A 137,554-nucleotide genomic window follows, 5' to 3' on the forward strand; every position below is an offset into this window, starting at 1 on the left:
AAATAAATTTTCAAAGCTCTACCTTATGATATATATATATATATATATATATATATATGTGGTTCAGCTTACTATATCTAACTTTACCATATATAATCATCTACTATATATAACTATTTACCATATATAGCTTTTTACTTTATAGGTAAAACTATTTACCATACATAATTTTTTACTCTGTTATAGTTTTACTTTATATGTCATTTACCATATCTACCATATATATCTACCGTATATAGTTTTACTTTATATGTCATTTACCATATCTACCATATATAGATTTTTATTTTATATGTCATTTACCATTTACGTTCACTAAGCTATAAATAACCTATTATATATAACTATCTACCATATATAGCTCCTACTATATATAACTATCTACCATATATAGCTTTTTACTTTATATCATTTACCATGGAGAGGTATATTACTTATAACCGTTCCTCTAAATAACCAGCATGCTCCATAACCTAATAATCATTTCATGATAGTTTGCATATACGGGCTCCATAACCTAATAATCATTTCATAATAGTTTGCATATACGGTGTCGACATGTGCAAAGACATAGGCACGTGTCATCATACAGCACACAATTATAATCAAACCGACGATAGGGCCACTTACTTGGTTGGCCTTTGCCAGCCTTTTCCCTAAGTTCGAGTACGTTCGCATCCCGTTACTCAAAATTGCCATAAATATCGTCAGTTGTCATTTCCTATTAGAAAGTCTATCCCATTTCCTTAATAACTCAAATTCTTTAACTCCATTTAACTTAAATCGAGAAATTTAACCTTACGCTGACATTAATTGCCTTAAACAAGGTCAACTTCAGCTTCGAGATGGTCAATGTGGTGGAAAATGGTTTATTTTTCCTTTACCGAGCTGAGGGACTGAGTTTTAAGCTGCGGAATCAAGCCGAGCCGAGCCACGGACCTCATCTTCCTCACCCTTCTTCTCACGATTTTTCCTTTCATTTTTCTCTCTCCTCTCGACGATGTTCGTTTCTGCTCTTCATTGTATCTCTATATAGATCTGTATTCGTTCTCTTCCCTATGACTTGTTCTCTTGTTTCCATGGCGTTTGACGCGTTCGAAGACCTGTAGAACCAAATCCGACATTACCTTCCTTTTTATCCCTTAACATCACTCTCTATTAGTGAAGAAGGAAATTCAATGAGTACTACGAGTGTAAGCATCTTACCTTGAGTGCGCTCGGAGTCACTAGCGTCTTGTGCTTCTCTTGTCTTGGCGCAACGTGAGGGTTTGGAAGAGCGTGTCTAAGAGGTCTTGAAACATCTTAAAATTCTTATAATGTTATTTTAGTCATTTCCACCCTTGAATAAATCCTTAACAAATTCAAATGGTATCAAATCCGAGTAAGTTGTGGTTCGAGGATGAACCAAAGTGAAAATTTGTGGACATGTGATACCCGAGTAAATGAGAGGTACATGAATGAACCGATGCCATATCCAAATGATAACGATCCTGAGGATAGGATGACTAAGAAAGATTTAAAGAAAATAAATGTTACTACTTATATCAACAAGGTGCAACTATCTTTTCAGTGACTCAATCATAAAAACTTTATAGTTAAGCATGATTTACATTGGGAGAATCTATGCTAGGTGACCTCTTAAGTTTTTGAATAAAGGGGGTATATGAATGAACCGAGATCATATGTAATTTTCCTTTCGAGTTGCTCAATCAACTCAATCATAGGAACTCCAAAATTAAGCATATATTCAGATAAAAAAAGCAATCCCAAAGATAGGATGACTAAAGAAGCTTAAAAGAATTGAAAATTAGTATTTATACTAACAAGATAAATTTTCTTTTCTAGGAGCTCAATCGACTCAATCAGAGAAACTTCAAAGTTAAGCGTGTTTTGCTTTTAACAATTATATGTCCGGTGATTTTTTACCAATTTTCCAAATAAGCATGTGAGGAAGGACAATACATGTTGAAATGACTTGTGTTTCTTCACTCTTAGAAGTGATGAGGAGTAGCATAGTGTCCATGTGATATCGAGATCACCAGGATCACCATGTACCGAAGTCAAATTCCTAATCCTATAAGAGATCATATACAAGACCATTTATGAAGCTATAAAGTCTTATTAATATAACTTCTGAACTCTAAATCCCTACCTCCTCATATTTGTCACAAACTAAATTAAAACATAAAATAAAACACATTTTCCCTGTGATTTCATAAGATAAACAAACCTCAATTTAAGACCTGGGGATTATGTTGGCTTTCAGAGGCTTCTCCATCACCACCGTGAACTCCACCTTCTCCCACAGATCGACGCCGTCGCCCTCCACCGCCTTCCATTCAAACCTCCAAACCAGATTGGCTATGAAATACTCCAAATGAAGAATTGCCAGACCAAATCCTGGGCACATCCTCCTCCCTGCGCCGAACGGCATCATCTTTATCTCCTTGCTCCCTGTTATATCAAACCCCGCCACTTCTTCTTCTTCTTCCCCGCCCTTCATGAACCTCTCCGGCTTGAACGCCATCGGCTCTTCCCACACTTCCGGATCCCAACCCATCTCCGCCACCATGAAATTTACAGTTCCGTTCTTTGGTATCACGTAATTCTCCAACACCGTGTCTTCTTTCACTGCGTGTGGTAACACGAAATGCCCTGGTGGGTGTCTTCTTAATCCTTCCAAAACCACCGCTTTCAGATATGGAAGCTTCCCCAAATCCTCTTCCATCACCTCCTCCCCTGTTCCATCCCCCATTACTCCTTTCATCTCAGCAAAAAGCTTGTGTTGGATTTCTGGGTATTTCACCAAATTCGCCATTATCCATTGCAGGGCCGTGGACGTGGTGTCGGTGCCGGCGTTGAGGAATTCAGAGGCTAGTGTGGACATTTCTTCATCTGTAAGCTTTCTCTTCTCGTCTGGGTGCTCCAAATCGAGAAGGGTATCCACATATGACACCACGAATTCTTCTTTTTCTTCTTCAGCTTCGGCTCTGTTTGCTCTGTTTTCTCTGTTTTCTCTGTTTTCTCTGTTTTCTCTGTTTTCGATGGCCTTCCTTCTTGCTTCGATTAAAGGGATGGTGACTTCATCTCGATTCCTCTTGAGTTCATGAAACGTCTCCCAGCGCTTTCGGAGGAAAATCTTGGTCAATTTGGGCCAGAAATTGAGAGCGTTGAAAAGCCCAAGGTTTACCAGCATCTTACGCTGCACGTTCTCAATTTCCTTGATCTGGGATTCCTCAAGCTTGTCTCCAAAGCACATCAACACCAACAAACAAAACATAGCATACTGAAAATGATCCACAACGCAAATGGGTTCTCTCAATTGAGAGTGAGAGAGGAACCGATCAATAAGAATATCCAAAACCCACCTGCGAGCACGGGCGTAGGACTTAACCCGGGAAGGATGGAGGATTTGGGAAGTGAGATTACGGCGGAGGAGGCGCCAGAGTGGGCCATAAGAGGCGGTGTTGATATTGTGCTGGTTGCTAGAGGCGATCTTGCTGATGGGAAGTGCAGGTGGACGGTCGGCGAAAAGAGCGCCGTTTAGGACAAGGGCGTTGTGGGCGATAGAGCGGTCGGCGATGAAGACGGTGGGGCGAGTGCCGATGGGGAGGGTGATGATGGGGCCGTATTTGGCGACGAGGGTGCGGAGAAGAGACTCGATTTGAAGAGGGGATCTGCGGAGCCATTGGAGATTGGTGAAGATGGGGATGGAAGGAGGGCCTGGTGGGAGATTGGTGGAGCTTCGGAAGTGGGAAAAAATGGAGTTCAGAAGGGAACATAAACAGAGCGAAATGATGATGATGAACCACGTCTCCATGATTCTCTCTGTTTTTGCTCTGCTTTTTTTGTTCTTTTTGATCCCTAATATATAATTGTTTCTGTGTCATCCCACGTTTCCTTTTGACGTTTCGTTTCTTTTTATTAAATTAATACAAAAAAATCAAGTATATATATATATATATACACACATATACATATACATATACATATATATAATATATATCATCGAAATCCTTATCAACTTCCTCTTCAATATCGGTTTTAGTTTCGTTCTTTGTAAGATTGTTAACGATGTCGTCGACAAGGTTGTCTACAAGTTAGTTCACTCTGTTCATGGATTTTGTTTTGTTTTATTCGTCACCATTTTTTCCTGTTCTTTCTCGAATTTTAGTCACACTTATACTTTTCATTTCTGATATTAAGAAAATTACCATCATGGAACTTTATGGACGTCAATGTCGTGGAAGGAGAGGAAACAAAAGAGCACCAATTATTATAATAAATTGACTATAAATGTGGTTTTTTAATTAGGTAGATAAAAATAGATATTTCGAGAGCACAGGTCAATTAAATGGTATTTCCAGAAAATCACCCGTTGTATCCAGTAGGCTACAAATCACTCGGAGGAGCATGTAAGAAGGAAGTGTGAGCTTGATGCAAATGTCAAAAATATCTTCTGCTTTATATGATTATCAATCAAATAATTGAACTATATTTAAATTAACTTAATTTTAACTTTTAAAATTGAACATAAGTTTAACGTCAATTTTAGGCAGATATTTATTTGAAAAAAGTATTTATTTGGGGTTGTAGAGTTATCGAGACAAAAGTACGCTACAGTATGAGACGTGTTTGAGCTCCACCCTCCAAGTGCGATTCATGTTGTGTTTCTAGTCGTTGCCGTTGGTTGATTCAAAAACATGGCAAACATGAATATTTACGGATGAGATTATTGAGAATTGTTGGAGTCCACGTTGGCTAATTAAGAGAAATATCATTGGTATATAAGTCAACGACACTATCTCCATTGACATGAGGCTTTTTGGAGAAATTAAAAGTAAAGTCAAGAGAGCTTAGTCATTTACCCATTTCTTATTGATCAAATTGTAATAGCCCAAGTCTACCATTAGTAGATATTGTTCGCTTTGGCTCGTTACGTATCGTTATCAGTCTCATGTTTTTAAAATGCATCTATTAGGGAGAGGTTACTACACCCTTATAAGGAATATTTCGTTATCCTCTCCAACGGATGTAGGATCTCATAATCCACCCCCTTAGGAGTCCAACGTCCTCGCTGGCACACCGCTCAATGTCTGGCTCTAGCTCTGGCTCTAATACCATTTGTAACAGTCCAAACCCACCGCTAATAGATATTGTCATCTTTAGGCTTTCCCTTCAGAACTTCCCATCAAAGTTTTAAAACGCGTCAACTAAAGAGATGTTTATACACCCATACAAGAGTGTTTCATTGGTGAGACTCTTCTCCCAACAATCCTTAACACAATGTAATGGGTTGAGATGACAAATGAATTAGCAATTTTTTTTTTTTTTTTTTTTTTTTTGAATTGATTGAATTGATAATCCAAATGATTCAAATAGGGTTCACAACACAACCCAACATTTATTTCCCGGTTAGGTTGGATTTATTCATTTTTAACATTTAAAAAAATTACCTAAACGAGTACTCGTAGAATTGAGTTGAGTTAAATTGCGAACCCTAATTGCCGATAATTCCCTAAATTAGCGGATGTGGGACTTCCATCATCCAACAGATTGAACACTCGTGGGGGATGCCATCGTTGTGCATGAGCAAATCACAGGTAAGTGCTTCCGTCACGCATGGCTGTCTTCCTCTTAAATTGGTGCATTTTTTGGGTTTGTGGCCAACCAAATTGTATATTGGATATCACTTTCACTTTCACTTTGCTACCCAAACCCAATTCTTCTTGGACCCTTCCCTTGTTCCTCACTCTTCTTCATACTTTGGGTTCTTCTTAATTCATTTGTCCTTATCCATAGGGTTTACATTTTGATGTATATATATATATATTTTTTTGGTTTAATAATGACAATTACGATGGACCATTTAATTAAATATATAGTTGTTAAAATTGACTGATATAAGATTTAGATATTATATTGATTGTTGTAATGACCATATACATGGTTTTTTAATGTCGGGATATATTAATATAGTTTATATGGCGTGTCATATGGAGGTTCATGCATTATACAACATCGATAACATAATATATAGTTCCTTTAAGTCATCTAATTAAACCATCAGTGAAGTCACTTACTTGGTTGATCTACGTCAAAGTGACTATGCTCCCTTAATGCTAACTTGAAATTGCTTATTGAAATTTAATTATCCCTGAGGATTTATGCATCAACTTAGCTCCAAAAAAAAATTTAATTAGCTAAAATCTAGCTAAATTAACCTTAAACACGTTCGAAAGTGTGAAAAAAAAAAATGTCTCTCAAAGAGAAAAAATGCTAGGAAATGGTTTGAATGTACGAGACTCAAACTAGGTCAATTGACCTTGAAAGGGTCCAAAAATATCAAACTCGAGCCAGATCAGCCGAGAGGTCGAGTTGAACCGTCAGAAAATGTATTCTTCGACTAGATCCGAACTGCCTAAGTGAAATGAAACTAAGCAATTGTTATGACTCAATAAGCCCGACATTCCTTTTAACTCCCCACTTTCTCAATCTATCCAAGGCACTAAATGAGTTGTTGCATGTGTTGGGTTTAAGCTGCTACTTGTGACCTGGATTTCTAAGCCTATAGATGGTTCGGCTCCAAACCTACGCCTTGGGTGCTTTTCTTGTCGAGGTTTAGGTTCGAGACTACCTTCGGTTCCCGAACTAAGATACACACTTACTGTCAAATGCATCGGTCTCAATTACAAATGTTCAAGCTGCTACATTCACAAGAACATGAAACAATAAAGTATAATATAAATACATAAAAACTAAAACTAATCTACGATGCTTCTTCTTCTTCCCAATGTTATCTTTTCTTCGGGCAAAATCAATCTTGAAAAAACAACCGTAAAATGTCTTGCTCGCCCCCTCGATCATGCAAAAGCAAATCTCGAAAACTACAAAGAAACTAGACTCCGTGCTCGAGAAGAGCTAAGCACAAACAAACTCATTTACTAAGAGCATGGAGTTCTAAATACATGCAACAAATATCAGAAGGTATTACTGGGTAGGGTGTTTTCTAGAAGAGTCATTCGCATAAGAGGAATTATTCTAATAGTTGCAAGCAAAAAAGTTAGGGGTCCAATGAGACATGTCGGCCAAGGGCCAGAATTGTCCAATGAGACATGTCCAATGAGCAAAAGCCTTTTAGCTTTGAAAGCCGAAACAATCAGGGAGACAAGATGAATTAGACTGATCCTACTGACCCTGAACCTCTACAACTCGGTTGGTCTCACAATTCCATGGTCTCTCCTTTGTCTCGCGTCTTCGCCCCTGACCCGGAACCTGTAACTCAATCACTTTCTGAACTGTAAACAAGGAACTATTCTTGTGTGTCTCATTGCTGCTCTCCTCTTCTCGTCTTCGTTGAGCCTAAATTACTAGCTTCCGAACTTCACTACCACAAGGGTTTGTGCCACGAAGAAAAATTCCATGGTTGGCTTGCAAGATTCACCCAGAGGGGTGCACCGTTATGTGCCACTTAGAAAATATGATTATTGACCCAGAGAAGTGTCATTGTTATGTTGTAGCAAGTTTTCCTAAACAAATGACGAGGAGTCACTAAGATGAGAAATATGGTCAAGAAGCGTCAAAAGCATTGACATGAATTTATCCCCAAACTAACTTAAAAGGCGTCAGTAAGTTAAGCAATATGACCAAGAGGCATCATATCAGAAGCTTTGTTGTATCTACATTGCGAGTCTTAGCAGTCGAGATCAAGTATAAGAAAATGTCACAATCTATAATGTGATTGTACCAAAAAAAAAAAAAATCATCAAGGATAGATGACTAAGCTAAATGGGGAAGAATGTCACAACCATATTAAGAAGAGAGTAGGTTGTGACCTCACGTGCAGACAAACCGAAGGTGATATGTGAGTGGTGTCCATCAAACCATGTGAGGGCCAAGATAGACAAGTGTCAAGATGCAACCAAGGAGAACGGTGGATGATCCAACGCACTAACAAAAGTGTGTGTTAAAACCAAAATGAGGCATAAACAAGACAGAACCAAGAAGAACAACATGAGTATCAGAGACAAGCTCGAAAAGGGCCAAGTCGAGCTCCAAATCAAATCTAGAGTTAAGTTCGTATATATAAAACACGACATATCGTCAAATTTAATTTCAATTGGACACGAAAAGAATGCTCCACTGGATCATATGATGTCCCGAATTACTACACCTTTTAAATCCCATGCAACTAAACATCATCAACAATCTCTTCTTCTAGTAACGTATAAAAAGAACCCAAAATTCTCGATTCGCCAGTACTTCTCTTCGTTCTTGCTTCCATCTTGGATTTCATCTTTTTTTTCAAGATAAACTGATGAATCTCTGCAGTAATCAAAAACCCATATAACAAATGGATACGGCGAATTCAAATCCGCATACAAAAAGAAGAAGAATCAAAATGCCACAGCCTGATGATTCCAGACGACCCAGAATGTTGTATGGAATCAACGTGAACGATCATAATTGGACTAATAAACTCAGCGAGTGCCCTGTTTTTCGACCTTCAAGGCAGGATTTCGAGGACCCTTTTGCTTATTTAAACAAGATTTCTCCTAAAGCCTCAAATTATGGTACGAGCCGCCATTGTCATTACTTGTGTTCTTGTTTCTTGTCTGAACATCTTTAAAATCTCAGGGATTTGCAAGATTGTTTGTCCCCTCAATGACATTGTTCCTGCAAGCCTTGTTTTGAAGAGAGAAGTGCAGAATTTCAAGTTTCAACCTTCTGTGCAGCCTCTTAAATATGCGACATGGACGACAATGGAGGACAAGATTTTGTACTATAAAAGAGGAAGGTTGTGTTTGTTGTGTTGGAATTTCAAGTTTTGGGTGTGTTTGGATTTATGTTAAGATGGGTTTGTGTTGGGTGTTTTGCAGACAGTATAAGTACGAGGAGTTTGAGAATATGGCGAACCAAGTGTTTGTTGAGAACTATTCTTCTTTGGCTTGTCTTTCTTGTAAGATGTTCGAAAGGGAATTTTGGCAAGAAATGGCTTGGGGTATTCATCACTCTGTTGAATATGGTGTCGATGTTGAGGGTAGTGCGTTTTCCAAATCCGATGAACTCGGACAAAGCAAATGGAATTTGAAGGTCTCGTGTTCTTCGTAAACCCTGAACTCTAAAACCCACGAATCCGTATTTGAATTCTTAACAGCAATTTATTCGTTCTTGTTTCTTTTTGTGTCTCTTAGAAACTTCCCCGTCTACCCGAATCAATATTACGTCATCTTGAAGAGGAAATCCCTGTAAGTAGAGAATGACTCTCGAGTTCTATTAGTTGAGTTTTTAGATGTGTAATGGAGGTCGTAATGTGTAGATGTTTGATTAATTATAGGGCATTACACATCCAATGTTGTATATTGGGATGGTGTGTAGTACGTTTGCTTGGCATGTAGAAGACCATTATTTATACAGGTTGGTTCGTTGATATATCTATCAGTTTTATACCTATGTATGTATGCTAAGCTATGCTATACGTTTACGTTTCGATTTTCAGTATAAATTATCTTCACTCGGGTGCGCCGAAAACTTGGTACGCAGTTCCCGGGAGCCAAGCAAATGACTTCGAGAAAGTAGCATATGATGAGGTGTATTTGGATGACGTGCTGCCAAGCTATGATGTTGATGGGGCCGCTCAGGTTCTTGCTGAAAAAACAACCATGCTGCCTCCATCATTGTTCATGAAACACAATGTTTCAGTGTTTAAGGCTGTCCAAATGCCTGGAGAGTTCGTGATCACCTTCCCGAGAGCATACCATGCTGGATTTAGCCATGGTGAGTGAGTTTTTCCTGGTTTTGTTTCTTCTACTCTAGCTCTGCATACATTTGAACTGTTTATGCTGCAGGTTTCAACTGTGCGGAGGCAGTGAACTTTGCTGCTGGAGAATGGTTTCCTTATGGCTTAATCGCCGCAAAACGCTACTCCTTTCTCGAAAGACGACCTCTAATTCCCTTTGAAGAACTTCTCTGCAAAGAGGCCATCCATATTTGCCAAGAAATGATGGCATCCCCTGGGGACTTCGTCGCTTGCACGTCTCATTACGCCATCATGGCCTCCTGCATCACCCATGTTGCTTATTATAGAGCCAGTCGCCGAAAGCTGGAGAAAAGAGTGTCCGGCTTGCAGCAGTGTGCGAGCAGCATCGGAACCGTCCAGTGTGGCTTCTGCACCAGAGACCGGTACTTGGCCTTCCTCATGTGCCATCGCTGCAATACATACTCCACCTGCATTTTTCATGGTACTACTACTACATTGGCTCGGATTGTTGTGTTTCTTCTTTGGTGGTGTTTTTCTTTTGTTTTGTTGTTTTTGAGTTGGATGTTTTGTGTGTAGGAATTTCTACGAACTGTACCGTATGCGGGATAACGCGGAGTCTGTTTTTGAGTGAGGCCATACGTTATGTGGAAGCTGCAGCTGATTACTTCGAGAACAGGAAGTCTATGCTATCAAGTTATTTGATCGAAACTACGAAAATCCGGGAAGAAATTCGAGGCAAGACTCTAGTTTTGGTTTGGTATTTTGTCAATTTAACGGGTTTTTCTAAGGTTGATTTTTAGTATTTTGTTTCAGAGTTGTATGAACTTGAAGGCAATGGTGGGGAAGACGCTTCTACTTCAGCTGCAGATCAATAGAAACAAAAGCTTAATATGATCAGTTCATTTTTGGTGGGGGAAGAGGTCTAAAGAGCAAGCTCTGTTTCATTCTTTTTCTACACCATCTTCCTTGGAGATGATGGTGTGTATATTTTTATGCGAATTTCTCAGACAACCAAAAGTAAATCTTTAAGAGAATGCAATAGAAACAAATTAGTAGAGACCAATCTGTGAAATCAAAAACTTCAAACAGGTTTGAACCCAATTTAGTGTTCTAAAACAAGGTAATCCAAGAACTTCCTAACTGTTCTGCTATATAGATTCAGACTCGATTCCATATAAATAGGTTAACTTAGATTGTTACTATCGTCGTGGTTGTCGGAAATGGGAAATAGTATTCAGTTTCATGATAGCTCAGCTATGAATATATCAGTTTCATACCGTGTAGTATGTCCAAGCATGGTGGATTTTGCAGAGCCTTCTGAGAATTGAAGTCTTTCAAGTGGTTTGAGATGATAACAGGCAAGAATTTAAAAACTACAAAAGTTTTAACCCACCAGTTACATCATCAACCACTTCAACAGGACCTGTAATTTGTGAAGCAAAAAGTGTACACCATTATATTCATTGGATGAATCAAATTAGTTTATACTAATTTTACATAGCACCAAAATGAAATTGTTATGTAGATCTACCCTTTAAGCTAAAGGTTGCATGGAAAAAATCTACTTACCAAGAATTGCCATCACCGTTCTTGAATCTGGAAAGATAAAAAAGTGAAAATTAGTGAAGTTAATAAATTTACTGTGAAAAAGTCGATCTACTTGGGTGAATTTCATATAACTTACTTGGAGCAATCTGAGTTTTTCCGGCATCAATGGTAATATGGGTTGGTAGCTTCAATGATTTTGCCCTCTCCTGATGAACAACAATATATAAAAGTTTGAAAAAATGCAAGAATTACGAAAGGCCTCAAAGAATAGATGAGATATAGAAAAGCGCGATCGGATTATATTAGGGAAAACTTCATATAACAAAAATCAGCTAGATACCATAAAATGAACTTTTAAGAAAGGAAATCATAGTGGAATTGTTACTTGCAAGACTAGCATGTCTTCCTCACTTTCTATCTTCAGTACCACCTTGGGTTGTCCACACATTTCCCACCTACATGTAAATAAAATCAAATAAATGTACAGGGAACGAAGTATGGGATGCACATTAATAATAGGGAGGGCGATTCTGTAAATACGTACCTATTCAACGCTTTTGGTGCACGATAATGGAGCTTCTTATAGAGACCCAAAGTTGCATGACTAACAAAAGCAAGTTAAGTGGATCAGAAACTAGTCCAAATATAATTTACAGCATTAAGAAACTGGGAAGTTCACTGTGCAAAGGTTTGACGAAATTAGATTCCTAGGCTCAATTCTCAATCATTTAATTTTTAAACAAGTAAAAAGCCAGTACTTATATCAGAATTTGTCTAGCATTCGCAATTCTTTAAATAAAGGGTCGTGGTTCCTAACATGGTATCAAAGCTATGCATAGGGGTGTTTAATGCATATTCCACTTATATGCCTTGTACCACAGATGTTCTGACGATTCTTCTTCCTTATCATTAAAATCCCTTCAGTTAAACTGCACCTATGCAAGCTCAACCAAGTTTTAGCATAACTGTTATGTCCATCGCAATTTGCCATGAGGATTGAAAGGTATCTGTATACCTTAATGTGGTGGAAGGATAGGATACCACACATTACCAAGGACAAAAGAAAACAAAAAAGGCCATAAAACTCAGAATCTACAAGTATGCTACAATATTCCAACTAAATAAATTTAACTGATGGTTTCATTATGCCTATTGTCTATTATTCAACTATCAACCAACCAAGCAAAAAATCCAGACAATAAATCTTCAAATTAGATGTCCAGAAAGCGCCGTTGAGAGATCCACCAAAAGTAGAGCACCTAGACAGTGATGGACGAAAGAACCCTCATACAGTAAACTAATCTCATAAATGACTGGAATTCAGAGGGTAATTTTCTCAGGACTCCACCATTCCCTGGAGTAACCCTCATAGTAAAGAAAAGGGGCACCCGAAGAAAAGTGATGTAAGAAAGAAAAAGGTTGTGTATGATAAAGTGGATCGATAGTTTTTCGCTATAGGATTGACAGTAAAGCAGGTTGGTCTGGAGATTGAGAAAAAGGTGAAAAGGGTGCATCATCAATACATCTTTCTTTTATCATGAAATTTTATTTACGAGGATGATTCTTCCCATTAGCACCTTTGCTGTTGTTTTATAGATTCCATTCATCAATAATTTTTCCTCAATATTTCAAAAAATAGAAGCACTATTATCATCCAAAATTTTGCATTGTGACAACTTTGACTTTCAGCCTATTATCATCCAAAACCTTTTATGTTAGTCATTGATACTTTTAGTTATAATTTTAGTTAAACTTATAAATCTTTGCAATAAATTTACTATACCAGGCGTGCAGTGGGTTGTTACCCTAAACTTCCAAACATTATATGCCCAATTCTTAGTACTAGTTTCTAATAAAAACCAACTCCAGCATTCATAGTATGCAAGCAACAGTAAAATTCAAAACTTCTATCATTTTTAGCATTAAAGACATCAGTAATGAAAGAGGAGCCACAAGATGGTAATAAAATACCTGCATTGAGCAGCAATTTTTCCTTTTCCCATTTTCAAATCATTTCTCACAACTAAAACCTGAAGAGACAGAGTGAAATGTTGTTATATTTTTTTAGAGAGAGTAAAAGAGAGAACGTCTTAAAGTCGTCGAGAATGATTTTCCAATAGACAGCAAGAGAGAAACAGAGAAGCAGACCATCTTGAAGTCATCGAGAATGTCAGCCAAATTTTCGACCTCCAATGGCTCTTTAGGCTTATCCTTCTTCCCATTTCTGCTGGATTGGTTGATTTTGGCTAATTTAGCTTTGATAAAGATGCGAGGAGGATACTTCGAACCAATACAGTATCCCAAAACAAGGCAGCTGGCCCCAACTACAATGGCACTCAGCCATGTCAGATCCATCCAATCTTAGTCTATAAAATGCACTCCTCTAATATTGAAGTCCAGCAAGGCTATTGCTGGACCAGATACCAAATTCTAATTCAAGCAATTGAAATCCTACATAGAACAGGAATAACTCAAATTAGAACTCAGAAACAGTAACTACAGAAGGAAAAGAACAAAGATAAAATGAAATGACATAGCAGCCATTCCTCAAATTCAAGATTATGATATACAGAAAAATTTAGATTTTTCCTGCATTTTCTTTGTAGAACACACAAAGAACCTTTTGAATGTCATTTAGGAATTCAATTTTCTGATCCCATTTGATAACGATTTGGTTTTTTGCTTTTAAATATTGGGCTTGTTTTCTCACAACTTCCTTACAATATCTTTCATCTTTGAATTCTTAACCAAATCTTAAAAACAAAAACTTCCTTTAGTTCAAAACTTGATTGGAATTTGAAAGCACTCCTAAAAGGAAGACAATAAAACAAAGAAATCAATAGATATAACTAGTGTTTGTAAGCATAATTTTCAAAAAACAAATGATTATCATACGACTCTTAATCAATCAAAAAAATAGATCGTGAATATACCCAATTATTAACTATAGAACGTTTTCTTATACCATGTTATTTTATTACCGCTTCAAAATTGATCAATCAACCTCCAAAGTTCAGAACAAGCCAATTAACAAAGATATCAAAATAAAAGGATAAACCAATCCAAGAAGCCCTCACTGCAAAACAGTCCTACCATGTTATTTCATTACAGCTTCCGAAAACACCGATTTCTTAGAAAACATATAATGCGAACTTAACTTCCCACTATTCAACTTTGAATTAACCAATCCGAATCCTTCATCGTATTCCAGATAAACGGAGTTCTTGAAAGAAACTTGCGAGACGCTTGACAAAAGAACTTATTCTTTTCTGGAAAGGAAGAATCAAAGACGTTAAAAAGGAAAAAAAAAACATTACCAGGCGTTGAATGACGATTATGCTTATGTTGCATTTAGATGACGATCGTCACCCAGGATCTTAGATCAGACTCGAGAACAAGCCCACCATGACTGAAGCTTTCATCAAGGAGGCGAAGTACGGGTTCTCTCTGGAGCTCCTGCGCGAATTACTCGCCAAGAACAATGTTTTTTTCGGATCAAATCCAAATCCAATGGTACTTATTTTAAATTTTTTTCAAATTTTTATTTTTAATAAAAATAAAATATTAGCGTATAAAATTTTAATTTATTTAATTTCTAGAATGTTTAATTTGAATATTTTTAAAAAATTAAGTTCTAAATAGTTAAAAATTATTTATAAGAGTGATTGAAAATTAATATTCAAAAAATAATTATGAAAGTGTCAAAATTGTTTTAAAACAAACCAATTTTAATTATTAAAGTCTCGTAATTAATAATTTAATTTTATTAGTAATTTTTATTATTTTATTTACAATTGAACCTCGTTTATTAAGTTAGAAATCTAAGATTATTAGTATAATATTGAATTGCATCGGGTTAATTATAACCTAAAATATTTATAGTATATGAATAAGATTAGATGTCTTATTTCGAAATTTACAAATTATTTAATATATGAGTGGAAATATCTTATACAATGAATTTGCATAAGACTGGACTATGAAATAATCCGTTTAGATCGTGAAATTAATAAAATCAAATTCATTGGTTATGGGCAAACATACAAGAAGATAAATCAAACAAATTTCATCGTCGTGTTGATCGTCCTTATCTAGAGCCATGAACAAAAATTGGCTACTTCTTCTGTTAGGATTTATGTCATAAAGTCTTGTAATTAATGACGAGTAATAATCTAAATGGACGGTAATACATAAATAAGGTTGAATGTTTTATCTTGATAAGGTTAGAATTGTCTTAAAACCTCATAATTTAATATTATTCATGGTGTAACAAATGTAAGATTATCAGTGTAATCTTGAATAATTATGCTTGACCTACAAGATAATATGTTCAAGCAAACGGTTTGTATGTATAGATAACGTTGAATGTTCTATCGTGATAACAATACTAATACAACTCACTTTATAATTATTACAAAATAATGTATATGGAGACATACAAGTAGAATACCTTATATAATGAGTAGAATATCTTATATAATGAGACACAAAGTATTTAATCTCTCTTTATGAGTCTAGATAAACTTTATATTTTATATAAAGATGATCATATGCCTTTCCAAAACTTGAACATATTATCTGGACCCTTTTATTGGTTGAAATACTTGAACAATAGAGCTTGACCCTTTTACTGGCCGAAAATAACTTAATTTATGGTGGTTGAAATACTTGAACAATAACTTAATTCATGGTTGGATCATAAACAAATTGTTTATACGATGATCAATGGTATTTAAGGTGTAAGATGCTAGTATTACTCCTCAAACTCCAGATCTATCATGGAGTGACCTATCGTTAATGGACCAAACCCCAACTGGGGGTGTAGCACGATTTAACAAGATAAAGGTTCCAGAGCCCAAACCCTTCTGTGAGGTTTGAGATGCCAAGGCTCTAGAGAACTTTATCTTTGACCTTGAACAATACTTCCGAGCTAGAGCCACAAATGCCGTGGCAGAGGAAGTGAAGGTAACATGTAAGTTTTGTATAAGGTTCCCTTACCGTGTATTTTCTTTTAAGAGACTCTTGCATAAATCTTGAATTCATGTTCGAATCATGGTTAGGAAGATCTTATGAAACCATAAAAGTTTTCGACAAAGATGATTAGAAACCGTCTCGAAAGCGAGTATTCCATCTACAATAGAAACAAAAAATAGCTCTTTTTTTTTTTTTTTTTTCTCATTCATGGATTCTTTATCACATAGCATAAATGGTTTTCATATGGTTGAATTACAACATAAGCATGTAATGTAAGCTTATTTGTGTGTACGCACTCCCTAATACTAAACTAAAATAGAGCATTAAAAGTATATCAGACAGACAACTGAGATGAAAGTAGAGCAAGCTAAGAATTGGTCCTCACATTGTTTTTGGCCAAACATTGGGATGCTCACGGCTTCACATTTGGAGTCCCATGTTTCCCTTGTTGATCCTCAGCTAACATCTTCTCCTTCGTTTTCTGGCTAACATCTACAGCTGCTTTCGCGACTCTTTGAAACGTCTGGGAAACCCACGAAGCCCCGGTCGAGACATAGCGGTTAGTCATTATGGCTGATCCTGCATTGTTCACTGCCGCCTTGGTTTTCTCGGACACTTGAAACTTCTCATCCATTTCTCTCACTTTCTCATTCACCACTGTCGTGCCAACGCTAATTTTCTCGCTAAGGCCGATCTTTTGGTCCAGAGAAGCGACTTTCGATGAGGCTGTCGAAGTCAACTGGTGCCTCTCATCGAAAGACTTCGCCCTATTTAGCGCATCTTTGCCCAAAATGAACCCTTTGGCCAGCATGCTGCTAACAACATCCTCTGCCTTTTGCATTGCAGATCCAGTAGTTCCAGTAGTTCCAGCAGTTTCAGCGCCTGTGTTCTCTGTAGCCTGCTGAAACACGATTATTCATTCATTCATTCATGTCAGGATTTGACGTAACGAGATCGAAAATACTGCTAAGGGTAAAGATCGAAAATACTGGAGCAGACGCTGCTGGAGGGTCACTGGCAGCAACAGCAGGAAGGTTATAATCTGGTGCAGAAACAATGCTTATAGGCTGATCAACAATTGTAGCTCCCTGAGAGACACAAGACAGTTAGTCAGGTAAGATCACAGGTCTTTTTCCCCTCACCCGATCGATGATAGAGGGCCAATTCTCGTTGATGAAACAAGAAAAAGCCTCTATCACAAATTTCTTCTAGGAAAAGTTAACATAAGCAAGGATATGGGCTCGTGTGAGTAGGAAACCGATAATAGATATCTATTATAGTTCTATCATCAGCTATGAGTTCAAATCTAAGAGAAATTCTCGAGAATGTTTGCTATTATGAAATTTTTTTGTCTTTCCTGAATGATAAGGAGAAAGAAAAAATGGAACAGAAAGTGCTATTTTGGAGTTTTATCCAATTTTCTTGTGTAGGCGGAGCCCGGTATTTACTGAATCCTTATGTGAGAATTATCTCCGTGGATACAAAAAGCAGATGAAAATATGATGCAGAAAAACCAAAATCCATATGAATGAAAGAAGTTTCTTTCACTTTCTTTTCTCGATCGGTCAGTCGAGGTAGCCGAGGGATTATTTAATGAGAGAGAAAGAACTAAAGTATTTTTCCATCTTAGATGTATGAGAAAGAATTTAACTATTCATCTACGCATTCAAAAGCGACTAAACACATTATGCAACCATATTGAATCGTTGAACTTGTTAAATCTTCTCTTTTCTGAAGAATAAAACCCTGTTCTAAGTAATTTTCAAAACATATCATTTCTTGGAGCCAGATTTCATAACAGAAGAGAATTTCTACTTGCCGGGAAACGATTTCTGATGAAACTTTAAATGCATAAGAACACTAAAAATAAAATCATTCAGATGATCTACAGACCAAGAAGAAAGACAATCGAAATCAAGAAAGAGAAGAATAGAGAATGGTTTGGACCGAGAGTAGAATCGATGTCTCTGCCCCTTTCGGATCCTTGAAGGTAACAAATGCAACTTGAAATTGCTCATTGTCCCTAGAAGAAAACAAAGGAAAATAAATGAAAATGCATATGGACAAACAGTTGGAGAACAAAATGAAGAGAAGAAAAAAGAGCAAGAATTCCACTGCTCATCACCAGTTTCCAATCGAACTAAAAAAACAGACGAAGTACAATTTAGAGACATTAGTAGATCAATCTTACTTCCGCATTTCGACAAATTCAATTTCACCGGAGAAAGAAAAAAATTCTCTCAAATTTTTCTCCGTCGCGCCCAAGGAAACATTCGTAACTCTCACCGTTCTCATCTGCAACCACCATAAACAAAACAAAGAAACTGTAACGATTACACAAAAGTAACCAAAATCAAAGAAGAATTTCGACGGTTTCGGAGCTTCCGAAATTCCAGTATTATGAAATTACGACACCGGAGGTACACATTCTCCATCTCCTCAATACGAATTCACGCATTCGTTCATAAAAAACTACGGAGAAAAAAAATGAAACAAACTGATCGTTTCTTCAATCCTAAGTGATAACAAGTAGTAATCACGCCCAAGAACAGAATGAAAATTTCGGAAAATAACATGGCCAGAAATCAAACAGATAGTGAAGACAACGAACATAAAAAATAAACAAAAATTGAACACCAACCGCCATGATTCTTCTGTGTGATCCACCCGAGGGGTTTCCCAATCCAAGTTCTTAGAGAGAGAGAAGAAGAAGAAGATAGAATGGCCGTGAGAGGTGTGTTGTGGCTTGGCGGTTGTTTAGAAACCGACTCATTCTATTTTTCCCTTTTTTTTTTTTTTTTTTTTCCTCTCTCATTTTAAACTTTATATTTTGATCTATCGACTAATGTTAATAATCCACGAATTTATCATATTATAAAACATAATAATCTTTTAAAAATAATATATAATAGACATGACGGTCTGACTTAAATAATCTTACACTATCTTAATCATATAGCTTGGAACAAGCTGAGGTTCAAATCTTCTGAAAAATTTATTAAATATGTGTATATGACTCGAGAATCCGATCAACTTAGACTACCCAACCGGACCATACAAATTGGGTTGGATTGAATTTTTTAAAAATTAAAAATTTAGGTCCGTTCACAGATTATTTATTATTATTTTTTTTTTTTGTTGGGTCAGCTTAACCAACTTGGAAATGTGATTACAACTCAACTCAACCCACCCTGCCCAACTTTTAATAATCAGTATTCTTTGAAAGGAAAGCCTCTTTCTTTTCTCCAGATTAAGGGTAAGATGTTTTGTGAGTAATGGTCTTTCTTGGCAAAAACTTCATAGAGCAAAGGTTGCCATTTTGTGTGTAATGGTCTTTCTTAGCTTAAACTTTATTGAGCTAGTGAGGAGGTTTTTTATGGGTAATATGCAATGTATATTACACAGAAATTGGCAATATTCCCCTATGCAAAAATACCATAAAAGAAAACAGAATCCTTTTTCAACCCGGATGTGTTATATCCTGATTGTACGAGGATCCAGCTTGTTTTTATGGAGTGTTTGTGGACGTCATAAGGTGGGGGTTAGTGTGCCGTTCTAGCTTGACGAAATAAGCTTATTCCTCACTCGCCCAGCAATAATGCTGTTACCAAAGGAAATGCCACTACGCCTTTGGTGTTGGCACTCAGTGGATGGAGCCTTACATGAGGGATTGTCACTCTGATGATATATGTTAACAACTACGTCAACCATCACATCCGAGTTGATCAACAACAATCTTTGGTAAGGAGTAAGGTGGGAGCTTATTAGTTGTCAAACGTCAAACGTGCGTATCACTAGCCCTTGCTGTTTGATTATGGTCCCTTGACTTGAAGCAAGACTTAATAAGGTATTTTCCGACTCACCCTGCTGTAGGATATTCCTACGATACAGTAACCGAAGGAAATGCCACTACGCCTTCGGTATTGGCACTCAGTGGATGGAGCCTTACATGAGGGATTGTCACTCAGATGATATATGTTAACAACAACGTCAACCATCACATCTGAGTTGATGTGAGGACAATCTTTGGTAAGGAGTCAGGTAGTACCTTATGAGTGTTCTAAACGTCCAACCTCAGTATCTCTACCCCGCTCTGCTGGGTGAGCGGTCCAGCAGTCAGCGAAGGAATTGCCACTACGCCTTCGGCTTGTGCGCACAGTGGAGGGTGCCTAACCACACTTGGAGGTTTCCGAACCTTATCTTTCGGACAGGATTAAGGGGTAGTGGATACTTTTTGTTTGGTATTTAGGATTTTCTGTTATAGTGTAATGGTAGTGTATCTTTGATTGTGGTGGTTTATACCGTGATTGTGTGTGTGTTTTATGATTTTTGATGTTTGTAATGAGAAATGTGATATGGGTAAGGAGAGTGTGTTTGTAGTGGTCTTGTTGTGTGTCGTCTTATTGATGAGTTTGTGAAAGTGTGCACTTATGGGTTAGTAGGTGTTTGTAATTTATGTTTCTGAAGGGGTTTAGGGAGTTGTATATGAGTGTTAAAGTGTCTAGTTATTGTTTGTGTGATTCGAGGGTGTCCTGAAAATGGTTCCTTACCCTAAAGGGGCACATTTAGTGTAGAGTACTTTTTAAAAAAGTACTCCTCAACAAATGTGCCCCTTTAGGGTAAGGAACCTTCTCAAACAACCCTCAAGACCCCAAAAAATCAACAAGACCCACTTCTAAAGATATACACTGATAAATAAGCCCATACACATTGATATTCACTAACACTAAATAACACACATGTACACACTCACACAAACAACCAATGACACACTCAAAACACACTACACTCACAAACACCAATAAACACACTCATATACAAAAACAAGCCCAAGAGGTCAAAACACATAAAAACACACACAAAAACTCCATAGAACACACTCTAAAAGATACCTCATCATTATACATAACCAGAAAGGATACTATGTCTGGGCACCCTTATTACAACTCCCGACCTCTGAGACTTTGGTCCATCTCACCCGAGACAAAAATGGATCACTGCAAGTCGGCCACAATCCACTGTGTGCTATTTCCGCCGAGTTAGTGGTTATGCTAGCGGATGAAAGCCCCACCCAATTAATTACTGGGTGAATCGGCTAGGCGAGTGGGGAAATAAAGCATATTATCTCAACCTCTCCGCAGTTTCACAACTGTTCTCTTTCCAGGACAATAATCAAACAGCATGGGCTAGAGATACGCACGTTTGACGTTAGACGACTAATAAGCTCCCACCTAACTCCTTACAAAAGATTTAGTTGGAGCTCTCTGAATGTGATGGTTGACGTAGTTGTTAACATATCATCAGAGAGTGAATCTTCATTAAGGCTCCATCCACTGAGTGCCAACACCAAAGGCGTAGTGGCATTTCCTTTGGTAACTGCATTATTGCAGGGCGAGTGAGGAATAAGCTTATTTCGTCAAGCTAGAACTGCTAACTCACCCCCACCTTATTACGTCCACAAACAAGCCATATAAACAAGCAGGATCCTCGTACAATCCGCATTTCCAACATCCGGGTTGACAAAAGATTCCGTTTTGTTTTATGGTATTTTTGCATAGGGGAATATTTCCAATTTCTGTGTAATCTACATTGCAGATTACCCAGAAACACACATCCTCCTTTGCTCAATAAAGTTTTAGCCAATAATGACCATTACACACAAAATGGCCACCTTAGCTCTATGAAGTTTTTCGCCAATAAAGACCATTACACACAAAATGGCAACCTTCGCTCTATGAAGTTTTTCGCCAATAAAGACCATTACACACAAAATGGCTACCATAGCTCTATGAAGTTTTTGCTAATAAAGACCATTACACACAAAACGGCAACCTTTTATCTATAAAGTTTTTGCCCTGAAAGACCATTACACACACAACCTCTGACCCTTAATCAGGAGAAAGAAAGAAAGAGGCTTTCCTTTCAAAGAATCAGGAGAAAGAAAGAAAGAGGCTTTCCTTTCAAAGAATATGGATTATAATAATCCAACTCCGTCGCCAATCCAATGCCCAAGGAAGAACTAGACCTCAAGGAACTAGACCTCAAGGAACTAGACCTTATGCAAAGCACTTCACATAGAGCGGACCCTGATGATCTGGAACACTGCTCTCTCCATGTGAGAAAGGTGCTCCGCGTCTTCTTCCAATGAGAGTATACACCAAAATCTCATCTGGGGTCTCTATTTAGTAGAAATTAGTATCAAATAGCACAGACTACGAGAAACTTCTCCCATTCACGATGCATGTGGGTGGGGCGAAATCCTTCATTCATCTTTGTGCAAAAGGAAGCATTGGTTATACCAGCATTACTAGAAAGTCTAATGCTCCAGCCTCACGTCGTCTTGTCCTCTAAGCCTTCTAAGATCCACACTTGGTAGTACTCCGGTCGCCAGTCCAACTTGGTGAAATACCTTACCGCACCTAATTGATCAAAAAGTTCGCGAGGCAGCACGGGCTCTTTTTTGATTGAGAGTGTTGTTATGGGCCCGATAGTCGATACATAGACAGAGGGAGGCTTGCGTCATGCGCTTATTCTGGAAGTTCTCGCTCATGAACCTGATTGAACAAGGTCAAAGAAAAAGAGAAAGACGAAAGCAAGACAAGAAGAATTATAAATCACTTTACAGGAGAAGAGGAATAGTGTTGAAAGGAAAGACGAAAGCAAGACAAGATGAATGAGACTTGATTGACAGTTGTTCTATAATCAATGGAAGACGCAGCTTTGAAAGACGAAACGATTAATGAATGAGACTTGACAGTGTTTGAAATCAGGAATGAAATCTGGTAGACAAAGACAAAGACTCCTACCTACTTCTTTCGGACCATTAATTAATTTATTCTATCCTATATAGGGGTCAAAGTTCGTAAGAGGTTTTTGAGAGATATGTTGTGAATTGTGAATGTTCCTAAATTTTTTAAAATAATAATAATAATAAAAAAAAACAATCAGACAATCCAATCAACCCGAGAGTAGAGGATTTAGCTGTAAATGTTGGATGATGAAAGTCCCAGCTAAGTTACAGAATGATGATGAGTTTATAAACAAAGAATACTCTCTACATTGGGGTGAGGCTCTCGGGGAAGCACAAAACAAAGTCATGAGAGCTTATACTCAAAGGAGACAATATCATACCATCGTGTAGAGTCGTGTTACATAAACTCTATTCGGGTTTCTCCCGTCACAACTCAATCAATCATCTCAAAAATTTATTTTTTTTCAACCTAATCTATATACACCAATAAATTTTACCACTAATTTCATTATTTTTTTTCTTTATTTAAAAAAATTAAATAAATATATTTAAAAAAATATAAAATTATTTTCTATTTTTATTTTTAAAAAGTTGTAGATCATTATTAATTAAACAGAGTGAGAGCGTCGGCGATATTTGAATTTTTATTAAACGATCATTATCATCAGGGCGTCGACAGCCCTAACTCCGGCCAGCCGCTGGAATCTTCTGCAGAGGCTAGCATCGTTCTTTTTCCGACGGTTCTACGGTCTGATTCTCTCTCTGTTCCTTCTTCCTCATGTATTTTCTCGCTTCGATTCTGTCTCTCCTTTACTGTCTGCTCTTTCCCGGGTAATTTTCTTTGCTTGCGTCTGATTACTTGTCCTCTCCCACAAATGGTTGTCTTATTGCAAGTCTTCAGATCTTAGGCCTGCCGTAGCACTATTACTGTTTCCGGCAGCAAATGATCATTGAGGTCTTCTATTTTGCTTAAGTAGATGAGTGAACTAATTGGATCTTGGTTCCGTTATCGTTTTCTTTTTCACTCTGTTTAGTTCGCTTGAAAGTGAAGAGTGCAAGTTCTGAGAATGAATTTTCGTTTTCTATTACTTAATCAGCCTTTTTGATGTTGAAATTCTGTCATATACACATCCCAGATAGTGCTTTTACCCGCCATTTTCCCCTCAAGGGTTACAGACTTCATTTATCGATTTACTTTGCATGTATGATAGCTTTTCTATTTCTTTGTCTGGACTAATTTTGTGAGATCCCACGTTATATGGGTGTCGAAACCTATCCTTAGTAGTCGCGTTTTAAAATCTTGGGGGAAGCCCAGAAGAAAAAGTCGAGAGAGGACAATATCTATTGGCAGTGGGCTTGGGCTGTTACAAATGGTATTAGAGCCAGTTACCGGACATTGGGCTCCCAAGGGGTGGATTGTGAGATCTCACATCGGTTGAAATTCTGTCATATACACATCCCAGATAGTGCTTTTACCTGCCATTTTCACCTCAAGGGTTACAGACTTCATTTATCGATTTACTTTGCATATATGATAGCTTTTCTATTTCTTTGTCTGGACTAATTTTGTGAGATCCCACGTTATATGGGTGTCGAAACCTATCCTTAGTAGTCGCGTTTTAAAATCTTGGGGGAAGCCCAGAAGAAAAAGTCGAGAGAGGACAATATCTATTGGCAGTGGGTTTGGGCTGTTACAAATGGTATTAGAGCCAGTTACCGGACGTTGGGCTCCCAAGGGGTGGATTGTGAGATCTCACATCGGTTGAAATTCTGTCATATATACATCCCAGATAGTGCTTTTACCTACCATTTTCACCTCAAGGGTTACAGACTTCATTTATCGATTTACTTTGCATATATGATAGCTTTTCTATTTCTTTGTCTGGACTAATTTTGTGAGATCCCACGTTATATGGGTGTCGAAATCTATCCTTAGTAGTCGCGTTTTAAAATCTTGGGGGAAGCCCAGAAGAAAAAGTCGAGAGAGGACAATATCTATTGGCAGTGGGTTTGGGCTGTTACAAATGGTATTAGAGCCAGTTACCGGACGTTGGGCTCCCAAGGGGTGGATTGTGAGATCTCACATCGGTTGAAATTCTGTCATATATACATCCCAGATAGTGCTTTTACCTACCATTTTCACCTCAAGGGTTACAGACTTCATTTATCGATTTACTTTGCATATATGATAGCTTTTCTATTTCTTTGTCTGGACTAATTTTGTAAGATCCCACGTTATATGGGTGTCGAAACCTATCCTTAGTAGTCGCGTTTTAAAATCTTGGGGGAAGCCCAGAAGAAAAAGTCGAGAGAGGACAATATTTATTGGCAGTGGGCTTGGGCTGTTACAAATGGTATTAGAGCCAGTTACCGGACGTTGGGCTCCCAAGGGGTGGATTGTGAGATCTCACATCGGTTGAAATTCTGTCATATACACATCCCAGATAGGGCTTTTACCTGCCATTTTCCCCTCAAGGGTTATAGACTTCATTTATCGATTTACTTTGCATATATGATAGCTTTTCTATTTCTTTGCCTGGACTAATTTTGTTAGAATCCCACGTTATATGGGTGTCGAAACCTATCCTTAGTAGTCGCGTTTTAAAATCTTGGGGGAAGCCCAGAAGAAAAAGTCGAGAGAGGACAATATCTATTGGCAGTGGGCTTGGGCTGTTACAAATGGTATTAGAGCCAGTTACCAGACGTTGAGCTCCCAAGGGGGTGGATTGTGAGATCTCACATCGGTTGAAGGGAGAGGAGAACGAAGCATTCCTTATAAGGGTGTGGAAACCTCTGTCTAGCAGACACGTTTTAAAACCTTGTGGGGAAACCCATAAGGGAAAGTCCAAAGAGGATAATATCTACTAGCGGTGGGTGTGGGTTTGAGCTGTTACAAATTTGATATCCAGAATTTCTTCTTCCGAGGATTAGGAGAACTGATTTTTGATATTTGATATCCGCTCCTAGTGTATCTTAGATTGGTTTATACGTTTTCAACGTCATAGTTTTGGAGCTTTTGCTAATAACTTATCTATCTGAAATTTCAGATATTGGGATTTAGAATCTCCCTTAACAAGAAAACACAATGGCAGAACTTAGTCTGGGTATATTGATAGACATTCTTGATGAGGAATGGATGAGAGACACACTCCCTCATGATGGTAATTCTCAGCCTTCATTTCTCTATACTCAAGAAATTATTTGTTACAAACTATGTCATTGCTTATTTAGTGTAGTTGTTCTATCATTTTCATAGATCTTCTACTCCCTCCTGTGCTGGTTGTTCGGACTGATGACACCGAGGACTCGAGTATGTCTCCTAACTTATAAGTCAATGTTCAATTAACAACACATGGAAAGACTATTTCTTTTAATTTTGATAACAACTTCTAAAATGAAGCATGTTTTTGCCCTCAATGTGAGATTTAATACATGGAGTTCCTGAATTTAGTACTTTAGAGAATGGAAAGTAAGATGGTTCTAAGACTCCGGATGCCTCTGAATATCGTTCCTCGATACGTTTTCTTCTTCATTCTGTCTTGTGGCTTAATGGTTATTGTGCAATTGTGAAAATTGTGGATAGGAAGTAATAAACGGATCTTTAATCACTCTGTTGGAAGAACAAAAGAGCTGAGGAAGTTCTTTTTGTATCTACTTCTTACCATCTTAGGTCTGATACCTCTTTGTTTACTTTCTTTCTCATTTCTTTGTTCCCCCCTCTCACTCACGCACGTTTGCGCACAAACGTATGTTGCCTTAATCTTTTCTTCGGCATAAAATTTCAACGTACAAACTATTTTGATGATGGATAAATCCCTTTTGTAAATTTCAAATATCAATGAAATTGTATCTTATAAATAAATAAAAAAAAAGATGTGGGAGATTATTGTTTTATATCGCTAATTATTCACCCGTCATTGATTCCACTATTATGTGCTTCTTGCCTACAATCAAGGAAAGTCGACACCTTAAAGTGCACCGTTTGTTGAGGATTATTGGGAGTGAGTCCCACATTGGTTAATTGAGTGAAAGATCATGAGTTTATAAGTTAGAAATACTATCTCCATTGGTATAAGGTCTTTTGGGCCCAAAGCCATGAGAGCTTATGCTCAAAGTGGACAATATCATACCATTGTGGAGAGTCGTGATTCCTAACACCGTTCACTTGAAAAACACTATTCAAATACCAAATTATATGCAAATCTATTAGTTTTTTGCAGGAGAAATCGATTTTGATCCCTTTGACCTCGTTACATCTTTGCAGATCAGGAGGCTCAGCCAGTTGATGCTGATACCTGGCATGATCTTGCTCTAGGTAACCAATGAACCTTCTCCTAACTAAGGATGGTCCATTATCAAGAGATTTTCTTCAAATTAGAAGTCTTATTATCATATTCTTTTGCTGAATTCGCATTGTAGATTTTAAGATCTCATTAATCCATGTTGTAGATGTTGAAGATTGATGTAGAAATTGTTTATTTGTGGTAAAAGAAATAGTCTGTTAAGTACTCTACATGGATTTGCTGCTCTCTTTTGTCAATACATACTTGCATGTTGCCCTTTACCCCATGTAGAGGACACCATTGCCTTGTTGCTCGCATCTGATCGATCGGTTGTCGGCTCGTTGGTAAAGCGAGAGCTTCAAGCCCGATTTATGGTTGGTTCACCTCTTATTTAATCTTTATTTTAAAGTTTTTTTTTTTGGGTCGTTTGGTTAGAAATTTTGTTTAGCTTTTTTTTGAATATTCGAGAATTAGACAAACATGTTGTTTATAAATGTTAACCTTTCATTTAAATAAATAGTTTTTTTTTTTTTTTTTTTTTTTTTTTTTTTTTTTTTTTTTTTTTTTTTTTTTTTTGTTCTCGAACATTTCTAACCATTTTATTAGACATTATATAATTAATTGTTAGTTATTTTATTTTTATTAACTCAAATTATTTAAATAGTTTTAACTAACTAAATTTAATTTTAATTCATTAATAAGTACATTATGAATATTAGGTGTCCTATCTCAATTAAACTTAATAATTATTCTAAAAAAAATGATTTAAATAACTTGTATTGAAGTATTAATTATAGATAAATAATAATCAATTAGCTATAATTATTGATAAATAAATTTTTAATTAATTTGGTTTAATTAATAAGTTTAATAAATAAACTTTTATTATGAGGCGAAAAGTAAGTAACATGACTATATTGCACGGGATGTAGGGGAATGTCGGGACTATCGAGTGTCGAAATTGAATTTTGAATTTCTATGCATGATGCGTTACAATTAATCTACTAATTCGAAAGACGAGCAACCATATATGATGCAGTGACTCATGAGTCAGTGTGATATGATATCATGATGACACATGAACCATTGTGACATGAGTCGATGACACAAAAGTCGCGGATAAATGAGCCCTCGATGACTTGAGAAGAAAATAAGTCGCCGACGTCACGTGGTGAATGAAGTTCGTTGAATGCCCTTTGTATAGTCTTTCGGATCGACATTTTTCAAATGGTAGAGAGTATTAAAAAAAAAAAAATTCATTTTTTCCATTTTTGTGCCTTTAATAATTGTGTGGAGTTAGTTGAATGCTACCAATAAAATTTATTAGCTATAAACTTTAGCACGGCCTTCCCTACTATGCTATAGCATAGGATTAATTAGACGGTTCAATTCGTTCCGAGCCGTAAAAATATTTAAGTTGAAATTAATATATAGAACAAACACCGTTCTTATTTTCTGGTCTCATCCAATAGCAAAAGTATACCGGACACTTTTACCGTTCGAGCTTTAAAAATTGAACCTTTCATTTGTAATATTTTGGAAATCATCTATTTTGGTTAATATGTTGAATTTTCTATTAACACCATAAAAAATATATATATTTTACGTAGATGTGCTCAAGAAAATGGTAAGATTAGAACGGTTCCAAACCTCTCGACTACCTCTACACCCCTACCTCCTTTATCATTGAGTGGTCGTTTAGGAGTTTAAACAGGTGATCGGGTTGTTTCCTTCTCAACAATGAAGCTTATCCCTCATCGTCTCATTGGTCGACCTTAACCCTTGTTATTTTGAGATCTGATCTAGTATTCAGAGTTTGCCTTGATTTGGTACCGCTCTCACGGCCCACATCGAGATAGTGCTTTACCCCTAGATGTCGAGTCAAATGCTATACCTCAACGCATTTCTGGGAGAACCAACTAACTCTAGGTTCGAGTGACATTTCACCCCTAACCACAACTCATCAACTGATTCTTCAATATCAGTCGGTTCTGACCTCCACTTAGTTTCACACAAGCTTCATCCTAGTCATGGATAGATCACCCAGGTTCGAGTCCATAAGCAGTTACAATTGTCCCATGTAGACTCGCTTTTGATACGACTCTACTTGCCATGAAAAATTTCTCGGGAGGGAGGAAACCGCCTCCATAATTGACTTTTTCGTCCCGGTCCGGTGAACATGTTAATGGTTTATCATTAAGAAGTGATCAAACCACTACAATGCGAAGAAATTGTAAGATCATACGATTGATACTTGTAACGAGTTCGAGGCTCATTTCTCAACTGACACGACTTTCAATTTCTTCCCCATTCTTACAAACCAAATCCCATTTCTTCATTTATCGTAGCTCACTTCATCCCGTTCGCCCCTCAAATTCTCCTCCTCTCTGGGTAATTCTTCTTTCATTACAGTTTCATTTCTTCACGATCAACTAATTTCTCTCTTTCTTGCCTCGTTTATGGGTGTGTGTTATTGATGCATCTTGTTCTTAACTGCATTTGAATGTTTTATTATGCTAGAACGATGCGGAAATCGTAGTTTGTGATGTGCTTGATCAGTTTCCTTTTTGTTGGGTTGGATTGTAGGAGCTTGCTTCCCTTTAGCGATAATCGTCTCATTCCGAACTAGTTGAAAATCAATCGTTAATTAGCCATAATCTATGTCTATTTGTAAATCCCATGAATGTTATGGTATTTAATTATTTTGACAGCTTAAGCTCTTCAACCACCAAATCTTTTAGTCATTGTTCATTGTTCATGGCTGTTGCTCTGAAATCCGGATTTATCCTAGTGGGGTCTGGGTGAAGGTGCAGAACAATGAACAAAGGCTTGTAAATTGGTGCTCTTATAAGTTTTTGTTTCGTCTCAGGAGGATATTAGGTACCAGATTATTAAGGCCATGCAAATCATAGCTTAGGTTGTTCTTTTCATCATTTTTACGCCAAAAAGAATGGAAAAAGCTCTTACTGAGATCCAGGATTCGTTTTGTTTAATCTTTACGCTAATTCCATTTGTGGAATAAACCAAATCTATTGCTAACTGAAATCGAAATCATTTTAACATTTTCATCAAGAAATCATCTTAAAATTTTGATAGTTTAGATTTCTTATCATTGTCTTTGTATTTTTCTTTTCGCAGACCATGACCGTCAAGGTTGAACTCCAGAAGGTGTAGTCTTGGACTGCTCTAGGAATTGCTTGATTTATTTTCATTATCTTCAACTATGTTTATAATTTTGGTTTAGTGTTCTGTCAGGGTATAAGCAGAATATTTATTAGGACCGTAGACGAATTTTGGGTCTTAAAACAATATCGCTAAGATAGTATTGACGACCTTATTTGAAGTTCTGTGGATTTCAACTTTACTTTATTTTTCATTTTGTGTTACGTGAATCAGACGCTTATGTATTTTTGTACAGATTGGAATTCTTGGGCTTCAGCTAATATGGCATTTCCTGCATTTGATTCTTAGCTCATTTTACTTTGTGGTTGGTATTGCCACAACACTTGAAAGTTATTTGATATCATGTGGACTCCTACGCAAGTACAATCATCTTAGTATAGAGATGGTTAAATATCTTGCCATTGTGGTGGATAGTGATGAAGCTTATAATACTTTAAAAATTATTGAACTTCTGCAATGGTTAGCATCGTTGGGCATTAGAAGCATTTGCTTGTATGATGTTGAAGGTAATGATTTCGGGTCCACCCAAGAATTCTGAGCCCTCATTTGAATGTCTTTCCAAATTTGTTGAATTTTATGCTTACTTGACTGTATTTTATGCTCAAGGGGTGCTTAAGCAATCCAAGGAAATCATTTTGAAGAAAGTAAACAATGCGTCGGTGTTCCAGGTACGTGCAAATGAAACGAAGATAGAATTAAACCTAATGGTTCAGTAAGTGATGAAGTCTTTTGCATTCAACCAAGTGTTCATGGCGTCCAAATACTTCGAGGCCTTCTCTGGAATATTAATAATCTAGGGAGTTTCCTAGTCTTGATTGTTGCATGGCTAACGATACTTCGAGGCTTTCTAGGGTCCTTTGTGGAATAGCATACTTTTGATTCCATGTGTACTTCTCTTTGATGATACTAAAGATCGCATGTTGGGCGTTTTTTTTTTTCATTGGAGTTGCATATTGGTCTTTGCATGAGGTGGTTATTTCTTCAATAGTACGACGCATAACTGCTACTTTTTGTTTTCTATTACACGTTTGACCAAGGAAAATCATAGTAGTCTGCAATTTGAACTTAGGAGGTGAATGCTAATAATAAGATGTGCATTGTTCATCTAACTTGGTCATTGCATTCAGTAAACTGATGTACCTCTCCAATTAAACTGTAGGACATTACTCTGGAGTTCATATCAATCTCTGATGGAAAGGAAGCCGTTGCCAAAGCAGCTAATTTTCTTCTTGAAAATAAGTTGAGAAAAACGAACATGAGCGAAGATCACAGGTGGCGCTTTTCTGAATCTCAGATGACTGAGGCTTTAAAAGCAGTTGGTTTGTATTCTTGGTTATGCTTGATAAGGTTCAGAGTACTACTTTACTCGAATGTTAATTAATCTTACGGGTACTCGTGAATCTGTTATTAGGTTGTGGAGGACCTGATCCCGACCTTATGTTAGTATATGGACCTATACGATGTCACTTAGGGTTTCCTGCATGGAGAATTCCCTACACAGAGATTCTGTGAGTCTTTTTGTTCATTTTTTTTTATAAGCAATGGCGCTTTTCACTGAAACGATGGAAGTAGCTAAAAAATTACTACCGAGAAGGTGAAGGACACATGGTGGATAATTACACAGGTTCTATTAAAGAACAGCAACTCGATCATCTAAACTTATGAACACCCAAGCATCCTCCATATCCTTGCCTTAAGAGATCAAAATCTCTTCTTTCTCTCTATCAACAGCTTCTAGAGGAGCAGGGACTGATGTACCCACAACCTCCTTGTGCTGTTCTTTAGGGAATGTCCACAAAGGAGTTTATTACAATAGCCATCATGCTTCCTAAGACTTCAATAAAGCCTAACCATGTATGTGCTTCAAAGCCATGTGGATTTGAACTCCTTTTGCAACAGAATATCAGGTTGCAAGTCCCTCAGACAACTCTTAATTCCACCTATTTTCCTTGTCGTCCTTAGCTTGCATGTCGACGTCCATATGTATGGGAATTTGTTGTAGTTCCTCTATAACATAATTTTTCAGTTCCCTCTGACTTCTTAAGCTCAATCTGTTTATCTTCGCCTCCTTTTTTTTCCTTTTCGTTTTCTTTTTTTCCCCCTCGTGTGTGTGTTTGGCCTTTTTCTGTCTAAAAACCATGATATCAAGCACCACACAAAAGTACCAGTTGGTTTGAAGTGTCTGAAACTCTTTCCCATTCTATTCCATTGTTAGCATCCACACCTTGTTTTGTTTGTTCATTGCTACTGTGAGATCCCACGCCGGTTGGAGGAGAACAAAACATTCTTTATAAGGGTGTTGAAACCTCTCCTAGACGCGTTTTAAAAACCTTGAGGGGATGCCCAAAAGGGAAAGCCCAAAGAAGACAATATTTGCCAGCGATGGGCTTGGGCCGTTACTGATACCATATGTTTATGTTTTTTTTTTTTTTATGAGAATTCACATTTGTTTTCCTCCCTAGTTGCTTGACACTTGATTAGGGAAACATCATCTTAAGGCTATTATATAATTGTTCTTCTTAAGATCCATATATATTGGAAATGATTCCTCCACAATTGGACCTCTTTCTTTGTTACCCCATTACATGCTAGTTCCCTATACCACCCTGGGCTGCAAGAAGTAGAATATGACCCATCCGTTGTATGCTCATTCAGTGCTTCAGTCTCTTTCATTCCCCCAGTAACAGAATAAATGTCCTTCCAATAAAGCCATGGTGTTTATTATATCGAACATTTTTACGGTTGTATGCATGATAACGTATTAAAGACAACATTGGTTTTTTTTTTTTTGGTGATCTAAGAAAGCTTATTTGATGATGTGTGACTGTAGAATCTTTACTGATGGAATAAATCAATTTATGCATCTTAACCAACGCAAATTTTATGTATGTAATAAGTTTTCCCTCTGCTTATTCCATTCATTTTTGCAACGAAGAGAACTGTATGATCTTTGATTTATGTTGTAATGCAGACACATGGGACCATTGAAATCCATGAAGTATGGTTCCCTGGTGAAAGCCATTTACAAATTTACCATGGTGCGGCAAAACTATGGTGAGTGACCTCCTATTGCCCTAATAAGTTCTACTGAAGTTTTGTATATCTTGTCTTCATAATGTTATTGGTTTAAATTATGATTCCAAATGATGAAAATATGACCTTACAACTGAATTCCATTTTAATCGTTTTCTCTACAATAAAGTGCATTATCATGTAGCTTCTTTCATGTTTTCCTCTTCATGATTTTGAAGCTTCCTCTGGAAATTTTAGTCTTTCTGGTTCAAGTTGATTGTTGGCTGATATATATTGGAATCTTTGAAGTGATATTCTAAATCACGCGAGACCTGGTAGCACAAGTCCTTAGTCTTTCATTTCTAAAAATTTTCGAGATCAGCTTTCGTCTCGTATAGTCATTTTTAGAAGTGCTCGTTTACGACGGTGAGTTCAACCGCTCACTGCTTGGATACCTCACATTGCTCTGTTCTCTCCTCTCTCTTTGGATACCCGTAGTGCAAAAGTTGGTTTTTCTTACCCAACCACTTTTGTAACTGCCCAAGCCTACCGCTAGCAAATATTGTTCTCTTTGGGTTTTCTCTTAAGGTTTTGTAACAGCGCAAGCCCACCACTAGCAAATATTGTCAATTCTTTGTGCTTCCCCTCAAGCTTTTTAAAACTCGTCTGCTAAGGATAGGTTTCTATACCCTTATAAAGAATGCTTCGTTCCCTGATCCAACATAATGTGAGATCTCGCAATCTACCTCCCTTCGGGGCCCAGCATCCTTGCTGGCACTCGTTTCCCTCTCCAATCAATGTGGGATCTCACAACTTCCATCTTTCCTCTTTAACATTTGCAGCAAAGTCTTATACGTCTCCATGAAAATCCAGGTTCTAGTTTTGGCTTAGTCGCCCCCCTTTTAAGGGTAATCCAGGTTCTTCCGGATTGCTATGGCTACACGTTGCAGGCTTGTGGCGACGCAGAAAGACGCTTTCTTCTTCACCTAATAAGTTACTCACATCGTTGATTTGATAGTCATTCGGATTTTAGTTTTCTATTTTTATAGTTAATATTAATTTATGTGATGGTTTCAACAGGTAAATGAAGTGAAGTATTGAGAGATTCTACAGTGATGGAAGGCCAACGAAGCAAAGATAAGATTTAGAAGTTTTGAACACTTAGTTTTATGATCATTTCTTTTAATTACTGTAAAAAAAAAAAAATCATAAATAATATAGGATACCATATAAAATATAGTCATTTCTAAAAGGCCATTGTAAAAACATGTTCTTGAGATCTTTAATCTTGTTTTTAGAGATTATAATCATTAATTGAGTCTTTAATAATTGTAGATTACCATGCTTTACCTGAGTAATCTAGAGAAAAAGCTTCACTATTAAATTAAGGTTTTGAATACTCCTATAGAAGCTGTGAATTTTCCTACAAGTTTTGGATACATAATAATAATAATCAAAAATCAAAATCAGTGAATAGATTAAAGAAAAAGAAGAAAAAGAAAAGAAGACAGCAGCAGCAGCTTGAAGCTGCTGCCATGGAGAAAGAAGGAATTGACAGAGGGCTTAAGGAGGAAAAGAAAGAAAGTTGGGAGCGTTTGGGTGTGAAAACCCATTTGCCCGAATGTTTAAACTTTGTAAAAGAAGTCGGGACGAAATATGGGCTGTAGAGGTAGAATATGGAGATCTATAAAGTTGTAAAAGAAGTCGGGATGAAATATGGACTGTAGAGGTGGAATATGTCGGGACGAAATATGGGCTGTAGAGGTAGAATATGGAGATCTATAAAGTTGTAAAAGAAGTCGGGACGAAATATGGACTGCAGAGGTGGAATATGGCTTCGTGACATAACGGGAATTAATGTAAATGTTGGAAAATAGCAGAAAACGCCAGGAAGAAGAAGATGCGCGTGCAGTATTTGTAGGGCGCATGGGAGTGTGAGCGCTTGCGCGTGCAGTATTTGTAGGGCGCATGGGAGTGCGAGCGCGACTGTGCGCAGATTAGGCGCGTGAGATAAGCACATCGAGCGTGTGCAGGCGCGTGTGATGTTATTTTGCTTCCCGATTTGTCCCGTTCAACTTCTTTTTGACCTATTTTACCAAGATTGGCCTATACTTGCCTTGAAAATTGTGAAATATAGGTCCAATTGGAGCCTAGTACTTGCCTTGAAAATTGTGAAATATAGGTCCAATTGGAGCCTAGTACTTGCCTTGAAAATTGTGAAATATAGGTCCAATTGGAGCCTAGTACTTGCCTTGAAAATTGTGAAATATAGGTCCAATTGGAGCCTAGTAGCCTATCGAGTTCCTTAAACTAGTTCTTAACTTGTTTTGCAACATCAAGAGTATGTTGATTACATGATTAAGAGCTTAGTAGGTCAATATATGCTTTGATGATATTGAATGTCTATTTGTGTATTGTGATTGCTTGTCTGTGATGTAAGCATGTTATAAATGATTACTGGAATGTATGTTTCGAACGTTATAATTATATGAAAGCACGCATCAGATGTGAATATGTTATGCAGGTTAATGGAAAGGTTATGACGCTAGGATATGCTTATAGATTGTTGAGCCATGACCTATTTATATGAGTATTGTAATTTATTAATTCCCGCGGAGTTCCTGACCAACGTGTTGTGTGCTAAGTCAGAGAGAACGAGTACTCCTGACCATTGGTATATGAGATGTACAGGCCGCCAGAGAAATTAATAGACGAGCCGTATTTGATAGAGATCGAGTCTTACATACGAATCCGAAAATTCTAGATAAGCATATAGAGAGAGTCAGTAACCTAAGATGGAGGTAGCTGAGATACCTCGTAAATGAACAAATGACCCTAGTAAGAGAAACTAGGAGTCAATGGCGAATAATATTTAAAAACACTAGAAAGATTAGATATAAACTCATGAAAGATAAGTTAGCTACTTACGGACTAATTTAATTATTCATCAAAATTATTTTAACTTTTCTTTCCCGATTTAGATAATGCAGGCCAACCGAGGGTGAGACCAGCGAGCAAGAGACCACAGAGAATCCATGTCTGGGTCTGTTTTACTTGATGTATATAGAAATATTTTAAAATTTATGATTGGTTTTCGGACTTTATTATCAATGTCTGGTAACTCCGGTGAATCGCGTTGTCCATGAGCAGTTGTTACAAATAATGAAAACAAGAGATTCTACATGAATAATAACGTTGTTATTGCAGCTTAATATGTTATTATGTGTGGAAAAGTCCGAACAATGCCATAGATTTAAACGGTTATAATAAAGTCATTAAAACAATATGATGGAAAATAAATAACGTGAATTTAAATAAAATAAAGAAAAAAAAATTAAAGCAATGTCATATATAATATAAAGGCTTCTACCTTAGCTTCGATCCTATGACTGTCATCGTGACATCGTCATCCGTACATGAGTTCTTTACCTTTACCTGAAAATAAGCATAACACGTGGCTTGAGTATTTTACTCAACTCCACCACCGGAGTTGAGAAATACAATCACATGCAATATGGTGGGACTTATCATTTCATATGAACATCATGACATGACCTTGGGCTCCACTTTTCAGTTCGAGTAGGTTTGGATGTGTAGTAATTCTCTACCTACAACCCACGCATGCGCACATGTACCTATCAAGCGGGCTCGTATACGTACCCCTCGAGCCTGACTCGTCAAGTTCGCACACGCTCACACTACCAAACACCACGGAGGGAAAGGACGTGCATAATATCATGGCGGACATAAAAATCATATTGTACGCGTATGTATTAATCATAACAGGGAAGTATCTCGATGCTCGTGACATACCTAAATGCATGAGATCCCTATAACTTAAAATCATGACATAAGTTTGTAATGCAAGTCATACCTCAATTCATTCCTAACCTAAAGAGACTATGAAACATGCCTGTGTAATTCTTCTCATATCTTTCATACTTAACATAATTTACATGATGTACACTGTACAGATGTTTATGCATCATAAACAATTGAATCATAAATATGATTCCACGACATGCCATAATCATATTATAGAATAACTTATAACATGAAATAAGAGAACGTGACATCATACGACATAACATAGTATAACATAATATAACTTGACATGACTAGCATAATATCATACAATATAACACATGTCAAACATGACATGTGCAGGAGCCACGAAGTACGTGTTATCATGATGGTGTTAATATAACACATGCGGAAGCAATTTGGATCTTAGGCACTTTTAGAACATCAAATATAGTAAATAACTAGCATGTTCATAAGTATTAAAACTCAAGTTGTTTTGAGTACTAATCTTTTGTAGTTCAAATTCTTTTTTCCTCACGAACCGGTTTCGAACCACCACTAGTGTCTTCTCCACTATTCTCCGGCCTTAGAACGGGATTGTGGAATCCGGTGAGTGACTAAACTTGGGAGAGATTTAGCATATATGAAGACAGAGTTTGTAAGAATTATGTTTGCACGTTCACTCTATTTATAGAATTATGTTTGCATGTTCATGCAATTTTGAGATCACCAAATTTTGACACTCAAAATTCCACTCAAATGTTTCGGATTATGTGACAAGCATGCAAGTTTGAGTTAACCAAATTTTGACACTTCAAAATTCCACTAACTGAAACATGGATTTTTCCATGAAATCAACATTTTGACTTTCTTCGTTTTAATTCAACAATTAATTTGAATAATTAATTTCAAATTAAAGTAATATTAAATGATTAATTAAACTATTTAATTAATATTTAATATTAATTCAAATGTCAATCCCAATTAATTCCGACGCATATTTGATTAAAATATTTAAATATCTCAAATTCTCTCTTTTTGTTTAATTCGTAAATAAAATAAAAATGCGGTTAAATATATCGTAATATATGTAGTGCATATTCCCTAATTTGAATTCGAACACTTCGAACTCACTCATCACATTGTTCTATGGTTTAGTCTGATATGCGCTAGCAGAGGGACCTAATGAACCTATAGATCATGGGCTCCAACGATCCAAGATTAATCGGTTAAACTCATTAACCTTGTTAACCAACACTCGTTAACTACTAGGACACTCCACTATAGCCTAGTAGTTGCACTCCCCTCACTATAGATATATTTCTGTCCATTTGATATAACCATGATTAGTAAGTCGATCCTTCACAGGTTGTTCGTAACTAGAGCTGGGTCAATTAACCGTTTTACCCCTTAAATTACTTCTTGTTCCTTATGTCCTACTGATCCTCTAATGAACAATTGGTTTGTGGTCCAACCAATAAACCGAATCCCTCTTAGGGCAATGAGAGGGTGGGGCCCCTTGTTCAAGACCTGCAGTCAGTACTTAAAGGAACTACCTCTCTTCTATCCCTAAAAGTGGGTAGGAGCGGATTTCATCTTGCACCCCACATCCCCAGCCATTCACCCAGTCTTACCCCTGAAATGGGAGGCCTATTGAGTCGGCGAACTCGAACCACTCTCACCTATGCAAATCTAAGGATAATTCTGAATAAACATGAGTTCATGGTTAGCTCAGGATTAAGATCGAGTTACCTAGGTCATCGAATGAAAAAAAAATTAGTCTCAACAGTAAACGACATTATAAAGTGAGAGTGATTTCTTCATGGTCCGATCTTATGCAATACTCATTGCATAGGACGCCCCCACTCACATGTCTCCGTATGTACAATTTAGTGATCACATTGTTTATGTCATATACAAAAGTGAGCCGCATCCATAGTGTCCCCAAGATAAGGTACTCAGCCTTATCCCTATACTATAGATCATTTTGACTATATACTTGAACTTGATCCACTCTTATGTCTCTACATATAGTTCAAGTAATCGTACTATAGCCAGAGTATTCTTAGTTTATTGGATTTAGATTAACGATCGTAAAATTCACTTTATTCAATAACAATTTTTACTGAATAAACATCAATAATAACTTTATTGAAAATAGAATATGTTTTTATTTACAAACTATGAGTTTTAGGACATAAAACCCAACACATCATACGTCATGCAATTATCCAACAAGCTAATAGTGAAGTCACTTACAAGGCAGGGTTGGCTTAAGCTGAGGTCACTATACTTTCCCTTATGAACTTTCTCTCAAGATTTTAAAACGCGTCTAGTAGGGAGAGATTTCCACACCCTTATTTGCAATGTTTCGTTCTCCTCTTCAACTGATGTGGGATCTCATAGTCTACCTCCCTTGAGGGCCCAACAGCACACCGCTCTATGTCTGGCTCTAATACCATTTGTAATAGCACAAGCCCACCGCTTGTCATCTTTGGATTTCCTCCTCAAAGTTTTAAAACGCGTCTAATAAAGAGAGATTTACACACCCTTATAAGCAATGCTTCGTTCTCCTCTCTAACCGATGTGGAATCTCACAAAAACAGTCGATAACATGGTCGAATAATCTTAAAACAATGAAGAAGAATGATTCACATCAGTTAACCCGACCAGTCCAAAAACTCGAGGTTCCTTTTCACGTAACTTTCCTTTCCATTTCTTTAGTTCTTATCTTCGTCGTTAGATATTTACGATGAAGATGTCTTTCATTCTTACTATTTGGAGGGAATATTAAGAACTTAACACGACCACTCAATAGGAAAAAGAGAATGTTATACTTATGTTCGTTTCTTAGCTTCCTTTCTTTCTTAAAATTACTTCCATTTAAGACGAGAAAAAAAAAAAACGTATAAATTATGAGTTTATCCTTTCGTTAAACGAATCAAATGGTCCCGAACAATATTATAAATTTCAAGAGTACACGTATAAATTAAAAATTAGTGTTAAAACATATCGAGATTTTATGATGTCATCCATCTTCACAAATTCTTCGTTCAATAACAAATGAGGTGAAAATTCAGATCTCGAACCTCTCGAGTGAGGATATATATATATATATATATATATATATATAAACCCATAGAACGATTATCCACAAATTATTTGGATTTTTTTTAATTTTTTATAATTTAGTTAAAATATGAAACATATTTATGAAATTTAAGCAAATTAATAAGGAATAAATTGCAAATTTAGCCTAAGAACAAACATATTAACACGTTAAGAATTGAATCTCCAAAATTTGGGGAATAAAAATGTGTTTTTTCAAAGGGAATTTCAATTGAAGCCCTAATAAGCTGTGTCTTCTTCTCTCTTTAACGCCATTATTGATTCTACCAGATGAAGTAGGTGGGGCTGTTCAGCCGTCAAATTGACCACAATGTTGAATCTGTTTCTGTTCACCACTGGGAGCTGCATCAATCCGTCTCAGGTAAATTACTTTTTTATTGCTTCCGATGAAAGGGCAGGACAATTGTTGACGAATATGGTTGCCTTCTCGACTTGCACAGGAATAATTGCGTAGCATATGAGGCTGATGTTTATAAATGGAAAGTGAATTTGTAGGTCGAGTTTTGCGAGCATATAAATTCTTTGCTGGGGATTGAAATCTTTTGCAATGGTAAAATCCAAAGCCATCGACTGTCCAATTATATGTTATCGGCCAATTGAACCCTCGGACCTTGAAGTTTTGGAGCAAATTCATGGTAATTTGTTTCCGATCCGGTATGTGAATCCGATTGAGGGTTTGGTTCATTTTGATTTTGAGATGTGTTTTTGAAGTTAACATGTGCGTATATTTCTCAGGTATGAGTCGGAGTTTTTTCATAATGTTGTTAATGGGCGTGACATTGTGGCATGGGCAGCGGTCGATCATAATAGACCAGATGGTAGAACTGATGAGCTTATTGGATTTGTGACTGCACGAACTGTTCTGGCTAAAGAAAGTGAGGTTGGTTTTACCTTAATTGAAGTATCTGAATGGATTCAGGAAGTGAATTCCTTTGAGATTGAAATTTTCTTGCTTTTCAAAGTAAAGGATTTGTTAGTATCTTAGATAGTCAATCGTTCTTGGGTTGGCGTTAGCGCTTCAATTTCTAGGTTGGTCGACGTTTTACCTTTATATATGCTTGATGGTTAGTCTTATATTTTCTTTTTCATACTAGAAAGAAAGTTTAAGCTGTTTTAATTCAAGACCTTTGAGCATTTGGATGTATGTATAAACCTTTTGGTGTAAAGCTAATAGATTTGAATATCATTTTTCCATTTTCAGAGTTAACATGATACCAAGAAAGGTTTTAAGATCACTTGAAGTACATCATGCTTGTTGGGAGATAATGTTATCCTAGCTGTTTCATTGACCTTGCGTTCAAGCTGAAACTATTCCGCCATGTCTGATGTTATGCAAGTATTAGTTCCTATAGGGAGACCTTTTGTGACGCCCCTACTTTTCTTAACCTAATTAGTGACGTTAATCCATGCTTGCTTAAGTCATAAATGTGGAAATTCGTAACAAACATCTTTAAAATAAGACCATAGACTTACATAAGCAATTCAAAACATGAAATTCAGCTTAACATAGTTTTAAATGTAAATCAAGCTTAAGAAAAACACTTAACAACGGACTGAAATCCAATGCGTTCTATCATCCACTAATTTAAAATCAAAACATTCAACTGCCCTGTTATGCTCCATTCTGACTTCCATGGCCTTACTTTAAAGATGTTTATTATGAATTTCCGCATTTATGACTTAAGCATGCATGGGTTGACGTCATTTATTAGGTTAAGAAAACTAGGGGCGTCATAGTTTGGGGGAAGCCCAAAGAGTACAATATCTGCTAGCGGTGAGCTTGGGTTATTACAATCTGCCTCTGAAAGAAACATTTAGGCCGTGATCTCTTCTTAACAGTGAAACCTTAGATCATACTGGTAAGATCTTTGGACATATCTGGAGGTCTTTGTGGAAGGAAGAAGTTTGGGTGGACTAAACATTGACGATATCAAAATAAAAAATATTGCTTTCCTCTTCAAGTGTGGAGGGAGATTGTTATCAATATTTATGACCTGAATCAATTCAGTTGATCTCTTAATTGGCTGAACCGCTGCTCTTGGGTCTTGATGCTCTCGGTTTTCTTTAGTCAAACGTAGAGAGTTCTGGCAAGAATATGTTGCTTTCAAGTTGGCAATGGCATTAGTGTAAAATTTGGGTAGGACTTTTGACATTTGGCTCCTTCGTGCATTGTTTTCCTTAACCATTACTTTGTCCAAAGAAAGAACAATTGCAGACTATTGGAAGGTGGATGATCTTGGTTGGACCTTTAGTGGTTTGAAGAGTGCTTGGCCTCTAACTACTAAGCTAATAAGGAATACATTCCTAGTCAACGTGTGGACCTTTTGGTGTGGTATATAGAACCCTCGGGTATGGTTTCCACCATATTAGATAATGTTTGTCTTCAATGCTGCCAATGCAAAGCCAGAAAAGTTCATTACTTAATCTTTGTTTGGATAGTTAAATTCCAAAAAATCAAGTTCTTGTGGTCCATAGCCTACCAAAATGCTCAAAATAAACTACAGAAAGGAAACCCACATCCTTCTCCTCCCCTCAAGTATGCTGGACTACAAAAGAGAAGAAGATTCTGTAGATCACTTATCCATTAGTGTCCCTTTGGGGACATTTGAGAAAATTGGAATTGACACTTATGCATTAGTTGTCATTTTTCTCCACTCTGTTCAGTTTTCTACTGCATGTTGGATTTGTTTGGTGTGTTCTTATAGATATCAACATGGTGTTCCTAGAGGCTTTTCGGATTGGTAGTTTAGGGGGTTAGTCGGAGGTCCATTGGAAAAAAGCCACTAGTGCTATTCTTTGACTCCTTTGGATAGAGAAAAACAACTATATAAATTTAAAGATCAGCAGAGAGATTTTTGTTCATTTTTGGAGATTGTACGATATATTGCTTCCTCCGAACAATGTAATTAAGTGCAAGTGATTAGGACTTTAAATTCATTGGTACAAACACCATGGTTGGTTGGCTTTGAGAGAGATTCCACAACTTTGAGCATATGCTGGCTGTAGGAGAAAGGACATGTTTGTTTGAAGTTTGGTCTTTCTTCCTTTTCTAGGAAGTTACATAGAGTTCCTGTTGAGGAATTCTTTAAGCATGTGGTCAGTAAGTTGAATTTGTAATTGGTGGGTGTATACTTTGTAGAATTGATTTACACTAATCTCTTAACAATGTCTTTTAGCTACTTTGACAACTGAAATCACCTGTCTTGGATGCTGAAAACTGGGTATATTTATACTTGCTTAAATGTCTTGTAGTTATCTGATTTACTTCGGCATGATTCATTAACCACGGATGAAACTCTAGTATACATTCTTACACTTGGAGTAGTGGAAAGCTACAGAAACCTTGGGATAGGTACGAGTTTCTCGGAGTTATATTCGATATTGTTTTTTTTTACACTAATGTCATGTTTACAAATATTGAATTGCCAGCTAGTTCACTTGTTCAAAAGGTAATTAAATACGCCTCAAGCATCCCGAGTTGCCGAGCAGTTTATTTGCATGTAATTTCATACAATAGTACTGCTATCAAATTCTACAAGAAAATGTCATTCAAGTGCCTACGAAGACTGTCGGGCTTTTACTTCATCAATGGCCAGCATTATGATTCTTACCTGTTCGTCTACTACGTGAATGGTGGTCGGTCTCCATGCTCTCTATTGTAAGTACCAAATATCAACTACCTTTAAGGCTTATATATGATTGCATGCTTGCTGAGAATGACACTCTTTGATGTGGTGGTCCTCTTTTGCCTAACCTCATCAAGAATCTTTTGACACTTAGAAAGACCTGAAACATGTTAACTGTAGAGGAAACAACTTATCTCAATCTTTTACCAAAACTTTGGAATAGAAAGACCTGAAATACTCTTATTCAAACTTGTTACAGTCTGACGAATCTGAAGTTCATGTAAACGTGTAAATTTTGGGTGGTTGGCGACAATAGGTCTCATTTTTGGGTGGTAAGGTAAGAGGGGAGGTGTAACAGCCCAAACCCACTGCTAGTCGATATTGTCCTCTTTGGGCTTTCCCTTTAGGACTTCCCCTCAAGGTCTTAAAACGTGTCTGCTAGGGAGAGGTTTCCACACCTTTATAAAGAATGCTTTGTTTCTCTCTCCAGCCGATATGGGATCACACAATCCACTCCCCTTCGGACACCGCCAGTGTCTGGTTCTGATACCATTTGTAACGGCCCAAGCCTACCGCTAGTAGATATTGTCCTCTTTGAGCTTTTCCTTTCAGGCTTCCCTCAAGGTTTTAAAACACGTTTGCTAGGGAGAGGTTTCCACACCTTTACAAAGAATTCTTTGTTCCTCACTCCAGCCGACCCGCCGACGTGGGATCTTAGAGGAGGAACCGGACAATAGAGAGTAGACTGAAAAAGGATAGAGCGGGAGAGATGGAGAACATGTTGGTGGATGGGTAGAAAACAGATAGAAGGGGAAAGAAATGATGCAAGGGACAGAACCAGGTGAAAGAAAATCTATTACATTAGAAACTGGACCTTAAAAGAAGAGATTTAAGAGAGGGAGTGCTAGAAAGACCAAGAATCTCATTCACTATTACCAGTCTGATTCCATCAACTAGTATCAATCAAATACTAATTGTTACTAGAACTTCTAAAACGTACATTTCAGTTTATTTTATTTGGAAACGTTCCGTTTGTCAATCAAAACTTCTAAGCTAGAGCTCTTCTAAACCTTCAAGCTTACATTCGCTCTGTTTTTTAATCGGTTCGTTTCGTATACTACGTGCAGAGAGGTTGTGAGTTTCATGGTGAGTTATTTAAGGGATGGTATAAAGTGTGTAACTTCAAGGCTGAGGAAGAATGAGAAAAGGAAGGTGTCAAAATGGCCCAAATGTAAAGAATCTCACAGCCTTATATCGATGGCACAGAGCAAGAGAAATCTGGTGGTCGAGAGCAGTGGATATGAATGTGTTTAATTTGATGATATGATGTGAAGCACCGAGAAGGAAACCGCTCACTGTATGCGCCTACTCTTCCTTCCTTCTACTCTTTATAATTTATTGTAGTTTAAAACGTATATATATATATACTAATGTGATGATAGTCTGTTCTCAAATGTAATAAACTTTGGTGATGTTTAATATGAAAGTGAGCCTTATGCATCCTTAATTCTTTTAACTTTCGATTCTCTTTTATCAACTTGCCATTGTAGCACGTGTGTAATGCGGACTTGATGCCATCTCTGCTTTTTTCTCCTCTATATTATTGACGTGATTTTCAATGTACGAAATCTTGCAGTACTTACCAGTAAGATCAGGTCTTGAGAGATGGATCGGTAAAGACGTTGCTTTCTATCATATCATTTTAACACAATTTTATATTTTATACGGTACTACTTTTTATAATATTTGAAATTAATCTTTATAATGAAATTAGGATAATTATGTATAAATATTTGAAAAAGTGATCGGGTGTTCAAAAAACTTGATTATCCAAAAAAAATTAAATGAACCCAATCCTACTCGGTTTGGGTTTGGTTTATTTGTTGAATTCAAATAAATGAAAAACTTTGTGTATTTAGTTATTTATGGACTCAATTTTATTATTAATTTTAAAAATATACATTTTTACGTCAAATATAATTATATATATAATTTAATTTAATAATTTTGATTATTTATTCTTCACCCTCTTAAAAAATAATTTTTAATTAATATTTATTTTTATTATAAATAAAATTTTAAATTGAATGAAGTCATTATTTAATAAGAGTTATTTGCATTCGATAATTGAAAAAAATTAAAATAGTTCTAAAAAAATGTCATAACCCGATCCAATTCGAGCAACGAGCATTATTAGAAGCAACATAAATAGTTCTAAAAAATATAACCCGACCCAATTCGAGCAACGAGCACCATTAGAAACAACATAAATTGAATTCATTGAATTGAGTGAGATGTGTCTATTGTAAATCTGTCGGATATTTTGTGAGATGTGTCTATTGTAAATCTGTCGGATATTTTGGAACGCTTCAGACCAGATCTTGTTGAAATCAGGGTTTAGAGATTCAGACCAGATCTTGTTGAAATCAGGGTTTAGAGATTCCCCGTCCTGATTGGAATGAGCTCAACATAAATAGTTCTAAAAAATGTCATAACCCGACCCAATTCGAGCGACGAGCACCATCAGAAGCAACATAAATTGGATTCAGTGAGATGTGCCCATTGTAAATCTCGTGAAGTCGGATATTTTGGAACGATTCAGACTCGATCTTGTTGAAATCAGGGTTTAGAGATTCCCCGCCCTAGTTGGGATGGGCTCAACATAAATAGTTCTAAAAAATGTCATAACCCGATCCAATTCGAGCAACGAGCACCATCAGGAGCAACATAAATTGGATTCAGTGAGATGTGTCTATTGTAAATCTCGTGAAACTGAATATTTTGGAACGATCCAGACCCGATCTTGATAAAATCAGGGTTTAGAGATTCCCCCATTGGAATGGGGTAGCCCTAGAGTTGCAGAACAATGGCATAACCAGCTATGGCTTCCGATCTCAAGTACGTCTCTCTCTCCCTCTCTCCCTCTCTCCCTCTCTCTGCGATTTAAATTATCGGTAGTCTCTTCATTATCATCTGTTCATTTTCTCTCCATCGATTTCTTTTTCGGTTCAATTTCGCTTTTTCTTCATCTTCCATTGACACTGTTTCTGTAGACCTAGAAATCTAGCAGAAAGAGTCACCTTCTTCTTCTTCTTCGATTCTAACTTGCTGTTGGTTCTCCATTTCAATTTGTAAGTTCTTATTCTTCAGCATTTGTGTTCCAGGATCTGAGTGAGAAGTAGATTATGTCGGTGAGAGGGAGGAAAGTCTCCACCCGAGGGGAAGCAGTGGCAGCAAGTTATGCTTTTGGGCCACTCGAAGATGATGTTATTATAAAACACAGGCTTCTCACCCGTACAACGACCACAAGGGGGGAACCTCCATTGAAGAAGCTCCAGAAGAAGTTCACTTCCTTTGTTCTTGAGATTGAAAAGGATGGGAGTAATCATGATGATTGTGAGAAGCTTTCCAGAGCTTTCTTACAAGAGCTATCCACGTTTGAAATTCCTTTGCTGAAGAGTAAAGCAGTTGTGGATGCAAATATTAGGGAAAAGGAGAGTTTCCATGAGTTTAAGGATGAGATAAACAGACAAATTTTGTTAGCTCAGGATGATATTGAAGATCTTAAGAAGCAGCTTGAAGAAAGCAAAATTGAGAGGCAACACAAGGAGGAGTGTGAGGCAATTAGGAAACTTGTAGCAGCACAGCCACCCAGGTCTGTGACACAAAAGACTATTGTGGAGTTAGAGAAAGAGATTGCGGCACTTGATGCGGAGAACACAGCTAGTTCAAGGATGCTGGAGCTTCGCAAGAAACAATTTGCACTTCTGTTGCATGTGGTATGTTTCCTTCAGCATTGTTTTCTTAGTTATATTCTTTAATTGTACTCTTAAAATGAAAATTTTGGTCTCTTAGCATTGTTTTCTTAGTTATATTCTTTAATTGTACTCTTAAAATGAAAATTTTGGTCTCTTTGTTTGATGATTCATTAGTTTAGACCTTGGATTCTCCCCCACCGCCATTTTTTCACTTTTGAATTGTTCAGGGATTCTTAGACTGATTGTTGCACGAAGAAGATTGAGATGTATATGGGATCAGTGCTTGAACCCCCAATCTTTGGCTCATTTAAGGAAGAATGAGAATGGTTCTATTAGAGTTTTGCTAGTTTACTCTAATATTCGTAGTGGTTGGTCGTCAATTCTAGTACAAAGATTTATAGAAAGAATTCTATGCTCGGATTTTAATACGTTTGTAGATCCAATTAAACTGCATTTATGGATCATTACATATAATTACCCATTAAGATAATGTCTGAAAGTAGGATTTCTTCTATTATTGTCTTTTTCGAATTGAAGGATTTTTTATTGGCTGAGTTCAAGCAAGAAAGGGGGTGTTGACCTACCTTATGTTATGAATTCCGTATCCCTTAATAATAAATAGGGGATTAATAACTCAATCAAAAGAAGTTGTTAGGTGCTGAGATGGTAGGAAAATTTGATTTGATAAAGAAGTAACTTTTAGTATTCCGTCTTTTGGAGAGGAATCCCTTCATGAATGAAGAACAAACGATTTAGATAAATATAGTGAAAGCCTTGCTTTGGAATCTATGGTTGTAGAGAAATCACAGGACTTTCAATGAGACCAAATCTACCTATGAAACCTTCTTAAACAGCGTGCTTATGGCTATTGGGTTTGTCTAGAAGACTCACAGTGAAAATCTACCATTTTGCCAAGCCGTTCCGGGTTAAAATATTTTAGGCCTTCAATCTTTACACTGATTTTGCAAATGACACAATCACTCTTTTAGAAATGAGCTTCATGGGTCATCCTTTCAGCAAGGAAAAGGAGGTCTTGTGCGTCTTTATCAACAAAAGCTTCCTATACCATAAAAACAATAACATTCGATTTCACTTGGTGTAAATTCTCCCCATATATTTGGGACTACAACCTTACTTCTCTGACATATTGGCATAGTTTTTTGTATATCCTTTTGGCATTTTCCCCCTCTTTGTAAGTTCACCTCATCCAATGAAATGAAGGTATTTGTTTCTCATAAAATAAGGTACAACATTTTTTGTAGCAATGTACAACTTCATGCTTCTGGTGATGTCATACGAATATAGAATGCTTTTGTAACAATCCCATCTCAATGCTTCTGGTGATGGCAATACAACCTGTTTCTTATTAAAAGAAAAAAAAAAGGAGGCTTTATCTTGATTTGCATGCTTCTGGTGATGTCATAGGAATATAGAATGCTTTTGTAACAATCCTATCTCAATGCTTCTGGTGATGGCAATACAACCTGTTTCTTATTAAAAGAAAAAAAAAGGAGGCTTTATCTTGATTTGCATTAGAATCAAATCTTCAACAAGGCACTTCTTTCTCCTAGCCACTATCCCATGCATGCTTTAGTTTCCAACTGAGGATTTTCATGAAGCATTTGTCTACCACGAGGTTCTGAGCAAGATGAAATACCTTTAAATGCATCTATTCAAGAGTTATTGCTGCAGCCACTTTGTAAGAGATCTAACGGTCCACTATTAGCCATTCAAGAATCTATTACATTGTTCCCTCGTAGGGTTAAAACGTTCTGTCACTGCCATTTGATCGAAGGGTTTCACATTCAACTAGAGACTGCCTAGAAAATACCAAGTAGAAAGCAAAATTCACCCTGCTTCTCCTGAATTTAAGGAAAAGAGTTGTTTATCAATAATTTGTTTTGGGGGAATAGAGTAAATTGTGGTGTAGTGCTTGGTTGGTAGTTTCCAGGGAAATGTCTGTATGTGTTTTTAACTTCCCTATTGAAACGAAATAGGAAATTAATAAAAAAAAAAATCGAAAGACAAGACTCTTCTCTTGATTCATTCTTGTTCACCTTTACATGAGAGTAGTAAATTCAAGCTAAAACTATTCTATTGCCGGAACCAAAGACGATATGACCTTGCTGGCCTTATTTATTAAAGGAGGTGTAAAAGTACTTTAATCTTGACTAGTCGAGCAAGGAATTCCTTTCTTTTTTCAGACAAGTGATTGAGTGATTGAGCCGGAGTGAAGGAGCGAAAGCAACAGCTGATAGTTTACGAGTTCAATCTGGCTGATTCATCTTTCGTATTGGAAATTACTTAAACCAATACATATGTGAGATCCCTCGTCAGTTAGGGAGGAGAACGAAACATTTTTTATAAGGGTGTAAAAACCTCTCCCTAGCAAACGCGTTTTAAAAACCTTGAGGGGAAGTCTGAAAAGGAAAGCCCAAAGAGGACAATATCTGCTAACGGTGGCCTTGGGCTGTGACAACGTATATATACTTTAATCTGAATTAACATTTTATATATATACTGTGTGTGTATGTTTTTTCATTAATATTCTTTTAGAGGAAGAAGGAGCTTATGATTGGGGCCATGGGACATAGCGAGGCCTTTTAAAGCTCTAGAAATTGTAGTCACAACTAAAAAATCTCTGTTTGTTTGAAGATTGTCCTATACGAGCAGTAGTATTGTGTCTAAATAACTGTTGTCTTGCTGTGATTACGTACAAACTTGAAATCCTCAACTGATATTGGTGCAGGTGGATGAGTTGCAAAACACCATAGAGGATGAACAGAAGAGTTTAATGGAAGAAATGAGAATCACAGCTGAGGAGAACAAGATTGGTGTGGACGATGCTAGTGGAGGCCTGGAAGCCATGGCTGTGGACTGAGACAGCAACCCTCTGGGATGTTCTGGTGTAAAACTTGTAAGCATATTTTTCTTTAAAAAAACTCAATATCTAAGCTGTTATTTATCTAGAAATCTTGCTCAAAGTCAAGAAATCAAAATGAAATAGTTGGATCTTCTGGATGTTCACCTGAATCAAGTAAATCTTGTTCTTATCCTTAGAGGGGTCTTATAGGTGAAACGACATGCCATTGTAAAGGAATAAACCCATTGCCTATGGATGTTTAGGAGTCATGTTTCTCTGTACCGGAAATGTGAGTGAAACTTTTAGTTCGATGAAATTGTTATCACTGACTTTCATATCATCAAAATTGATTTCGAGCCATTAAAGACATGTTTGAGAGTAATTTTGAACCTAACAATATTATATTAACTATCCTAAACTTACTCTCAAACATCTCTTACATGATTATGATGCGAGTTCGATGGCTATTTATAACTAAAGATGCGTCCTTCATCATTCATCATTTCACATGGCGAGTACAACTCCTACTATTCGTAGTAAAGAAAGAAAAATGGTAGGGAAAGATTAAATTACCCGATTAGTTCTTGAATTTTAAGTTTGTCTGTTTAGTTCTTTGCTTTAAAAAGTGTTTAGTATCTATAAACTTTTAGTTATATACAAGAAGTCCTTGAGTTTTAAAAAGTTTCGAACGAGTCTTTAATCTTTCGTTTTTGTGTTTATTAAGTCATTGAGATTTATCAAACACGTGTTGGAAAAATTTTACTTTTTCCACGATGATTATTGTAATTATCCACGCTAATTTGGAAGAACAGAAAATAAAGAACAAAACAGTTATCAAACGCATTCATGCTTAGAGAAATTTTTTAAAAGTTATTCCAAACACACTAAACATCCAGAAATCATACATCTCTAAGCTCGGCCATTGATGAGTATCAAAGACCGTGCAGTTACAAATGAAGATTATTATTTGATCAATCCACGAAAAGAAACTTCATCACAAGTTTGGAATCCTCCATTATTGAAAATTAAACACACAGCAAAGTGAGATCCATGAATGATATTATGCATCCGTGGGCTGTTGGGCATTGAGGAAATAGCTCTTGGCAGCTTGAGCTATGGCTATCAAAGGTTGAACACTGGCTAATGAAACATTTGCAGCAGCTTCTTCCTTCAACTCATACTCCACCGATGATTTCACAATGCAACTCTCTTCATCCTTCTCAATTATCTCAAAACAAAACCTGTAAACAGTGAACCCAAGATCCAGGTACCCTCCTTCCACCATCTCCGCTATTTTTATACGCTTTTCATTGTCTATTTTCACGAACTTCTCTTTGTATCTCATACCTCCTAAATCTGTACGGTATCAAAATTTCTTATCGTTAGACTAAATTATACATCTCGACTCTAAACTATGACATTTCTTTCGTTTAAGCTCGTATTAGGGTGTTTTGCCCCGAACTATTTGTTTTATAATTGAAAAGAATGAAAACAAAGAAATTAGACCAAGAGGACGATTCTTTCATTCATTCGTTTATCAAAAACTCAAATATAATCTAATTCAAATCGGGTCAAACTATAATTTTTCCAAAATAATTCTTCAAAAATAAAATCTTGAATCTCTTTAGTGTAATGCACGATAATTAAATAATTTTATCTAAACTAACTTAAGATATGAATCAAAATTAATTTGGGTCGGTTAAGAATATAGTATAAATAATTTTGAACACGACAGAAGTCATTTTAACTGTGATAAGAACTTATCAGAATCGATACTGGAAAGATCGAGTAGTAAACGAGTAATGTACTCACCGGGAGCAAAAGTGACAAGGACAAGAGTTCCTTGGCCGCCATCGCCTTCAAGGAGCTGGACGTTGTTGATGATATTGGGGAGGTGAAGTTGGAGGAAATCAGCAAAGTGAATGGTGCCATAAAGCGCCCAAACTTTGGCCGCCGGCGCCGGAATCTCAGTCTCGTCACTGATTTTGGTCACCATTTTTGTTCTTCCTGGTTCTTCTTGGAGAGATGCAGGTCTTGTTGTTTAAAGATGGAGACTTCCACCACAGATTTTGATTGGTCCTCCCAATTTTCATCCATATCTTCTCACTTCTCATATTTAAATAATAAACCAGGAAAATCAACTCATTTTTTTAATACTTCATTTCAATTAATTTAGGTCAAAATTAATGAAAAAAAAAAAAAAAAAATTATTTCATTATCACCCTCCAACTATTTTAAAAAATTAAAAAAACATGGTTACTATTATTACTATAATTTAAAAAATACCCATGAAATTTTAATAATGATATCAACCGTTTTAACCTTTATAAAAATTAAGAAAAAAAAAAGTTAAAAAAAAAGTTAAAAAAAAGTTATTACCATAAATATAAAAAATATATATATTACTTTTAATTTTTTTTTTTTCTAAACATGTGAGTATATTAATGTTAGTTTTAAAAGCATACTAAATATATAAAGGACGATTTTATATATAGAGGACAGTTAGTATGCTTTCAAAACTAACATTAATATCCTTACATTTTTAGATATATATTTTGAAGTTTTTAAAAAAGTGAAAAAGTTCAAAAGTATTTTTTAACGAAACAATTTCTATTTATATAATATTTTAAATTTAAGGATATTTTAAAAATTTTGAAAAAAAAGTTTGAAGAGTAATATTGTTGAAAAAATAGGATTGACAAAGGAGATGAGAAGTGGAAGAACATGCATACATGTGAAATTAAGCATTGTCCACGTCATGTTGCCAGCTGTTGACACCTTTGACTAAATTATAAAAAATAATAATAATAATAATAAAAAAAATCTATTTTTTTTATAAGGGACAATTTATATTGAAACTATAAATAATTATTAAAAAGGTCGATCGTGGGCAGTTGCGCAGTTCTTGGCAAGTTTCATCCAAACACAACAACTTATCAAAACCTTCCAAAATAATTTGTTTTTGTTTTCACTTAAATTTACTCTATTTGGTGTAAATTTACTAAAAACCCCCTTGCAAGGACAATTATCGTGTTAAAGAATTGAGACCATATCTGACTCAGAACCATTTTGAGAATAAAATGATTAAGAAAAGTTTAAAGAGAATTGAAAGTCTGTCTGTTGTACCGACAACCTTCTGAGAATAAGATGATTAAAGAAAGTTTAAAAAAATTAAATTCAATAAATAAAAAAAGGGAAATAAATTTTCAAATGAGTCCAAAATGGCGAGGTTTTAATCAATAACTGACTCTTAAATGATCATTACTCTTTATAATGATATTAAATTGTTCACTTTGAGCATAAGCTCTCGTGATGTGCTTTGGGCTTCCCCAAAAGACCTCCGGATGAAAGTGATAATATTTTTTGATTATAAATTCATGATTATTTCCTAAATTAGGTTACGTGGGACCTTCATCCAACCAACTCTCTCTCATACCCCTCGTTCATACAACCATCTCAAATGCTCCCTCATTTTGATACGCAAATCGAGAGGTGAAACGAAAATTCGAGAGAGACATCGGAGAGGAAGAAATGATTTGGGAACGTAGGAGTGCCGTGGAATTGTTGTTACAAACCACCAGAGGATGAACCGTAGCGGTAGTGTGAGGAAATAGTGTCAGAATCATTGGAGTTTCGTCGGAAAAGAATATAATCGTGCTCAAACATTCGGGTTTAAATTTTCTTACCGTTCTTGGAGGCTTATCAAAACTCCTTCCGACGCTATTCGAGTCGGATTCCTTCACAAAAAGGGTACGAAAACACATCAAGATCATCATACTAAAATTTTCTAGGTTTTTGGAATTGTTCTGAGTATTATTCTCATCTACCATATCCTCAAATTCGACCTCTAAGTTCTTTAATAAAATTTTGAAAGTTCGTCTTAAACGGGAGAATGAAGAGAATTAATTCTCGTTGTAGCCCAGGAGTTACAAGAAGGATGGTAGAGTTCAAGATTCATAGGCCCCTCCAAAATCCTAGAGAGGATAAAGCATGTGGCGTACATAACGAGTTCCATGCCCCAATGCCGTAAAAGTACACTTTCAATCCTATGTACATCATAGAACATGAGTCACTCCTCTCCGAGAGGGTGTGTCTTATGAGGAGGAACTTATTAGGATACTGGCTCATGATGTGAAACAGTTGCAAAATAAGGTGATTCCTTTGGTTAAGGCCCTGTGGAAAAACCATCGGGACGACGAGGCGATTTGGGAAAACGAAGATGACATGAAGAAGTCCTACTCCGAGCTATTCCAAGAATAAACAACTTTTGGTAACGAAAGTTTTTGGGGGAAGAATTTGTTGCTACTATAGTTTTCTTTGATTGTTATTACCCTGCATGGTGGATCTGTTCTATGGTAGGGCATTGATCATGCAGGTAGTCAGTGGCTACCCTCCACAGAGGATCTGTCCTATGGGAGGTCGTTGATCATGTGGGTACCTAGTGGAGCTGACATGTACCAAGGGGTAACGTCCCACAACCTCGGGCGACTTCATGGCCTGTGGGTTGCCCTAATGGATGACGAGCAAGCTAGCACTCACCATGATGAGCCAGACCTAGGGGTTATGCGAGCTTACCATGCCCAGACTGGGAAGTTACTTAAGGCCATGCTATGTTAAAAGGATTGGTCCCACCATGTTGCATGTGTTTGCATTTTCTGATCCAAATAGTAAAGGTACTTAATGAGTATTTTATAAAAATACTCAAGCCATCTGCTACTCTTACATTTTAGGTAAAGGTAAGTCACATCTGTACGTATGATGGTGGCATCACGACTCTTACATTTACGTTTATTTTGTAGCCATTAGGTTAGATCAAAGTATTCTGTTATTCTTCTCTTTATTTAATTAAATTTCTGCTGTTTTGTTTTAAGGATTTTATCTTCAAACGGCCTAAGTCCATGAAATCATTTATGAACTATTTTAAATGAAGTATTTCACACTTTACAGTTATGTCATGCATGTAGTAGCTCCTTTATCTTAGTAGAAAAGTAGAGTTGTTACCGTGCACTCTCCTTTTCAGTGACTCAATTATAGGAACAAATTCATAGTTAAACGTGCTTTGCTTAGAGTAATTCTATATTGGGTGACTTTCTAAGAATTCTTCTAGAATGCACGGTGAGTAAGGACAAAGTATGCTAAGAACACTCGTGTTAGTTTCTAGAGATAGTCTTCACTTTTAAAAGTAAAAAGTAAGTAAAGTTATCATATCATAGAGGGTGCATCAACATGACCAACACTCATTCAAATATATAAGTAGTGAATCAATAGTTTATCAAAAAACTTATTCCAAACTTCATATAAACTATTCTTTCGATACTATTTGGAATATTCTTAACAAAAACGATTTCACTCGTCTTAATTTCACCTCTAAGTTCATCTCGAACTCATGTGAGAGCAATAGAGAAAAGAAGGAGAGTCCACATCTAAACTTAACATATCAAATAGGCAATGAAAGAACATGAAAAGTAACACATAATTGGTGGCTTGATTAAACCATTTATGAAACACTATTCTTTGACTTCCTCATAGAACAAAGAAGAGAAAACATTCATAACATCATTAGGCAAAGCAATTCCAACTTCCACTCCTCCATTCCCATTTCTACTCTCCGTCATAGAAAAAGTCCCATTTGGGTCCATCGAAGCCATCTCCACTTTCTTACTATTTCCCCACCCGAAGTCAATCTCATATACTCCAAACCTTGGCGATCCTCCCACTCCAATCATTTTAGATATGGGCATCTCTCTCTCCCATCCACCTAAAATCTCTTCCACCATTTCCACTACTTTATTCTCCTTCACACTTCTCTCTATCTCCATTATTCTATCACTAATCTTGTTTGCAACCATTGCCATCCCATTTTCTTCCTCCAATTCCTTCGCTTCCAAAAACACTCCCAACGTACTCACACCATTACCAAAATAATTGAGACCCCCTAGAGCTCCCATACGGGGCCGCATATCCATAGCGAAGAACAAAGCAATCTTACTTTTCGGTTCAATTCGCTCCGCTTTGACGATGCACGTCGAGATAAGGGAGAATGTCAATACAAAAGTTGTTAAATGACGAGTGGATGTAGAATTTGTTGCTACTTTTCTCCTTAACTTCTCTATGTCAATGCGTGTAAGCTCAAATGTGGCATACACCACATCGTTTGAGATGACCCTTTTTGGGGTAAGTCCAAGTATTTTGTGTTGACGAACGAACATTCCAAAATACTTAACGTATAATCTTTGCAACCCATTTGGATCCCTTGCAGCTGTTCGGTCAAAACATGGTGTCAACTCAGATGGCAAGGTGGGGAGATTATTATTATTATTAGTAGTACAATTGAGTGTACTACAAATGGAAGCCCATGATTTCAAGAACATGGTGGATGTTTTCCCATCAACAACCACATGGTTGGTTACGATGCCAATGGAGAATCCACTTTTGGGGAATAGAGTGATTTGAAGAGACATGGTTGGAGCAATGGTGTGGGATGTTGGGAGTTGGGGTACGAGGAAATGGGATTCCTTTGCCTTCCGGACATGATTTGAAGAGAGATGGTGGAAGTCAGCATCTGTTTTAGCAATAGTGAGGGAAACAGAGTCGCCAGGGTTGTATAGAATAAAGGGGTGTTGAGAGTGATGGGGCCAAACGAGGTTGCCAGCCAGAGGGAGGAAATGGGAGAGTGTGAGAGAGAGAGAATGTTTGAGGGTTTGGAGAATTGAATCGAAGCGAGGCAGGGAGTAGAAGAGAATACGCTCGGTGGGTGGGGATAGAAATTGGACAAGATCGAAGAAAGTGAGCGGAAGAGAGAAGGAAGTTGGCGGGGAAGGAGAGGGAGTGATATTGCAGACCTCCAAAACCTCCATTATTGCCTTCTGTTGCTCAATTTTGGCTTAAACAATGTTGATCTAAGGTTGCCTTTTGTACTCCAACTTTCTTAATTTTTGTTTTTTTTTTTTTTCCTCCGTAGTTAGAAAGTGAACATCAAACACGTCACATTGTTCCCTCTCATTTATTCAATCCAGATTTATATTTTTTAATCTTACAAAACGTGAAACATGTGGTCCTCTAGAGTGGTGCCCTAAAAAAGAAAAGAAGTATTTAAAATAAAGGCCATGTGGACCTCGTATGAAGTGGAAGTATGGTGCCGCTAATCTGGGCATCATTCATGGATGATTACACTCCCCTTAATCGGCCAAAGACGACGTACACTCCCCTAATCGGCCAAGTGGAAATAGGGTAACCGAGACTATGATGACATCTTACCTATTGCTTATAGCATGCAGTAATACCTTAGTTATTCTTGGATGTCTTCCTATCAATCACTTAAAACAACAATGTGTATATTTTTTCGTGCTTTGGAGACTTGTGCTCAAGATGGACCTTCTTGGATGTCGTCCTATCAACCACTTAAAACAACTTGATTTTCATTTTCTTCTACCTTACAATGTGTATATTTTTTTGCGCTTGGGTGCACATTTTCTTCTCCTTGAACCCGAGACCTGTGCGCTGTTAGGTTAGCGTTCTAACCGATTGAGCTAATTAACTTGAATTTAAAATTTTGTTATCTTTGACTGAGCAATTCGCCTCGTGAAGAAATCCTTGACGAAGAAAAATTGCCGAAGAAATTGTTGGGGAGAAGATCAGAAAAGCTGAAGAAAATAACACAAAGAGAGACTACGGAAGCTTTGGGATTCGTTGCTGAAAAACAAGGGGCTTCTGTTTCTCATTTAATTTGACTATTTAAAACAAAATACATTCTAAAGCTATAAAATTAGGCTCTTCCATTCTACCCGACTAAAGATGGCCAACTAAAAATAGGCTCTTCTATTGTACATGAAGCGTTAATTGAGATAACCTAAAAACAATTCACATAACCTAAAAACAAAAGTCAACTACTAAGTTTAAGGAAATGTGTGAATAACCTAAATAAAGAAAAACCATAGCTTTTTATCTAACAAAGGATAGCTCACTCCACCATCACTTATAGAGTTCAAAAACTTGTTAGCCAGTCAAGAAGTCATGGCTAAACAATTGGGAGGCGTCACATTAAAGGGTGAAGATGAAGCACTCTAAACGAGTGAAAGACATGTTAAAATATCATCACTAGCCCAATAGTGTCAAACCCAATAATTGTACGAGCCCATTGTATATTTATTTTAGTAGAGATTTTATCAGAGATACCTAGGTATTTTAGGAAGATGTAGATATTTTAGGAAATATTTAGATTTGTTAGATGAGGGTATACTATACCCTCCACCCTACTTAGTTTTTTATCCCAAGAAATCCAAAACAATACAAAGTAATAGTATTCTAACAAGTGTCTTGTACTCTCTTCTCGTTTGGTGTTAATAAAGAGTGCGAGTGTTTCCCACAGAAAGTTGTGTTCAACAATCTGGTATCAGAGCGAGGTTAGTGTAGGTTGTCTGATCTCTTGAAATTCTTAGTATGCTCTGTGGTTGCAGCGTTGTTTGATTTTTCACATCAGAAACGACTTCTGGAGATTATTAGTGAGTGAGTTTCTTTGTGTTGTGAGTAGTCGGTGACTCTGCAAGTTTTGTGTTAAAGACTTGTTTGGTACTATTGAGGTGCTGCCAACACGATGAGTGACTTCCAAATCGTAGGAGGAATCAAGAAACTCAACAATAACAACTACACACATGTGGGCAACATGATGATGTCCTATTTACAAGGACAGGACCTTTGGGAGGTTGTTGGCGGGAGTGAAACTACGCCACTAGAGGATGATTCTAACGGTGCCTTGCGCAAATGGAGAATCAAAGCAGGCAAAGCAATGTTGCTCTGAAGACCACAATCGGAGAAGAGATGTTAAAACACATTTAGGATGACAAGACACTGAAAGAAGCATGGGACACGTTCGTGATGTTGTCCTCAAAGAAGAACGATAAGAGGCTACAACTTCTAGAGAACGAGCTATTATCAATTTCACAACGTGACATGAAGATTGTTCAGTACTTCCACAAAGTCAAGACGATTTTCCGAGAGATTCCTAAACTAGAACCGAAGTCTGCAATTGGAGAAGATCGAATGAAGAGGATCATTATCCACGGATTGCGACCAGAATATAGAAGCTTCATTATTGTTGTACAAGAATGACCCACTCAACCATCACTTGTAGAATTTGAAAACTTGTTAGCTAGCCAAGAAGCCATGACTAAACAAATGGGAGACATCACATTGAAGGGTGAAAAGAAGCAGTCTACACAAGTGAAAGTCGGAGCAATAATAAGCCATCTACCAAACGTGTATATAAAAACGGTGACAAAAGAAGAAGCCATCAAGGAACTGCACAACCTGAGAGAGCTCAGAAGAATGACAAGAAGAGTTATCAAGGAAAGAGATTTGAAGGTAATTGCTACAATTGCGGGAAGAAGGGCCACATGCCCAGAGATTGTTGGTCCAAGAAAAAATATGTTGAAAGCAACGTGGCATCCTCCAACATAGAGATTGAGGAGGAATGGGATGCAGAGGCAATTTGTGTTATAGAAGAAGATGAGCTAGCGCTCATGGCAATGATGAGAGAACATATTGATTACGAGGACGACTAGATCATTGATTCAGGATGCTCAAACCACATGATTGACGATCAAAGTGGTGCAATGGAAGAGGGGTGACCCTCAAAGAAGGAAGTATTATCGGGCTTGGATAACATTGAAGAAATTCTTCCATAGGAGACGGGGGAGCAAACTGAAGAAATTCTTCCACAGGAGACGGGGGAGAAAACTGAAGAAATTCTTTCACAGAAGATGGGGAGCAAACTGTACACATTTGCTTAAGTGCTGATGTGCTTGAATATCTAAGTGACACTGATGCTGGTGAGCAAGAAGTGACTCAACTAAGAGAACATGGTGAAAAGGAAAAGGCACCTCAACGACTTAGACGGTCAGAAAGAATCCATAAACCAAATCCAATGTATGCCAATATAGCTATAATAGAAGACGAAATTAAAGAGCCAGAGACGTATGAAGAAACATCACAAAATATGGCTTGGCAACAGGCAATGGAGGAAGAAACTATAACTTTGGAGAAGAATCAAACTTGGGAACTAGTGCCAAGGTCAAGAGATGTTAAATCTATCTTTTGCAGGTGGATTTAAAAAAATAAAGTGTATTCTGGATGGATTAATCGTGAGATACAAAGCTTAGACTGTAGATCCAAGGTTCTCTCAAGAATATGGATTACACTATGATGAAATGTTTAGTCCAGTGGCAAAGATCACTATCGTACAAGTTCCTCCAACACTTGTGGTAAATAAAGATTGGAAACTATGGCAGATGGATATGAAGAAAGCTTTTTTGCATGGAGAGTTGGGCTAAGAGATCTATATGAACCAACCAAATAGATTTGAACATGAAGTTAGAGACATTAGTCAGTACAGGCAAAATCCAAAGAAGCTTCATTTGGATGTGGCTTGACGGACCTTGAGATATGTCAAAGGTACAATCAAATACAATTGTTTGTATAGAAGAAGCAAAGACCACAAGCTAGCTAGATACCGTGATGTTGACTATGCAGGATATCACGGTACCCGAAGATCAAGTATTGGATATGTGTTCAAGCTCGGTTCGAGAATAATTTCTTGGTGTAGCAAAAGACAACCAACAGTATCATTGTCAACTAGAGAAGCAGACTATAGCCGCTGGAGCAGCTCAGGAAAGTTTATGGCTGAAACTCTTGATAGAAGATTGGCACTAGAAAATTAACTATCCAATACCACTTCATTGCAACAACCAATCTGTGATTCGCCTAGCAGAAAGTTCGGTGTTTCTTCGCTGTGGAGATGCGGCCTCGTATGGGAACTCTAGGGGGGCTCAATTATTTTTGTAATGGTGTGAGTACGTTGGGAGTGTTTTTGGAAGCGAAGGAATTGGAGGAAGAAAATGGGATGAGAATGGTTACAAACAAGATTAGTGATAGAATAATGGAGATAGAGAAAAGTGTGGAGGAGAATAAAGTAGTGGAAATGGTGGAAGAAATTAGTGATAGATGGGGGAGAGAGATACCCGTATCTAAAATAATTGGAATGGGAGGATCAACGAGGTTTGGAGTTTATGACATTGACTTCGGGTGGTGAAATAGTAAGAAAGCGGAAATGGTTTCGATAGACCCAAATGGAAGTTTTTCAATGACGGAGAGTAGAAGTGGGAATGGAGGAGTGGAAGTTGGATTTGTTTTGCCTAAAGATGTTATGAATGTTTTCTCTTCTTTGTTCTACGAGGAAGTGAAAGAATAGTGTTCATTACATAGGTACTTCTTGTCTAAATGGTTTAATCAAGCCACCAATTATGTATTACTTTTCATGTTCTTTCATTATCTATCTGATATGTTAAGTTTAGATATGGACTCTCTTTCTTTTCTCTCCTACAAGAGTCCATGATGAACTAAGAGGTGAAATTAAGAAGAGTGAAATCATTTAGTTAAGAATATTTCAAATAGTACCAAAAGAATAATTTATATGAAGTTGGGATAAGCTTTGATAAACTATTAATTCTCTAATTATATATTTTAATGGGTGTTGGTCATGTTGCTGCATCCTCTATGATATGGTCAAGTTACTTACTTTTTACGTTTAAAAGTGAAGACTATCTCTAGAAACTAACACGAGTGTTTTTAGCATGCTTTGTCCTTACTCACATGCATTCTAAAAGAATTCTTAGAAAGTCACCCAATATAGAATTACTTTAAGCAAAGCATGCTTAACTATGAAGTTGTTCCTATAATTGAGTCACTGAAAAGAAAAGTGCACGGTAACAACTCTACTTTTCTTCTAAGAGAAAGGAGCTACTACATGCATGGTGTCACAACCTAACTATGAAGAGTGTAGATTGCGACTCTCACGTTGCAACAAAAGAAGCAGTGACCCTCAAGTGGCGCCTATTTTGTCACACGAGGGCCTAGATGAGTGCCATAATGTGATCGAGGAGGACGGTGCGTCATCTAACAAACCACACAGAATGGGCATTGAAGACAAGTCGAGACATAAGCAAGATAGAGACATCGAATAGACAAGAGTGACAAAGATAGACTTGTTGAAGGGCCGGATAAGGTCCCGGACCTTAACCTCAAAAGTTAGGGTTCCAAAAGGAATTTTGGCATCGGTTTTGGAGTTAAGTCCGTCCATATGAAATATGAATGCTTGCCAAATTTTGTGTCAATCAGACATAGACACTCCATGCACTATATGACCGTTCGCCAAAATCATGTCTATGCGTAAAAGATTGAAAATGGCTCAAAATGTACTATAGGGGAGGCATGGTGTCAACTGTCCACCACCCCTGGGATCTGTGGCTTAAGTGAGCTACCCTGTGGCACATACGTGTGTCATAGCGAGTGCGAGCGTGCCGAAACGAGTGTCTCAGGTGACTTCCTTTGAAATGAGTTTTTTCAAGGACAGTATCGGGTGCTACGGGTGTGCCAGTTTTGCGCCCCAGCCCGCGTGTCAGAGGTTTATGTATGTACCTGCTATCCTGTACGGTATCTGTAAATGACATGGCATGGGCACGGGACGGCCAATACCTCGATAGAACTCGGATGGATGGATGTTCGAGATGTCTCAATGAGATGAGCGACATGTGGGCCCGTTTCGATGGCATGACCAAGTGAGGTGTGATGGCCGACGACACCTCGTTGGCGTCAAGACATATGGGCCATGTCGATGGGAATCAAGATGACAAGATGAGACGTGATGTTCCATTGAGAGACCTTGTCCCTGAGTAGAGGCAAAGTCGAGCCGAATGACTTGGCCTAGTGTAGAGGCAAGTCGATTGTGTCGCAGACGATTGAACATGCACACGCAGGCAGCGTGTGTGGTCGAACAAGCTTGGATTCTGCACAAGCGATGTTCGATTGGTGAAGAAAAACCTTGCATAAGGTCTGATGAAGCCACAAAACCGAGGCCAAAAATATATATGGGGCTTGATTCCCCTTAAGGCTGGTTGTGAGCGTGTCAAGATCACGATGCTGCGCGGTTGAAAAAAGTAGGATCGTGACACATGACATTACTGTAGAGTCCGGAATACTTCAATTAAAATAGTTCATGAATGATGACATGGACTTAAACCGTTTGAAGATGTAAAAATTTAAAACAAAAACAACAAAAACAAAATAAAATAAAGAGAAGAATAACACAATGTTCTTATCTAGCCTAGGCTACAAAATAAAAATGACTGCAACTACCCTAACAACGGGTTCCATGGCCTTCATCACGACGTCACTATCATCGTACAAGGGTGTTTTACCTTTACCTAGAATGTCAGAGTAGCACATGACTTGTGTATTTTAAGAAATACTAAGTAAGTAACCCCATTACTGGAGTCGAAAAATGCAAACACATAGAACATAGGGTGACCTATTCTTTTAACATAGCATAGCATGACCTTAGGTAGCTTCCCAGTCTGGGCAACGTTGAATGTTTAGTACTTTTCTACACATGACTCACACGTATGAGCATTGGCGCACCAGGTAGGCTCACACACACGTGGACCAGCCTCATCGGGCTAGTACTCACTAAGGGCTTTATGTCGAGCACCACGGAGGGAAAGGACCCCCATAATATCACGGTGTACATAATGTGGTAAACCATAAGTCATAATGTACATGTTCGTCGTCGTCATAGTGTGGAAGTATTCCAAAGATGTGTTACACAAATATGCATGAGGTCCTTATAGCTTATAATCATGACATAATGTACGATGAAAAACTTCCATTTATCTATAATCATAATAAGTTTGTGATTTCTGCTTACTTAATTCTCGTACATTTTGTAATATATAGCATAGCTTTCATGACATAGTCTGAGGAGGTTTATGTTTGATATATATATATATAGCTTTCATGACATAGTATGAGGAGGTTTATGCATCATATATAGGCGGTTCTTTGACCGTTTTACCTTAATCAATAGGGCTCCGTTTTTGTCGAATATCTTGAGGAACGATCCAACTAACTCCACTCTACTACCTTCTTTTGTAATTTGACCAAGGCTCTAATAATATTGCTCTTCAAACTCGAAATGTAATATACCTTGGTTCATAAATGTTGGTCGTCATTGTACAATAGAACAAAATGGATCCTTTGCCTTGAATCGATAAAATTGATCAGTCGCAATACTTCACGTTTTCAATGAACTTCTCATTAATTTCCTTGAACTTTGCTCGATCTCTAGTCATATGGTTGCTCGCCCGATTGTCTAGGTACCATATGTTGGTCTTCATTTGGTCTTATCCATTTGCGAAGAGGTCTGACATAATCTTCTCTTCATTGAGGATCAATAGATTGGGCATCTTCTCGGCCAACATGAGTACAAGCTCTTCGTTATCTGTGAATGTGAGGTTTGCCTCCTCATCGCACTGCTTGTTGTGGCACTCCACCGCATAATACCTGTATTTTTCACAAGAGTAACACTTAATCATGCTCTTGTCCTTCAATTGGTTGACATTGCCATGGGTTTGTGAAGTATTGTCACGACCTCTCCTGTCGCCACGCCCGTGGCCATGTCTGCAACTATGCCATGATCGTGCGAGCAACTCCTCATGTGTGAGTAAGAGGTTATTCTCCTCATCTTTATCTTCGTAGCCACTAAGTCTCTCCTCATGGACTTTAAGACGAACAGTGACCTCCTCAACCGACATGTTCTTAACGTCACCGAACTGCTTAATAGAGGTAACAATCTACATGAATCTAGGGGGATAGCTCGAAGGAACTTCTTGACGATGGAGATCTCCTCCACCTTGTTGCTTAACGAATAGATGTTACTAATGGTCATCGTCAATTTCATGGCAAAGTCATCTATTTACTCACCATTCTTCATTTAAATAGCCTCTAACTCACTTTACAAGGTTTGCACCTTTGCTTCCTTGACACGTTCCACACCCACATGCGTTGTTTGCAACATCTCCCACACTGCCTTTGTCGAGTCCTTCTCTGCCAACATGAGAAGGACATCCTCCGAGACTGCTTGGTAGATGGTGGTAAGAGCCATCCTATCCTTATGTTCCTCAACGTCATCACTATGCTCGATAGCACCCCATATGCCTTGTGTCTGTAAGTTAACACACATCTTTATCGACCATGCTGCATAGTTACCCTTTGTGAGTACTAAGTACTAGAACATTACTCTTTATCATATCTCCTCTTACGACTTTGTATAGTGACGAAATTTGTTTCGGCATCCTTGCTATGATACCAAATGTTTGATATGACTTACGATTGAAATTATCAAAACAAATATATTAATTATAAAGAACAACTTGAAGGAGAGATAACTTCTTAAATTTTCTCATCAAGTTAAAACCACTTACAATGTAATCCTTCCCCTTTGCACACATGTAAGTCCACACCTTGATGAGAAACTTGATGAGAAAATTGATGAGAAAATTAAAAGCCGCGCGTAATCCTTCCCCTTTGCACACATGTAAGTCCTTTTTTGCCCTATTTGACCTTTTTTTTTCATTCACCTTTAGATACTAACCTTAATTTTACTCGAATTTTGAAGCTTTCCACGAGAGAAAAAATAAGTTAAAAAAATTACACACTCCATTCAAATAAGTAGGCACTCAAATCTTTTCGAGTAAAATTTATAGGGATTGTTAGGACGTGCTAGCATGCTACTCTTTCTTACTATAGATAGTTAGAATGTACATGTTTAAGACTTCAAAAGAGAAATTTTAGATGAAAATGCATTGTAGGTATGTTATGGATAATTTTGTTATATAGCTAGATTGAAATTCTGAGAAGCGAAATGTTTTTATTCTTTCCATAGAACTAGAAAGAGATTAAGCATGACTAAAATATGAGTTGGGACTATTTGAACAAGTAATCTATATTGGATGTATGTCATTACAAAATTACCTCTGCCAAGAGATTTTGGGATGAATACGGTGAAAGATGGGCTATTGTGATTTGTGCTCTAGGTAATTGATGGATGTTATCTCTCCGTTGAGTTTGCACAAAGATTTTAGTTTATGTTTTCAATGCTTTAGTTGATTGATAGGATTATCTTCCTAGGATTATCTAGTTTATGTTTTCAGTGCTTTAGTTGATTGATAGGATTATCTTCCTAATTAGCCTGCACGAATATTTAGATTATATATATTATGCTCTAGGTGATTAATATGATAATACCACTAGGAAAGTATGCACAAGAGAACCAAGCTAAAACTAGGACATAAGAGCTAGAGTAGTTTCAAGTTGACCGAGGTCAGTATGTATTTAGTAAACCTAGAAGCTTAGGATTGTGAACGATGATTAGAGGTCTAGACCTGGGTGCATCTAGAGAATGGATTACCTCGAGGAGATTGTCCTAAATGTCCTAAAAATGAGAGACAAGATTTAAACCTCTTAAGAAATCCTCGTACACCTCCAGCACATCCAAGAATAACTAAGGTGGCCGTTCAAACTATAAGTAGTAGGTATGGTGACATCATAGTCTCCACTACCCTTTTCACTTCGATACTAGTACTGTCAAGCAAGGCATAGGCCGTTTAGGGTATTGTATGCCCCAACCTTGTGGTAATGGCTAGAGGTCTCCCAAGGAAGGCCATTGAACTATAAACTCGTTCAAAAGAGGAAAGTGTGAGACCACATAAATTGACTTAGTAGCTGGATGGCACACGAGAGGTCGCCCCCCGGCATAGGCTGTTTAGGGTATTGTATGCCCCAACCTTGTGGAAATGGCTAGAGGTCTCCCAAGAAAGGCTATTGAACTATAAACTCGTTCAAAAGAGGAAAGTGTGGGACCGCATAAGTTGACTTAGTAGCTGGATGGCACACGAGAGGTCACCCCCCCCCCCCCCCCCCCAACATAGAAGACTTTATGGTCCTATGGGATGACTCGTTTTCTAAAATTCCTTGAATGATGTTCAGATTAGCAGACACTATACTATCTGTTAAGGATATTTAGTACTAAGTTATAGTTTACCATATATATGATATTTGATATTTTATTATAGGCAAATATCTAAATATTTGCCTTCTTACCATAGGTTTCTTTCCATTTATTGTTATTTCCATTTATTACTCTTTCCATATCCTTCTAATTTATTTGATTATAAATAAGATAACTTTCACACCATTTAGGTGTGGTGGATTAATCAAACATTCTCATGGCATCAAAGCCCTTTCGATTTAATAACCCCGATCCCTTATTTTCAATGGCTTTTAAATCCCCTACTCATCTTCTTTTCCACCACCCTGGCTTTGACGCCGCAGGGGTAGTCTCCATGACTGCCACATGCGGAGCCGATTGATTACTCTTCAGCTCCACCCTTTTGACCTCCAAATCACCCATCACCATACTTTGTACATACAATATCACCTTTTCCAACACAATCGATTTTCCCTCAACCAACATAGTCTCTTTCATTTTCTTCCCAATCTTCCCTTCATCCTTCACAGAAACCCTAACCTAAACCTATCATGCAGAGATTTACCTTTGAAATCTGGGCGCCGCACTGGCCTCTTCGCCAACCAAGTCGCCGCCACCATTCGAGCCAAAATTGACTTCTTCGCCCACTGTGGTGACAATTCCCTCTTCAACATTGTCTTTGTCCCTTGCTCTAGGTTTCTCCTTCTACTTCTTGGGTTGACATATTCTCACCAGAGCCAAGGCAGCATCGTCGGTAAGCAATGATCCCTCTTCATGGGTTAGACATATTCTCGCTGAAGCCATGGCAACATTGCCGCTGATCGACGATCCCAAAGTAGTTTTCGAAGGTCAAGAAAGTGTTTCTCTATGCCTCTTCCGAACTAGGTTATTGACATCTTCATGAAAAGTGTTTCTCAACCGATCTCTGAATTTTTCAGATCCAAGCTTCACATTCGTTCAAATCCGACGGTTAGCTTGCGGTGGGGTGCTAAGGATATTTAGTACTAAATTATAGTTTACCATATATATCATATTTAATATTTTATTAAAGGCAAATATTTTGCCTTCTTACCACTATTTATTGTTATTTCCATTTATTACTCTTTCTGTATCTTTGTAATTTATTTGATTATAAATAAGATAACTTTTACATCATTTAGGTGTGGTGGATTAATCGAACATTCTCACTATCGTATCAAATCTTTATGAAATAGCGCTTAACCTAAGACACCAGTCTCTCACTGCATAGGCAAAGCAAGCTACACTAATTAAAAAAAAAAAAAAGTTGGGTAATTTGTATAAACCCCTAAAGGTAAGTTTCAAATTAGAGTACAGCTTGGTACTACGAGGCCTCTCAATTGCTCAGATAGTAATAGAGATTAGGCCTAAACTACCTGGAGCCTAGAGAAAAACTCATGGTTACCTATTAGATTAAAAATGCAATGGGAGTCAACAAGTAGATTGCTTACTGAGTACTTTTACACTCACTCCGTTTTCCTCCTTTTTTTTAGGTGATCTCAAGTTAGTGTACGAGGTTGGAGAGTGCTCGAGAGCTATGAAAACATAGAGGAATGTCAACATGGGAGTCAATGTAATCTATATTTTGTCGGTTGTCATTTACATTCATTTTGTATCCTGCTCTGGTTCCCCATTTTTAAAAACCTGAACAACCGTTGTTTTTTTTTATTACTTTTATTTTAGATTTTGACTATGGTGGTGTATGACTTTAATTGCACGAAATTTTACCATGTTTTCGCTTTCATTTATTTATTATTGTCTTATCTTTTAAATCATGGTCTGAAATTTGATGCCTTAAAAATCTATGGTGACAATTAAGCTGAACAGTGCGTGGTGGATGCAAAACCAAACTGTGGGACTATAGGAGTCGATAGATTTGGGTCTTGACTATGACTCCTAATGTTATCTTTTTTGTTGAACGTTTTCATCAAAGTCTCTCGTATTAACTCTTTTTGTTTTAGGTTTTAATTCATTTACTACTTGCTTTTTTTAATGGATCAAAATTACTAAATCAATTTTTATTTCCATAGTAGTAGTAGCGACCAATGACTCGAGAATCCAAAATAGTGGGTCGTTATGGAGGTTCTCCACAAGTAATTCACGTGGATCAAGGTCTTTACGGTGATATGAACCAAGAGACATTAATCATACATATACTTCAATGAAGATGTGAAGAAAAGGTTGTCAAAATTATCAAGAGATGTTTCAATTCATGCTACATTGAAGAAGAATGAAGTTTGATTGTTGTAAATTTTGGGTGGGTTACAATTTAGAGTAATTTAGAGTTATTGTATTTTAAGACTTTTTATTTAATTTCGGTTATATTTACATAATGGCTAATTACGGCCATAAAGTATGAATATTACAACTCTTAGAATACCTTTAATAGTTTCATTTTTGAGGTTATATAAAGCCTTATATGTTGTATTTGTAAGCAGACTTGGAAAATATAGTAAAAGAAGCATTTGTGCTCTTCTTTAGCCAATGACTAACTTTCTTTGCAATTCTATGTAGTTTAGGTTGCATGTAGAATCATTCAAGCTCGACATGATCAATCTTGCTTGTGGAGTGATTTGAATCTCAATCAAGTGTTCTTGCGTTGAGATATTTGATCAACAAGAATCATTCAAGCTAGACATGATCGATCTTGCTTGTGGAGTGATTCGAATCTCAGACAATGCTCTTGCCTTGAGATATTTGATCAACAAGGTAATCCAAATCTTACTCTCCTTGTAGTTGATTTTCTTATCTTATCATTCAAACTTCATTCTTCTTCAATATAGCATGAATTGAAACATCTTTTGATAATTTTGACAACCTTTTCTTCACGTCTTCATTGAAGTATATTGTATGACTGATGTCTCTTGGTTGATATCATACGGGCTAGCCCTTTTTTATTTATTTGATCTTGACTTCTTTACTCGGACAAAAATGACAATGAATCCAATCCTCATCCATTACTCTTTTTCTTTCTCTCATTACAAAATGGAAGTAAGAAAGAACTCTACTCATTCAACAAAATCCGAACAAATCATAGATCCAACTACATCAACAATCATACGAGCTACCTAATTCAATAATTACAATTAAAGAAATTAGAATAATTAGAATACTTCCACTCTATACGAGGCCCACATAGCCTTTATTTGAATTACTTCTTTTCTTTTTTTTATGGCACCATTCTAGAGGATCACATGTTTCACACTTTGTAAGATTAAAAAATATAAATCTCGGTTGAGTAAGTGAGGGAACAACGTGATTTGTTTGATGATCACTTTCTAACTACGAAGGAAAAAGAAAAATTAAGAAAGTTTGGGTACAAAAGGCAACCTCATATCAACCTTGTTTAACCCAAAATTGGGCAACCAAAGGCAATAATGGAGGTTTTGGAGGTTTGCAATATCACTCCCTCTACTTCCCCGCCCACTCACTTCTCTCTCCCGCTCACTTTCTCCGATCTTGTGCAATTTATATCCCCACCCACCGAGCGCATTCTCTTTTACTCCTTGCCCGCCAATGACCTGCCTCGCTTCGATTCAATTCTCCAAACCCTCAAACACTCTCTCTCTCTCTCACACTCTCCCATTTTCTCCCTCTCGCTGGCAACCTCGTTTGGCCCCATCACTCTCAACACCCCTTTATTCTTTACAACCCTGGCGACTCTGTTTCCCTCACTATTGCTAAAACAGATGCTGATTTCGACCATCTCTTGTCAAATCATGTTCGGAAGGCAAAGGAATCTCATTTCCTCGTACCCCAACTCCCAACATCCCACACCATTGCTCCACCCATGTCTCTTCAAATCACTTTATTCCCCAAAAGTGGGTTTTCCATTGGCATCATAACCAGCCATGTGGTTGTTGATGGGAAAACATCCACCATGTTCTTGAAATCATGGGCTTCTATTTGTAGTACACTCAATTGTACTAATAATAATCTCCCCACGCTGCCCCCGGAGTTGACACCATTTTTTGACCGAACAGCCGCAAAGGATCCAAATGGGTTGCAAAGATTATACGTTAAGCATTATGGAGCGTTTGTTCGTCAACCCAAAGTACTTGTACTTACCCCAAAAAGGGTCATCTCGGACGATGTGGTGCATGCCACGTTTGAGCTTACACGCATTGACATAGAGAAGTTAAGGAGAAAAGTAGCAACAAATTCTACATCCACTCGTCATCTTACAACTTTTGTATTGACATATGCCCTTATTGTTGGAAAAAGGGATATAGGAATAGACAGAAATAGATGAGAATAGATAGAAGCTGCCGTGCTTTATTAATGTCTACTGACTTGATGCATAAAGGGTTACAGAATTCTCGGTATTTATAGCCTATACACTCGACCAGAAATAGTAAATCATCAAAATCTAGATAAATTCAAATCTACTAAAATCTATGTAGTTTGAATATTTGAATTATATCTCAACTACTTTAAATCATATCTTCATTTTGAATACTTTGAATCATGTCTCAACACTCCCCCTTGATTCAAAGTTGCAGATGTAAGTATAGAACTTTTCTTTTGACAAGGCCTTCGTAAGTATGTCCGTTTTAACCCGTACAATGTCTGTCTTAGCCTGTATACCTTTGTTTTTTGGTCTTCCTCTATGAATCCCTCGGGCGGTGTTACATAAACCTCTTCTTGTAAATCTCCATAAAACTTTTCGTTTGGTAGGTCAACCATATCCCATGTTCCATCTTTCTTAACGGACTGCATCTCTATTGCCATGACTTTCTTCCCGTCTTCTTTTTCAGTTGCTTCTTCATAATTCATAGGGTCTGAAATAGTAAGAGCAAACTGACATGATGCATATATGTCAGCTAAAAATTTATACTTCCTTGGAGGTGTCTCATCCGAAAGTTCTTCAAGAGAAGAATTGCTATTCAGTGATTGTGAAGATGATGAATTTGACACACTTTGTGTTGCAGTGGATGCACTGGAGTTGACCCTTGTCTCTTCATTTGGGGAAACTTCAACTGTAATCTTTTGCTGCTCCTGTTCTTTACTCCAATCCCAACTCACGTTTTCATTAAATATTACATCCCTTCTAACTAAAATCTTTTCACTAACGGGGTTGTATAGTTTATATGCCTTTGATTGAGTACAATAGCCAATGAAAATGCATTTTTCAGATTTTTCATCAAGCTTTTGACGAGTTTGAGGATGTTTCAAAGCATAAGCAACACAACCAAAGATTCGTAAATGACTTACCGATGGTTTTCTTCCATGCCATGCTTCATAAGGAGTTCGATTCATAACCGCATTTGTTGGTGAAATGTTTAATAGATAAACAGATGTTGCTACGGCTTCTACCCAAAATTGGTTTGAAAGTTTCCTTGCTTGTAACATACTTCTTGCCATCTCCACAATAGTTCGATTTTTTCGTTCAGCGATTCCATTTTGTTCTGGAGTGTAGGGAGTTGTTAATTCCCTTTGGATGCCTACTTCTTCACAAAACAGATTGAACTCTTTAGATATGAACTCGCCACCTCTGTCTGTGCGAAGAACTTTAATGTGACAGCCACTTTGGTTCTCTACCATAGCTTTAAAAATCTGGAACTTCTGAAACGTTTCTGACTTATGTTGTAGGAAGTAAACCCAGCTCATGCGACTATAATCATCAATGAATAGTAAAAAGTATATACTCCCACCCAAGGACTTCGTTTGCATTGGCCCACATAAGTCAGCATGAATTAGTTCTAGATAATGTGAAGCTCTTTTAGCTTTTCCAACAGGAAAAGACTTCCTAGTCTGCTTGCCATAAATGCATCCTTCACATAAATTAGTTGAGTCAATTCTTGTTAATCCGAAAACCATACCTTTATCCCTGAGTATTTTCAGGCCGTTCATATGAAGATGTCCATATCTGAGATGCCATAATGTTGAATCATCTTTCATGCCAGCAGTAAGAGCAAAATCCTCCATGTTAGAAACATCAAGTGGAAACATCTTATTTGAAGTCATGGCAATTTGAACTTTATGGCCAGATTTCTTATGTGTAATGACACATGTGTTATCATCAAATATAACTGAGTGTCCTCTGGTCATCAATTGTCCAACACTCAATAAATTGTACCCTAAATCAGGTACAAATTGAACATTATCTAATTGTTTTATCTTACCGTGACTGGTTTCGACTTTCACTATGCCTTTTCCTTCAACTTGCATCTCTTTTGTATTTCCAAGTTGCACCTTAATCTTTTGCATCTCATCAAGCTCTTTGAATAAGGATTTGGTGCCTGTCATATGGTTCGAGCATCCGCTATCAACAAACCATAAGTTACCTTTTTTCGGATTAGTATCCATGCACGCCACAAACAGCTTTTCTTCTTCTTCTTCATTCTCTGCTGCAAAATTCATTCGTTGATTTTTATACCAATAATCAGATTTTGTGTGACCATACCTTTTACAATGGTAACATTGTATGACATTCCTTTGTTCATTGAATTGTCTCTGTCCATCACTTCTCCACCTGTTATCACGACCACCATGGAAGTTGCGAAATCCTCCTCTTCCACGACTTCTACCTGCTAAATGAATATTTTCTTTTTCGTTATTGGTTGTCTCCTTCACTGTAGTGCCTTTTCTTCGTTCCTTTCTGATGCTCTATTGATTCTTGCCTCATGAGCCTGAAGTGAGCCCATCAGTTCATCAACAGAGAGTATGGATAGATCCTTAGCTTCTTCTATGGAGGCCACCACATGGTCAAACTTTGGAGTCAAGCTTCTCAACACCTTTGCAACAATTGTTTCGTTTGAAATTTTCTCTCCATAGGTACGCATCTGACTGACTATTGCCATTGATCTTGACAAAAAATCAGCAATTGATTCGCCATTCGTCATGAGTAGAGTTTCAAAATCACGTCTTAGAGATTGCAATTTCACTGTCATGACCTTTGAATCTCCTAGAAACTCCTTCTGTAGAATTGACCATGCCTGCTTTGATGTGGTTGCTGCTGCAATTCGTGAAAAGATAGTCTCATGAACTGCTTGCTGAATAATGAATAGAGCCTTGACATCGTTTTTCTTGGTTTCTCTTAGTCTCTCCTTTTCTTCTATTGTGGGTTTTAATACATCAGCAAACCCGTGCTCCACCAAGTCCCATAGCTCCTGCGATCTGAGCAAGGTCTTCATCTTGATGCTCCACCACTCATATTTTTCGCCATTAAAGATTGGTAACAACGGTGCAGAGGAAGAAAAACCAGCTACTGCCATATTTGTTTTGTGAAAGAAAATAATCACTCGCCCTCTGTCGAACGAACTTGGCTCTGATACCACAATTGTTGGAAAAAGGGATATAGGAATAGACAGGAATAGATGAGAATAGATAGAAGCTGCAGTGCTTTATTAATGTCTACTGACTTGATGCATAGAGGGTGCTTTATTAATGTCTACTGACTTGATGCATAGAGGGTTACACAATTACATAGAGGGTGCTTTATTAATGTCTACTGACTTGATGCATAGAGGGTTACACAATTACAGTATTTATAGCCTATACACGGGACCAGAAATAGTAAATCATCAAAATCTAGATAAATTCAAATCTACTAAAAATTTCCTAAAATCAGGGTAGTTTGAATATTTGAATCATATCTCAACTACTTTAAATCATATCTTCATTTTGAATACTTTGAATCATATCTCAACACTTATCTCAACGTGCATCGTCAAGGCGGAGCGAATTGAACCGAAAAGTAAGATTGCTTTGTTCTTCACTGTGGATATGCGGCCTCGTATGGGAGCTCTAGGGGGACTCAATTATCTTGGTAACGGTGTAATTGGGTTGGGAGAGTTTTTGGAAGCGAAGGAATTGGAGCAAGAAAATGGGATGGCAATGGTTGCAAACAAGATTAGTGATAGAATAATGGAGATGGAGAAAAGTGTGAAGGAGAATAAAGTAGTGGAAATGGTGGAAGAGATTTTAGGTCGATGGGGGAGGGAGATGCCCATATCTAAAATGATTGTAGCGGGAGGATCGCCAAGGTTTGGAGTTTATGAGATTGACTTCCGGTGGGGAAATAGTAAAAAAGTGGAGATGGTTTCGATAAACCCGAATGGAAGTTTTTCAATGACGGAGAGTAGAAGTGGGAATGGAGGAGTGGAAGTTGGAGTTACCTTGCCTAAAGATGTCATGAATGTTTTCTCTTCTTTGTTCTACGAGGAAGTGAAAGAATAGTGTTCATTACATACGCATTTCTTTTATAAATGGTTTAATCAAGCCACCAATTATGTGTTACTTTTCATGTTCTTTCATAATCTATGATATGTTAAGTTTAGATATGGACTCTTTTTCTTTTCTATAATGTCCTTAATTTTCTCTATCCTAATTAGTGACGTTACCTTGTACTCATATAACGAAAGTGCGATAGTTTATGTAAGACAGCCTAAAAAATGACAATACGTCTATTATTATAAGTAGTTCATTCCGGGACGAAAAACAATGACAACAGCCTAACCTAGAAGTAATCAACAGCTAACCAGAAGAAATAATTGCAATAACTATGAACCCAAAACAATCCAACAAGACCCATACGACACTACAAACCTTCCTTAAGATTTTCATGGCCTTCGCAGCATCCATCGTCAACCGTACATGGGAACCTTGCCCTTACCTGAAAATACGGGTAGCACATGGCTTGAGTATTATATAAAATACCCAGTAAGTCGCCCCACTGTTGAGGTTAAGCATATAATCATACATAAGGATACATGCGGTCGCACACAATACACATACATGAGCACAAGTGTCAAAAGAAAGAAATTGAGAGAGGGGTCTATCTTCCATTCCTTCCCATAGCCTTAGGCTCTTGCCTTGTCCGGGTGGGGGTGGATGCATGGTACTTTCCCACACATGGCCCACGTGCGTGACTGTGAGCCCACCAGGTGAGTTCGCATGTGAACTCCCTAGGCCTGGCTTGGTCGGGTATGTATGACATACAATACCGGACGCCACGGAAAAGGAGGGCCTGCATGATATCGTGGCGAACACAATATCGAATGTACGCGTCCATACCATCAGTAGCTTAGCGGGGGAGTGCCCCATGTACATAACCATAGCGTGCATAAGGTCCTTAAGGTTTACCTCCATGGCATTATACATACAACGTTTCATCCCCTCACCGCATTACATAGCATAACTGGGTTAACCATCGAGTAAGCATATCGTATCATACTAGTCATCACATTCATGACATGCAGGGTTCTCATTACAATCATGACATGTCAATCAAGCTCATACATACAGGGTAGCAAACCGTGTCACAAACATCACATACATAAACATGACATACATAGCATTTCACTGCAAGAAACATATAACCTAGCATACATCAACAACACACATGGTGCATGCAAGGGCCACAGGGCACGCACCAACATATATACATAACTAACGCCAACAGTAAGATTACTTACCTCCTTGGCCTTGGCCGAAGTCACTCACCACGCTAACCCCGACGCCTAACTACCTCCTATAAGACAACATGATATACTTAGAGTCATTTCACAACTAGCTCTTATGCCTAGCTACTAAGGTACGTCCCTGTCACAAACTGTTCTATCAAAATGGAGTTATACTGACCTCAGATGGTTGAAACAAGGGTGGGAATTGCTCTAGAAGGGTCGGAAACCTAGGAATTAATATATTATGTCGAACCGCTAAGCCACGCCGCCAAGCCGACCTAGCCGAGTCGAGAGTGCAACGAAGCCGCTGACAACGCCGAAACCGATGGGCTGCGAAGGACACTGACGACGCAGGGTTCCTGGATGCGTCTCTGGGTTGGGCCGAAAGAGAATGAGGCCCAATGGTGGTGTCTGAGCCCGGCCCGCGAGGTGCGGCCTGTACGCTGACCGAGACGAACTCGCGGAATGCCAAAGGGGCAACTCGCGGCAGCCGCTTCGTCTTCCTCGCCCGAAAGCCTCAACAACCCTGTTAGTGAAAGAGGGATTTATTGAATGATTAATGAGAAGATTGAATTATGAAGAGCAAGAATGCTCCATATTTATACAGAGATAACAAAAGATATTCAGAAAATCTACCTAAAAATCTGCAGAAAATCTGGTAACAAACGAGTAAACAAATCAAAATAAAATCTAATCAAATCAAAACTAAATCAAATAAAAAACTAGATCTAACTTCTAACGGAGATTTAATTAGATACTAACTGACAGCATTCTAAACAAATACGTGATCTTTAACACTCCTCCTTGTTTAGATGCTGTGAACTCCAAGCTTTTTTCTGAACACCCATCTTGCTCCAATTATTTTTCTGTTTAGAGGTCGATCAACCAACTCTCAGATTTTGTTTTTCTCGATCACTGAAAGCTCCTCCTTGGACAGGTGCATCATCAACCAAAGCATCTTGTCGTTCATCTTTAGACTCTTCTAACATGCCAATAAAGATGCCAACTTCTGACTTTTTGTCAAGCTTATCACGCTTGACCTGTGGAATGTAAATGAAGCAAAGACACCCAAATACTCTAACGAACTTTAAAGAAGGTTTGTAACCATACCAAACTTCAAATGGTTTCAGGTTCTTTACAACTTTTGTTGAAATTCGATTTTGCAAGCACATAATAGTGTTTGCTGCTTTTCCCCAAAAACGTTTTGGAAGATCCTTCTCATGAAGCATGCATCTCGTCATCTCCATTATGAATCTATTCCTCCTGACACTGACGCCATTCTGTTGAGGAGTGTATGGTGTTGTCAATTGATGTTCAATTTCAGCTTCTTCACAAAACCTATTAAAAGTTTCTGAAGTGTACTCTTTGCCATTATCTGATCTTACTGTCTGAATCAAGCATGCACCTTCATTCTCAACTCTGGCTTTGAATTTCCAAAATACACCCGCAACTTCTGACTTTTGCTTCAGCAAGAATATCCAACACATTCTTGTTAGATCATTAATAAAAGCAATGTAATAAAGATTACCATTTAGTGATGGTGTTCGTTGAGAACCACAAAGATCAGTATGAACCAGTTGCAGCTTTTTCGAGCCTCTCCATGCCTGTTTAGGAAAGGGTTGCCTATGTTGCTTCCCAAAGTTACAAGCACGGTAAGGAGACATGTCCTCATCAATGTCAGTGAGTTCTTCTACCAGCTTCTTTGATTGAATCTGAAGCAAACCTCGATGATGAAAGTGTCTAAGTCTTTTGTGCCAAATCTCAGTGGCACTAACTCTGGATATAAAGGCCGTCGGATTTAGAGCAAAGCTTTTTCCTTCCATTTTGACATTGAACAAGTCTTTGCCACTAGCATCTTTGATCGAGTACTGCTTATTCTCAAACAACACTTTATAGCCTTTATCAAGTAACTGACCAACACTTAAGATATTTTGATCAATTTTAGGCACAACTAAAACATCTGAAATAAATTTTGTACCTTCATAACTTGTTATAGCTACTGTGCCTTTACCCTTGACTTCCAAGTGTTCACCATTGCCAATCCTCACTCTCTTATCTTCTTCGGTGTCTCTTAATTCCTCAAAAGACTCCTTGTCATATGTCATGTGATTTGTGCACCCACTGTCAATCAACCAGCTCTTGCTGGATTCTTTGCTTGAGGAAGAAGTGACCATACACAATTGATCTTCTTCTTCTTCTTCTTGATCAACTACCTATGCATCTACTTCTTTCACCAGATCTTTGGCTTTGCAGATCACAGCTTCATGTCCAAGTTGATTGCATTTGGAGCAGAAGGCGTCAGGTCTTCTCCAACACTTGTATGGTGGATGACCTTTTTTCTCACAATGGCGGCAAGGTGGATAGAATTTTTTGAAACCTCCTCCTTTTGTCTTCTGATAATTGGCAGATGAATCTCCATACGTCAATTGATTTTTGAAATTTTTGTTGTTTTTAGACCTGCGGCTGTCTTGATGCTTAACACGTAAGGCACCTTCAATCACGCCTTCTTGCCTCATAGACCTCATTTGCTCTTGTGCTTGTAAAGCATTCAAGAGCTCTGTAAGAGAAATCTTTGACAAGTCTTTGGTGTTCTCCAGAGTAGTAATGGTGGCTTCAAACTTCTCTGGAACAGTGACTAGCAGCTTTTCAACGATCCTGGAATCATTTAATACAGAACCAAGCAATCTCACCTTGTTGGCGATGTTGAGAAGTCTGTCAGAGTACTCTTTCACCGATTCAGACTCCTTCATCTTCTGCAACTCGAAATCCCTAATCAAATTTAGGGCTTTCATTCCACGAATCCTCTCATCTCCTTCATATTCGGCCTTGAGATAATCCCAGATTTCCTTTGCTGTTTTGAGGGACATTATTTGCATGAAGATCATTTGAGATACAGCGGCAAATAGGCAAGCTTTCGCCTTTGATTTCCTTGTCTTCTTTTCCTTCTGTACTTTGATTTGTGCTACAGTAGGATTTGCTAGAAGCGGAGGGACCTCGTAATCCTCTTCTATTGCTTCCCAAAGATCCAAGGCCTCCAAATAAGTCTCCATACGAACTGCCCACATTTGATAATTGTCTCCATCGAAGACTGGTGGTGCAACAGCTGAAAAACTTGATTCTCCCATTTTGATCTCACAGATCCCTTAAGAAGATAGCTCTGATACCAATTGTTAGTGAAAGAGGGATTTATTGAATGATTAATGAGAAGATTGAATTATGAAGAGCAAGAATGCTCCATATTTATACAGAGATAACAAAAGATATTCAGAAAATCTACCTAAAAATCTGCAGAAAATCTGGTAACAAACGAGTAAACAAATCAAAATAAAATCTAATCAAATCAAAACTAAATCAAATAAAAAACTAGATCTAACTTCTAACGGAGATTTAATTAGATACTAACTGACAGCATTCTAAACAAATACGTGATCTTTAACAAACCCTAATCAAGGAACTCGACTACTGCCGTCGGTGGAATGGCCGTCATCCGTCTGTCTGTCTCTGGTGGCGCGTCTGTCCCTCCTTGCCCGACATACCCTGGCACCAGGTTGCTCCTATCTAAGGACTCATAGAACTGTGAAGACTCAAGACGTTTTCGATTCCTCACCTAAATCTTTCGTCTCCTCCCTCACAGGTACGACACTGGCTCAAAAAGAAAAGACTACTAAGGTAGCTAGGGTTTAACATGGGGATTCATGGAATTAATACGCCCTTTTTGGCAAGGCATGTCTCACTGGAAATCTCGCGAATTCCGGCGAGATTTAAGGCGCGTTCTCCTTTTTATTTATTTATTTTATTTTTATTTTTATTTTTATTTTTATTTTTATTTTGCCTTTTTGAAACCCTTATGGTTACATTTTCTCTATAGCTCTTACAAGAGTCCAAGATGAACTTAGAGGTGAAATTAAGAAGAGTGAAATCGTTTAGTTAAAGAATATTCCAAATAGTACCAAAAGAATAATTTATGTGAAGTTGGAATAAGTTTTGATAAAGTATTGATTCACTAATTATATATTTGAATGAGTGTTGGTCATGTTACTGCATCATGTATGATATGGTCACGTTACTTACTTTATACTTATAAGAGTGAAAATTGTCTCTACAAACCAACACGAGTGCTTTCAACATATTTTGTCGTTACTCACATGTATCCTAGGAAACTTTATAGAAAGTCAACCAATATAGATTTTCTTCAAGAAAAACAAGTTTTACCATGAAGTTCCTAGAATTGAGTTACTAAAAAGAAGAGTGCATTGTAACAACTCTATTTTTCTACTCAGATAAAGGAGCTACTACATGCATGGTGTCACAACCTAACTATGAAGAGAGTTGGTTGGGATCCTCAAGTTGTGACAGAAGAAGCGACGACCCTCAAGTGGCGCGTATTTGGCCACACGAGGGTCTAGACGAGTGTCATGATGCGATCGTGGAGGACGGTGCATTATCTAACACACCACACAGAGTGAGCATTGAAGACAAATCGAGGTATAAACAAGATAGAGACATTGAATAGACAAGAGTGGCAAAGATAGGCTTGTTGAAGGGTCAGATAGGGTCCGGGTCAGATAGGGTTCGGGCCTTAACCTCAAAAGTTGGGGTTCCAAAAGGAATTTAGGCATGCGGTTATGGAGTCTGTCCATATGAAATATGAATGCTCGCCAAATTTTGTGTAAATCGGACACCGGACAAACACTACATGCATTATATGACCGTTCGCCAAAATCATGTCTATGCGTGGAAGATTGAAAATTTCTCAAAATGTACTATAGAGGGAGGCATGGTGTCAGCTCTCCACCACCCCTGATCTGTGGCCTAAGTGAGCTACCTTGTGGCACATACGTATGTCATAGCGAGGTCGAGTGTGCCGAAACGATTTTCTTGGGCGACTTCCTTTAAAATGAATTTTTTCAAGGACAGTACTGAGTGGCACGGGTGTGCCAGTATTGCGCCCCAACCCGTGTGTCGGAGGTTGATATATGCACCTGCTATCCGAGACGGTATCCGTAAATGACATGGCATGGGCACGGGATGGCCAATACCTCGATAGAACTCGGATGGATGGATGTTCGAGATGTCTCAATGAGATGAGCGACATGTGGGCCCGTTTCGATGGCATGACCAAGTGAGGTGTGATGAGCAATGACATCTTGAGACTCAGGATGACGTCAAGACATATGGGCCATGTCGATGGGAATCAAGATGACAAGATGAGATGTGATGTTCCATTGAGAGACCTTGGCCCCAAGTAGAGGCAAGGTCGAGCCGAACGAGTTGGCCTAGTGTAGAGGCAAGTTAGTTGTGTCGCAGACGATTGAACATGCATGCGTAGGAAGCGTGTGTGGTCGAACAAGCTTGGATTCTGCATAAGCGATGTTCGATTGGTGAAGACAAATCTCGTATAAGGTCTGATGAAGCCACAAAGTCGAGGCGAAAAATATATATAGGGCTTGATTTCCTTTAAGACTGGTCGTGAGCGTGTCAAGTTCACGACGTTGTGCGGTTAGAAAAAGTAGGATCGTAACACATGACATTACTGTAGAGTCCAGAATACTTCAATTAAAATAGTTCATGAATGATGGCATGGACTTAAACGGTTTCAAGATGTAAAAATTTAAAACAAAAACAACAAAATTAAATAAACCAAAGAGAAGAATAACACAATGTTCTTATCTAACCTAAATGTTACAAAATAAACATAACTGCAACTACCCTAATAACTGGTTCCATGGCCTTCATCACGATGTTGCCGTCATCGTAGAAGGATGCTTTACCTTTACCTAAAATGTAAGAGTAGCACATGGCTTGAGTATTTTAAGAAATACTAAGTAACCCTAACCTCATTATTGGGGTCAAAAAAATGCAAACACATCGAACATAGTGTGACCTATTCTTTTAACATAGCATAGCATGGTCTCAGGCAGCTTCCCAGTTCGGGCAAGGTCGAATTTTTAGTACTTCTCTACACATGACCCACATATATGAGTATTGGTACACCAGACAGGTTCACACACACATGGGGCAGCCTCATCGGGCTAGCAATCCTAACAGGCTTTGTGTCGAGCACCACGGAGGGAAAGGACCCCCATAATATCATGGTGTACATAATGTGGTAAACCATAAGTCATAATGTTTATGTTCGTCGTCATCATAGTGTGAAAGTATTCAGAAGCATGTGTTACACAAATATGCTTGAGGTCCTCATAGCTTAGAATCATGACATAATGTACGATGATACACCTCCATTTATCTATAATCATAATAAGTTTGTGATTTTTGCTTACATAATTCTCGTACATTTTGTAATATATAGCATAGCTTTCATGACATAGTATGAGGAGGTTTATGTATCATATATATAGCTTTCATGACATAGTCTGAGGAGGTTTATCTATCATATATAGCTTTCAACGTCAATGGATATCTTTGGAAGATTTTGATGGTCTTTCAATAGTATCATATATAGGCGGTTCTTTGACCTTTTTACCTTAATCAATAGGGCTTCGTTTTTGTCGAATATCTTAAAAAACGAGCCAACTAACTCCACTCTGCTACCTTCTTCTGTCATTTGATCAAGCCTCTAATAATATTGCTCTTCAAACTCGAAATGTAATATACCTTGGTCAATAGATGTTGGTCGTCGTTGTACAATAGAACAAAATGGATCGTTTTCCTTGAATCGATAAAATTGTTCAGTCGCAATACTTCACGTTTCCAGTGTTGGTCTCAAAGTTTTGCTCGTTCTCTAGTCATATGGTTGCTCGCTCAATTGTCTAGGTATCATATGTTGGTCTCCATTTGGTCTTATCCATCTGCGAAGAGGTCTGCCATAATCTTCTCTTCATTGAGGATCAATAGGTTGGGCATCTTCTCGGCTAACATGAGTGTAGGCTCTTCGTTTTCTGTGAATGTGAGGTTTGCCTCCTCATCGCACTTCTTGTTGCGGCACTCCACCACATAATACCTGTATTTTTCACAAGAGTAACACTTAATCATGCTCTTGTCCTTCAATTGGTTGACATCGTCATGAGTTTATGAGGTATTGTTACGACCTCTCCTGTCACCATGTCCATGGCCATGTCTGTAACCACGCCCATGATCGTGTGAGCCACTCCTCATGTGTCAGTAAGAGGTTATTCTCCTCCGTTTAATCTTCGTAGCCACTAAGTCTCTCCTCATGCACTTCAAGACGACCAGTGACCTCCTCAACCGATATGTTCTTAAGGTCACCGAACTGCTTAATGGAGGTAACAATCTACATGAATCTAGGGGGGATAACTCGAAGGAACTTCTTGACGATGGAGATCTCCTCCACCTTGTTGCTTAACGAATGGATGTTACTAATGATCATCGTCAACTTCATGGCAAAGTCGTCTATTTACTCACCATTCTTCATTCAAATGGCCTCTAACTCACTTTACAAGGTGTGCACCTTTACTTTCTTGACACGTTCCACACCCACATGCATTGTTTACAACATCCCCCACACTGCCTTTGTCGAGTCCTTCTCTACCAACATGAGAAGGACATCCTCCGGGACTGCTTGGTAGATGGCGGTAAGAGCCATCATGTCCTTATGTTCCTCAACGTCATCACTATGCTCGATAGCGCCCCACATGCCTTATGTCTGTAAGTTAACACACATCTTTATCGACCATGCTGCATAGTTACCCTTTGTGAGTACTAAGTACTGGAACATTACTCTTTGTCATATCTCCTCTGATGACTTTGTATAGTGACGAAATTTGTTTCGACATCCTTGCTCTGATACCAAATGTTTGATATGACTCACGATTGAAATGTATCAAAACAAATATATTAATTATAAATAACAACGGGAGAGATGTTTTGAACTAAACCTTAATCACTTATGCTTTTCAATTTTTTTTTATAGAATATACATATGAAGTGACAAGTATTTATAGTATACACGAGAGAAAACACTAACAAACTTCTTAAATTTTTTCATCAAGTTAAAACCACAAACAATTATTTAAGTAAATCACCAACTATTTTCCCCTTCGTTCTTCGTTCACCAAACCCTAATAACTCCCTTTCCTTCTTTCTCTTTTGATTTCATTGTTTATCTCTCTTTCAACTCCCTTCCCTATTTCCCTATTTCCCTATTTCTCTCTCTTTTGTTTTCCTTATTTATCTCTCTTTTGCATTTTTTTTCCAAGATAGAGTTCAGACCCCTCAAAAATGGTAAGTGGGGGCAAAATTACCGGGTTGACCTTGGCCCATTTTTTTTTTTTCTAATTTCTTATATTTCTTTTAATTCTCTTGGGCCATGAGCACTTGTTCCTTCTCTACGAGTTTGAGATTCACTCTCTAAGATCCGTAATAATATCCACGAAGCTCAAAATAAAAAAGAGCGATTAAGGAATAAGGAAACTAGGTATTACAGAATACCTACTTCTCGCTTCTTAAGAGTAACGACTATCTCCAAAGACCAATACCAATCCTTTAAGCATGTTTTGTTCTCACTTACATGCTCCTAATAAAATTAGTAGGAGCTCACCCCACTTAGAATGGCTCAAAGTAAAACACACTTAATAATAGAACTATAATTAAGTAACCTGGAAAGTGCACCTTGTTGACTTTCAATTCTTTCAAGTTTTTCTTATTTATCCTATTATTAGTATTGTTCTCATTAAGATGTGGTCTCTGTTTATTTATATACTCCTCCTTTATTCAAGTTTCACAATAACTTTTGTAGTCGATTCAATATGCCCACCATTTCTGCCATATTTATACGCTTTTCATTATCTATCTTCATAAGCTCCTTTTTGTAACTTCAATTATATCTTGTCACATCACCATGGAAACTTACTACTCTATAAAAACAAATATTTAAAAAAGTTTCTCATTTGTCATGAACATGCAAGATCACAAGAAACTGAAATAAATTGAGTTTATTGTAGAAAAAAGAGTCTAAAGATAATAATGGATTTCATGAATTAAACATTTTTATGTTGTTTGTTGTGAAGTAGATGGTCATTTGCTGCTTGAGCAATGTCTATGAGAGGCTGTGTGGTAACAAGTGAGGCATTTGCAGCATCTTCTTCCTTGATATCATATTCAATGGTGGATTCAACAATGCAACTATCATCACCATTTTCAACGATCTTCAAGCGAACCCTATAGAGAGTAAACCCGATATCTAAGAACCCTCCTTCCACCACCTCGGTCTCTTTTATACGATTCTCATTATCTATTTTTGTGAATTTCTCCTTATAACCCGGGGCACCACCTAAACCTGCATTTATACATAGACTTTCATATCACTGAATCCATACTCCACATAACATATTTGATCCCTAATCTGTGAGATTCCACATCGATTAGAGAGAGGAACGAGTGTCATCGAGGACGTTGGACCCTGAAGAGGGGTGAATTATGAGATCCCACATTGGTTGAGGAGGAGAACGAAACATTCTTTATAAGGGTGTTGAAACCTCTCCCTAGCACCATAGGCGTTTTAATAAATTTAAGAAAAAGTCCAAATAGGACAATATTTGATATGTGTTGGCTTAGACCATTACATAATCAATTTAACAAATCTAGATGTTCGTTATAGCATAAACTCAGGCAAACTTTGAGGGGAAGTCTGAAAGGGAAAGCTCAAATGGGACAATGTTCATCTTAACCATGTTCCTTAGAGAACAAACCCATGCGAAATATTGAATCGAAGAATGTCATGAAATCCTCTAAAGGCTGAAAACGAGAAAATAGGAAGATTATTAGAAGTTATTACCTGGTGGGAAAATGATATTAAGAACAGTTCCTTCTCCTCCATCACCTTCAACCAATCGTGCGAGTTCGAGGCCTCCGTAGAGCTGCCATACGACGGTGGCCGGTGCCTGAATTGCCGCCTCATGGGAGAGCTGACCCAACATCTTCTTAGTTTTGAGGTTTGGGTTTGGTGGATGAAGACATAGAAAGATGATAAGAAATGAGAGGACGAACTAGTTCTATGAAGAGCAAGGACAAAGACATGTGAATAAGAATATTCTTTATGAGTAAAAGATGACGCACAAAATTAAGGAGGAAAATGTTAATTAAAATTTTAGTTCTTAATCATAATTTTAAAAAAAATATTTTTTTCTTCATCGACGATGGAACAGGTACGAACAAGAAGGGGCTAGATAAAACGAAAAGCGTAGAAGTGGTCATATCTCCTCAAGTTTTTGTGGGAAAAAAGAAGATTAGGTTGATCTAGATCGAGGAGACGAAAAGAAATCAGGGAAAAACCCGAGTGGTGGAGAAAGAAACAATGGTCGAAAAAGCTAAAAAAATACCCAATACGTTAAGAGTTTTCTTCCTCAAATCTCTACTTCGAACGTTGAATGATTGAGCTTGAATCCTTAGGACTTTTACGGGCAATGGAATGTGTTTGCACCCCGACTTGAACCGTATCCAATCCAAGATCTGTGTTTGCAACCTGACTCAATACTCGCGATTCGGTCCATTAACCCAGAACCAACCTGACTAAGTGGCCTATTGGTGGGCGTCATGTGTTGCCATAAAATATTTGGCGGTAAACCACGCTCATTATGGCTCGAAAACAGTGCCCATGTGTGAACTCTTGCTCATGGGAGCTCCGTTTTTAGCTCAATCGATGTGGAATCATTCTTGGAAGTTGATTGAGGGATGATTTCTTTTGTTATTATTTTTGTTGGAGAAAATAGTCTAAGAATTCTACACACTAACGTAGAGAGTTTTAAGGAAATACACCTCTCATCTTATTGTATTTATAAGGATGAAGCATAATACATTGGATTCTTAGTCTATAATTTCTAATTTTTGCACAAAATAGCACTATTTCATATGAGTTCTAAAGTGCATGATGTATGACCCAACATAATATAGACTATGCTTTTAAGGTGTATGCATGAACAAACCGTGCGTGAGGCATATGAAGATAACAAAAACAATAAAAGAAAAATATGGATGCATGCTGTTAAAGATCATGTATTTGTTTAGATTGCTGTTAGTTAGTATCTAATTAAATCTCGTTAGGAGTTAGATTTAGTTTTTGATTTGATTTAGTTTTGATTTGATTTTGATTTGTTTATTGGTTTGTTACCAGATTTTCTCCCGATATTTTAGGTAGATTTTCTGAATATCTTTTGTATTCTCTGTATAAATATGGAGCATTCTTGCTCTCCAAAATTCAATCTTCTTATCAATCATTCAATCAATCCCTATTTCACTAACAATTGGTATCAGAGCTATCTTCTTAAGGGATCTGTGAGATCAAAATGAGAGGAGAATCCAGTTTTTCCGCTGTTGCACCACCAATTTTCGATGGAGACAATTATCAAATGTGGGCAGTTCGTATGGAGACTTATTTGGAGGCCTTGGATCTTTGGGAAGTAATAGAAGAGGATTACGAGGTTCCTCCGCTTCCAGCAAATCCTACTGTAGCACAAATCAAATTACAGAAGGAAAAGAAGACAAGGAAATCAAAGGCGAAAGCTTGCCTATTTGCCGCTGTATCACAAATGATCTTCATGCGAATAATGTCCCTCAAAACAGCAAAGGAAATCTGGGATTATCTCAAGGCCGAATATGAAGGAGATGAGAGGATTCGTGGAATGAAAGCCCTAAATTTGATTAGGGATTTCGAGTTGCAGAAGATGAAGGAGTCAGAGTCGCTGAAAGAGTACTCTGACAGACTTCTCAGCATTGCCAACAAGGTGAGATTGCTTGGTTCTGTTTTAAATGATTCAAGGATTGTTGAAAAGCTGCTAGTCACTGTTCCAGAGAAGTTTGAAGCCACCATTACTACTCTGGAGAACACCAAAGACTTGTCAAAGATTTCTCTTACAGAGCTCTTGAATGCTTTACAAGCACAAGAGCAAAGGAGGTCTATGAGGCAAGAAGGAGTGATTGAAGGTGCCTTACGTGTTAAGCATCAAGACAACAGCAGGTATAAAAACAATAAAAATTTCAAAAATCAATTGACGTATGGAGATTCATCTGCCAATTATCAGAAGACAAAAGGAGGAGGTTTCAAAAAATCCTATCCACCTTGCCGCCATTGTGAGAAGAAAGGTCATCCACCGTACAAGTGTTGGAGAAGACCTGACGCCTTCTGCTCCAAATGCAATCAACTTGGACATGAAGCTGTGATCTGCAAAGCCAAAGATCTGGTGAAAGAAGTAGATGCACAGGTAGTTGATCAAGAAGAAGAAGAAGAAGATCAATTGTGTATGGTCACTTCTTCCTCAAGCAAAGAATCAAGCGAGAGCTGGTTGATTGACAGTGGGTGCACAAATCACATGACATATGACAAGGAGTCTTTTGAGGAATTAAGAGACACCGAAGAAGATAAGAGAGTGAGGATTGGCAATGGTGAACACTTGGAAGTCAAGGGTAAAGGCACAGTAGCTATAACAAGTTATGAAGGTACAAAATTTATTCCAGATGTTTTATTTGTGCCTAAAATTGATCAAAATATCTTAAGTGTTGGTCAGTTACTTGATAAAGGCTATAAAGTGTTGTTTGAGAATAAGCAGTGCTTGATCAAAGATGCAAGTGGCAAAGACTTGTTCAATGTCAAAATGGAAAGAAAAAGCTTTGCTCTAAATCCGACGGCCTTTATATCCAGAGTTAGTGCCACTGAGATTTGGCACAAAAGACTTAGACACTTTCATCATCGAGGTTTGCTTCAGATTCAATCAAAGAAGCTGGTAGAAGAACTCACTGACATTGATGAGGACATGTCTCCTTGCCGTACTTGTAATTTTGGGAAGCAACATAGGCAACCCTTTCCTAAACAGGCATGGAAAGGCTCGAAAAAGCTGCAACTGGTTCATACTAAGCTTTGTAGTCCTCAGCGAACACCATCATTAAATGGTAATCTTTATTACATTGCTTTTATTAATGATCTAACAAGAATGTGTTGGATATTCTTGCTGAAGCAAAAGTCAGAAGTTGCGAGTGTATTTTGGAAATTCAAAGCCAAAGTTGAGAGTGAAGATGCATGCTTGATTCAGACTATAAGATCAGATAATAGCAAGGAGTACACTTCAGAAACTTTTAACCGGTTTTATGAAGAGGCTGAAATTGAACATCAATTGACAATACCATACACTCCTCAACAGAATGACGTCACTGAAAGGAGGAATAAATTCATAATGGAGATGATGAGATGCATGCTTCATGAGAAGGATCTTCCAAAACGTTTTTGGGGAAAAGCAGCAAACACTGTTGTGTGCTTGCAAAATCGAATTTCAACAAAAGCTGTGAAGGATCTAACACCATTTGAAGTTTGGTATGATTACAAACGTTCTTTAAAGTTCCTTAGAGTATTTAGGTGTCTTTGCTTCACTCACATTCCACAGGTCAAGCGTGATAAGCTTGACAAAAAGTCAGAAGTTGGCATCTTTGTTGGGTATAGCACTATATCCAAAGCTTATAAAGTTTTTCAACCACACACTAGTCATGTTATTGTGAGCCGAGATGTTCATTTTGCTGGAAATGAGCAATGGAATTGGGAAGAACTTACGAAGGTGAATCAGATTTCTAATGCACCAAACAATTTCTTTGGTAGCATGTTAGAAGAGTCTGAAGATAAACGACTAGAAGAGTCTGAAGATGAACGACAAGATGCTTCGGTTGATGATGCACCTGTCAGAGGAGGAGCTTTCAGTGATCAAGAAAAACAAAACTTGGGAGTTGGTTGATCGACCTCTAAACAGAAAGATAATTAGAGTAAGATGAGTGTTCAAAAAAAAGCTTGGAGTTCACAGCATCTAAACAAGGAGGAGTGTTAAAGATCATGTATTTGTTTAGATTGCTGTTAGTTAGTATCTAATTAAATCTCGTTAGGAGTTAGATTTAGTTTTTGATTTGATTTAGTTTTGATTTGATTTTGATTTGTTTATTGGTTTGTTACCAGATTTTCTCCCGATATTTTAGGTAGATTTTCTGAATATCTTTTGTATTCTCTGTATAAATATGGAGCATTCTTGCTCTCCAAAATTCAATCTTCTTATCAATCATTCAATCAATCCCTATTTCACTAACACATGCTTCTAAGTAGTACAATAAGGTAGCAAAAGGTGTGGACTGAGAATTCCCTTCCGCTTCAGGCTTCTTGAGAGGAAATGTTTTCTTCCTCTTCCATCAAATGTCATGGTTCTATGTAGCTCTAATCTTCGAAAATATCCCCAGGAAAGTTTGGAAATGCTGAGCTTTTTGTTGACTTTGGTCTTCAAGATTTTTTCTATTTCCTTATCTCTCTTTCTTGTATAAGATCAATATGCTTTGCATCTTACTTATTGTTTTCACACCAACTGAGTATGTTCTCGTGTCGCTCTAGCATTTAATCTATATCTACTGTTAAATCACTACTCTTCCTTACACTACTTCTTGAGCTTGCCTTGTGAATTCATAGATACTACTGCTTCTAGACACCACATGGTTATCAACGGTGAAAAACATCTTTCTCACTCTCTTACTTGCACATTTACTTATTTCTTCGGCTATAATCTTGCCTACATCAATACTTAAGTTTTTCATGATTGTAAATATCAATAAAACTTATTCAACAGACATCGTTGTGTTATGTGTGTTAAGTAGTATCACGGTCATGCTCGTCTAGGGCGTGTTACCCATGACCGCATACCCTTGTCACGCCAAACCCTTTATTTGATTTCATATTGTATTGCCTTTACTATTGTATTTTCTATTTGTATGACTATTCGGCGAAATCATGTTTAGGTCTGCTAGATATAATTCGTTTCAAAATTTACTATAGAGGGATGTGACTAGTTATCAATTCTTCCGACCTGCTAGTTATAACATTGCTTTCTTCCGACCAAGCCACTGTGTTACCTTTTTTTTGCTGATAGCCTATAAAATTGCTTTCAGAAACTTCTTTCAATCTTGCTTTTAAACTCTCTTTCGAAAAATCTCTCTGCTACTGTTTTCTAAAACTTTCTTCTCACAAAGGGGCCAAAGGCTTGAGCATACACTGCCTGGCCATAGGTGATGCGAATTCAAATCGGCTTGAATCACTCGGTGTTGGTGGAGAGTGTCGCACAATCACAAAGTCCATTGCCAAGAAAAGTGCATTGTGACAAGTGATATCAAAGTTTTGTTAGCTCTTTGACGCAATGAGACCAAAACAATGTTGATGATAAAATCGACACCTAAATCACAAACTAATCGACTTACCTTGATAGAAGAGGAAATATTGTTTCTAAAAGAAGTACCTGACCCTGTTCGCGTCCTGGAAGGACAAGGGACAAAATTGAATGAAAAGTTGATGGAATTGATGCAATTGGCGCCTGCCTTGATGGGTTACCGATTAAAGAATTGATATAGAGTTGACTCATTAGAAGAAAGATCTGCCCAAACAAGTTGCTCAAAACGTGTTGGTAGCCCCGAAAGCTCTGTCGCCATGATAAAGTTAACCAACAAATTAGCTGATGAATTCAGAACAATGATTGATGCCATCAGCAGATAGTTGGTCGAGATGAACATCCGAGTGAGTTTGACAATGAGGACCATAGAGAATCATACCCCTAGGCCAAGCTCATGTTGACCTTAACAAACTAAAGATCCCATAACCCAAAACATTTAAAGAGAATCGGGATGTCAAGGAATTGGAAAACTTTATCTTTGACATAGAATAGTTCTTCAAAGCTATAGGAACTTCTTCCGAAGACTTAGAAGTTACGTTAGTCACAATGCATCTCGTGGATGATGCGAAACTCTGATAACATTCAAAGGTGAGTGATATTTAAAATTGGTCATGCACCATCAACTCATGGCAAAACATTAAGAAAGAATTAATAACTTAATTATTCCTCGAAAATGTTGAATCCTAGTGAGGCTGAAATGGCAAGAACTGAGACACACTGTTGGAGAAGGACAAAGTATACTGCTTTGTCCAAGAATTGCAATCTTAGGCCAGGTAAAGTTATACAAACAAAAGGTTTGGCAGCGCGCAGAGCGACTCCTAAACTTTGGGGGCGAAGCTAGATTCCAAAGAAAGAGTACACCAACCTCAAATTGTCAATGCAAACCTTATACTCGGGTCAGCGAAATGATGGCACCAATTGGCCAAACGGAGAGAACGATAGACCAAATGGGGAAACAGATAGACCTCGTCAGAGTACAAACGTCGGGCAATCTCGAGGACTCTACCCCAGAAGGAACTATCCAATGACCCTTTAAAGTGTCTTTTGTGTAAAGGCCCCATAGATTGTCCTACTGCTCTCATCGGGCGTCCCTCAGTGCACTCCAAGTCTCCATATAAGAGAGCAACGACATAGGAGACCAGCCAGCAAAAAAAAAAAAAAAAAAAAAGTAAGACAAAGATAACTCCAAGATGGGTGCGCTGAAATTTTTGTCAGTCATTTAAAAGAAGATCGACCTGAAGAAAGTAATAGAGAAGGGCTTACGTTCGTAGATGCGATAATAAACTCGAGACCCAACAAAAGCACCTTGATAGACTGAGCGGCGACTCATAATTTCATTGTTGACCAAGAAGCCGGAGATTGAGACTCATAATAGAAAAGAACCGAGTAAAAATGAAAGTTATTAATTTTGAGGCCCTACCTATAGCTGGAGTTTCTAGGAAAGTTTCCTTGAAACTAGGGGATTAGTTAGGAAAAATGAACTTGGGTTTGGTTGGCATGGATGACTTCGATGTGGTACTTGGAATGAATTTCCTCCCAGAGCATCCCAATGCCATTGGTGAAGTGCATAGTGATTACCGATTGCAATCCTATAGTAATCCCCACAAGCATCAAACAACCAATCAATCTCATAATGATTTCCGCCTTACAACTGAAAATAGGGCTCACGCACGAGGAGCCTACATTCATGGCTATACCTCTAGTGGAAGATGTAACCATTCAAACCCATTCTGAGTGAAGTTAGGGATGTCTTAGACACTTATGCTGACATAAAGCTCGACAGCTTGCAAAAAACGCTATCACCTCGTCGGAGTATTGATCACGAAATTGAGCTTCTCCCTGGGGTCAAACCTCAAACGAAGAATGCATATCGGATGGCTCCCCCAAAGCTATCTGAATATAGAAATCAACTAGTGAAATGTTGGTTACAGGATTCATCCGCCCCCAAAGGTGCCTTACAAGGCCCCCGTACTATTTCAGAAGAATAAGGATGAGACATTACGTTAATGTATAGTCTATAGAGCTTTGAACAAGTTGACGGTACATAACAAATATCCCTTGCCAATAATATCCAACTTGTTTGACCAGCTTTAGAGGGCCAAATAATTCACGAAGCTAGACTTACAATCAAGGTACTACCAAATACGCATTGCTAAGGAAGATGAACCCAAGACAACATGTCCATGCCACATCAAACCCTTTATTTGATTCCATGTTGTATAGTCTTACTATTGTATTTTCTGTTTGTATGACTATTTGGCGAAATCATGTCTAGGCCTACGAGACTGAATTGCATCAAAATGTACTATAGGGGGATGCGACTAGTCGTCAATTCTTCCTATCTAGAGTTATATGCTATCTAAGCCGTTATGTTGCATTTCTCGCTTATAGTCTATAACATTGCTTTCAAAACCTTCTTTCCATCTTACTTTTAAGCTCTCTTCAAGAATCCTTTCGTTTAAGTTCATGTCCATGCAAAAGATATTTCACATTTTGCATGAATATCCTTTCATGAGTTGATATTAATTACTTTATCAAAACAAATATTTGAAAAAGCCTCTTTTATTATGAAACATAAAAGATAAACAAGAAACTAAAATAAATGGAGTACAATTAAAGTAGTCTTAACCTTATATGATTTTATTGGGGTAAATATTGGTGGGGAAAACAGGCTATAGATGATGATGGACTTCATTAACTATGCATCTTTAAGCTGTTTGTAGTGAAGTAGATGGTCGTTTGCTGCTTGAGCAATGTCTATGAGAGGCTGTAAGGTAACAAGTGAGGCATTTGCAGCAGCCTCTTCCTTTATTTCATATTCAATTGTGGATTCAACAATGCAGCTATCATCACCATTTTCAACGATCTTCAAGCGAACCCTATAGAGAGTAAACCCGATATCCAAGAACCCTCCTTCCACCACTTCGGTCTCTTTTATACGATTCTCATTATCTATCTTTGTGAATTTCTCCTTATAACTTGGGGCACCACCTAAACCTGCATTTATATGTAAACTTTCATATTACTGAATCCATACTCCACATGACGTGCTCTAGTTTAACCTTATATATCAAACCTACATGTTAGTAAGATGTTTCAAGTCAGCACTCGTGCACATGTATTTAGTCTTCCAACTTTTAAATTTATAACAAGTTAGTATCTATATTATTATGATTTAATTCATATATTTTTTTAATTAAATTTTAGTTCATATATATTGCCATCGTTCATCGTATTTAAATTCAATTTAATTCTAAAATAATTAATAACTCAACTCAACCTACATAAATTAGGTTATAACCATTTTCAGAATTAATCAAAATTAAGTTTATTACCCTTTTCAATAAAAATTAATCCACTGAAATCCATGAAACATAAAACAACAAAATCATTAATAACATCAAACTACAAACAAACAGACCTGATATTTATTATAAGAATTTCATTATTAATTCTTTCATAATTTTGTTTTAGAAATATACATCATCAACATCTTCGAGACACTTATATAAAATTGAGACATCAACGTAGCAAGTCTTCAATAAGACTATTTTTAAAAAAATTTACAAAGGAACTCGTAAGGGAGAGAAACATCACCGAACATTGTATTAAATACTGAATGAGAAAAATATGTATAAGTTTGAAAGTCGAAAAAAAAAACGAAGATGATTAGAAACTATTACCCGGTGGGAAAATGAGGTTAAGAACAGTTCCTTCTCCTCCATTGCCTTCAACCACCTCAATTTTCTGGATAAGGTTCGAGAGGCGGTTTTCGACAAGTCGTGCAAGTTCAAGACCTCCGTAGAGCTGCCATGCCACGGTGGCTGGCGCCTGGATTGCAGCCTCATGAGAGAGTTGACCCAACATCTTCTTAATTTAGAGGTGTGGGTTATGTGAATAACGATATAGAAAGATGGTAAGAAATGAGAGGACAAATGAGTTCTATAAAGAGCAGGGACAAAGGCATCTGAAGAAGAATATTGTTGGTTGGTTTATGGGAGATTCCTGTTGTACAAGAAGACACAAAATTAAGAGGGAATTTTTAATTAAGACTATTGTTCTTAATCATAACGCCATGTTTCCAATGTTTTTTTATTTTATTTGATGTCATTGTCATTGATATATATATATATCAATGATGTCTTGGTCAAGAAAGGGTATTTTTGTCCAAACATGCGAGATGACATAATGCAATATACAAAGATGTCTCATCTGCCAATAGGATAAAGTCGAGAAGGCCAAGGTATCGGGACTCCTTGAACCCCTATCATAATTATCACCATAATTATTGTGAAGAAACACCTACAAGAATTAGCCTTGGACAGTTTTTTTTTTAAAATGTATATATAACCAAAAATGGACCACACCAAAAATCGGGTCAAATTATAATTGTTCAAGTTGATTCTGTAGTAATACGCCTTTCGGTTGTGGCCCGCCCCGTGGGTTAGCTTGGGTTAGATTTAGGAGTCTGGAAGGATGGAAGGCATCCTTGTATTCTTTCAAAAGGTAACCATTATTCTCTCATTAGACTTGATAATCCTTTTATCAGATCTTTGTTCCTTCTCTCTTCCAGTTCTCTCTAGTGCCGACAAGACAGTGGGATAGTGTGTCACTAGATTTCATAACACACCTCTTGAAAGTAGGCAAATATGAAGTCATCTTGGTTATCATAGACTGGTTCTCGAAATACACCACGTTCGTTCTCAGCCCCAAAGTATACTCGGTTGAGTTAACAGCCCAACTGTTCTTCAAACACATTGTGAAGTTGTGGGGCATTCCGTCCAACATCATCAGTGACAGAGATAATAGATTCATCTAAATATTCTGGACCGAGTTATTCACATTACTGGGGGCGACTTTAAATATCTCATCAAGCTACCACCCCAAACTGACGAACGGACAGACAGAACAAATCAACTGCTTGCTCGAAGAATACTTGCGTCCCTTTGTCGATACTCATTAGAAGAATTGGGACAACTGCTAGATGTGGCTCAATTCTGTTTCAATTGCCAAATGAGTTTATCTACTGGAAAAATCCCCTTTGATATTGCAAATGGACGACACCAAGCCTTGCCCCATATTATTGATCATCCATATGTAGGAAAGAACCCTCAAACCCAAAACTTCACAAGAGAATGAAAGCAAACAACAGATATAGCTCGAGTTTATTTGGAGAAAGCTTCCATACACATGAAGAAGTGGGCGGACAGGAAGCGTTGTTGCCTCCAATTTCGAGTAGGAAATCATGTTATTATCGAATTAAGGCCTGAACAAATCAGATTCCGCAGTTGAAAGAACTAGAGAATTGTTAAAAAATACAAAAGATGGATTGAAATTGTAAAAAGGACCAGCATCTTGCTGTCTTTTGGCTGAGCAGCTTGCCTCTAATGAGAGCAGGGAGAAATCTTTGGAAGATGAAAATCAAGAAGAAAGAAGAAGAAAAACAAGGAGAAATGTTTGGAAGAAAAAAATAGAAAGAGGAAGAGAACCAAAGCCTTGGGTTTTATTGTTGCTAAAAGATCTTTCAAATTGCATTATAGTATTTAAAACGAACCTATATTCTAAAAATGACGGCAGGACAAACCAAACTTGTGTCACTCCCTTTTAAATATGGCTCACATGGCCAACTAAAATTATGCTATCCCACTTGAGGTATACGCGCCAAATAACTAAATCAAGTAAAGACGCGGGAATAAATTAAATAAGGAAAAATCACAGGGTTTTTATCTAACAATGTTACGGAATTGCATTACCCACATAAATGAAAATTCACTCAGTAATTCATGTGAGTAACTTGAAGCCTTAGACGACCATCAAAATGTCATCACAATAACTGATGTCAATCTAAAATAGAAGAACACTAAAGAAGTAGAAGTAATCCTAGCCGATAGAGTTAGAAAAGTGGAAAGACCTGTACGGAGGATTCAAGAATTCATGAACAAATGGAAGAACTTCCCTATAGAAGAAACAAGCTACGAACGCGCCGAAGACCTAAACTCTGCCGCAATCCACATCGCTGAGTTCGAAAATATCCAATTGACGACAGTGATGTCAACCAATTAATTGGGGTTGGATATCACGGTCATGCTCGTCCAAGGCATGTTGTCTATGGTCGCATGCCCATGTCACACCAAACCCTTTAATTGATTTCATGTTATATTATCTTACTACTGTATTTTCTGTTTGTATAACTGTTCGGCGAAATCATGTTTAGGCCTACTAGAAGTGAATCAACTCAAAATGTACTATCAGGTGATGCAACTAGTCATCAATTCTTCCTACCTAGAGTTATGTGTCTAGGCCGTTATGTTTCCTTTCTCGCTTATAGCCTATAACTTTGCTTTCAAAATCTTCTTTCAATCTTGCTTTTAAACTCTATTTCGAAAATCTTTCTGCCCACTTTCTAAAACTTTCTTCTTAAAACGGGGCCAAAGACTTGAGCATACGTTGTCCAACCGTAGGCAACGCAAATTCAAATTGGCTTGACTTACTCGATGTTTGGGGTGAGTGCTGCAAAGTCCGCTGCCAAGAAAAGTACGATTGTGACAGGTAACAAGTTGGTCTTCACAAATGTAACCCACACCTTTTCTTCATGGTTGATGTATGCTACTACCATTTTCCTTGCGTCTCCTCTTGAAATTTGCCACTATGTTTTTACAATGTCGATGGTCTCCAAGTTTGTTTTGAGTTACACATCCAAGGGGGCTACAACCATTTCATTAAAGATCGCATGCTTGAAGAGTTGTAGTTGGAATATTAGGTTAATGCCTCGGGCTCCAATCAACTACTTGTCCTCGGAGTACAATTCAAATAGTCTTAACCTTATATGATTTTATTGGGGTAAATATTGGGGGGAAAACAGGCTAAACATGATGATGGACTTCATTAACTATGCATCTTTAGGCTGTTTGTTGTGAAGTAGATGGTCATTTGCTGCTTGAGCAATGTCTATGAAAAATTGTATATTAACAAGTGAGGCATATGCAGCAGCTTCTTCCTTTATTTCATATTCAATTGTGGATTCAACAATGCAGCTATCATCACCATTTTCAACGATCTTCAAGCGAACCCTATAGAGAGTAAACCCGATATCCAAGAACCCTCCTTCCACGATCTCTGTCTCTTTTATACGATTCTCATTATCTATTCTTGTGAATTTCTCTTTAAAACTTGAGAAACGACCTACACCTGCATTTGTATGTAAATTTTTGTGTCGTTAAATCAAATCCACGTGACGTGCTCTAGTTTAACCTTATATATCAAACCTCCTACATGTTAATAATGTAGATCAAGTCAGCACTCTTACACGTGTATTTACTCTTACAATTTTAAAATTGGTAACAATTTAGTATCTGAAGTTTACAGTGATTTAGTTCATATACATTGCATCGGTTTCATTGAATTAATCGTATTTAAATCAAATTTCTCTCTAAAATAATTAATAATTCAATTCAACCTACAATTCGATTATGTATTCGATAACTATTTGAGTTTTTAGTTTTAAATTATTAAAACCCTTTTCAGTAAAAGTTAATACACTCAAATCCATTCCAAGTAAACCTCAAATAAAACATCAAAATCATTAATAACATCAAACTACATTAACATCATCAAATATTTTTTATAATCTTCCTCACAAATATTTTTTTATAAGAATTTCATTTTTAATTTACTATGTTTAAAGGTAGGCCAATTCTTTGGTATAATTCACATTTTAAAAGAAAAACTCAAGAAATTTTAAATAAATTAAAACATTAAAAAAAAATGTCCTTAACATAATATAATATAAATATTAAATATTCTTTTAATATTATTTTTTTATATATAATTTTGTCTTAGAAATATACATTAACATCATCAAGACATTTACATAAAATTGAGCCATCAATAAAGACAAGTCTTCAATAATAACAACTCTCAAATCGAACGATGCATGAAATATTGAATGAAAAAATATGTATAAGAAGTTTAAAAGCCGAAAACAAGAAAAAAACGAAGATTATTAGAAACTATTACCTGGTGGGAAAATGAGATTAAGAATCGTTCCTTCTCCTCCGTCGCCTTCAACCACCTCAATTTTTTGGATAAGGTTCGAGAAGCGGTTTTCGACAAGTCGTGCAAGTTCAAGACCTCCGTAGAGCTGCCATGCCACGGTGGCCGGCGCCTGGATCACGGACTCATGAGAGAGTTTACCCAACATCTTCTTAGTTTATAGGTGTGAGTTTTGTGAATGACGAGACAGAAAGAGGGTAAGAAATGAGAGGACTAATCAGTTCTATAAAGCGCAAGAACAAGAATATTGTTGGTTGGAGTATGCGAGATTCCTATTGTAAAAGAAGACACAAAATTAAGAGGGAATTTTTTAATTAAGACTATTGTTCTTAATCATAATGCCATGTTTCCAATGTTTTTTTTTATTTTATTATTTGATGTCATTGTCATTGATATATATCAATGATGAAGACACTAAGATGCCTTTTAATTTGTTCAAATCTATCAAGAATCGAAGAGAAATCGAAGGTAAGCGGTTTCAGGTTCTTGATTTTGATTTTTCTTTGAATTAAGTTCTTAATTTTTAGTATGTTGATATTGGAGGGATTTTGTATAAGTTTTGCCAAGGAAGTCAGAGTTGATTTAGACCCGAAGGTGTGTTCCGATGAACCTCAAGCATTTGCAAGATTATAAGTTTTACAGAACTTTATTATTTTATTATGAGGTTGAGTAAAAATTACAAGAAATGCATCTTTGAGTAGACATATTCAAACTCTACAACTTTTGGGAAAGAAACCAAATTGATTCAAGTTTTGTGCGAGAAATTACAAAAGTGCAAAGAAAATAGGTTGAAATCGTGAAACTCATCGATTTCTGGAAAAACGAATTGCAGGGAGAAAGAATCAGCAACACAAGACGTGATGTTATGCGACTAGGCCATTGTGGGACAAGTGCCAGTCGCCGAACGGTGAACCACATTGGGCTTCGAGCAGCGACATGCATACAGGTCGACCCAACTCAATCCATACTCAACCCGAGGAACCAAGCGCAACCCGAGGAACCAAGCGCAACCCGAGAGCCACCTACCCAAACTCGGAAGCGCAACCCAACCTAACCCAATAGTCACCTGCGTTTTATGCCCGCGTGACTGCCCTATTTTCCTCCATTCAGCCTTTGTTTGCTAGTTTTTCGTCATTATTTTGATACTAACCCTAATTTTACTTGAATTAGGACCTACCGATGAGTTTTCAAAAAATTTGGAGCTCCTAGCACACGAAAAATCTATGTTGGGAAGACAAGCGTCATCCAAGTAAGTAACCACATAGACATTAGGCCAGTAATACTTAGATCGTTAGTATGCAAGCATTGGTTACCTTTGGTGCTTAGAAAAATAATGTTAAGAACTTCGTAAGAGCATTCTTGGATGACTATGTGTTATATGTATGTAATGAAAAAATTACCATTATACTCCCAGTTTGAAATTTTCAAGAAGCCCGTTGTTGTTGTATGTATTATGCAAAGCTAGAAAAAGAATATGCATGACTAGAATACGATTTTGGCCATATGTATGAGTATGTTATGCAAAGCTAGAAGCCCGTTGTTGGTGTTTGATTATATGTTCTCCCGGTAAAGCATATTTACCTAAATAGAACCTAGGTTAGGATGCCTCCAATAGACTGAGCACCTTACGATCATGATTAACAGTCATATGGACTAGACCCTAGTGCTCCCAGGCTAAGAAAGACTCGAGGAGTTAGAACAGAGCAACCTAGAATCTTAAGTTCGCATTAAGCCACCTAGTCGCCTTAGTAATCTAATAGATCTCCTCACCTTCCAGATATGACTATGGTAAAGTTTAAATTATTGATTACATTCTTAGGGTGATCGATAGGAACATCTCTCTAGCAAAGTATGCATGAGATAACTCAGTTAAGATTAGGGCCCTACAACAAGTGCAATATACATGTTTACCCAGGTTAGTACGTTCCAATAGACCATGTACCCAGGATCGTGAGCGATAAGAGGTTTAGACCCATGTGCACCAATAGATTGGTTTAGCTCGAGGAGTTAACCCTAAACATCTTGGAAACGAGAGATGTAATTTAAACCGCCTAGACGCCCCTGAGAACCTAGTAGACCTTTGCAAAATCCATGACTAATAAAGGTAGCCTCCTAGGCAGATAGTAGTTGGTACAGTATTTAAGGAACTTCCACTTTCCTTCCCACACTATTATAGTACCATTGAGCTAGGCGTAAGCCTGTTTAGGTATGTGTTACACAGTGGTTTATTGGATTATTCTACACGATGTATCCATCCTGTGGTTGGGTGTTGATCATGCGAGTAGTTAGTGGTTACTCTGCATGGACGATTTGTCCTATGGGTGGACATTGATCATGCGGGTAGCCGATAGAGCTGGCACGTACTAGGGGGTCACACCCCTAACTTTGGGCAACTACATGGCTTTTGAGTTAGGTTCACCAACTAACCTCCCATGGATGACGAATAGACTAACACTCACCATGCTATCCCCACCTGATACAAAGTCCCCTTGAGGTAGCGCCTCATCATTGGATATCGGTTATCGATGCATTGGCTAAGCTAGCTAGCTAAGAATGTGCACAACAAGAGCAATAAAACTAGAGCCTAAAGTAAATTCTATGGTCTCCTACTATGTCACGACCTAATTTTTTAGGTTCAATTATCAGATCGTCACTAAAAAGACGAAAGCGAAATCAAATAAAAATAAAAGTAAAATAAAACAAAAGATGAAAACTGGATAATTTTAAATCGAAATAAAGACAATAACACCAACATTAAATATAAAATAGAATCTAATGAGATATTGTTCGTTTGAATTTATTACAAAGGGAAAAATGAGTTTGAGTTACAATTGCAAAATGAAATACAGAAGACTCAAACACAGATGTATTAACGCTCTAGAACAGACTCCTTCTTTGACCACATAGCTCTCATCCTTAACACTTGAAAAATAAAGAGGAAATGGGTGAATATATAAATATACTCCGTAAGCAACCTACTAATAACCTTTCATCACATCCTTAACCTAATAGGTATCCACAAACTTTACTCTCGACTCTAGAAAGTTTGGGCCTAGTCTCTACTGCTACGTGAGTATCTTAGGTGCCTCGAAGTTCCAAATGGTACTTTAGCTGATCACGGACCCACTCTGGGTGCGGAGGAGGTAGTTCACCAATTTCTGGCATTGCAGGTCTTCTGGGTGACAAATTTCATCTATAGGGAGAACACACCTGGAGCTAATACATACTATATCATGCACACATACAAACAAACAAGCTCAACGGAGAGATAACATCCATCACCCAAGGTACAGATCACAATAGTCCATCCTTCTTTCTAACACAGAGGAAACCATATAAAACAACATTCATAAAAAAACTCATCATAGGGCATTTTGGTAATTTCTTCCATCATGCATAACGTACTAATCTATATTGGCCAACACATATTTTGGTCCTGCATATTTTCTTTCTAGTTTAGTATAATACATAACACAACATGTTTCTCAAAAATCTCAACCTAGGGGCATAAGGATAATTTTACCATAACATATATACAATACATATTCATCCAAAAACGTCCTCTCGAAGTCCTTAAGTAAGAATGCTCGCATGTCCTAGCGATCCTACAAGTTTTACTTGCCTAAAGTTCATGTGGTTACTTATTTGGATGATGCGTTACTTTCCAATCTAGCTTTTCTATGCGTTAGGACCTCCAAAATTCCAAAAATCTCTCTCACGTGCTGTCATATGTGCATTCGACACCTCTGTCAAAATTTTTTAGATTTTCAAACCAGTTTTCGATTCTTTTCCATTTCTTTGAATTTTCATAAATTTCTCTACACAACTCAAATTAACTTATTCTCTGTAGGCATAATCATACATTCAACCACTTGAAGTCAATCGTGCATACAGTCACACATGCTTAACGAGGCGATTACATCCATCAAAAACAATTATGTACAAACAGTAGTAAATAATCTATTACATCTTGCAAGGAGTAATTCAGTTATGTCAATACCAATTGTGACTATTCTCATAGTTATCCAATAGACTTAGGCTCATATCATACCGAAGTTAACCACCTAGGGTTTTATTTTACTAGCATGCATGTATTATCAAGCAATCCCAACAAGTATTATTTTCTAGAATCCGTATGCTTACTTTCTTGGAGGACACGTGCTTTCTCGAGCTAGCTTTTCAGTGTGTTAAGGGCTCCAAAATTTCTAAAATCTCTTTGGTAGGTCCTAATTCAAGATAATAAGGTTGGTATCAAAATTGAAGCTAAAAACAATGGAACGAGGTGAAAACTGACTTCACGCACCTTCACGTGCTCATGGGACCTCCTACGCACAGGGCCATGCGTGATTAAGCCATGCGCTTTTGGTAAGGACGTAAGCGTGAGGTCAGTTTTTCTCAAATTTCCATGCATGCCACATGTCACTCGCCGATAAGCCATCCCACATACGTGTTCCCTCGTTTGATCTATTGCAACCACGATTCCTAAGCTTTTACACAAATTTAATCTTCGTTCATCGTGTGTTCTCCATCTACGCCAGCTATGTGTCTTTGCCTATGGCTTCAGTCTTTCTATGAAGTGAAAAACCTTGTCCTTCTCAGACGTATCTCAAATGTCCAACATCGGTACTGAGAATTGTTTGACATATTCTCGGATGTTTCCTATGTGTTTGAGTTTCGTAGTTTCCTTCTAGCCAAGATTTTGACATTCTCTTTGAAGAATTGAGATCGAAGTTTTTGTTTTAGTTTTTTCCAAGTGTCTATTGTGCATCAGCCTTCTTGAATGTCTATGTACCTCGACGTCCACCATAATTTTGCATCCTCTGCTAGATGCATAGTGGCCAAGGTGATCTTTGCTTCCTCTGTCATCATGTTCATGGTTCAGAAGTATTGCTCAAGGTCGAAGATGAAGTTCTCTAGGGCCTTGGCGTCTTGGACCCCACAAAATAGTTTGGGTTCCGGAATCTTGATCTTGTTGAACTTAACCGCTCCCCCTGTAGGGGTTTGACTTCTTACCGCTCTTATGGTGAGGTTTACTCTAGTAGTTTCACCATTTTTTCCCTAACCAAGTCGAGGGCTACTTTCACATCTTTAGGTAGCTTAATGACGAACTGAACAATTGCTTTTTGGGATATATCTAAATTATTGACTCGCTCTTCAATTAGGGCATCAGAGCTCGTTGAAATGTCTCCTTGCTTGAGGCCACTAGTCTTTGTGACTTTTGCTTCTAGGTTGTCCATTCTGTACATTAGCTCCTAAATGGGTAACCATATAACTAACCCGCTACTACATGAACCATGTTGGTCTTGTCAACAAGTTTTTTCACCCGCACGTCCAAGTACTGAATACTATCATAGACTTCTTGCAAGTATTGCATTTATTCTTCTATGTCGACCAGTCAGTCGATGTTGGAAAGAGGGATAGTGAAAGAGATAAGAATAGATGAATGCTGCGATGCCTTATTATTGTCTACTGACTCAATGCTTAGAGGGTTACACAATTCCCGTATTTATAGCTAATACAGTGGACCAGAAATAGTAAATCATAGAAATCTAGATAAACTCAAATCTAATAACAATCTCCTAAAATCTTGTTAGTTTGAATATTTGAATCATATCTAACTACTCTAAATCATATCTTGATTTTGAATACTTTGAATCATATCTCAACACTCCCCCATGATTCAAAGTTGCAGATGTAAGTACAGAGCTTTTCTTCTGACAAGACCTTCGTAAGTATGTCTGCTTTAACCCGTACATTGTCTGTCTCAGCTTGTATACCTTTGTTTCTTTGTCTTCCTTTATGAATCCCTCTGGCGGTCTTACATAAACCTCTTCTTGTAAATCTCCATAAAACTTTTCGTTTGGTAGGTAAACCATATCCCATGTTTCATCTTTCTTAAAGGACTGCATCTCTACTGTCATGGCTTTCTTCCCGTCTTCAGTTGCTTCTTCATAATTCATAGGGTCTGAAACAGTAAGAGCAAATTGACATGATGCATATATGTCAGCTAAAGATTTATACTTCCTTGGAGGTGTCTCATCTGAAAGTTCTTCAAGAGAGGAATTGCTGTTAAGTGATTCTGAAGATGATGAATTTGACACACTTTGTGTTGCAGTGGATGCACTGGGAGATGCACTGGAGTTGACCCTTGTCTCTTCATTTGGGGAAACTTCAACTGTAATCTTTTGTTGCTCCTGTTCTTTACTCCAATCCCAACTCACGTTTTCATTAAATATTACATCCCTTCTAACTAAAATCTTTTCACTAACGGGGTTGTATAGTTTATATGCCTTTGATTGAGTACAATAGCCAATGAAAATGCATTTTTCAGATTTTTCATCAAGCTTTTGACGAGTTTGAGGATGTTTCAAAGCATAAGCAACACAACCAAAGATTCGTAAATGACTTACAGATGGTTTCCTTCCATGCCATGCTTCATAAGGAGTTCGATTCATAACCGCCTTTGTTGGTGAGATGTTTAATAGATAAACAGATGTTGCTACGGCTTCGGCCCAAAATTGGTTTGGAAGTCTCCTTGCTTGTAACATACTTCTTGCCATCTCCACAATAGTTCGATTTTTTCGTTCAGCGATTCCATTCTGTTCTGGAGTGTAGGGAGCTGTTAATTCCCTTTGGATGCCCTCTTCTTCACAAAACAGATTGAACTCTTTAGATATGAACTCGCCACCTCTGTCTGTTCGAAGAACTTTAATGTGACAGCCACTTTGGTTCTCTACCATAGCTTTAAACATCTGGAACTTCTGAAAAGTTTCTGATTTATGTTGTAGGAAATAGACCCAGCTCATGCGACTATAATCATCAATGAATAGTAAAAAATATATACTCCCACCCAAGGAATTCGTTTGCATTGGCCCACATAAATCAGCATGAATTAGTTCTAGATAATGTGAAGCTCTTTTAGCTTTTCCAACAGGAAAGAACTTCCTAGTCTGCTTGCCATAAATGCATCCTTCACATAAATTAGTTGAGTCAATTCTTGGTAATCCGAAAACCATACCTTTATCCCTGAGTATTTTCAGGCCGTTCATATGAAGATGTCCATATCTGAGATGCCATAATGTTGAATCATCTTTCATGCTAGCAGTAAGAGCAAAATCCTCCATGTTAGAAACATCAAGTGGAAACATCTTATTTGAAGTCATGGCAATTTCAACTTTATGGCCTGATTTCTTATCTGTGATGACACATGTGTTATCATCAAATAGAACTGAGTGTCCTCTGGTCATCAATTGTCCAACACTCAATAAATTGTACCCTAAATCAGGTACAAATTGAACATTATCTAATTGTTTTATCTTACCGTGACTGGTTTCGACTTTCACTGTACCTTTTCCTTCAACTTGCATCTCTTTTGTATTTCCAAGTTGCACCTTAATCTTTTGCGTCTCATCAAGCTCTTTGAATAAGGATTTGGTGCCTGTCATATGGTTCGAGCATCCGCTATCAACAAACCATAAGTTACCTTTTTCTGGATTAGTATCCATGCACGCCACAAACAACTTTTCTTCTTCTTCTTCATTCTCTGCTGCAAAATTCATTCGTTGATTTTTATACCAACAATCAGATTTTGTGTGACCATACCTTCTACAATGGTAACATTGTATGACATTCCTTTGTTCATTGAATTGTCTTTGTCCATCACTTCTCCACCTGTTATCACGACCACCATGGAAGTTGCGAAATCCTCCTCTTCCACGACTTCTACCTGCTAAATGAATATTTTCTCTTTCGTTATTGGTTGTCTCCTTCACTTGTAGTGCCTTTTCTTCGTTTCTTTCTGATGCTCTATTGATTCTTGCCTCATGAGCCTGAAGCGAGCCCATCAGTTCATCAACGGAGAGTATGGATAGATCCTTAGCTTCTTCTATGGCGGCCACCACATGGTCAAACTTTGGAGTCAAGCTTCTCAACACCTTTGCAACAATTGTTTCGTTTGAAATTTTCTCTCCATAGGTACGCATCTGACTGACTATTGCCATTGATCTTGACAAAAAATCAGCAATTGATTCGCCATTCGTCATGAGTAGAGTTTCAAAATCACGTCTTAGAGATTGCAATTTCACTGTCATGACCTTTGAGTCTCCTAGAAACTCCTTCTGTAGAATTGACCATGCCTGCTTTGATGTGGTTGCTGCTGCAATTCGTGAAAAAATAGTCTCATGAACTGCTTGCTGAATAATGAATAGAGCCTTGGCATCGTTTTTCTTGGTTTCTCTTAGTCTCTCCTTTTCTTCTATTGTGGGTTCTAATACATCAGCAAACCCGTGCTCCACCAAGTCCCATAGCTCCTGCGATCTGAGCAAGGTCTTCATCTTGATGCTCCACCACTCGTATTTCTCACCATTAAATATTGGTAACAACGGTGCAGAGGAAGAAAAACCAGCTACTGCCATTTTTGTTTTGTGAAAGAAAATAATCACTCGCCCTCGTGTCGAACGAACTTGGCTCTGATACCAAAATTGTTGGAAAGAGGGATAGTGAAAGAGATAAGAATAGATGAATGCTGCGATGCCTTATTATTGTCTACTGACTCAATGCTTAGAGGGTTACACAATTCCCGTATTTATAGCTAATACAGTGGACCAGAAATAGTAAATCATAGAAATCTAGATAAACTCAAATCTAATAACAATCTCCTAAAATCTTGTTAGTTTGAATATTTGAATCATATCTAACTACTCTAAATCATATCTTGATTTTGAATACTTTGAATCATATCTCAACAGTCGACGTTGGACTTATTAACCTTCTTGGTCGTAGACATGTTTATTAAATCACTTTTGGACTCATAATTGCACTCTTATGGGATGTTTATAAGCGATTGTGGGACACTCACTCTCACCATTGAGTGAGTCAGCTAACTCGAAATCGTGTCGCCTTCGGCCGGACGAAGTATACCCAAGCTGAAACCTCATACATTTAGAAAATATATTAAGGAAACTATACATCATGAAAACAGTAAAGGAAATAAAATGATACACACAAGAGATTTGACATGTAATAAGCGTGCATCCATAGACATCACACCTTGGACAAGCATGACCATAACACTGAACAACCTATAGAGGAGAGAAAGGAGGAATCAACATGAAGGGCGCTAAGAAAGTGATTCCCTTTTAGTATTACAAATAGATAATAGATAGGACAAAAGATATATGAATGTGGAGAAAGGTTTTGATGATGTGATCGACCTTAATAGATAATTAAGAGAAACTAGCAAAAACACACATAAAAGAGGCCTTGTAACATAGATATCTCCACTAATCAACATAGCTTGTCACCGTCTCTGAAAATAGAGAGCAAAACTTGTCCATAGCTTCACTTGGAAGAGCAATTCCAAGCTCAACTCCCCCATCCCCATTTCTACTCTCCGCCATTGAAAAAACTCCATACAAGAGAATACAAGTCGATACAAGAGAAAACGCCAACATAAAAGTGGTTAAACGACGAGGAGTGGATGAAGAAGTTGCTACCACTCTTCTCCTCGTCTTCTCTATATCAATGCGTGTAAGCTTGTTGAGATATATTATTTATGGAATATATCTTAGATATTATATTGATTTACAATATATTTTATTTTATTCTCAGTATTTAATTATTGTATATTTTTCTTATTTGTACTAGCTTGTATTAAATAATATCAATATCAATGATAATACACACCTTCCGAATTCTATTTCTAGTTCTCATTCTTAACAAAGCTCAAATGTGGCATACACCACATCATCCGAGATCACCTCTTTCGGGTTAGGGACAAAGATTTCAAAAAACTTAACGTAAAGTGTATGCAACCCATTTGGATCCGTGGCGAATGTTCTATCAAAACATGGTGTCAACTCAGATGACAACGTGGGGAGATTCTTATTATTAGTATTATTGAGTGTACTACAAATGGAAGCCCATGATTTGAAGAACATGGTGGATGTTTTGGCATCAGCAACCACATGGTTGGTTATGATGCCAATGGAAAGCCCACTTTTGGGGAATAAAGTGATTTGGAGAGACATGGGTGGAGCAATAGTGTCGGATGTTGGGAGTTGGGGTACGAGGAAATGGGATTCGGTTGCCTTCCGGGCATGATTTGAAGAGAGATGGTGGAAGTCAGCGTGGGTTTTAGCAATAGTGAGGGAAAGAGAGTCACCAGGGGTGTAAAGAATAAAGGGGTCCGGGGATTGAGGCGGCCAAAGGAGGTTTCCGGCGAGGGGGAGAAAGTGGGAGAGGGCGTGGGAGAGAGATTGTTTGAGGCTTTGGGGTATGGAATCCAAGTGAAGCAGGTGATGGGGAGATAAGGAGTAGAAGAGAATGTGCCGTGTGGGGAGGTGTTGAAAAGAAGCTCAGAACGAAGAGAGTGAGCGGCAGAGAGAAGGGAGTGGGCGGTGAAGGGGAAGGGGAGGGACTAATCTTGCACACCTCCAATATCTCCATGCCCATTTCCTACATCATAAACTAATGAATGAATGCCTATTTGTACTCGTAATAATAATAATAATAGGGGCATTTTAGTCATTTTAACGTTCTCTTCCATCACGTGATTCACGAACATACCCTCCACCCTCCACCCTTAAACATTTATATTTTATTACCAACTTGACTTTTTTCATATAATATTAGATTATGAGAAAATAATAAAAATAATATTCTATTATTGTTCAATATTAGACTATATTAATGGCGATGTAAGATAAGATGATGACATAATGATGACGAAGTAAGATAATATAGTGGCCTAAGATTGTATGATGATGAGATAGTTTAACATGATGTTATTCCATGTTATGATGACGTGCATGTATTAAATGTCATGATGGATTATGACAATGATTTGTTTTTCTAAAGACATGACGCTAATTGAAGTAAATGAGGATGAGTGTATGAAAACCAACATCTACATGTTACTTAGAGTAATATATGAATGGTGTATAGGGTTGTGTCACGAAGAATATTTAAAGATGAAAACTATAGGAATCTCATGCATTTTGTGTGTACATGTACTTCTATTGCAAGTAATGGCAAGCACCCTTAGTTTACTAAAATTATTATTATATTTTTAAAATTTTAATTAACATGTTAATAATAAAGAAATTTTTTCTTAAAATTTTCAAACCATTTTGGTCGTTGGAATGAAAGCTCACTCCCTCGTGCTCTAGAATTCTTTACACCGATTAAAGAAAACAAGTTTATTCTTGTAAAACCATAGCGTAGGGAAAACCTGAGCAGCCCACCCGCCCAGAGTTTGACCTTCTTCGATCCTGGAAGGAAAACCCACTAACTTTCCTTCTCCCAACGGACAACAACACTAGAAGGAAGATGATCAGGATCTCACGTGTGGCAACTGTGGTAACAATTTCAGGCTCCAGGGCTGAAATACAGTAGGATCTTCAAGCCCCACACTTAGTTCTCGAGATTCATGGGTCATCTCAAAAAGATCTTTGATCTAAACCTTCGACTTTCTCTTATGATAACAAACAATGATGTTCATCCGAAATCATTATAATTCAAAATTCCTCCAAATTAAAGGCATTCCAACACAGGGTAAAAACATGTTTTACCTTTTAAGTACTCGAAAAGTTATACCAAATAGACCTTATATCAATTCAATTATGATAATGAATAATTAAATAAACAATATATAACATTTCTTTATAATTAATTTCATATCAAATACATTTGCAAAAAAGAAATCTTATACATTAGTAATATTTTGAAGAACAATCAAATATGTCTAATGGAAGTATACATAAATATTTTGTTTATTCTTGGTTTCATAATAGAAATAACTTTATACAATATAACTTAATATATAATGTTTATGAATTTAATTCAATAACTAATATATAACTTATCTATTGCCATTTCTTAGTTGTTTCCTGAATAATGCCCACATACCCATATGGATTCTTGTGAATGCTCGAACCGAGTTCCAAACGACATTACCAGCTACACGAAAAGGAAGCCTACTTTTCGGTGAGTTCCTCGATACGTTCTTCCATGTAAGGTAACGAATCGAAGGTTGATATCAGAACCTGCATAAACCATTTGGAAAGAATTATATAAAGTAACGTAATTTGATCCAAAAGAAAATGTACCAGAAAGCAAACTATTTTCAATGTATGAGGAAGCATTACCAAAGTCGAAAAAGTTCCGAACGAGTGAGGATCGAACTTTTTTTCATATTGATTGTCAAATTCGTCCTTCGAAATAATTCTCAAGACTCGACGAAGTTGTATAGTCAAAGGTATCAAATGTTTCAAGCAATTACTTCGTTCATAAGGCACTCCAGCCAGCTCTCTTCTCCACCCCTCTTTGCTTCATCAAGCCTCGCACTTTTTCCACTTCCTCCCACCTTCCCAAGCAACCATACAGATCAGACAATACTATATAATACCCATCATTTTTTGGATCAGACTCAATTGCATGTCTGGCAATCCTTATACCCATTTCAAATTCATTATGAAGTTTACAAGCACTTAACAAGGAGCCCCACACAGTGCCATCAGGCGTGATGGGCATTGATAAAACAAGAGCCTCCGCTTCTTCAAGGCTACCTGACCTGCCAAGAAGATCTACCATAGAAGCATAGTGCTTAAGACTAGGTTTGATACCATATTTATGCATTACATCAAAGAGACGCCTTCCTTCTACCATATGGCCTGCATGATTACAAGCTGAGAGAAGAGAAAGAAAGGTAAGTGCATTTGGTTTAATGTTTGAGTCTTCCATTAGTTGGAAGATCTCAATAGCAGATTCCACATGTCCATGCATCCCATAATTTGATATCATGACATTACACAAAATAACATCCCTCTCTTCCATTGAGTTGAACAATGTTCTTGATGTCTCGAGCTCCCCACATTTTGCATACATATCAATCAATGCAGTTCTAACAGTGATATCAGTCTCAAATCCATTTTCCTTTATGTACTGGTGAATTTTTTCACCTTTATCTAAGGATGCAAGATGAGCACATGCCGAAAGAACTATTACGCAGGTAACTCCGTTGGGGTTGAACTTTTCTTTAATCATTTTATCGAATAAATCAATTGCTTCAGAAGGGTGCCCACTTTGCTTGTAGGACGAAATCAGTGTATTCCATGAGACAATATCCTTTTGTTGTGTCCTATGAAATATCCTCCATGCGGCGGTTAAATTACCACTTTTTCCGTACATGTCCAAGAGTGAGTTAGCTATTGATACATTGTCAATGATCGAGTTTTTAATCGCACAGCAGTGCACAGACCGACCAATATTCACAGCTCCAACTGGTAAACATGAAGAAATGACCGAAACTAAACTATTCAAATCAGGTTCTATGCCTAAGAGGTGCATCTCCCTGAAAAAGTCTATACACTTTTCTTTCTCCCCCATATTGCTGTATCCTAATATCATTGTGTTCCAATCTTCACTGCTTTTATGGAAACTATGGAAGATCTTATCTGCCATACGTAAGAGTCCGAACTTACAATACATGGAGAGTAATGCATTGTGAGTTATTCCACTCATTGCACAACATTGTTTCAGAATCCAAGCATGTAAGGCTTTTCCTTCAGAGATTCTATCAAAATTACCAAAACCCAGAAGCATGCAACTGATCACGATGTCATCTGGAATTATTCCACTGGCCTGCATCTCCCAAAATAAATGTAGACATTCACTCATCAACCCGAGTTTAGAGTGAACTGCAATAATTGATGTCCAAGAGATGAGATCTTTTTGCTCCAATTTAAAAAAACAACGATAAGCTTCTTCAGGTGACCCACACCTCGAGTACATCGAGAGAATAGAAGATTTAACGACTTCAAAACAGAGAAATCCACTTTTTAAAGCCAAACCATGTAAGCATCTACCCTCTACTAAAGCCTCCAAATCAACACAAGCTTGAAACCCACCTCCTATTGTTCTATAATTTGGGGTACATCCATTCCTATGCATCTCAAACAAACATTTCAAACCTTTCTCACTCTCGTTATTCTGGACATAACCAATTATAAGGGCAGTCCAAGCAACTACATCCTTAACAGTAATTTCATTGAACATGAGAGATGCACTTTCTGCGTTACCACATTTGGAATACATGTATATCAAAGAAGAACCAACAGCAGAATTACCAACAAAGAGCCCAAGTTTCAAAGCCAACCCATGAATGTTCATGCCATGGTTGAGCATCATTAGTTCCGCACAAGTGGAAACCACCATGGGAATTGTAAATTGGTTTGGCAGGCTACTCAATGCTCGCATCTCAAGGTAGAAATCAAATGCCTGTAGGTAATCACCATTGGAGAAATGGGATTGGATAATGGAATTCCAAAGAAATTTGTCCTTAGGATGAACAAATCGAAACAATTGCGTGGAGAACGCAGGTTGCCCATGACAGGCATAAAAGGCCATGAGCTTAGTGGCAAAGAAGGCATTGTTCGAGTTGCCAGTGGTGATAATGAGGGAATGAAATTGAAGAAGAGATTGGAATGTTAAATTTTGTTTTGAAAAAAAAAAAAGTGAAGACAACTACTAAGGTCGTGGGGATCTGGAAGTGAGCTAAATGTGGAAGAGAAGGCAAAGCGTTTGCGAAATTGTCTAAATTGTATCAGCCGGAGACTAAGCATAGCAACTCCTCATGCATGAAAAACTCCAAATATGGGCTTTTTTCTAATATTTGATGGGTTTATAGCAATTTGAATGAATGTGTCCTGTCAATGATAAAAGAGAATTATTCAAAGTAGAGGATATTCGTTCTAAATACAACCAACAATGCTGAAGTAGATTAACAAACCAAAAACATAAATATCAAAACATAAAATGGTTCTGATTATGGTAAAGTTTGATGATGGATTCTATTTTTCAGCCATTTCCTATGTGAGGGAGATAAGAACAGAAGAGAAGAGGTAGTTTTAAAGTCATATTTACTGCTCCTTTTGTTTAAGAGCTAAAAGTTCGGGTTCGAAACACAGAATATGGGTTCTTTTTTCGTGTGTAGCCCAAATGTGTTGCATAAATTGAAATTTTTCTTTCGCAGCATTGCTCCTGAAGTCTTAAGCTTAGATTCTTACTCTCTTGACATTGATTGAACAACCCTTCTAGAGAAAAATGTTTATTTTTTTCACATAATACAATTTGAAGCATTGTCTAGAATATATTCATTCATTGTTTAGTGACAGATTGAATTCCCCTTTCACAGCATTGTCTCCGTTTTTCATTCTTATTTTCACAAGCTTACTTAACACCATTTAGAATTCACAATCAGTTCAATCCGACACACCAAAAGTAAATTTCCAATCACAAGAACAAGAACAAACAACAGTCAGTGACTATAACGACAAGAAACCTATTAAAAACTAAACATCAAGCAATGACCGTAATAACGAGAAACTGAGCTTAGAGCCACCGAACAATTTCCCATCACAAGAACAGAAAGTCCATTACTGGATCATTTGAATAAATCAGTTTAAATCCCCGTGTAAGTGAAATTACCTGAAATATCAGCAAACAAAACCACAAGCGATGGAAGGAGTCGACGGTGGGTGACGGAGTATGAGTGAGGCGATGAACGCGAGATGAGACGAACGATGCGATGGCCAATGGGTCTGCTAAGTTGAACAAAAGGAACCCTACAACTAAGATACATTTGGGTCGGTTCGGTCCTGTCTGAACCTTCGTAAACCGAGTCACCGGTTCGGTTCGGTTTCTTTTTGTTTTTCTTTTTCTATTTTTTGTTTTTTTTTCTTTTTCTTTTTTAAATCTTGTTTCCGAATTTAAATAAAAAAATAATTTTGAATTTCATGAAAATTATTTTAAAGATTTTATGAAATATTTTAAATTAATGTTTTCTGCTGCCTCTGTAGTAACAACTTTATTATAGTAGAAAAATATAGTGGTTATAGTTGGTATCAGAGGTTTAGACTTATAGATTCGGTAGACTAGCCTATGATGAAAGTTTAACGTGCTTCCATAGTCTCCTCGCACACGCACAGTTGTTATTAGGTATGCCTTATGAAAGATAATAAATGACATTGTACGTAAATTAACATTGGAGTTTTCGGGACCATACTGAAACACGATATCGCGACTCCCTCGGATCACCAAATGGTCCCACGAGCTTCAGCCAACCTCAATCAAGTGTCTGCAACAACAGCCAACCTGTGCCGCAGACATTCGGCCACTGTTAGATAAATCCCTACTTTTTACTGAAAATTATCTCTATTTTCTTGTTAAAGCCACAAAATTAGAGGGAGTGAAATATCGTGGTTGAGTGGAAAGGCTTTAATTGAGTATTCACTTCTTTTCTTTTTAGATTATATTTGTTATTTAAATATGCTAAATGAATTGAGAAACAAATCCGGTGGTATTCAGGAGAATTTGAAATTAGTCTTTCTCTCTTGTGTTTTTTCTCCTATTTTTCTTCTTTCAACGATCGGACTGTTTTCCTCCCACAATTTCCTCGTCAAATTCTCAGTCAAAACAACAACCGCAACCCATGACATAAACCCACATCTACAACAGATGCGACCCGCATACCCGAGAGCGATCTACGTACTCATGCCTCAACTCGAAGTCACCTGCACACGCATCGGCCTCGTATTGTGCTACGTGGCATGTCTGCAGTGAACAACTCCTTTGGCTTGGTCGACTTAGACGGCTTGGCTTCTAGCGCCTCCAACTCGACTTATCGACTCGGGTCCTCCTTTTTAAGCCCAATTTCTACCGTTCTGATTATTTTGAACCTGTTTTCGACTCAAATTAAGGTAATTGAGCTCAATTTAGTGCGTATTTCACATATGTCAACTGAATTTATTATTAAATTATGAAATACTAATGAAAGATGATGAACAATTTAATAGGAAACGAAATCCTAGCGACACTTTGAGCAGCTTTCGAGGAACTGGAGCTAATGTTTATTAAATAAGATAGAACGCCGGTAAGACCAACCAAGTAAGTGGCCTTACTATAGGATATGCTAGATACTTGTTTGTTGTATGACGACACGTGCCTAGTGGTAACAGCTTGTGTCCTTTATGTTGTATAAATATGGCGTATGATGTATGAGTTATGATGTATGATGGCGTATATGAGTTATATGATGATGTCTAATGATGCTTGGTGACGTGCTATGATGATTATGATGTATTTGATGACATTATGATGACAATGTATGACGATTATGATGCATGATATAGTTACCTTAATATGACGACGTTTTCCATATTAAATAAGATGTATGTTATGAATGTCATTTTGCATCATGTCGAGAAATCAGCCTAGGACACAACCCTACAAAATATGAATAACAATGTTAAGATGAGTAACTAATGCGCATGTATTACGAATAGTAATTTAGAGATGAAACTAGGGTTGTGTCAAGAAGATGTTTTAAAGACGAGAAATAGAGGGACCTCTTGCATTTTTGTATGTACACAAGCATCAGGATACTTCTCCTTTTATGATGATGAGTGTGGACACGCACGTTACGATGATGACGGTGATCATGTCGAGCATGACACTTAGGGGTCCGCTGACCTACAGACGTTGCTACGGACAACTAGCTCGACGATGATGGATCCAGGGGGTGCTAACCACCAGGAGATTCACACTTGCACGTGTGAGTCTTGTGTAGAGAAGTACTACACATCCATGATAGTCTGGACTGGAGGCCACCCCTAGGATGAGATAGTAATAGGTCCCTAGAGCATTGTTGCATGTGTTTGCATTATTCTTGGTCCTCTATAATGGGGTCACTTACTGAGTATTTTTCAAAATACTTAGGCCGTGTGCTAAATTGTTTTTCAGGTGAAGGCAAGGTGCCCATGTGCGATTGACGGTGGCATCGCAAAGTAGAGACCATGACACGTGCATAGGATAGAAACATATTTAAATTCCTAGACCTAGGTTAGAGTAGGTTGCCTTGCATTTCATATTTTTAAATTATTTCATATTCGTTTTTATTTGCATTTCAGTGCTACGTGTTGAACACGTAAGACCATGACGGTGTTTTAAATAATGAAGTTGTTTTATTGTTTCAAAGTTATTGCATAAACGTATGATGTTTAAGAGTTACATTCGCATGTAAGCTTAGAATGAGATGATAGTAGCGACTCTAAGTAAGTAAAAATTTAGGGTCTTTACCGTTAGTACCAGAGCTCTAGGTTATAGATTATGTAGACTAGCCTACAACGTAGACTTTACACGTTCTATGGTTCCAACGTCGATGTCTGGTCACCATCGAGTATATCTTGCATAAGATAAGAAAAAGGAACCGTCTTTTAAAAATCACATGCATTACTTTATGATGTTGTTGAAATTGATATGACATTTCATGTGTTAGTACAAATATGACGTTGATTGTTGCATGTTGATTGAATTATTTTTATGTGTTATATTGCAATATGATGTGAATTTACATTATGCAATGAATTTTATATTCATAATAGTAAGCCTTAGAGTTAAAGCAATGTTATCTTGGTTTTAGAACCATGTCGTTCAGACTATATAGAAGAGGAAGATGAGGAAGGGGACGACCTACTATTAGAGGTAGAGAATGGGTGAGGCTGAAGAGAGCCCTCCTCGAGAAGGATCAGAGACTAGGATGGATGCAGCTACGCCGCTGCCAATTGCACCGCCATAAGTTGTGTCATCACCAGTCGAGCCGCCATAAGTTGCACCACCACCACAAGCTACGCCACCATCGCAACCTGCACTTAAGGCCGCACCCCAACGACTGGAGTGGACAACACCACTAGACTAATATGAGAGTCCCTCCCGACCTTAATACACACTCTAATAGTCACCAAATAGGCCAACCAACCAAGTAAACTACAAATACACTAAAAAATACATGGATATAGAATTTGGATTCTAGAAATTTAGAAGATGAAATCGAGCAAAATAAGTTAGTCCAAGCTCGATTTTGTTGAAATTCCCAGGTCCCCTCGTCCAAGCTCGAATTTGGATTCATGCATGGCTCTACCTAGGGGGTGAGCTGAAACCTCCTAGGTTCATAAAGTCACCCTCGTTGAGGGGTGTGACCCGTGACCCCTCCCTTATCCCATCTACCTAATGGATTGTACGACGTGGGTCTCTTGTTCCCCATACGAAATGTCTAGGTTCAGTCGGATTTTGATCAGATACCCCTATTTTTCGGATTTTCCTACGAAACTGTTTGAGTTACAGTTACCAACCCAACTCAATTTGTATAAACTTCTACTTTCTCATTCAACTTGTATACCAATTTTTTATTCTAATCCTCAAATTTACTTTTTATAAATGTTTAGATTTGTTCACTTTAAGCAACACATTACTAGATACAAACATGTGTTAAATATGCCCTTTAAATAAAATAATAAAATCAACAAACTTTACGAGGATCACAAACCAACCACATGGTCCGAAGGTTTTTTTTGTTTTTTTTTTTTTTTAATAATTTAACCAAAAAAAAAAACAAAACAAAAAAGACACTATTGCTCCAGCCATGTCTCTCCAAATCACTTCCAACCATGTGGTTTCTGATGCCAAAACATCCACCATGTTCTTGTAATCATGGGCTTCCATTTGTAGTACACTCGATAATACTAATAATAAGAATCTCCCCACGTTGCCATCTGAGTTGACACCATGTTTTGATAGAACATTCGCCACGGATCCAAATGGGTTGCATACACTTTACGTTAAGTCTTTTGAAATCTTTGTCCCTAACCCGAAAGAGGTGATCTCGGATGATGTGGTGTATGCCACGTTTGAGCTTACACGCATTGACATAGAGAAGGTGAGGAGAAGAGTGGTAGCAACTTCTTCATCCACTCCTCGTCGTTTAACCACTTTTATGTTGGCGTTTTCTCTTGTATCGACTTGTATTCTCTTGTATGGAGTTTTTTCAATGGCGGAGAGTAGAAATGGGGATGGGGGAGTTGAGCTTGGAATTGCTCTCTATTTACAGAGACGGTGACAAGCTATGTTGATTAGTGGAGATATCTATGTTACAAGGCCTCTTCTATGTGTGTTTTTGCTGGTTTCTCTTAATTATCTATTAAGGTCATCGCATCATCAAATAGTGTCTCCACGTTTATTTATCTATTGTCGTATCTATTTGTATTAAGAAGGAATCTCTATTTTTTTGACGTCCTTCGTTGTGATTCCTCGATTGTCTCTTATCCCTTTACTTTTTGGTTAAATTATATAAAAATGGTTGTACGTTTTAAGGGAGTAACGTGAGCTAATAAACTTGAATTGAACAAGTTACTAACTTACGTATAACTTTAGGAGAATTTTTAATAGACTTACTAGAATAAATTACTAATTTATGAAGTAACTTTAGGAGAATTGTTAGTAGACTTAGTAGAATAAGTCACTCAACAACTATAAGAGAATTGGTAGTAGTTTTCAAATTGTAGACCAAGTTTTGTGATTGTGGACCAAGATCCACTGTACAACACAACAACGAAGAGAATTGAAAAGCTAAGTGCTTAAGATTACTTTATTCCAAAAGTTTTCTCCCCTCAAGTTTTTCCTTTGCCTTTTATACTTGTTTTGACATTCTGGGGTGAGACAATACGACATGTGGTTTATCTTCTAAACCGTTTACCGACAAAGGCACTGGACACTTGCAACCCTATGAAGCATGGTCTGACGAGACACCTCACTTTGAGTACCTAAGAGTCTTTGGTTGTATAACATATGTTAAGACGGCAAAGCCATATATCAAAAAGCTTGATGACAGAAACCAAAAGATGGTGTATTTTGGTGCAAAGGATGGAACCAAGGCACACAGGTTGTATGATTCACAACATGAGAAGATTTGTGTAAGTAGAGATGTTGTATTCGAAGAAGAGAAGAAGTGATATTGGTGTAGTGTTGGCGATAACAATCAGACTGTTATAGAGTTCACTACTCTAGAAGAAGAGGGAGACACAGACCAGAAGTGCCCCTACAGCAACACCAACAAATCCACACATGTCATCCTCAGAGACATCGAAAGGTGTGATAGACTCTCTAGAAGAAGAGAAGAGTTCATGCGAGAGCATAGAAGGATCTAGAATAGAGGATGGACCAAAGAAGTTTCATTCTCTTGCTGAAATTTACGTGGATACAGTTGAAGAAGAATTTGATCCCGATGAGTTAGTGTTGCTCGCAGTCGGCAACGACAAGGAGATGTCTCTAAGTCCATCAATTTAAAGTGGGTGTTTAAGTTGAAGAAGAATAGTGAAGGAGATGTCATCAAGCATAAAGCAAGATTCATGACGAAGGAATACGTGCAACGACAAGGAGTTGATTTTGAGGAGGTTTTCGTGTATGTGGCTAGACTGGACACTGTAAGGTTGATTTTTGCCCTCGCAACTCAACACGGGTGGGTGGTCCATCACTGGGACATCAAATCAACATTTCTTAAAGGTGAGCTCCAAGAAGAAGTGCATGTTGCCCAACGAAAAGGGTTCGTCATCAAAGCTGAAGAGCACAAAGTGTACAAGTTGTCAAAGACCCTCTACGGTTTATGGCAAGCACCAAGCACGTGGAACATATGTCTGGACAAGAGCTTAAAGAGTCTAAACTTCATGAAGTCTCGCAAGAACATGCAATGTACATAAGAAACAATGCTCATAGTAGGCGTGTACATTGATGACCCGATCGTCACTGGTACAAGTGTGGAAGACGTCAAAGAGTTCACGCAGTAAATGATGAAAGAATTTGAGATAATTGATCTCGGGTTACTCATGTACTACCTCGATATTGAAGTGGACTAAAGGAAAGATTGCATCATGCTAAAGCAATCGATCTATGCTAAGAAGTTGTTGCCACAATTTAAGATGGCAAAGTGAAACCTCACCAAGAATCCCTTGGAAGCAAAGTTACTTCTCAGGATGCTAAGGAAACTTGTTGAATTCCACTAAGTATAGGCGTGTCATAGGAAGTCTAAGGTAATTGACTCATACTCGTCCGAACCTTTCATATGTTGTTGGAATAATGAGTAGGTACATAGAAAAGCCCACTATGATGCATCATCAAGCGGTTAAGCACATTCTCAGCTATATGAAGGGAATCACAAGCTATGGGTTGAAGTATCAAAGAGGGCGTGGTCCTGAAGAACTAGTCGATTTTACTGATAATGATTTAACTCGAGACGTTGACGATAGAAAAAGCACCGCAAGAATGACACTATATCTTAACGAAAATTTGATCTCTTAGCACACAATAATGCATGATGTGTTACATTATACAACGTCGTAATCTAACACATCATACACATAATAAAACATTATATAGCATCACCATATAACTCATACACGTCATCATACTTCATCCATCATACGTCATACATCATAAGTCATCATCAGATATCATAGATATAAAGCATAAATGACATGTGCAGGTGCCACTAAGCACGTGTCGTCATAGATCAAACAATTGTCTAGTCTATCGTATAGTAAGACCACTTAATTGGTTGGCTTTAGTCGGCGTTTTCCTAAATTCAAGTTCGTAAATCTTTCGTTCTTGAAGTTGCTCCAAATGTCGCTAGAAGTCATTTCCTAATAGGTTGTCCATTTCGTTTCATTAGAATATTAGAATTCTAATATAATTTAACTTGAATTTTGTGAAATAGGGCATCATACGACGTTAATTACCTTAATTAGGGTCAAAATCAGCTTCGAGAGGTTCGAAACAGTGGAAAATGGACAAAATTTTCTTTACCGAGTCGAATAGTTGATTTTTGGGCCGCGAAGCCGAGTCTAGTCATTTAAGTCGACTGAGCCGAGGGAGCCTTTTCGCTGTAGGTTGCACCGAGTCAAAGGACGATGTGTGTGCCAGTTTTGTCGGGTCAAGGCACGAGTACGTGGGTCGTCATGACGCGGGTGTTGGGCTCCTGCAAGCGTGGCTGACGTGAGTATTGGACCTTGGGCATTAGGCTACTATAGGTGGGTCGAGTAGCCTTGTTATCGTCGTCATATGTAACTTTCCCTCACTCGCGCCGACGGTGGACTTCAAACGGAAAGGACAACTCTTTGTCTTCTGCTTTCTTTCTCCATCTCTCACACTCTCTCAGACGATTCCTATGTGTTCCATGTGTAGACAATGAATGGTGGGTATTTTGCGAAGAATGAAAGGAGCGCGGGGTGTGGGGTGCGCTTCTGCAGGCGTTGCCTGAGAATCTAGTACATACAAGAATTGATTCCATATGTATGAGCACATCATGTAGGGCATGACTCTAGTAGAATCACATTATATACATGCAAGAACTGATATTGCATGCGAGTTCATGTGGTCATAACACAATCCTAATAGAATATAACACATATAGGGAGTGACCTGGTATGTTATCATGTAGGGCACTTCTCTAGTAGAGTTATATTATATACATGCAATGAGTGACCTCACATGCGGTTCATATCAATTATAGTAGAACTTTCTGACTATCAACTCTTTTATGTATACGAACTCTATCAATCTAGACAATTCACTATTAGAGATGAGTTGACGACTCTCTAGCAGTCTCCATATAGATCATAATCACGAGGAGGTGACCTTGTATCTACCAACTACTAATACACATGTGCCCTTATCTAGGTAAGTACAAACAAACTACATTTATTTCTTTGCACCAAAATCATAAAATGCCCTAAAATGTATTATTATGGAGATGTGGCTCATGTTTTCAAAAACATTTCTCTCAAATGTGACCCGAGACTTGATCATATGTCGATATTGTTCTCAAAGTGCGAATTTCACACAACTGACTCATTTGCTGAGTTAAAACAAATGTCGCACAATCGCTGTCTAATTATCGCATGAGTGCGATTGTGATACTTAGCACACTTAGAATGACTTGAGCATCAAAATGTGGTGCTGAACCACTACACGTATATACAACGATTCTTTGCGTGCAACCTACGATTTTCTTGCATCGAAGAATCGATTGTCGAATAGCTCGAGCCGGCTAAATATCAAGCCATAAAGACACTTTAAAAAGACTACAATAAATTTTCAACAATATTGAAGAAACTTGCATCCAAAAGAAAAACGGAGGAAACTTGTAAATGTAGATAAAATGTGGATGAAATTTAAAAGAGGAAAAACATTGAAGAATCCAATGATCCTTCTAACTCCCACGTTGACTTTTAAATTGAAATGATGTCACTTTGTGAAGACTTTATTGGATTCTACAAAAACAAAAAATACATTTTAGTTTCTAGAATTTTTCATGGGTTAGAACAAAACAAAAAAGATTATAAGTAGAAAAATAGTATTTATATATTTAATTAGATATTAAAAATTAAAATTAAATGAAATGAGTCTAAAAATTTAACTCCTTACGTATCGTTGTTAGCCTCACGATTTTGTTTCCAACTCCAACTGATGAATTTTAAAACCGTGAGACAAACAACGATACATAACAGACAAAAGCGGACAATACGGGTTAGCGGTAGTCATAGGCTGTTAACAAAAATACCCCTAAACCCTCAAAAAAAAAAATTTACAATATCTTTAAACTTTCAAAAAAATATTTAAAAATATTCGTAAAAATTTTCATTCATAATTTTGTTGTTGATATATAGACAAAAGTTATATGATATTGATGATTTCGTTCATACAGAAATAGCAAGAGTATTTTTGAACTTCTAAAAAATGTTTAAAAGTGTTTTTAAACTTTTAAATGAAGTTTAAAAATCTTTTTAAAGTTTATATAGAAAAATTTCACGGTATTAATAAAAGTTTTGAAAATTTAAGAATATTTTAAGGACTTGTACGTTTGCATAAGAGTCTTAAAACAAAATAATGAGAAGTATTCAATGCAAAATAAAATACCATATACTAATCCAACAATCAACAAAATAAAATGCAACTACCCTACACAGGTTTCATGGCCTTTGATTCGACGTCACCGTCAACCGTACATGGATGTCTTGCCTTTACTTAAAATATAAGTAGCATAAGGCTTGACTAATCGTATAATCTACAAAATAAAATGCAACTACCCTATACAAGTTCTATGGTCTTTGATGCGATGCTGTTATCAACCGTACAAGGGTGTCTTGCTTTTATTTGAAATATAAGTAGCACAAGGCTTGAGTATTGCTGGAGTGTATTGTTTTTACTTGAAATATAAGTAGCATAAGGCTGGAGTATTTGAACAAGGCTTGACTAATCCTACCGTCTACAAAATAAAATACAACTACCCTACGCAAGTTCCATGGTCTTTGATGCGACGCCTACATCAATCGTAGAAGGGTGTCTTGCCTCTGCGTGAAATATAAGTAAGATAACGTTTGAGTATTTGCACGAGGCTTATTAATCCTACAATCTACAAAATAAAATGCAACTACCCTATCCCAGTTTCATGGTCTTTGATGCAACGCCACTGTCAACTGTACATGGGTGTCTTGTCTTTGCCTAAAGTATAAGTAGCCCAAGGCTACAGTGTTTTGGGGTGTCTTGTCTTTACCTGAAATATAAGTAGCATAAGGCTCGAGTATTTGCACAATTCTTGACTAATCCTACAATCTACCAGATAAAACCAACATAGAATTATCCTTAAGTCTACCATTCGCTAGTGTAAATCATATCATGTGCTATATCATAATATATATAGAACTCAATCAACAATGATACAGTCAATGGTGACAATGTCAATCATTAGTTACATTCGACAATTTCAACCAATGGCAATTACCCTAATTCTTTTCTTATCTTACACATGACATACCTAACGATGACAGGACATTAGCGTTGGGACCATGAAACATGTTAAGCCTACATCGTATACTAGTCTACATGATACCAACTATAGCAACAATATTTCAGTAAAAAAAATCAGGGTCGTTATACATAGTGTCGTAGGAAAATGCTAAGATCATCAAATGTCGAATCCAGATTCTAAATCTTGGACATAAACTTGAACTCCTAATCAATTCCAATAACAAAAACTACGTTTCACGTTCATTCGACGTGTTCCCTAAAAATAATGTATTTTTTGTATTGGCTCGCACAAAGACGATGTTAAATTTATACCAAAGAAATAATGAGGTAACTCTTAGATTAAATTTACATCATAATAGCTAGAAAAAGTAATTGAGGGGTTTATTTATTTATTTATTTGACATTATGGGTATGAACAAAATATATATATATATATATATTAAAATTCCAAAAAGTTGTTTGAAAGTTGAATTAGAATTAGGTAGGCTCCGACCAAAGAAAAATAATACTATGTTTTTAGCGTATAATAATGAATAATCATCCATTCTTAAACAAACGAACCCTAGTGAATTTTGGTCCAATTTCCATTGCTGACGTGTCCCCTTTTTTTGTACTTTATTACTACATAGATTTATCTAGAATAATTTTAGCGTTTAGTGTATTCCAACTCATAGGCAAAGACGTCCTCGTGAGATTCAGCCCTTCGAGTTAGCCACGAGGTAAAAAAACAGCTACAACAGGCTCTCTCTCTCTCTCTCTCTCGAATAATTGTAGGGTTGTTCGGAAATTTCTTTGCCAATGCGATTAGCCCATCTTCTTCTCTTTGAAACAAGAATATTTCTACTGATCGAGGAAAGATTAATTGATTCGGATTGTTGTCTATCTCTGAAACGTTCATACTAAATTATATATTTTGACTAGCTATATCGAACCTTAAATGCGACCAAACTTGTTTGGTTTTACCACTTAGATTAGTTGATTACACCTAGATAATAATAAATGGACTAAAATGTCAAAAGTTATTATTATTATTTATTTATTTATTTTGAAAAAAAAAAAAACATTATCGAAGAAAGTTAATGTAAAAAGAGACATAATTTCACATTCAACCCCTTTTGTACAAGTCATACATAATGACATGTTTGGAAGTTATCCCAAATGATAAACAAATCCCATCATCAAATTAATCAAAAAGCTTCTAAATGTCAAAGCTACCTTTTTCTTCACCCTATAAAAACACCCACTTTCTTGCCATTTTTGACATTCCCAACTTTAGCTTCTTCGTCGTCTTCTCTTCCATCTCGTTAACTCATCTCGTGATGTCGAGAGCGTCGATGCTCGACAAGAACGGCTTAAAGAAGGGACCTTGGACGCCTGAGGAAGATCGAATATTAGTGGATTATATTGAAAAACACGGCCATGGGAGCTGGAGAGCTCTTCCAAATCGTGCTGGTTTGAATAGGTGTGGTAAGAGCTGCAGATTAAGATGGACGAACTATCTTAGACCTGATATCAAAAGAGGAAACTTTTCTGATCAAGAAGAGCAAATTATCATCAGTCTTCATGCATCTCTGGGAAACAAGTAAGTTTTTGGTTTGTGATTATAGAAAATTATTGACAATAACACTAAAAAAGAGTGTAAATTCTTGCAATCAGATGGTCGATAATAGCTAGTCATCTTCCGGGACGAACGGATAACGAAATTAAGAATTTTTGGAACACTCACTTGAAGAAGAAGCTTCTCCAAATGGGTATCGATCCCGTCACCCACATGCCAACGCCGTTCGATCATCATACGAACACTTTCTCAAATCTTCATCACTTGCTTTCTCTTTCCACAGCTCCATGGGACAGTTCGTCAAGGCTACACACACAAGCCACTCAACTAGCAAAAGCTCACCTCCTCCAAAATGTTCTACAAATTCTAAGCTCTCCTTCTTCTCTAGCCATTTCAAATAACCTCTTCAACACACAACAAATCACAGACCTCCTAACTTATAATCACCCCATTGGATCTTCTTTTCAAACCTTCCCAAGTAACATACAACCCCTACAAGAACCACTATCATGTGACGACTACGCGACAACCGCACCTACGTTAGCGTTGGAAAACGATTGCAATCGAGCGGAGTCTTTTTACGACATGAGTCAATGCCCAAACTCACTTCCCGACTTGATTCCAGCTTCTCCCGAATGCTCGAAAATACCAACCGCCATAGAAAATAACTGGGCAGATATCATGGATGACGAAACTTCCAATTGTTACTGGAAACATGCGATAAAGTAAGTGAATATGAATAAAAATCACTCGTTTTATAAGTACTTTAAATTATATCAAAATTACACGATTTTTTTTTTTTTCTTTGAACAGCCAAACTCCTCCTCCGCCATGGTCGGTCTCGTAGAGGTTCAGTAGAGGATGTCATTTCTTAACAACTCGTGGTGATATGTGAAGGGTTTTACATTTTCTTTATACATAAATCGATGTATGATTCTTATATAAATAAGACAGGATCGAGACGGATTTGATGTAATTTATTCAGCAACTTCACCTCCTTTACTACTAGATTTTCTAATTAATTAAGCTACTATTGGACAATTAAAATCATAATCAAAGTTTAAAATTATGAAAAATGAGTTAAAGTCTTAATGTTTTCTAGAAGGAGAAAGAAAATAAATATATTAAACAAATTCTTTACTTTATTTTAAGATATAATTGATTCATTTGACTTATGTGTGTGGATATTAATAGATTTTGTGTTCAAACTAGCAAAATTTCAAAGGAAAAAACTTTTAATTATATCATTTAAAACCCTAAAATAATAATAATAATTGTATCATAACCCGAAAGTTTCTTAAATTATTCAATTTAAACTCTCGTGATTCAGTTGGGTTGAGTTATCGTATAGTTCTTTTCTAAAATTATTTAAAAGATTCTACTTATCCACCGTGCATGTTACATTAATAATTAAAATTTCATAAAATTTAAATATCAAACATTTACAAGTCACAATATATCATTAACATCGATTACAAATGTTAAATATTATAAAAAAAAAAAAAAAAAAAAAAGAATTAACGGTAGAATAAGATTGGATTGGATTGTAACCCTATTTTTGGGCTGATCGTATTAATCGAGTTGACTCGAAAAAAATGTCAATTCTAATTGTTTTGTTCTAGGGTGGTTCGTCCTATTCAGATATTCACGACCAAGAAACACTGGATTCTCTTTCGAGTAGGCCTTGAAAGGAGAAGGAAGGCTGGAATGCCAACAGGCGTTTATTATTGAATTCACCCGATTCGATAGTATCCCATTTTTGGAACGTCCAGTGCGACGTTCCAAAGTCACTGAATGGGTAAGTCGTCAATCCCTAAAACGGACAACTCACAAATGGAACCAAATTTTTTATCTTTAAAAAAAAAAATTAACTCAACTCAATATTTACTACTTTTATGATTTAAGTCGGGTAGTCTCGAACGCTGGTAAATAATTGTATTAAATTGAAAGAGAAAGTGTGCCAAATGGGTATTAAAAAAATTGTATATGACATTAGTTATTGTTATCAAAGCTTCACTTTCGGCTTCCATTATTTTAATAAGAACAAAATGGCTATCCAATTGAAGTGTAATAACATAACTTAATTTGACCCATTTAATCAAATGGTATTTTATAATAATGTCGTAGACATATTTGGAATTAAAAGTCCTACTTTACTTACTACAAAACCATATCTAGTTCATTAGTTGTTGCGACTTAGAAAAAAAAGACCCGGTGACTCGGCTTCTAGAAGAAGACCATCTAACGTGTTGGACTTTCGAGTAGGTGCAAACCCGTGTCAAATTTCCCTACCGTACCTCCTAAATTGAAAAAAAATTACGACGCGATGATAAGATGAAAGTTGCTCCGTACTACTTTAATTCATTGTCAACTCTATATCGGTTATAGCTATATGTGTCTACGTGAAATGAGTAAATAGACCTATTAAAAAGAGCGTTTTAGGGTTTCGTGTTCTAATGGTCTGTTTCTTTCTGTGTAGGATTTGTTTGTTTTGAGGACTTCCGAAATAAAGTAATTGTCGATGTATAATGGCGTTTGATTAAGAATAATAATGATGTAATTTCATTTGACAAAAAAGTCAAGAGTCGTTGTTAACTATTAGGTAAGACTATTTGCGTCCTTTGATTAATATTATTGTTGATTCAACCAACAGCAAATTTGTCTATTAAGGTAAGTGGGATCTTTTTAGGTAAATTCTTTGCTTCTCGGTCTCTAGAACATCGAAAGGGAATCCTTTGTACGGAAGTTTCTTTTCAAATCTAAATGTATATCGATTATTTTGTAGGCTACGAGAATGATCTAATTATATATCTTCGAGCTTAAAGTCATTCTTCTTTAATCCAAACTCACTGTTAGTAGATATTGTCTTTTTTGGGTTTCTCGGGTTTCCCTTTTGGGCTTCCTCTCAAGGTTTTTAAAACGTGTCTGATAGGGAGCGGTTTTCACGCCCTTATCAAGAATGTTTTGTTTCCCTCTCCAACTGATGTGGGATCTCACAGTTCACCCTTCTTTGGGGCTCAGCATCCTCGTTGGCACTCATTCCTCTCTTCAATCGATATGAGATCTCACAATCTATCCCCCTTTGGAGCCCAGCATCCTCGCTGACAAACCGCCCGGAGTCAACCCCCTTCGAGGCTCAACATCCTCGTTGGCACACCATTCGATGTCTAGCTCTAATACCATTTGTAAAAACCCAAACCCACCACTAACCGATATTGTCCTCTTTGGGCTTTCCCTTTCACGCTTTCCGCTTTCCTCAGTGTTTTTAAAATGCGTCTATTAGAGAGAGGTTTCCATACCTAATGTTTTGTTCTCTCTCCACCCGATGTGAAATCTCACAATTCCTTTAATACTCCGTTTATTTAATGAGGAAAGAAAACAAGTTACTCATTTTATTCTGAAGTAACGTAAGATGCTCAGACATCCTAAGATGTCTTCATAGGTCTTAAAGATTTTCAGTTTGAAGACATGTTTTTTTTTAATGTTTTGGCTTTCCCTTTTCTTCAAAGGTACAAGTTTTAACGTAACTTAATATTCTCGGTTATCCTTACAAATTTTCCTTTAAAATAACCATAGTTATCTAAACATATTACACATCTATACTTTCGAGCATTCACGGTTTGGTCTAATATCATTAACTATTTTTGTATTCGCTCTCACGAGCCAATAGATTCCACGAAACCACCCTAAAGAATAAAGACTCTCCTAGTCTATCAGTTTTCGTTTCAATCGAAACCACATAGACCACGTTATGCTAAAACTCAGACACGTTTTACCCAACATCGAAAGATTTCATCACATGACTAAGCTAAAAAGACTCATTTTTTCTTATTCATACATATATTACCAAGTTTGGAGAACATCTTAAGGAACAAGCTCGTAGACATTATTGGTATGGTATTTTTCTATTTGGACATAATTTTAAAGAGTTGATGATTCCATGTTTGAATGATGTGATATATTGATTGATTGGCAAGCATATTAAGCTTGTTTAACAAAAGGAGTTCATGAATTAATGAGTAGGTATCTTGTTGACCTTTAAATATAACTAACCCACCTACTTTGCCATCTTGTTTTGGTTGTAATGTATGATGTTGGTATCAATGTAAGCCATTTTTGTTTTATATTGACGATGTCGATTCTTCGTGTTTAATTTATATAAGGACTACGTGTCCAACGTTTGCTACTTAAGAAAGACGTAACATAGTACTTTTTGTTTTCGTTTGTAGTTGCATCTGTACTATTTCGATTGGAAGTGTGACCAAATTGGTAGGAAAGAACAATATTACCATCGTAGTGAAGTTTTTCGTTTTGAGTAAAATGGCAGTTTATGCTCGAAATGAACAATATCAGATCATAAAAATTATGAAAAAGAAAGATTATAATCATTTCTGAAACCTAGCAAAATCAATAAAATTCTCGTTGATATAGTTAGGAGGAGCTTTTGTATCACTTATCACTTGATCGTTCGTTTAGCTCGAAAGAGGGCTGTGTCTCCTCCCTATCACATTATTATTTCATCGTTCGTCTGGTTCATATGGGATACACCTCTTCCCTTTAACATTGTCCCTTCATTGTTTTGTTCGTACGCAATTAATCTCTTTCATTTAATATTGTCAATTCATCGTTTGGTTCATATCGAATATGTCTCTTCCTTTTAACATTGACAGCATTGTGAGACACGTCTCTTTCCTTTAACATTGTCACTTCATCGTTTGGTTCATATGAGACATGTTTCTTATTGTTGGCATCGTCACTTCATCGTTTGGTTCATATGGGACACGTCTCTCTTCTTTAACATTGTTACTTTATCGTTCGGCTCATATGAATGGTTCCGACACGGCAAAAGTCAACCTTAAACATGTTTTTTTTTTCTTTTTTACTGCAATGTTCACCCTTCCAGAATTCATCCAAACTCACCGATAGACTTCCCTCCAACATAAAAAGAAAGAACAGCATCAGTTTCTAACACCAATCAGAATCAAATGTTCACTACAACTTTCAAGAATCAATGGATATTGTAAGCATTAAAGTCAGCTTCCCTAGATTTGGACTAGAAGTAATCAATGAAATAATAAAGATCATAGAACTCTAAGTTAAGCAGAGATTTCAAGTAAGTTTCCACAACCAAACAATTATGCAGTCATTTCTGGGAATTTAATGTTCTTTGTACGTATGAATAAGGTAAAGGGAATTTGTCAAACTTACATTGAGCGGTATCTGATCTCATTGCTACCTCGTTCTCTCCTTGCTGATCTGCCATGAGGATTGGAAACCATGCAACTATGCTTTATTTAGCTATCTTTTCTTGTAAATGATTTCTTTCTGCTAGAATGGGAAGATGATGATGGGTACTAATCTGCATGTTTCTTGTATATTTACTTGAACAATGTATAAATATGAAGTAATGAAGATACTACAACTGTGTGCTTGATCATTTCATTAATGGAAGACAAGAAATAAACAAAACTGAGGGCAAAATCTAGACAGTACATAATGAATCGCGCAAACAGCAAGATGAATCAGTTATTTCTCTTATTTGATTTAGATGCACTCCAAGAGAGAGATTTCCGGTGTCCACATCGGTTGGAGAGGAGAAAGAATTGTTCTTTATAAAGGTGTTGAAACCTCACCTTAGCAGACGCGTTTTAAAAACCTTTGAGAGGAAGCTTGAAAGGGAAAGCCTAAAGGAGACGATATCTACTACCAACGGGCGATATGCCAGCGAGGAGGCTGAGTCCTGAAGGGGGATGGACACAAAGCGGTGTGCCAACAAGGACGTTGGACCCCGAAGGAGATTGGATTGTGAGATCCAACATCGGTTGGGGAGGAGAACGAATCATTCTTTATAAGGGTGTGGAAACCTCTCCCTACGAGGCGTTTTAAAAACCTTGAGGAAAAACCCGAAAGGAAAAGCTCAAAGAAGACAATATCTGCTAGTGGTGGGCTTGGGCGATTACAAATGGTATCAGAGCCAGACATCAGGCGATGTATCAGCGAGGAGGCTGAACCCCGAAAGGGGTAGACACAAGACAGTGTGCCAGCAAGAACGCTGGGCCCCGAAGGGGGTGGATTGGGGAGTCCAACATCGATTGGAGAAGGGAACGAGTGCCAGCGAGGACACTGGGCCCCGAAGGGGTGTGGATTGTGAGAACCCACAACAAATGGGGAGGAGAACGAATCATTCTTTATAAGGGTATGGAAACCTCTCCCTAGCATACGCATTAAAAACCTTGAAGGAAAACCCGTAAGAAAAAGCTCAAAGCGAACAATATCTGCTAGCACCCACTTGGATTTAATAGTATGGTCTGAAAGAGAAACTCCCGGATCAAGGGTATGTTCTCGGGTGGCCTAAAAAGCTTTGTTCTCTCAATATCATCATCGTTCGGGATCAAGATACAAGTGCTTTTTGAAGTTAAGGTGCTTTGTGGGAAGTATATGTAAAACTTCTAAAGCAAGAAAAGATCGGAACAAAACCAAGAAAAAAAACAAGTTCCTATAATGGTACAGCCACAGCTTACAGTTACATGATTCACAAGAACAATTCAGAGCTAACACATTAATGAAGTATATCTATTATGAGCAAAAATCCCTTTCAGAACTTTAAATGGAAGTTGCAGTTCAAGTCACAGTTCCTAATTTACACAATAAAACTTACTCAAAAGGGAACAGAGGAATTACTTCACCACACAAATGCAAAACAAGTTCATATTCATTCGAGTAAAAACCAACAAGTCGAGTCGAAAACCACGAAAAACAGCTTCCACCACATTACGATACGAACAACGAATCATCACAGCAAAATTCAAACAATGAACACGAACATGAAAAGATATTAAAGGAACAAAGTCATATTAAGTTCATATTCATTAGTGTTTGCAGGAATCCTAAGATATAAACCAATACAAAAGATCCATAATCAAACACCAAGTATAGCCTACTACTTACCTTAATAGCTTCATATTTATAACTTGTATTACACCCTCTAAAAGGCTCTAAAACAGAGGCATACCAATTATTTTGTAACATCCCAGCTGATTGATAGCCTCTCACTTTCAACAGAACACTACCTCGTTTTCATTTACATAGGAAGAACTAAAGGCTCCACCACCACCACTCCGTTTATGAACAACATCCAACAAAAATTTGGTCAAGAAAGGCTCATAGTTAGGCATTTTGGCATACCCAGGTAAGTAATTAATATCAATCACAAGGTACCTATTCAGATCATTACTATCCCTAATCAGATCAAAGTTAAAAAGCCTAAGCCCTGTTGCTTCCCTTAACCCAGCAGCCACATGCATCACAAAATCCAAAGATGGCATTTCAACATTACCCTCGGTGTTGTCCACTGGAGTTCCTGAATTCGAAATCTTCGAAAAGCTCGAAACCGCCTCCAATTTTTCGAGATCCTCCGGCGAAATATCCGGCAGAGATTTCCTCGTTACGCAAACCACGCACTCCCCCACTACATAAACCTTGAACACAACACCGCCATGATTAACAAATTCCTGCAACACAATCGGGGGGTTTAATCCCTTCAATCCGCTATCATTAGACACCAAACACAATTGATGAGACCTCTCAGAGCCATTGGACTCCAAGGGCTTAGCAATCACAGGGAATTTAAGCCCCAAATCGGTAAACGCGTGTAACCCATTTTTGACCAGGACATCCAAATCATTCACCACGACTTGCTTGGGAGTATCAATCCGCTCATACCCTTCTGGGAGTTTCACCTGATTCACAACTTGGAGCATGGAATCGCGATTGAGGAGGCGGGAGATTAGCTCTGGTGGGTCGACGATGACAACATCAGGGAACTGGGAAGTGAAATCGCGCAGTTGCTGAATCCATGAGGGGTCGTAGAGCTTGTGGATGATGCAGTGGAAGGGGGATTGGTGAATGAGAGGGATAAGAGGGTCGATTCGAACAAGGTCGATGCCATGGAGTTTGGCGTAGTCGAGGAGAGAAGGGAGGATGAAGGAACGCTCCTTTTTGGGGGAAAAGGCGTAGCCGACTCGAAAGCGAGGGGAAGACATGGAGGGATGGATGAATGGGGTAAAGGGTATTGCGGAAATTGAGAAATGGAGGAGAAATTTAAGTGAAAGTGGTTGGAGAAGTGGAATTTTGGGTTGCAGAGGAGGAAGAGGGAAGACAAGCGTCTGGCGGTGGCAGTCTTAGTAGTGAAACCTAAGTCAGTAATTTATTACCGTTCTATTTAAACGAGTATTTTTTAAATGGGATACTAATAAAAAAAATAAAAATAAAAATAAAATTAAGTTTAAAGGTGTTTTTGAAATTTTAAAAAGAAAAAATTGTGGGTTTATGAATATTCTTAAAATAAAAATTTAATGAGAATAAATAAAAATCAAATTGAGAAAACGCAGATGAAACATATATCCGATCTTGAGTCTAAAGCTCTAGTACCAAATTATTGGATAAGGAATCACTACAAGGGGAATAAGATTCATATTACCTTCTTGATCGAATATCTCAAGACATTTTTTGAGATTCGAATCACTCCACAAGCAAGATCGATCATGTCTAGCTTGAATGATTCTTATTGATCAAATATCTCAAGAACACTTGTTTGAGATTCGAATCACTCCACAAAGGGAATAAGATTCAGATTACCTTGTGGATCGAATATCTCAAGGCAAGAACATTGTTTGAGATTTAAATCACTCCACAAGCAAGATCGATCATGTCTAACTTGAATCATTCTTGTTGATCAAATATTTCAAGAACACTTGTTTGAGATTCGAATCACTCCACAAGCAAGATTGATCATGTCGAGCTTGAATGATTCTACATGCAACCTAAACTACATAGAATTGCAAAGAAACTTAGTCATTGGCTCAAGAAACCATAAATGCTCCTTTTACTGTATTTTCCAAGTCTACTTACAAATACAACATACATGTCTTTATATAACCTCAAAATAAAACTATTAGAGGCATTTCAAGAGTTAACGTTCATATTTAATGGCCATAATTAACCATTATGTAATTGTAACCGAATGTAAATAAAAAATACTAAAATACGTTAATGAAATACAATAACTCTAAATTTCACCAAAAAAATTTATAACATGAAACTTCATTCTTCATCGATGTGGCATGAATTGAAATATCTTTTGATAATTTCAACAATATTTTCTTCACATGCAACGTTTTCAAAAATTGAAAAGATATTTTTTATATAAAATTGAAAATTTAATAGTATTTTTATTAATTTAGTTGAATATGCAACGTTTTGTAGGATGGAAAGTTTAAAAAGCTTCCCATAAAATGGTGAAAATTAGTAGTAGGGTCATGTCCAAAGCTTAGTTCATACGCGTTCGAGGTCTAATGAGCTAGACGTGTACCTACCCATTGAAGTTGGCACAACTAATAGGACACGATTTCATAAAGATTTGATAAGATGTTATACCGTCGACTCTTAAGAAGTCGACCAAATGTCATTTTGAATGAGGCCTTAAGCTAATATGTCAAATCCTAACAGAGGTCAATTGTGAAATCTCGTATCGGTTGGAAAAGGGAACGAAACATTCTTTATAAGGGTGTGTGAAAACCACTCCCTAACATACCGTTTTAAAAACAAGGTAAATCTCGAAAGAAAAAATCTAAAAAGGACAACATCTACTAGGGTGAGATTTAACTTTAACTGTTACATCAACCAAGGACATTTTGATATCGATCAAGCCTTAGGCCATATGACCAACTAAGATCATACGGATTTTATGGCCGACTCGTGCCTCAATGCCAATATAATTCAAGCTAGCAACTCTTCAAAACCATTTGGGACAATAAGGGCATGATTATTTAGAGCGTAAATGGTGCGACGGTATCATTTGATCCATAATGATTCAAGAATAATCATGACAAGATTCTCAAAGAGATTATTGACGCGTTCATCATTTATTTAAGAAACAAGATTTTTTTTTATAAGCATGGAATACGATAAATTAAAAAGTAATTCAAACCCGATACTATTTGTGTAATACCCTAAGGGTTAAGATGACTCATGAAAGTTTAAAACGTCCCAGTAAAGTTCAAGAAAACCAAAGGAAAAGGTTAAGAGACCCAAACACAGACAAGGG

General features: G+C 37.4%; 14 protein-coding genes and 4 pseudogenes across 20 annotated transcripts; 7 read left to right on the plus strand and 11 right to left on the minus strand.

Moving 5' to 3' along the window:
• Nucleotides 1-2,099: 2,099 nt before the first annotated feature.
• LOC111776735 (cytochrome P450 89A2 pseudogene) lies at nt 2,100-3,854 on the minus strand (annotated as a pseudogene).
• Nucleotides 3,855-8,353: 4,499 nt separating this feature from the next.
• On the plus strand, nt 8,354-10,635 carry LOC111776731 (lysine-specific demethylase JMJ13-like). The gene is made up of 9 exons (XM_087118493.1): nt 8,354-8,573; nt 8,638-8,779; nt 8,880-9,093; nt 9,195-9,248; nt 9,338-9,417; nt 9,500-9,777; nt 9,849-10,241; nt 10,337-10,453; nt 10,574-10,635. Exons 1-9 carry the CDS (start codon nt 8,354-8,356, stop codon nt 10,633-10,635), a joined length of 1,560 nt encoding a protein of 519 aa, XP_086974619.1.
• A 166-nt stretch (nt 10,636-10,801) lies between these two features.
• On the minus strand, nt 10,802-14,779 carry LOC111776730 (uncharacterized). 2 transcript variants are annotated; one of them, XM_023656059.2, is made up of 8 exons: nt 14,626-14,779; nt 13,457-13,632; nt 13,280-13,338; nt 11,853-11,912; nt 11,694-11,763; nt 11,445-11,514; nt 11,330-11,356; nt 10,802-11,183 (listed from the first exon to the last, which is right to left on the minus strand). In XM_023656059.2, exons 1-8 carry the CDS (start codon nt 14,657-14,659, stop codon nt 11,134-11,136), a joined length of 546 nt encoding a protein of 181 aa, XP_023511827.2. In that variant the 5' UTR covers nt 14,660-14,779; the 3' UTR covers nt 10,802-11,133. The 2 variants fall into 2 exon arrangements, with proteins under 2 accessions (XP_023511827.2, XP_023511828.2); XM_023656060.2 differs by having other exon boundaries at nt 13,457-13,759.
• Nucleotides 14,780-16,447: 1,668 nt separating this feature from the next.
• LOC111776951 (binding partner of ACD11 1) lies at nt 16,448-19,067 on the minus strand. Its single transcript, XM_023656373.2, has 5 exons — nt 18,924-19,067; nt 18,474-18,577; nt 18,230-18,305; nt 17,272-17,370; nt 16,448-17,183 (listed from the first exon to the last, which is right to left on the minus strand). The coding sequence occupies exons 1-5, from the start codon at nt 18,927-18,929 to the stop codon at nt 16,695-16,697; spliced, it is 774 nt and encodes a 257-aa protein (XP_023512141.1). The 5' UTR covers nt 18,930-19,067; the 3' UTR covers nt 16,448-16,694.
• Nucleotides 19,068-23,639: 4,572 nt separating this feature from the next.
• On the plus strand, nt 23,640-27,633 carry BNS (bonsai). Its single transcript, XM_087118352.1, has 4 exons — nt 23,640-23,781; nt 26,081-26,194; nt 26,290-26,343; nt 27,298-27,633. Exons 2-4 carry the CDS (start codon nt 26,119-26,121, stop codon nt 27,357-27,359), a joined length of 192 nt encoding a protein of 63 aa, XP_086974478.1. The 5' UTR covers nt 23,640-23,781; nt 26,081-26,118; the 3' UTR covers nt 27,360-27,633.
• A 1,660-nt stretch (nt 27,634-29,293) lies between these two features.
• LOC111777860 (uncharacterized) lies at nt 29,294-34,914 on the plus strand. 4 transcript variants are annotated; one of them, XM_023657587.2, is made up of 8 exons: nt 29,407-29,707; nt 30,455-30,484; nt 30,735-31,005; nt 31,106-31,167; nt 31,659-31,818; nt 31,911-32,007; nt 33,471-33,553; nt 34,592-34,914. In XM_023657587.2, the coding sequence occupies exons 1-8, from the start codon at nt 29,537-29,539 to the stop codon at nt 34,597-34,599; spliced, it is 882 nt and encodes a 293-aa protein (XP_023513355.2). In that variant the 5' UTR covers nt 29,407-29,536; the 3' UTR covers nt 34,600-34,914. The 4 variants fall into 4 exon arrangements, with proteins under 4 accessions (XP_086974896.1, XP_086974895.1, XP_023513355.2 ...); XM_087118771.1 differs by lacking the exon at nt 29,407-29,707 and adding an exon at nt 29,761-29,779; XM_087118770.1 differs by lacking the exon at nt 30,455-30,484 and having other exon boundaries at nt 29,294-29,707.
• A 5,723-nt stretch (nt 34,915-40,637) lies between these two features.
• Nucleotides 40,638-45,570, plus strand: LOC111777795 (histone acetyltransferase MCC1). Of its 3 annotated transcripts, none has more exons than XM_023657510.2 (6): nt 40,638-40,805; nt 40,885-41,098; nt 41,180-41,324; nt 43,697-43,796; nt 43,874-44,102; nt 45,198-45,570. In XM_023657510.2, exons 2-6 carry the CDS (start codon nt 40,992-40,994, stop codon nt 45,382-45,384), a joined length of 768 nt encoding a protein of 255 aa, XP_023513278.2. In that variant the 5' UTR covers nt 40,638-40,805; nt 40,885-40,991; the 3' UTR covers nt 45,385-45,570. The 3 variants fall into 3 exon arrangements, with proteins under 3 accessions (XP_023513278.2, XP_023513280.2, XP_023513281.2); XM_023657512.2 differs by having other exon boundaries at nt 40,929-41,098; XM_023657513.2 differs by having other exon boundaries at nt 40,940-41,098.
• Nucleotides 45,571-46,809: 1,239 nt separating this feature from the next.
• Nucleotides 46,810-50,881, plus strand: LOC111777820 (THO complex subunit 7A). The gene is made up of 3 exons (XM_023657540.2): nt 46,810-46,968; nt 47,235-47,849; nt 50,578-50,881. The coding sequence occupies exons 2-3, from the start codon at nt 47,256-47,258 to the stop codon at nt 50,707-50,709; spliced, it is 726 nt and encodes a 241-aa protein (XP_023513308.2). The 5' UTR covers nt 46,810-46,968; nt 47,235-47,255; the 3' UTR covers nt 50,710-50,881.
• Nucleotides 50,882-51,538: 657 nt separating this feature from the next.
• Nucleotides 51,539-52,787, minus strand: LOC111776991 (norbelladine synthase). The gene is made up of 2 exons (XM_023656421.2): nt 52,504-52,787; nt 51,539-52,047 (listed from the first exon to the last, which is right to left on the minus strand). The coding sequence occupies exons 1-2, from the start codon at nt 52,685-52,687 to the stop codon at nt 51,752-51,754; spliced, it is 480 nt and encodes a 159-aa protein (XP_023512189.2). The 5' UTR covers nt 52,688-52,787; the 3' UTR covers nt 51,539-51,751.
• Nucleotides 52,788-55,972: 3,185 nt separating this feature from the next.
• On the minus strand, nt 55,973-57,563 carry LOC111785426 (malonyl-CoA:anthocyanidin 5-O-glucoside-6''-O-malonyltransferase pseudogene; annotated as a pseudogene).
• Nucleotides 57,564-70,952: 13,389 nt separating this feature from the next.
• Nucleotides 70,953-75,804, plus strand: LOC111777021 (malonyl-CoA:anthocyanidin 5-O-glucoside-6''-O-malonyltransferase-like; annotated as a pseudogene).
• Nucleotides 75,805-85,841: 10,037 nt separating this feature from the next.
• Nucleotides 85,842-86,956, minus strand: LOC111786338 (norbelladine synthase-like). The gene is made up of 2 exons (XM_023666641.2): nt 86,747-86,956; nt 85,842-86,248 (listed from the first exon to the last, which is right to left on the minus strand). The coding sequence occupies exons 1-2, from the start codon at nt 86,886-86,888 to the stop codon at nt 85,950-85,952; spliced, it is 441 nt and encodes a 146-aa protein (XP_023522409.2). The 5' UTR covers nt 86,889-86,956; the 3' UTR covers nt 85,842-85,949.
• Nucleotides 86,957-94,693: 7,737 nt separating this feature from the next.
• LOC111777797 (norbelladine synthase-like) lies at nt 94,694-96,029 on the minus strand. The gene is made up of 2 exons (XM_023657515.2): nt 95,831-96,029; nt 94,694-95,144 (listed from the first exon to the last, which is right to left on the minus strand). Exons 1-2 carry the CDS (start codon nt 96,012-96,014, stop codon nt 94,846-94,848), a joined length of 483 nt encoding a protein of 160 aa, XP_023513283.2. The 5' UTR covers nt 96,015-96,029; the 3' UTR covers nt 94,694-94,845.
• Nucleotides 96,030-98,945: 2,916 nt separating this feature from the next.
• LOC111777798 (norbelladine synthase-like) lies at nt 98,946-100,380 on the minus strand. The gene is made up of 2 exons (XM_023657516.2): nt 100,164-100,380; nt 98,946-99,335 (listed from the first exon to the last, which is right to left on the minus strand). Exons 1-2 carry the CDS (start codon nt 100,345-100,347, stop codon nt 99,037-99,039), a joined length of 483 nt encoding a protein of 160 aa, XP_023513284.2. The 5' UTR covers nt 100,348-100,380; the 3' UTR covers nt 98,946-99,036.
• Nucleotides 100,381-109,912: 9,532 nt separating this feature from the next.
• Nucleotides 109,913-110,651, minus strand: LOC111786707 (phenolic glucoside malonyltransferase 1-like; annotated as a pseudogene).
• A 1,204-nt stretch (nt 110,652-111,855) lies between these two features.
• LOC111777636 (pentatricopeptide repeat-containing protein At4g39952, mitochondrial-like) lies at nt 111,856-115,807 on the minus strand. Its single transcript, XM_023657322.2, is given in 4 exon segments — nt 111,856-112,243; nt 112,346-114,710; nt 114,713-114,904; nt 115,686-115,807. Coding segments are annotated over 2 exon segments (2,334 nt in total). The 5' UTR covers nt 114,821-114,904; nt 115,686-115,807; the 3' UTR covers nt 111,856-112,243; nt 112,346-112,484.
• An 11,199-nt stretch (nt 115,808-127,006) lies between these two features.
• LOC111777666 (transcription factor MYB53) lies at nt 127,007-128,410 on the plus strand. Its single transcript, XM_023657367.2, has 3 exons — nt 127,007-127,473; nt 127,548-128,174; nt 128,263-128,410. The coding sequence occupies exons 1-3, from the start codon at nt 127,094-127,096 to the stop codon at nt 128,294-128,296; spliced, it is 1,041 nt and encodes a 346-aa protein (XP_023513135.2). The 5' UTR covers nt 127,007-127,093; the 3' UTR covers nt 128,297-128,410.
• Nucleotides 128,411-134,282: 5,872 nt separating this feature from the next.
• LOC111785867 (inositol-tetrakisphosphate 1-kinase 2-like) lies at nt 134,283-135,646 on the minus strand. Its single transcript, XM_023666228.2, has one exon. It carries the CDS (start codon nt 135,489-135,491, stop codon nt 134,505-134,507), a length of 987 nt encoding a protein of 328 aa, XP_023521996.1. The 5' UTR covers nt 135,492-135,646; the 3' UTR covers nt 134,283-134,504.
• Nucleotides 135,647-137,554: the final 1,908 nt, after the last annotated feature.

Source organism: Cucurbita pepo, chromosome 16, assembly GCF_057944985.1.
Source record: "Cucurbita pepo subsp. pepo isolate OVF chromosome 16, ASM5794498v1, whole genome shotgun sequence".
Lineage (NCBI taxonomy): Eukaryota > Viridiplantae > Streptophyta > Magnoliopsida > Cucurbitales > Cucurbitaceae > Cucurbita > Cucurbita pepo.

What these genes read in the sequence shown, in the direction of transcription:
- LOC111786338 (XM_023666641.2), bottom strand. Translation starts at nt 86,888, where the DNA reads ATGTTGGGTCAGCTCTCCCATGAGGCGGCAATTCAGGCACCGGCCACC. An exon ending in TAATATCATTTTCCCACCAG is followed by an intron (nt 86,249 to 86,746) that starts GTAATAACTTCT and finishes GTATAAATGCAG; the next exon opens with GTTTAGGTGGTGCCCCGGGT.
- LOC111776731 (XM_087118493.1), top strand. Translation starts at nt 8,354, where the DNA reads ATGGATACGGCGAATTCAAATCCGCATACAAAAAGAAGAAGAATCAAA. An exon ending in TCCTAAAGCCTCAAATTATG is followed by an intron (nt 8,574 to 8,637) that starts GTACGAGCCGCC and finishes TTAAAATCTCAG; the next exon opens with GGATTTGCAAGATTGTTTGT. An exon ending in ACAATGGAGGACAAGATTTT is followed by an intron (nt 8,780 to 8,879) that starts GTACTATAAAAG and finishes GGTGTTTTGCAG; the next exon opens with ACAGTATAAGTACGAGGAGT.
- LOC111776991 (XM_023656421.2), bottom strand. Translation starts at nt 52,687, where the DNA reads ATGGTGACCAAAATCAGTGACGAGACTGAGATTCCGGCGCCGGCGGCC. An exon ending in CCTTGTCACTTTTGCTCCCG is followed by an intron (nt 52,048 to 52,503) that starts GTGAGTACATTA and finishes GATACCGTACAG; the next exon opens with ATTTAGGAGGTATGAGATAC.
- BNS (XM_087118352.1), top strand. Translation starts at nt 26,119, where the DNA reads ATGGCAGAACTTAGTCTGGGTATATTGATAGACATTCTTGATGAGGAA. An exon ending in AGACACACTCCCTCATGATG is followed by an intron (nt 26,195 to 26,289) that starts GTAATTCTCAGC and finishes TCATTTTCATAG; the next exon opens with ATCTTCTACTCCCTCCTGTG. An exon ending in TGATGACACCGAGGACTCGA is followed by an intron (nt 26,344 to 27,297) that starts GTATGTCTCCTA and finishes ACATCTTTGCAG; the next exon opens with ATCAGGAGGCTCAGCCAGTT.
- LOC111776951 (XM_023656373.2), bottom strand. An exon ending in GAATTTGTCGAAATGCGGAA is followed by an intron (nt 18,306 to 18,473) that starts GTAAGATTGATC and finishes GTTTTCTTCTAG; the next exon opens with GGACAATGAGCAATTTCAAG. An exon ending in AGACATCGATTCTACTCTCG is followed by an intron (nt 17,371 to 18,229) that starts GTCCAAACCATT and finishes TGTGTCTCTCAG; the next exon opens with GGAGCTACAATTGTTGATCA.
- LOC111777795 (XM_023657510.2), top strand. Translation starts at nt 40,992, where the DNA reads ATGGTAAAATCCAAAGCCATCGACTGTCCAATTATATGTTATCGGCCA. An exon ending in GGTAATTTGTTTCCGATCCG is followed by an intron (nt 41,099 to 41,179) that starts GTATGTGAATCC and finishes TATATTTCTCAG; the next exon opens with GTATGAGTCGGAGTTTTTTC. An exon ending in CGGTCTCCATGCTCTCTATT is followed by an intron (nt 44,103 to 45,197) that starts GTAAGTACCAAA and finishes TACTACGTGCAG; the next exon opens with AGAGGTTGTGAGTTTCATGG.
- LOC111777798 (XM_023657516.2), bottom strand. Translation starts at nt 100,347, where the DNA reads ATGTTGGGTAAACTCTCTCATGAGTCCGTGATCCAGGCGCCGGCCACC. An exon ending in TAATCTCATTTTCCCACCAG is followed by an intron (nt 99,336 to 100,163) that starts GTAATAGTTTCT and finishes ATACAAATGCAG; the next exon opens with GTGTAGGTCGTTTCTCAAGT.
- LOC111776730 (XM_023656059.2), bottom strand. Translation starts at nt 14,659, where the DNA reads ATGCAACATAAGCATAATCGTCATTCAACGCCTG. An exon ending in AAGACATGCTAGTCTTGCAA is followed by an intron (nt 11,515 to 11,693) that starts GTAACAATTCCA and finishes GTTGTTCATCAG; the next exon opens with GAGAGGGCAAAATCATTGAA. An exon ending in AAAAACTCAGATTGCTCCAA is followed by an intron (nt 11,357 to 11,444) that starts GTAAGTTATATG and finishes TTATCTTTCCAG; the next exon opens with ATTCAAGAACGGTGATGGCA.
- LOC111785867 (XM_023666228.2), bottom strand. Translation starts at nt 135,491, where the DNA reads ATGTCTTCCCCTCGCTTTCGAGTCGGCTACGCCTTTTCCCCCAAAAAG.
- LOC111777666 (XM_023657367.2), top strand. Translation starts at nt 127,094, where the DNA reads ATGTCAAAGCTACCTTTTTCTTCACCCTATAAAAACACCCACTTTCTT. An exon ending in CATGCATCTCTGGGAAACAA is followed by an intron (nt 127,474 to 127,547) that starts GTAAGTTTTTGG and finishes TCTTGCAATCAG; the next exon opens with ATGGTCGATAATAGCTAGTC. An exon ending in TACTGGAAACATGCGATAAA is followed by an intron (nt 128,175 to 128,262) that starts GTAAGTGAATAT and finishes TTCTTTGAACAG; the next exon opens with CCAAACTCCTCCTCCGCCAT.
- LOC111777860 (XM_087118769.1), top strand. Translation starts at nt 29,537, where the DNA reads ATGCGAAGAAATTGTAAGATCATACGATTGATACTTGTAACGAGTTCG. An exon ending in TTGCTTGTATGATGTTGAAG is followed by an intron (nt 31,006 to 31,105) that starts GTAATGATTTCG and finishes TTTATGCTCAAG; the next exon opens with GGGTGCTTAAGCAATCCAAG. An exon ending in TGAGGCTTTAAAAGCAGTTG is followed by an intron (nt 31,819 to 31,910) that starts GTTTGTATTCTT and finishes ATCTGTTATTAG; the next exon opens with GTTGTGGAGGACCTGATCCC.
- LOC111777820 (XM_023657540.2), top strand. Translation starts at nt 47,256, where the DNA reads ATGTCGGTGAGAGGGAGGAAAGTCTCCACCCGAGGGGAAGCAGTGGCA. An exon ending in TTGCACTTCTGTTGCATGTG is followed by an intron (nt 47,850 to 50,577) that starts GTATGTTTCCTT and finishes ATATTGGTGCAG; the next exon opens with GTGGATGAGTTGCAAAACAC.
- LOC111777797 (XM_023657515.2), bottom strand. Translation starts at nt 96,014, where the DNA reads ATGTTGGGTCAACTCTCTCATGAGGCTGCAATCCAGGCGCCAGCCACC. An exon ending in TAACCTCATTTTCCCACCGG is followed by an intron (nt 95,145 to 95,830) that starts GTAATAGTTTCT and finishes ATATAAATGCAG; the next exon opens with GTTTAGGTGGTGCCCCAAGT.